The 119620-nt window shown below is 40.7% G+C and overlaps 7 protein-coding genes across 9 annotated transcripts; 2 read left to right on the top strand and 5 right to left on the bottom strand.

Moving 5' to 3' along the window:
- Positions 1-7241: 7241 nt before the first annotated feature.
- Positions 7242-10519, bottom strand: RPL35A (ribosomal protein L35a). The gene is made up of 5 exons (XM_053460784.1): positions 10446-10519; positions 9426-9464; positions 9178-9330; positions 7859-8003; positions 7242-7302 (listed from the first exon to the last, which is right to left on the bottom strand). The coding sequence occupies exons 2-5, from the start codon at positions 9434-9436 to the stop codon at positions 7279-7281; spliced, it is 333 nt and encodes a 110-aa protein (XP_053316759.1). The 5' UTR covers positions 9437-9464; positions 10446-10519; the 3' UTR covers positions 7242-7278.
- Positions 10520-10739: 220 nt separating this feature from the next.
- On the top strand, positions 10740-20254 carry IQCG (IQ motif containing G). Its single transcript, XM_053460779.1, has 10 exons — positions 10740-10886; positions 11440-11582; positions 12611-12858; positions 13258-13386; positions 14231-14312; positions 14436-14597; positions 15430-15504; positions 16341-16472; positions 19695-19796; positions 20008-20254. Exons 2-10 carry the CDS (start codon positions 11466-11468, stop codon positions 20134-20136), a joined length of 1176 nt encoding a protein of 391 aa, XP_053316754.1. The 5' UTR covers positions 10740-10886; positions 11440-11465; the 3' UTR covers positions 20137-20254.
- A 3014-nt stretch (positions 20255-23268) lies between these two features.
- LRCH3 (leucine rich repeats and calponin homology domain containing 3) lies at positions 23269-56812 on the bottom strand. Its single transcript, XM_053460777.1, is given in 23 exon segments — positions 23269-24397; positions 27763-27840; positions 28061-28198; positions 28838-28947; positions 29058-29144; positions 29403-29451; positions 29778-29858; positions 32387-32440; positions 34465-34509; positions 34730-34852; positions 35356-35407; positions 36177-36263; positions 36425-36495; positions 36708-36847; positions 36944-37064; positions 37325-37418; positions 38029-38138; positions 39334-39470; positions 40651-40756; positions 42906-43032; positions 43512-43656; positions 56487-56763; positions 56765-56812. Coding segments are annotated over 23 exon segments (2400 nt in total). The 3' UTR covers positions 23269-24277.
- A 3606-nt stretch (positions 56813-60418) lies between these two features.
- On the bottom strand, positions 60419-68434 carry FYTTD1 (forty-two-three domain containing 1). Of its 3 annotated transcripts, none has more exons than XM_053460780.1 (9): positions 68180-68434; positions 67037-67159; positions 64821-64945; positions 63490-63581; positions 63116-63185; positions 62290-62339; positions 61783-61857; positions 61534-61654; positions 60419-60820 (listed from the first exon to the last, which is right to left on the bottom strand). In XM_053460780.1, exons 1-9 carry the CDS (start codon positions 68235-68237, stop codon positions 60725-60727), a joined length of 810 nt encoding a protein of 269 aa, XP_053316755.1. In that variant the 5' UTR covers positions 68238-68434; the 3' UTR covers positions 60419-60724. The 3 variants fall into 3 exon arrangements, with proteins under 3 accessions (XP_053316755.1, XP_053316756.1, XP_053316757.1); XM_053460781.1 differs by having other exon boundaries at positions 64827-64945; XM_053460782.1 differs by lacking the exons at positions 67037-67159; positions 68180-68434 and adding an exon at positions 66530-66742.
- Positions 68435-80177: 11743 nt separating this feature from the next.
- LOC128483814 (cytochrome P450 2J5-like) lies at positions 80178-96666 on the top strand. The gene is made up of 10 exons (XM_053460110.1): positions 80178-80349; positions 81319-81481; positions 82269-82418; positions 82915-83075; positions 83935-84099; positions 86486-86494; positions 87253-87394; positions 87746-87933; positions 96096-96237; positions 96489-96666. The coding sequence occupies exons 1-10, from the start codon at positions 80179-80181 to the stop codon at positions 96662-96664; spliced, it is 1467 nt and encodes a 488-aa protein (XP_053316085.1). The 5' UTR covers position 80178; the 3' UTR covers positions 96665-96666.
- A 1794-nt stretch (positions 96667-98460) lies between these two features.
- LOC128484046 (cytochrome P450 2J2-like) lies at positions 98461-106767 on the bottom strand. Its single transcript, XM_053460364.1, has 9 exons — positions 106603-106767; positions 105566-105728; positions 104282-104431; positions 103512-103672; positions 102766-102957; positions 101633-101774; positions 100831-101018; positions 99963-100104; positions 98461-98639 (listed from the first exon to the last, which is right to left on the bottom strand). The coding sequence occupies exons 1-9, from the start codon at positions 106765-106767 to the stop codon at positions 98461-98463; spliced, it is 1482 nt and encodes a 493-aa protein (XP_053316339.1).
- Positions 106768-110291: 3524 nt separating this feature from the next.
- On the bottom strand, positions 110292-116831 carry CAPN10 (calpain 10). The gene is made up of 12 exons (XM_053459435.1): positions 116667-116831; positions 116435-116566; positions 116016-116212; positions 115411-115601; positions 114964-115105; positions 113762-113928; positions 113292-113551; positions 112334-112536; positions 111544-111793; positions 110912-111099; positions 110778-110823; positions 110292-110502 (listed from the first exon to the last, which is right to left on the bottom strand). The coding sequence occupies exons 1-12, from the start codon at positions 116823-116825 to the stop codon at positions 110476-110478; spliced, it is 1962 nt and encodes a 653-aa protein (XP_053315410.1). The 5' UTR covers positions 116826-116831; the 3' UTR covers positions 110292-110475.
- Positions 116832-119620: the final 2789 nt, after the last annotated feature.

Below are 119620 nucleotides of genomic sequence, written 5' to 3'. Positions count from 1 at the left end.
ACAGGACTGTAGATAAGGCTTGTAGTTCACTTATCCTTCTAGCTGAGAAGATGGCTATTAAGAAAACTAAATTATGTCTTCTGCAGTAGTTGGAAAGAGGGGTGGTGGCTGTCAAGCTAGCAAAGACTAGATTAATATACCCTGCATCAGAAACCCCGGACACGCAGGCAGAGGAGCAGTGTGGATCCTTAGACATCCTTACCAGTTCCGAAAGGCAGACTCTCCCTTGGCAATCTGGAGCAATTAGGATGAAGAAAGCACCTTCTCCCTGATGTGTCCGTATAACTGGAGACCAGAGGGAGTGGTGGAAATACATAGCCGCATAAACTCCAGGAGTGGGAAAAGGTGTCTATTCCTTCTGGATTCCCTACCGAACACAGATCTATGTCTGGCTGTCCCGACTTGCTGCATACAAGTACAAATACCTTCGAGTTCAGGCTCCATTCACTTGGAAGAACCTGGTGATGGCTCAGAAAATCTGCAGTCGTATTTATAAAAACACTTTGACTGCTGTCAGACTTTCCAAGAAGATTTCAACCCAATAGAGAATAACCTCCATTAAAGCACCCAGACTTGTGCCCCCTTGTCAGTTTATACATGCAACCACTGTTCTGTGAGTATTTTAGTATAAGAACATGTATCTTTGGGTGTGTTATTGTGTGTTAGGGTATGTTAGTATGGGTGTCAGAGTATGCTAGCAAACTAGTGTTTGTGTGGGTATTGTATTATTTGAACATTTATCTTTGGGTATGTTAGCGTGTGAAATGTGTCTTTGCCTGGGTATGTTAGTGTGAGTTCCTGGGTATGTCTGTGAGTATGTGGGGGGATTTTAGTGTGTGAGCAAATGTGTATGTCAAAGTAACCCAATTAAATGATCACACAAAGGCCAAAAATTTTTTAAACTTAGCCTAACCAATGAAATAGAAACCTTGTTAAATGAAAACAGCGTAAATATTGACTCTGTAAACGTTGTCTCAGATTTTGTTTTATGATGCTTGTTTACTTTGTCTAGCGCTCTGTCAAATATTTGAAATTAAAATTGTAGTCTCTTAGCCTAAATGTCCACAGGGTAAGAAAGATACTGTATCTCTCCATTTTTCATGGTAGTTAATAGCAAAAGAAATATTCCCAAATAATATATATTGTGTATTGAGGTGTATTTATCGATGGGTGCCCTAGACCTAACCAATGGCAGCATCCTTCCAGTGATACACACAGTCACACACAGTCACACACACACGTTACCGACTCGTTTCAACATACAGTGGAACGTGCCAGGATATAATGTCATATCTCAGGGTTCTTCATGTCTGAATGTCCTACACCACTAGGTCATATGTGAATATGACGCTGAAAGTATCACTTATCATGCTTCCTAAGGCTGTCTGTTGTTTTAATAAACTGCTCATGAATCTCTAGTTGTAAGATTTTTTTATAACCTTGTGGTTGACCTGTAGTTATGATCACAAATAATATAGAGTGAGGCACCAGTGTAAAATGTGATGTGCCAGGAAGATGGCAGCTGCCTCATATATCACAAGACAAAATAACGCTTAAATAAAAGTAAATTTAGTGTTAAACAAATAAATATATCCGTAATTAGTGGAAAACCTTTTAAATGCTACCAATGGATTATTTTCCAATATTTGAAAAGTGGCTTAATTACAATAGCAACCCAATGGTTGCTATAGTAATAAAAACACATTTCACTCAGACCTCTTTTTATGACGTATCATAGATGTATCTCTGTTCAGCCCTCTGTGACCCTCAATTCCAGTTTTCTTAAAGAATTACAAGGTGCACACATTCCTAACAGTAGTTTATTTTCATATTGCCGATGTACGTAGGCCTCGTGTCTAGGGTAAAGGGGCAATTTTGTGTCCCTGACAGCCCCACGAAGGAAGAATGCAACTTCGTGGGTTGCACCCCCATAAGTGACCAGACCTTTTTTTGCTATTTTTAGCATGTGATTGTTCAACCATAATCCCTCTTTTCCATGTTTAGTGTACTCACACGAATTACGTTTTTTAGGGATTTCTCCTTCTAACATTTTTTTGTCATTTATTATGAATATGTCAAGAAACAATAAAAAATGTTTAAAAAGAATTCCTCCTAATTTTCATTAGGTTCAGGCTTTTTTCATTAATCCGGTGTAACCAGCAGCTTGGGCCAAGAGCCGTTACAAGGGATTGGTTAGCAGGAAGCTAGCTCATCTACCGGCAGGGAAATGCCTCTGCCGGTGCAAAAACCATAGGACATTCTATTTTGTCATCAGTGCTCAAGGGCCTGTTTTATAGGACGTAATAGTACATCCTAAGGTCTCTAAATGGTTAAAACACACTGTGATGTCATACAAATATAAAAAACATACTTACCTGAGGTAGAAACTTCAGCTCTGCAGCTGCCCTCTATCTTGCCACTAGTTTCTTGCCACTGATTAACTACTTTAAAAAACTAATTTTGATACAAAGTTTAAATGTTTTAGTTTCATTTTAGTTGTTATGTCAAAAGTCTCTATAAATACATAGATATATATATATATGTATATACTGTATTGGCCAATTATAGGCCGCACCCTTACACTTTGGTGCTATTTTAAAGAAACAATACGCATTGGTGAAATAGTAAAACAGTATTTTATCTAATAAACAGGAATATGTGTATTTTAACATTTTTGTATCCCCTTAATTCATAATGCACCTTACTTGTAGATATGCCACTCTGCCCCCCTAAAATGCTTTATGCCCCCCAGATATGCTTTATACTCCCAGATATGCCTTATAGCCCTATATGCCACTCTTTCCCTAGATTTGTCCCCCGTGCTCCTGGTGTTTAGTGGGGGCAGCCGGTGGATGTCTGCGCGGTGCGTGTAGACAACCTCTGCTGCTGCCCGTCGCTTCCGCCGGGGCTTCTATGATGGAGCACCGGAAGGTTATGTCACGCCGACGGTCAGTCATGGAAGCCCCGGCAGAAGCGGAGGTTGTGTTCACCAGCTGCCAGAGGCGAAGATCCAGGGCTAAATGAAAGAGAAAAAAAAATGAAAACACCTGCCCAGTGCCCGGAACTGCATTTCCCAGACGTCGGGCGATACAAATTGCACACCCCCACTTTAAACACTTAAATTAGGGGGGAAAAGTGCAGCCTATTATCGGGCCGATACAGTATATATAGAAACTGTGTTAACCATATAAAGGGGAATTTTTTTTATTGCTTTAAAAATAAGCCTTGCAATACTGTCACTTGTTTTATTTAAATAGGTAAAATTTACCCAAATCTGCAAATCTTTAGACCATTCTTTTCAGTTTAGAAAATATGACTGAAAAATCATCAATTGATCAATTGAATTGCTTAAGTGAGGTTGTTACAACTGTTCTGTACGAAGTCTTATTTTTTTTTTTTTGGCACTAGCAGTGTTAATTTAATAATTGCCAGCATGAGTTTAGACAGGTCATTGAATCGCTAACCATGCATTTTTAATCTCTGTTAAATGCAATTAACGTTTAGATGGCTAATTTGTTGTTTTACTACACTGCCTATCTATAATTACCCAGAATACAAGTGTCCTATTTTTTCCCGTATTAGCTACTGATAAAGTACCACCTGTAGGCCCAAAAGTTTTTGCAATTGTGCTTAGGATTTCTTCTACACAGTAGGTGCCACTGCTAGACAATAACCCAATTTATGTTTGGCAACATCCACTGATTACAGTACCACAAATCCACATCAATCCCTTACATTTTAGCTGAAAGTGTGCTATTTTAATATTACTGGCATAAGGGGCTTGAGGGTAGTCAAGGTTTTTTTTTTAATTTTGTTTTATTCATTTTTCCCACTGTGATGTGACAGTGACATCACTGCGCTCCTACTCTTTTTTTTTTTTGCCTTTTCCATTTCTTAAAATCTCCCCAGCACTAATCGCACTGTGATCAGCCAGCAGAGGGAGCAATCGGAGATCCCAGGAGCGTCTTTTCCTCAAATGCCCTTCTGGGAGGTGTCAGCATTGACAATCTACGGGAATGGCATGTCCGATGTCTTCTATAAAGGTGTATTGGCCTTTGTGCCGTTACACTCAATTTGTCAGCTGAGCCCTGCTTATAGGGGCAGTCCTGGCTGTCAACACGAAAAACGTATGATGTACAGGTACGTCCAAGGGGCATCTTGCCTCGTCTTTTATGCATGCACTTGTAAGTCTATAGGGTTGCAAGGGGTTAAAGTAGCAGAGTAGATAGAGCAGTAGACGTAGCCTTTGTAGATTTCAGTGAGGCATTTGACACTGTCTCCCGTAGAAGTCTTATAAATAAATTGCCTTGTCTGGATGTTAAAATAGATGAATGGTTGAGTGACAGAAGAAAGGTTGTAGTTCATGGTGCATTCAGAGAAAGGTCTTAACTCAAGGCTCAGCAACAGGGTAGACATTCCTGGTAGGACAAGACAAATGGCTAGTGAATTAAGTAAATTAAAAGAATGATCACAAATGCAGTAGTTGCAGTTTAAACTTGATATTTGAGATGTAAAATCCCAAAGGCAAAACATAGCATAGGGGGCTCTTTTCTGTCAGCGACAACAGGAGAGATACCTCTGAGCAATGGGCTTAAAGTAGGTAACTCAAAAACACATTTGAAGAAGCACGCAGGGTGCTGGGTTGTATAGCGAGAGGCATTAGTAGCAGGAAGAGGGAAGGGGTTCCGGCACTTTATAGATCTCTGTTCTAGCCTCACCTAGAGTATTGTGTACAGTTCCTCACCTACAGGATATTTACATTCTGGAAAGAGTTCAAAGGAGAGCTACGAACGGCTCGCAGGATAACATTACCAGGAAAGACTGAGCCATCTCAATACATTCAGAACCTTCAGATGTAACCATAAAATACAGAATAATTATGGTCTAGATTTCTACCAGATATATATATAAACATGTGGGAAAAGAGGCATACATAGTATATACAGATTCGACTCTGTTGAGAACATTTAACAACCCACATCTCTGGGAGATATCCAGTCCATAATTATATTTTATGGTACAAATATCTGAAGGTGCTCTACATTCATATACCGTATTTTCTATCTGGATTGGAGATTGGAGAGTTTTCAGATTGAGGAGAGTATTTAAATTTTTGGGTATTTTGGGTTATATTGTGTTTTGTTTTTTGGTTTGCAATAGATATTGTCTCAAAATGTACAGCTTGGAGGGGGAAAAAAAAGAGTAAGGATTTAAATACATCAAGGGGTTTAACAAAGTACAGGAGGAAAGTTAATTTAAAAGGAGGAATGCTGGACATAATCTAAAACTAGAGGGTCAGAGATGTAGTTGAGGAAAGCTTTACATTACTGAGAGGGGGGTACATAAGTGGAGTAGCCTCTCAGCAGAAGTCATAAAGGCTAACACAGCAAAGGGATTTAAAAAAAAATGCATGTCATGATAAAAAAATAGCTTTTACCCACACTATTCTTGTTGCCAGTGTGCCTTATATCCCCTATATGCCACTGTGCCCCCAATATGCCTTATACCCCCCTATATGCCACCAATATGCCTTATAACCCCAATATGCCACTGTGCCCCCAATATGCCTTATTGCCCCTATACGCCAATGTGCCCCCGATATGTCTTATACCCCTTATGTGCCACTCTGCCCCCCCCCGTGCTCCAGACTCCTTGGTGTTTAGTAGGGGCAGTCGGTGATCGTCTGCACATAGACAAACCGCTGCTGCTGTCTCACCACCGGAAGGTCATATGATGCGGGCACTCCATCATAGAAGCCCCAGCGGAGGTGCCGGCAATAGCAGAGGTTGTCTGCATGCATGGCAGATGCCCATCGGCTGCCAGAGAGGACGATCCAGGTCACCTGTAGCGGATCCTTCTCTTTTGCAACTGGCGAATGTTGTGCAATGTGCGCGGACAACCTCCGCCGCTGCCCGGTACTACTTCCCCCGGGGCTTCTATGGTGGAGCACTGGAAGGTCATGTCACGCTGGTCCTCCAGCATTGAAGCCCTGGCAGAAGCTGAGGACAGTAACTGAGGATGTCTGCACACATAGCAGATGCCCACCGGCTGCCAGAGAGAAGGATCCAGGTCCCCTGCAGCACTGCGGGGGATCTAGATCTTAGTGTTATTATCTGACCTTTGTTTGCGATCCGATTATAAGACCGTGTATTTTTCCAGAGCTTTTGATCTGAAAAACCCTCATCGTATATTCGATAAAATTATATATAATATACATATTAGTTATTGCAGTCCTACAACATAGCCCAGCACAGCCCAATGAGAACCTGTACCCCTGCCGCTTTTGACAGCACTGCCCTGACTTTTTCTGGAAATGTTTCATCATTGCTTATGCTGCTTCTTCGCTGTTGCTTGAAATAATTTGAACATTTGTTTGCCTTCTAGTCTCTGGGGTATGGAATGCCAAAATCCTTGGGCATTTACTCCCTCTCCTCTCAAACATATCATGCCCTGACCTAGGTACCGATCTCTATAACCCCATGCTCACATCTTCTCTGCAGTTTGCAGCCCCAACTACTAATCACTATTCACAACTCACGGTCACAACCCTGGCACATGATTCTATCCCTACACCTTCAATGTTCCTGCACTGCTGAACTTAGTTGATGGAAGTCTCATTCTATGTCTGCACTATAAATGCATGCTATGTTTCTACTACTACTACTACTCTGCTCTTACCCTTGCTAAGGAAGCCTACTCCACCTTCCCAATCTTTTCCCCCCATTTCATAACCCCAAAACACCTCCTTCAGTCCCTTCTTCAGCCTATTACAATTACCCCCTTCAACCAACCTTACTGCCTCTGCCACATACTTTTGTACAGTCCATCCGCTGCCCTTACCCTGCCTCTGCACCCTCCCATACACCGAACTCTCCTTCCTTACCAATAACTTCAGCATCTCACTTTCCAGTAACAATCTCTCCCCTCTCAATTGGTAAACCTCGAGGTTTAGTTCTAGGACTCCTTTGCTTACTTTACACTAAGCTTAGATTAGTTAAGACTTGCATTTACCAATCCAAACATGCAGTGTCTACAGTAGCCTCCAAGTCCGTTGGCTGGCCAATCACATCTTGAAATGGTTCTGAATGAAGGAGCTGGACAGTTTTATTTGTCTTTCGGCACAGAAACCTGTTGCGCTTAGGTACCTACAATTGTTTCCCACCAAGTCACTCACAAGCTAAACCTTGGCCAAGAGGCACGGAGAAAACAGAGGGGGGAAAAAAACACAACCAAAACACAAATTCAAGATCCAGACAGTTTTTTTTATTTTCAAAATATTTAAATTCTTGATGGGTAAAGCATCTGTGAAGAGAAAAAAAAAATAAGCGTTACAAGTCACCCTCACCCCGATTGAGGAACATTTGTTTTAAAAACTAAAAGTGAGTGGGTCAATAACACGTATGATGCTCTGTTAAACATTTTATTAGCTACCCATCTGTGAAGCATCAAGTCAATTTAAAAATTGACACAGGTACATTAAACCACCACCCTTCTAAAGCATATTGTATACATAATAGCCTACATAACACGCCACAGAATTGTTCCTGAGCAAGGGATACCAAATCAACAACAAATTTAATTTTAAACCACAGCTACAAAACCAAATTTTAGAATAAATATGTTGATCGCGGTGTGGAACTACAGGCCATGAGAGCGATAGACAGGAATTTAGTTAAATCCTTGCACTGAACTCAAGGGTTCAATCAGTTCAAACCATGCGGATTGAGTTGCTAGTACGCGTGCCAGGATATCCAGAAAATATATCCCAGTTCCGGCTCTCAAGGCCTGGAGTTTGACATCATTGATGTAGAACATCAGATTCCATACATATTACTTCTGCCTTCCAGCGCCCACTCACCACACGGATCCTGTGTCCAATGGCCTTGGCCGGAAGGTTAGAGCGAAACTTGGCACGGACCATTCCACTGTTCCCATGAGGTCTGGTCACCTTTCCCCAGATCACACGGGTTTTGTTAGGCTTGCCACCAGGAGTTACTGTATTGCTAAAAACAAAATGCATCGGCATCATGAAAGATCACTGTAGGACCGACTCTTTTCCCCAAAGATTAATATCCTAGGGGACACTCGTATTAACAGAAAAACCAAACTAAATGAGATCACTCATAAGGACATTCTCCCTCCAACCATCTGTCCCTCTGGTTGTGGCATCAACTAACAACTTGCCTTGTCTCAAACAGTTCATTTGTAACACAACATACTCCATATTGTAAATTTGCAAGTAAAGCCCTCTCTGCCTAAGATATCTGTTAGTTTTAATCTGTCAAGCCTCGTCTTATCATACCCACTGAATGTATTGTAAGAAAGGCTGCGTAAGTTGTTGGCGCTATATAAAAAAAAGATAATAGGCTTTAGAAGGCATATGTTAGATCTCCATTGCGTATTCCAAGAGAAGCATACTGTGTACGGTGGGGGTCGGGAAGGCCTGCAGTTTTCTGCAATACAGGATGGATGTCCTATCAGCTAAATTTGGTTAAACTGTCAGAAAAGTACATAATGGCCATTTGAGGAAATAAAATATCTAACTTGTTCATTGCACCTAAATTGCTGCTTGCTTTGCAACAGCCAATCGTGAACGTAAACACCGAACACAGTGCTTCTCAACCTTTGTTAACGTAACAATCGCTACATTTTCATTCGTCAAGACAATATTACAAGTTTCCGCAATATTTGTATTATATCCAGTCGATACCCAAAAGCAACTGTTCCCAATACAGCATGATAGCAGTTCAAAGGTCAACTACTGAAGCACGCTACCCAATACAACGCACAGAACAAGATGCCAGGAGCAGAAGGTAAGCTGACAAACGCCACAAGGAAGATAAGTTAGCCAACTGTTTACATGGTCCGGTATAGTCACTGAACACAACACACATCTCTATGGGTGTGTACAAGACCCCAACCACTATAACAAGGGACTGACTAGAACAAGACTTTACAAATAGTAAACAGTGGGCTTGCTCCTTGACGGGAGAACATGTTCAGCATTTCCTCTGGAGGTCTTTTGATCCCCAGGGAGTTGCATAACAATGTAATGTGCCGCGATTAATATGCTGCATCTCTAGCCCAATAAATGTCATAAAGCCAAAAGTCTGCGTACATGACCTTGGAACCACACATTAAAATATTCATATACAAGCTGAAACAAAATACACTCACTTTTTTGCTTTGTACACATAGGCACATCTTTTGCCCAAATAGAAGTCTGTTTCATCACGAGCATAGACTCCTTCAATCTTCAGGAGGGCTGTGTGCTCCCTCTGGTTTCGGAGACCTCTCTTGTAGCCAGCAAAAGTGGCTTTACACCAGAGTCTGTGGGGGAGAAAAAAACAAAACAAGATGCGATTAGCAAGTGAAGAGATCAGCGAGGAATTGCCCACTTCCCCATACATCATTCCCATACATACCTCCCAGACATTTTGGGTTTCTATAATCCTGGTGCTGTACTGTAAATGTGAAAACACAGTATGTTAGAACCCACGATATCTACAGAATGATGTTATATTCACATCAAAACACACATTTCAGTGCCACTATGGTGCCTTCTTTCCAAAGTAAACTTGTGATCAACTCTACACTCGTCTAACGTCGGATAAGATCTACAAACATTACTCTAAACTACAAACCATTATATCCCGTACAATAGCTTCAAACCAAGCGCCAGCATACCCCATAGCCTAAAGCACGGGTACAAAAGTCCGCACCGGGCATACATTTTAACCTTTACTAGCCACACATGTCAACTATACTCAGTACTGAATCCACACGCATAAATCCCGACCAGACCGAAATATACACACGGGCGATGGGGTAACTGCGATTGACTTATTAGCTTAATGCACTTCCCCCTAGTGCTGCTCCACACACACTCGTTTCCACAAGGCCTGCCAGGCATGCAAAGCTCCCTACAGCAGGTCCTGCCACATAACCCAGCATTTAGAGCTACAGACAGCGGGGAGTATCGGAATTACATCGAGACAAATACCCGCCATAACATCTTTGCTATTAGGAGCAATAGAAGCGGCCGAAGAGCCGCACGTACACCCTACACTATACGAGTCTATACGAGTTAGGCGACAGCATGGACCTGCAAGAGGGACTACTACCGGGTCAAAACCCAGGGTCTGCTCCAGCCAGCAGCTCGCGGTGTCCCCGGAGAAGCACGAGGGGGGAAGCACTGTGTTATACAACTAGTCTGGTCTCCAGCCGGGCCGTGGCACGGGAACTTAGACAAGTAATCGCCAGAGACCTCCCCCCGGTGAGCACAATCCGCCCTATATCCTCGCCATCACAGCACGTACATCCTCGCTTTGTGCCTCGGTAAGCGCAGCACTGGGTGCTTCCCCCGGTCCTATCTGTATTCTCTAGCTCCGGATACGGGGACAGTTAATATTTTAAAGCTTTAATACACAAGGCTCTCCGCTCACCCGCACTGGCATCCAAGATGGAGGGAAAAAGGAAGGGGCGGCGCGTTGCATGCCGGGACATCACCTGCGTCCCTGACGTGAGCTGGCCACGGATATGCCTGAAAAAAAACCTGTCATTCGGACCTCCATATGTTAAAAGTGAAGTGTCACACGCAGACCGGTACGGGGAATAATACGTATTACTCGGACAATAATGTATATTATACACCAAACCGATCATTAGTAGTCTACAGAGATTGAGAGGACCCCGGGGGCGAGGTTATCGTCTCCATAGAAACACAGTGTAAACATACATGTAAGTGTAGGGGTAGGGGCAAGTAGTTAACGGCACAGGTAAAGTTCTTTCAGAATTAGGACATTATTTGCAAAAAAAAATAGTATTTTGCCTTAAATTAGTACGTTTACGAACCCTGTGTCTGACGTATACAAAACACTGCAAAGGTAAATATTCGATCCAAGAAATGATCAGCTCTACCATGTTGCCAGATGTGTCCACTTAATGCCATTTTATGTCTGGCTTAGGCTAGTGTAGGCTAGTTATGGATCCCGCTACTAGTATTAGATACTAGTAGAGAAGGTTATGTTTGTGTATAGATTTATTATGTATGTATTTTTGTTTACTGAATCCCAACAATGTACTTAGTGCTTTACAATTCACAGTATATCAAAGGAAAGGTACACTAAGTGAGGTCATATTATAAGTACAATAGTCTACAGACATTTTGATCAGGGCACAGTAGGTATGAATACATTAGGAAGCTGACATTCTAAATTAGGTTTTTGAAAGTCTTAATTTCGACATGTGCGTTTAGAAACCATTCAACACAGCATTTGAACACGGATTCGTACACAAGTACATGTGTTAGGGGGTCCCGTGTGCACCTGTTCCCACATACAGTGCTTCCAGGAGGGTGTATAATACCACTTATACAATTTTAATTTGTGTGTAGATCTGTTATATCTACTATAAATGTTTATTCTCATTTTTTTGTAGGGCTCGGTTCTAAATAGCTTTATGAGATGGTCTCATTACCAACGATGAATGCGTTGCGGGTGTGCACAGTACTTGAGGACAGTCTTGACCAACTCTCCGTCCTGGGATATATTATGCCCGTCTCTTATCATGGCCGCAGCGATGTAAGTTACAGTACAAGTTGCTCTTGTGCTTTGTTTTTTTTTGTCTTGTAGCATTTTTTAATGTCTTTTAAGGTTTTTATTTGTGAATGTATTTATTTGTATCAAGGAGAGCTAATATACAGACTAATACCTAAACAAGGCTATGTCCAACCAAGATGTGTTTGAGGATTATGTTCAGCAACATCTGGAACGGTAGATGTATAGATGAATATGCAAGAATTTACTGGGCATTTAAAGTGCATTAAAGGAATGGTTCACATTTATAAAGAGAACTGTGTGTGTTATTTTCGATTTTGTATTGTATATTTTGGACTTACGCCCCAGACTGTGAGGGCAATCCTTCATGTGGTCTTTAAGAGATGGTAACTAGGGTCTTTTGGCGCCTGGGGCAGGGTCGATGTTCCCTCCCTGATCTGATATCATATTGGCATCTGGAAGCAGAAGGGAGTGCAGGCAAACTATTCATAGCCATGTACATATGTGTGAAATAGTAGTCCAGGGACCCCTCGGCAAACAATGGATGTCATGTGATCACATAAACCATATTGTTTTAAAGCGCAACTCACACTGAATGGTTAGATGCATGCATTCCCGTGTAATTCTTTGTGTGTTTCTATATACATGTTGCATTAATGCGTACCTGAGAACTTGCCAGGTCAGAATCCCGGAGTTCTTGTGGGGGTGTGGCTTTGAGAGGGGTGGGGCAGTGTTAAATTGTATGGTAGTGGGAGGAGAATTGGTTAGGTAGTGGGCACGGCTAACATGACATTACACGGCCCCACAACATTAGTGCATAGGCTCAAGGGGCAAGATGAGTGGTGGTGGGCACTTCCCATGCTGACCCAAATCACCACCACCAGCCTCCTCAGAAGTACATGCGCTGCTGGGTTTAATATCCTATGGTGGCTGTGCATTAAGATATCAATAATTATGCAGTGAAATCAGTGTTCACCATGGAATGTGCAATTTGGTGAATAGGAGAGAAAAGCTGAATATGTCATTGTGTTATTCTTCTCGTGCTATTGCAGATGGTGAGAAATGAAATTGGTGGAATTCTAAAACGTCAGAGGCACCTGGAGGGAAAATTTGAGGAGCTGATGGGATTACGTTTAGATGCTCAGATAACTTCACCTTCCCCATTAAATAAATTGGCACATTTGAAAAGCCAGGTGGAGGAAACGAGCGGAAAGCTGAAAATGAGCAATGAGCAGTTCACCCGGGCTGTGAAGCAAAGCCCTCTGACACCAGACAACCTGAAGAAGGTCCAGATGGACAGGTGAGGCAAAACACATAGGAAAACATAGAACGGATATCAGAAGATGCCGCAACAGCCCAGTCTTCTCAACAGAGATTTTCAACTTGACCTGCATTTGTAACTTATTTACATTTGTTTTAGGAATAATTGTTTGGTTTATAATGTCTTGACATTCATTCATATTTACTGGTTACTTAAAAAGAAAAAAACACCCAAATTCCTAGTGTTTCTAACATGTTACATGCAGGAATGTGCACCTCATCGGCACAGGTTTCATCCCTTAGTCTTTGTTGCATGCCTTTGTCCCAATCTGTAATTGGAATGGTTAATATAATGAAGTCCGTGCCATCAGTAAAATAATAAAGTTAAGCACCTCTAATATATATTGTGAATTGCGCTTTCATTTCCCTTATCCAAAAGGCAGTTTGCAGCAGACACCATTGCTGACATGCTAAAGGAACTGGAAGTCTCAGGGTCTTTTCAGAGCCTCCAGCAGGCCGTGGCCAGAGAGAAGGAGAAGAAAGCCAACTTCTACAGCACAATAGCCAGGTGAGATAATTAGTCTAGCACAAAAACACAGGAACTGGGTGCAGAACATGGCAGTAGGGGCTCTGGACTGATGAGTCAAAATTTAAAATACTTGGCTGTAACAAGACAATTTTGTTCACTAAAGGGTTGGAGAGCAGTACAAGAATAAGGGTTTGCAGGCAACAGTGAAGCATGGTTTAGGTTGCTTGAAACTTTGGGGCTGGATTTCTGCAAATGGAGATGGGGATTTGGTAAGAATTAACAGTCTCCTCAGTGCTAAGAAGTACAGGCAGATACTTATCCATCATGCAATACCATCATGGAGGCATCGGATTGGCCCCAAATTTATTCTGCAGTATGACCACCCTAAACCTATAGCCAAGGTCATTAAGAACTGTCTTCAGCAAAGAAGAACAAGTAGTCCTGGAAGTGATGGTATGCCCCCTACAGAGCCCTGATCTCAACATCATCGAGTCTTTATGGAATTACATGAAAATAGAACTGTCGTTTGTTCGCCAAGATGTTTGGAACAACCAGGCTCCTTAAAAAACCGTGTGCAAGTGTACCTAGAATATTTGATGCTGTTTTGAGGACATAGGGTGGATATGCAGTATCTATACTTATGATCTTGTTATATTCCGGGGATCTGCTGCATCAGGAGGTCCTTCCGCACAAGGTAGATCCATCCAGTGAGATATATTGATTAGTTTCTAATTATATTAATTAACAAACTGTTGATGCATCATATGCTTGATCATTCGTGCATCACAGGTACCTAGGTAAATGACAGGACTTGCCCCCAAGTCTACCTGCACGTTTGCGTTTACTAGGCTTCGGTCTACTTGATTCTGTGCTTATTTTGCAGAGAAGAAGAGGGAAGGAAGAAGATAAAGTCACTACAAAAGCAGCTGCAGGATGTCAAGAAGGAAAAAGAGATGGAGATGCAGGTAATTTTTATGAAAAGGAATTAAGAGTGGATCGAATCTACAAGGAGTGTATGAGCCATGAGGCTGCTGGGTATCTGCTGCTTATTTAATCTGTATAACTCAGACCTGGTTTGTCTTTATTAGAGCCGCACTGAACTCATTGCTCACCTGAAAGATCAGCTGCAGGAGATGAAAGCAAAGACTGGTATGGAGGACAAGTATGTCAAGAAGGACACAGATCTGCAAGTATCTCAAACTCAAAAAAAATGCAACATCGCAGAATCTGACCTGCAAAAAGAGCTTCAGGTCAGTGCCAGCAACATACAGTGGTTACAGTACATGGCTTTGTGCCATTATCACCTCTCAAATCTCTGCGCTACAGTCAAAAGCACTGAACTTGTATACAGGGCTGCTCTGAAAAACAACCTGAAGGCTCTGTGGTTTATTTCCAATTCGAGAGTGTCTAAAATAAAGGACTTTAGGCAGCATTTACATCACGTCTGGTGCCTTTGATGCAATGGACAGGACTAACGCATACGGAGCTTGTTTTTTGCTAAATGTGTATTGGGCATTTTACTATTTGACCATTAGTTTTGCCTTCCAGGCTGCATGTTGATAACCTTTCATCTTTTTGGTGGAGATGCATCTTATCTGCATACATCTGCATTATTAAATAGACCCCAGAAGAGTGAAGTCACAGAAAGACACACCTAATACGATAATGTCATGTTTCTTACTCTGTGATTATCAATAAGAATTAGTCTGTCTACTGTCAACTTATCCACACAATCTGAAATCTCAGTATCTCTATATGACACACATTGATGAATATTTGAGGTGGTAATCATAAAACAAAGCTCGTGGGGTTATATTTAATTGACAATATGAGGAGCAGAGTGAATATTGTGATACGTTTGTAGTGGCGCTTTGCAGAGCCTTGCACTTTTTCAAGTTTACAAAAGTCTTGTTTGGCATTCGCCAATTGTCATGCAACTTGACAAACTGTGATTAAATGGATTAGCATCCTCCGCTAATCAGGGAGTCTTGGCTGAGTCCAACGGCAAACTGCCCACAATCGACATCCACTTTTAGACACATTAGTCCTCTCTTTGACTGTTTGTATTTGCCTTATTCACAGGCTGTTAAGGATAAAATGGACGAGGAGATCAGAGTCCATATGGAGATTGATAATTTCCTGAGGCAGCATCAGCAAGTGAGTAATAATAAATCACACTTCATTTACGTACGTGCAATTGGAAAATGTCATTGTTGACCTTATTTGCAAGTGCCTACCCAGAATTCCTTGTGATTGTGGCAGCAGCACCAGATTTCTGAGGGAAGAAACAAGCCTTCTGGTTTGTCTGGTGGATGTAGATGAGCGCTCAATAATGCTTCTGCTATCTGCCCACCATAACTTGTTATTGAGGGGTTATGCAGGCTGCAAACATTACCTTATACAGGGCCAGCTCAGCCCTTCTTGCTGGGGAAGCTTGCCAGTGTTGGCCCTTCATAACGAAAAGTAAATAAACCCAACCTCAATGATGCTTACTACCCTAGTGACAGTGTTTTGGTGCATTTAGAAAAGTATTTTTCAGTATGAAAAGCCAGGTTTCGCTACCCTTATGGAGTGTATTTATGAAACTGCACACTGCTATGACAGCCCTTAAATGCCACATTCGCGTTCTTCTCTGTAATTACAGCTAGTTAATTATATAGGAAGGCAATCCCTCAGCTTCAACAAATGTTGTTGACATGGATAGTTTGTTCATCTATACCAGGGGTTCTCAAACTGCGGCCCTCCAGCTGCTGCAGGACTACATCTCCCATAATGCTCCTTCAGCTAAGGGGCTGGCTGAGGAGTATGGGAGATGTAGTCCTGCAGCAGCTGGAGGGCCGCAGTTTGAGAACCCCTGATCTATACCATCCATATTAGAAACGCTATGCCATTTTATTTTCTCTAAGCATCTTATAGGGTTAGTTTTCACTAAGACCTAGAATGAAACTCACGGCTGTTGTATTCGATTCTTGAAATTGTTTATTTGTCATCAGGAGCTGGAGGAGAAACTTGAATACTGGATGGAGAAATACGACAAAGATACTGAGGAGAAACAGACTGAACTGAATAATTTGAAGTCCGCAAGAGCTAATGATCTTACGCTACTGCAGGATCTGGCCAAGCAGGTAAGAAAAAGACATTGCGTTGCTATAATTTATTAATAAATGAGCAAGATATTAAATGGAACAGCATAACTGGGAGTAAGTAGAAAAGAATGCACTGATACAAGCTAATACTCATAGTACAAGGAAACCTGCTTGGTAGACGTGGGCTCCCAGTAAATCCATGTGGAAGACGTTGGTACTTTATATTTATTACCATGGGTACGCATTTCTCTACATGGGATGTTTTGATCACATGATATACACTATTGGTTAAGAGCCCCAACCAATCACATTTAGCATACTGTGAAGCAATAGCCGCATTACCATTGCATTTAGACTCTAAAGTAGCTACCACAAATTTTTTTGTTAAAAAGATCATTTTTCTTTATATGAAGTTAAGAATTGTGACATTAACCCCTTCGCGACCTTTGCCGGTTCAGGACCGTCATGACAAGAAGGTCACTAAATGACCTTTGACGGTCCTGAACCGTCAAAAAGTTAAATAAGCTTAGAAAGTGATCAAGGATCACTTTCTTCGCTTAAACCGCCTTGCCGCAATGCCTCGATGTCGAGGCATTCAGCAAGGCCGAGATCGGCATCGGGGGCCATGTCTGGCCCCTCCCCGGGGCGTCAACAGCCGCCATACATTGTATGGCGGCGGACGCCCGTTTTAAAAGCGTTTAGGAGGCGATCAACGATCGCCTCCTAAACTTAAATGGTGTCGCTGGAATGCCTCGATCAGGAGGCATCCAGCGACACCAAACACTTACCTTTAGGTGGGCTGTGACCGCTCCGGAGAGCGGTCACAGCCGCAGCTGCCGGTGATCTTCGCCATCAAGTAAGATGGCCGCCGCTCTGAAAAAAAGTAAACAAGAAAAAGTTTGCTAGATGGTCTCCAGACCCTCTAGAGAACTGGCTCCACTTGCTGGTTGAATACCGGTACTGCATTCAACCATGCAAGTCAATGGAGCCCAGCTTTCTAATCACTATGTGATTAGTAAAATATTCAAAAAAAAATAAAAAAATAAAAAAAATGGAAAAAAAAAAAAAAAATGTGCTAACATTTAAAAATAATTATGCAGTGATGTCACTAGATGAACCATCCAGTACCAGCAAAATGTGTAAAAAAAATATTAAAAAAGTATTAAAAAAATAAAAAAAATAAAAAATAAAGTTTATTATTTTGAGCAAGTGCTAAAATTTCTCAAAAATCTCAAAGAGTTAAAATAAAAGCACTTCAAATACCCAAGGGGTGTCTAATATATATAAAAAATGGCTGATGGGGTAAATTGGAGTGGCCTAGCTCACAGATAGGGCATAGGTACAGACTGACCAAAATGGAGAAAAAAAGCGCACTTCCCAAATGTGGCATTTTAAATCTGAAACAACCCGACAAACCCATGCATGTCGGGTATCACTGCACTCAGGAGATGTTCCTGAACACATATTGGGGGGTTGTTTGACAGTGACATATACCAGAACCTGTATATCTATAACTAAAGTACAATTTGTGTGAAAAAAATTACTATTACAAAGTTTGACAAAGTGTAGTTCTATAATTGGTGCATGGAAAGGGTTAAAATAACAGCATTCGGAATACCCTGGGGTGTCTAGTTTTCCAAAATATATGGTTTGAATGGGTTAAATTGAGTTAACCGGCTTCAAAGATATTCCAAAGAGGAGATGGAGGCAGAATGACCAAATGACCACCTGAATTACGCATGCCCCAAAAGTAGCCTTTTACCAGCCAAACAATCTGACAAACCCATGCATGTGGGGTATCGCTGTACTCAGGAGATGTTCCTGAACACACATTGGGGTGTTGTTTGATAGTGACATATACCAGAACCTGTATATCTATAACTAAAGTACAATTTGTGTGGAAAAAAAAAATAAAAAAAATTACTATTACAAAGTTTGACAAAGTGTAGTTGTATAATTGGTGCATGGAAAGGGTTAAAATAACAGCATTTGGAATACCCTGGGGTGTCTAGTTTTCAAAAATATATGGTTTGAATGGGTTAAATTGAGTTAACCGGCTTCAAAGATGTTCCAAAGAGGAGATGTAGGCAGACTGACCAGATTTGTTAAAAAAGATTTGGAAATCATAAAACGCTGCTTGTACTTATTGCCCTATAACGTACAAAAAACAGCAAAAAAACATAAAAACATTGGGTATCTCTAAACTCAGGACAAGTAGTAGAATCTATTTAGCTAGTTTTTTTACTTGCTTTTTTAGGTGAGTAAAAGATTTTTCAAATAAAAGTCATAAAAGGTCTTTTTTTTCAATTTTTCACCATGTTTTTTTTATTTTTTTTGTAGTAAATAAGATGATACGATCAAAATAATGGTATCTGAAGAAAGCCCATCTTGTCCTGAAAAAAACAATATATAACTTATGTGGGTACACTAAATGGGTGAGGAGAAAATTACACCTGAACACAAGCACCACAAAAGTGTCAAAACAGCCTCGGTCCCACAGGGTAGAAAACGAAAAATGAGCCCGGTCCTTAAGGGGTTAAAGAACATTTAAAATGACGGCCCCTTTCATCACAACTAGCCCGACAGCTTTAATTATCCAAATACTCATCAATCATTTAGATCAAAACCTCTCTCCAACACCCTATATATGAGACTCCCCCTAGTTTCACACGTTTATTCTAGTTAGCCTTTTATCTTTTTGTTACAATAAATATGGTCTTTTGGATTATTTTAAATTTTTCTATTTACATTTGCATATTCGGAATCTTAATTTATATTACACTGGTGGTGTGCCTGGACTTTTCCTTTTTACCATTTATATGTAATAGTGTAATAAGAGTTGCTACACTCACCCGTTGAGTGGCCTATTTTTATATTTTTGCTTCAGGGTTTATTATTTGTTTTCAGTTATTCTAGTAGCGCCGTCACAGTTTCTATTATATTCATCATTTAAAAGTCTATTGCTATGAATTGTACTCTGTCGAGTATCAAGGTCTCAAGGAGTGCATTTTAGGGTAATACTGGCTTAATTAACTTTTAAAAATGGAAGTCATTGGATGTTACCTATGCAGGTTCATCAGTAGAGGTTTACTTATAGAGCAGAGTGCATGCTGGGATGCAGAATGGACAGACTGAACAGAACCTTCTTTGCCATATGCTTCAGTTGGTCCTTGTTAGTCTAAGTTCACCATGCCACTTATACTATGGAAAGATCCGTTTTAACTGCTGGGACCATATAAATATTAATGCATTTTATTTAAGTATGAAGATTATGAGCGAGTGATTATTGAAGATCGCTTGGAGAAGGAAAATGCTCTGAAAGAGAAGAGGCAAGCAGAGACTGAGCTGGAGAGCACAATCAAGGTACCTGTTGCTAGTACTAGGGATTGTTTCCAAAACACCTGAAGTGCTATTACTGGTATATACAGCTAAGGTTTGTGGTACGGGGGGGGGGGGGACATCTATAACAATACAGTTAAATGCATTGCAAATTTGTGCAACAAAATAAGTGATTAAATCAGCTGGCAAGTTAATTTAATGTATCAGATCAGGAGCTAACATAAGTTCTCTGTAGATTCAAGCCTGGTGGAGAGGAACAATGGTCCGAAGAGGGCTAGGACCCTACAAGAAAACCAAGGACAAGAAAGGGAAAGCCAAAGGAAAGAAAGGAAAAGCAAAAAAAGGAGGAAAGAAGAAGAAATAACTATTCAATCAACTAGCTAATTGAAAGTAAACAAGGAGCCAGGACTCTATGAAAACATGTAAAAATCAGACATGCATTTTACTTGTAGCATGGATGTGAAGCTGAAACTGTGCCATTCAATGCTCATAGCTCTAATTAAAACATGACTATCCCATTTCAATTGGTACGATATTCTCTTTTAAATCAATGGAATCGGGTCCCTGCATTTCTAATTTGCAAGGTTTTTTTTTTTTTTTTTTTTTATATAGTGAGCAACGAAACCTGCAGCGCTATATATTTGGGGGAGGACAGGCTTCTGTTACACTACTGTTCTTATTGGAAAGAAAAATATGCATCTCTTTTTACCCAGACACAAAAAGGAATATTTAACTGGTTGTTTGCATGGGAATCAAATACTACAACCTCAGACTTGAATATAAATTCTAAGCAGCCCTACCAGCTTACTGCGGAAAAAGAACCGAGCCCTCTTATAACGCATAGTTAAACTGACGAGACAACGTTCTGCAAATCCCCACACATTAAGTATGCATAGCACAGGGCTGGTTCAGCTGTTCTTGTTGATGAAATAATCTGGAGTTGATGTTAAAGTCAGTGAATTGAAACACGCTACTCGCCTGTAAGATGACAAAACAAAAACAGAAACAAGACTCGATACTTGAAAATGTAGGTTTTATTTCAAATTACTCGACCCGGAAAATACCGTTCTCCGATATCAAGGCAAAACTGATTTGACAGTTTATATATATATATATTTTATACATTCTTAAAGTATGGAATGTATTTACATAAACTTGCACATATGAATGGAGTTGAATTTACAGGTTTTGAATCCCCATTTTGTCATTTTTAACTGTACATGTATATTTTACCCATTATTTGTTAACTATTTCCAATTATACAAACATAATTTAAAACCCATTGGACAAATTTCTAACCCTACAATTGGATAAAAGTGTGTCGTAAATATTCTTAACTTTAAACAGGAGGCAGTGAATTAACATTACTACATCTGTCATATAGTTGAAAAGTCGCAATATGGTATAAAATCCACTAGACTCCAAAAACGGGAAAACAAATAGATGGTACCTGCGGCCATTTTTATGATAAAGAGAAGATAATGCTTAAAAAAAATGTCCAAAATGAATTAACCTCAAATTAATCAAAAGAACGACCTTGTCCCTGTTAATTTACAAACGTCTTCTGATGGAATCTGGATTCCCAGCACAACCCAATGCAATTTAGCCAACTTTGTTAAGTTTCTACATTTAGGTCACATGAATGAAAGAGTAGGAGGCACTGGGTCAAATTCAATTTTCCAGCTGGACACCAGAAATCAGTATGTTCACCCAACTGTTACTTTGCAAGAGAGTTAAACACTTCATCTCACACACTTAACTACACATTATAAGGGCCCATCCAAGAAAGCCTCTCCAAAAAAATAAAAAATTTAGCCTGGTTAGTACCACATAAAGCAGTGAATTCCTCACAAATATATTTACAAAGGGACACTAATACCTGGCGAATGCATGAGCAGCAATTACCCCCAACGTACACTTACATCAGGAGGCAGCTATCAGGTAGGTAGCCAAGCCGCATCTCCCAGGGAAAAGCTGCTTGGACTTTACTTTTAATACATTGCATGGGGCTGTCAATGAAGATGCGAGTATCATCAGTTCAAAGGCTACAGTTCATGTCCAGGGGCACATAATTCCAGAAATACACAAGGAAGAATCAAGCCGCTTTGTATATTGACATCAAATGGACATTTGCTTTTTGAACTACACAAATATATTACATCTGCTACAAAGAAATCATTCTATTTTACAGTAGAATCTAACGCAGAATGGCATTTTGTACATGAAAACATCTATGTTTGTGCTAATCTGCACATTTACAATTTAATTGCGTGTAAACCGTTTCACAGGGAAGGCAAACCAGCTTTGAAGAATGCATCTAGGAACATATTTTTCTGAATGGAGAGCCCTGTACAGCCTAACTGTGCATTACAGCCACAGCTCTGGGATATGAGTCCACTCCATAAAAGTCCTGTGACGTATATTATATCAAAATATGGTAATTTATGCTAGGCCCTAAAAATAAACCCCATATACTTATATAATTGACATACGGCCGTGAGAACACTGGGAAGAGAAAGAGTCAACGAATTAACTCATCACATGATTGTCAGTTAAACATCTCTACAGTACTGCTGTAGCTTTGTAACACAGGACTATTTTACATTCAAAGGACACTTAATGTATACACTGGAATAATGTATTAAACACACACATATGTATTTGTGTATGGGAAATCGCATGAAAGATTAACTGGTTACTAACCACTATCTCATATATAGAAAATGGGTATTACCTAAAGCACAACTAGCTAGACAATGGAAACCACCTTTTTCTCTGTTTAAAGAGTTCAAATTATTTTTAACGTTCTAGTTAAAAATGACAGGGTACTGCATATGAAAATCTCAAATAAGCGCAATCCTTCCGTTATACGGCTTGTAACGTTTATCAGTATACCAATGGATGAGAAAGGAAGGGATTAAATGGGGACAGTGCTAGTATAGGTGCGCTACAGACCAAGCAGCACTGCCGATAAGGACACAGGCTGTGGCAACTGTAAGATTAAACAATAGCGTCAACCCAAATAAAGAGAAATCTTTGAATCAAAAACGCTTTTGTACTTTAAAATACAGAAAAAATAAAAATGTGAAAGGCTACAAAAGACAAATCAGTTAGTTCTGGTTGTGATGTTTGGCAATATACAGCTTGTGTAATGAACAAAAATCAGACTGTAAAAGTTCATTTTTTTACTTTACAGATTAACTGGGGGGAAAAAGCTTAATATTAATAAACACTGGGTTTAATCTATTTATATCTGTTTGTAATATTATATATATTATACACACACACCCATTAAAGAAAGTGTTGTGCCCCGGATGCCCAGATAAACAGTCCATGCTCTCATACTTCTGCTGATTATATGGTACACCATGAATTTTCGTCCTCTGATGAACTTACCTGGGCGTGTATGCGAGTGTTGGGCTACCCACCGATGATAAAAAGCACTATGTGCCCTGTGTGAGAATATAAATCCATAAAGGACAAAAGCTGGACGAGGTTGGGGAAGAATTGCAATTAATATATTTTAAGTCCAAACTAAAAACAACTTTTTACATAGACACCCAAAGCTCCTAAGGCATATCTGTACATTCCCAGTCAGAATTATAAGTGTGTGGTCCTCATTGCTAAATTCTAAAGAATATATTTACAAAGGCAGAGGCAAAGTATTATTTATACAGGTATCATCTAAGCTCTGACTCAGTTTAGCCCACATACAGATGTGTTTTCAGAGATGGCGTGTCCTAACCCCAATAAAAACCAAAATAAAAATAAATAAAATCATAAATAAAATCAACCTATACTGTCCCTGAAATATAACAGACAGCCGATAAATCATTCAGGGTTAGCATGACCCAAAAGAAATATCTGGCTGAGCCACCCATTAAAGAAAGTTACGGGCCCCGATGCTTGTAAATAGTCAGTATTCTCATACAATTACTTCTGCCCTCATTCTGCCGATTACATTGTACACCGTGAAGTTCTCTGATGAACACATGAAGGATGCTTGACCGTACAGTTTCTTCTCCATCTTTGCTCCAAAGAAGTCCCGGCTGGCATATCGGGGTATTATGCCTTTAGAGATTATCCACATGGTGAGTGGCAAGTAATGAAACGTAAAACCAGTCCTAAAATTCTTTACAGAAAATCACACTATGACCCATCACTGTAGCAGACAAAAATTATTGCACCTCCTCTATTAGTCCTTTAACTTTCACGTCAAGTGGGTCTAGAACAGTGTGATAGAGCCTAACATGGGATCTTTTGAAAGGCAAAAAAAAGCATACAATAAAAACAAAGTGCTTAGGCTGTCAGGAGTGTTTACAGGGCAGTGGCTGGGTATCAAAGAAAAACTCTTAAAATGTAATAAAAAAAAACGTGTGAACATATTGTTATGTTAAAATGTGGTATGTCTCCTATTGATTATGCCCTACAGCACCCCTGTATAGTAGTGATGATGGGTTACTGCAGCAATACATGAGGTCCGAATCCTGGGACCGATTGGGGAGTCAAACAGTGGTTGGGGACAGATGCTTTGGTGGGGCTAAATCCAGCAGGGCCTGCACAGTTCCTGCCACTTCCACCAATCCGGTTTCTTCAAGAATGTGGGGAGGCAGACACAGACGATCCTACACAGGGGGGCAGTGAAGAAGGGACAACAAAAACAGAAAACAAAAAGACTAAATGATAGAAATCAAAATAAAACAGTAACAAAATAAACAAGCAACACACACCAAAACGCAACAAAATGCATAAAAAGAAAAACAATCCAATATTCATGATAGAAAAGATTAAAATTGGCAACAATTTTCTGTCACTGAGTTAAGGACTCGTAGTCGGAGAATATTTGTAATGTACCACATATTCTGTAAGACAGAAACAGCTGGAGGTGTGTGTGAGGATGTAAGCAGCAGCAACTCCATTAACAGCCCAGAAAGCAAAAGAATGAAGGACACAAGAGAAAAGAGCATCATGCACAGTCTTTAGCAAAATTTATTTATGAAAAGAAAAGCAAAAAAGTGCAAGTGGCACTGGAGATACAAAAGAGGGAGCATAGCATATCAGAGCACTGCCTAGAGTAACACTGTTACTGCAATGAAATACCCAGAAGTAATTTGCATTATATAGCTCGTTCTGTCGCTAACGTACAGAGTAAGCTCAACAGTCATGATGCTTTAAGGCACCCTTGCTGACAATTACAAAAAAATACACTATTCGGTACCTGGCCAGTTTGGTGCTTTATGTTGGAACGGGCATAGCGCAACACCCGACATCAAGAGATGTTAACCTTACTACTTTTGTAAGGAGGAAACAGATTCCAGAGATAAGCGAAGCAGAGACACGGGTCTGATTTTCCCTAGCATACAGTTTAGGTGGTATACAGGAATATGGTAACAAATACAAATTGGTAGTTGTCCAGGCTGTAACCTGAACTACCTGTAACCTGATGTATCACTGAAAATGTTTAATGCTGGGTAATTACTGCTGGGACACTGACACAACCAGTACGCACTTTTAATTTACAGCCACATTTGTCCTATGAGTGGTATATTCTGACTCAAGAGAGGAGACCTTACAGTATGTTATAATGAAGGGTGGTCTAATTATTGGATGGATATTTTTAAGTCATCCAGCAACTTTCACCTCTGACAAGCCCTTGACCAGCACCTCCATTAAAGTTTTTATATAATCCTTAGGATCCACCTACATTGTGGGTTTTTAGGGTCTCAAAGAGACCAGTTTCCTCTTTCTTAAAGGGAAGTGATAGCTCTCTTAAATGATGTAACAAACCACATTATATACATACACGTCTACTTCCTATACGAAACAAGAGACTGAATGAGTGCCCATTCATTGGAGATTACTTATGGTTAAACCACATTATCAGAGGTTTCCCAAAGACTTTGTTTGCAGTTGCTTAACCTCCAGGTTAGAAATCTACAGAAAGTAAGGCGGCCACATGAGGGCTGCCATCAGAGGTTTCCCAGTATCAGCTGACAGCACAGGCCTCAACCGTGTCCTGGCCCATGATGGGGGTGTGTGAAGCTAATCGCTAACCCCTCTGTTTTTCCAATTTAAAAAAATAAATAAATAAGACCCTTAAAAAAGTTTTAAAAAAAAGATCAAAAGATTAATTTGAATTAACACACAACAATCCCTTCCCCCAGAGCTCCCATGTTACAAGTCCGAAGTGGGGCTATGAGGGTTCCCAGGGCTGGGCCCCATAGAGCTGTACAGTCTGCACTCCACTGACAGGGGCCCTGGGCCCCAAGTTATTAACGTAGCTCTGGTCTGTATTTGGAAGTGGCATATTCTGGATTCCCATGCTTGTCATTGTCAGTTTCCAGCACAGCCTTCATTCTTAAGCCATAAACTATGAAAAAATGAACAGCTAGTCTGTGTTAACGTAATTAGAAGGCACTGGGTAATCACAGCATGTCACTATTCACAGCAAGGATACATAGGCTTGTTGAAAATAGTATTAGTGCATGTTAGCTCAATACGGCCCAAAATATAGCACACGTGTTCATTCCTGATATTTTATAAGCCTTTGGTATAGGTTAGCTCCATATGGATCTCATAACCACCAAACCATGTTATGCTGAATACTAGGAAGTACTTGGCCTGGGTACAGGAGTGCAAACAGATGTGAAAAGGTAAAAAAAAAAATAAAAAAAAAAAAAGGCTACAACTATTTCCATATTAGCAGCCCATTCCTGTTCACCACTTGTAGGTTCCGATTCCTACAAGGGCAGGTGTGAAAATAATCGGTAGCATGGATGGGGTAAAATAGTTAAATCCCTTTCTAATCGGCGGCATCGGGTTGCAAGCAGGAGGAGTTGAAGGCCCCCTTTTGCCTGTCCAGTTATTAGTAAATGAATGGGCTTGTGGTAGGTCTTCAGACTGTCCCTTCACCAGGACCAATGCACAATACTTGTAAAGGCTACACTTCTAACACCTTTGTTCTTGGATGTCAGTTTTGTCTTGACCATTTGTTACGGAATAGATGGAAAGCTGAAATTGTGCTTTAAGAGAAAGCTTTGTGGAAGAACAGAAACAGGCAAGCCCATTAATCCCATTCCCTGATTAGTTGGTATACATTGCAAGACCCCCCCCTCTTCAAGCCTGTGTCCAGAAGGTAAGAAACCAGCGATAGAGCAGGAAGAGGAGAAGCATGAGGGTGCAGTAAAACACCCCGAAGCCCAGAAGGTGGAAGGGAAGAGCAGGTGCTGGTGAGCCTTCTCCAAAGGAGAGGAGACTTTCCAGAGTCCCCATAACGCTGCAGAGGTTTAGTTGAAGAATGTCTGAAGGGAGACAGACTTTGTCCTGTCCAGAAGGGGCGAGCAGGAAGGGAAAAACAGAAACGCAGAGTCAGTCATGCAAACATCGACATGCAGTTAGAGTCACATCACTGCAGAATTTAGATCCGAGGAGAGGAAGCAGGCCAGAAGAAAAATCACACAAAGCAGTTAATGTTTATAGATAATAAATACAACTATCCGATTCAGAACACTCAGGTCATAATTTCAATAAAGCCAGGATATATGTGGAATATTGTCAATGACTTCTATAAATGTCCTATAACTCACAAAAGGGTTCATGTCATGGTCTACTAATAGAGGCAAAAACCTTTATACAATACAATTTTGTTTTTATAAAGACAACTACAAAACAAAGGAATATATATCCACGGTACTGAATGGCATCATTAACGTCTATTACACAACTGGAAAAGGCTGGTGCTGCGGAGGCTATCTGGAGTTGGCAGAGGAGGGGACGATTTTCACCCAAGTCAAGTATGTTTTGTATTGGATGTTACTTTAACAGCTCATTGCTATTTTGCTGAATAAGGAAATGAGGCCGAGAATACTAGAAAATGCAACCTGTATGAGAAACCCAAAGTGTCTAAACATTGTGTTAATAAGTGTTCTATGGGAGGCTATAGTGCTATAACCAAACGCAGGCTTTGGTTACCGGTGTAAAAACGACATACCTGAGGGACACCGATTTTCCTGCAGGCTTCCAAGAAATTTTCCACATTCCGTCGGCACTTTGCCATGGTGAGTTTGGGCTATTAAAGAGAAATATGATTTTGGAAAATGCTTGCTCTGTCTCTAGTGTGCACAAATTGTGTGTATGTGTGTGTGTGTGTATATATATATATATATATATATATATATATATATATATATATATATATATATATATATATATATATACACACACACACACATACACACATATATATACACACACATACATACACACACACAAAACATATATATACTTACGACAGCTGGAGAAGGGACATGAATACTAGGTACCGATCTAGGCCGGACATGATTGGCTAAATGACACAGTACCACTCCATCTGTCAAAGCAGATCCCAGGTCATCAGGAAGGGACACCTTTAACCGTGACTCAATGTTCTACGGAGAGTAAAACACATTTCATTGCAACGAAAAACAATTCAGTAGTCATATTTTAAGGGTCCACAATAGTTATTAACTTTGTAGTCCAATAACTTATGGTCACTGGAATACATCGATATCTATGGACATCATTCCAGATCTGAGGGCTAGAACAATAATAAAAGTACAAATATTTCTGCTGTACAATAAGCATTCTCTTAAAAGTACATAATGATAATAGTAAAAGTAGCTCACTAATTTATTTTGGGTTGCTTTCAGATAATTTGAGGTAAACACAGCCTTCCCTGCTTTTTTAAACAAAGTCACTCTAGAGGCAGGTACTTGCTTTATGTTATTTGAATCTTCACGAAGCCGTGATTTATACTGTCACAGAATGCCTGGTGTCTCTGTTGCATACTAACCAGCAGATGACCCTGTGATGCTTGTTTGACTCATGACAGTCACCTTGAGCGGTCTTCTAATTTACCAACAGGCGATAACTGGATTCAGACCTGGTGCCCGGCATTGTAAACATATTTTTGTGGTAATAATGAATATATGGCACTCAACCGGAAAAAAGTCTTAAAAATAATCAGAATTTGACGTTTTCAGTAATTATCAGTACAGTATGTGTGTTTTGGGAAGTAAAATACAAACCTTACGGAGCCTCTCTGTCACTTCTACATCTTCCCGGTTAAACTTAGAGCTCTGTTCTGTTCTGGAGTTTACAGACTCGTTGCGAGCAGCTGAGGGTGGAGGTGTGTTTCCTACCAAACAATATGATGAATCAGTCGTACAGTTCAAACACATATTTACTTATATATATATATATATTTTATAGTCTGTGACAAGGAGTAGGCCTTCTGCACACACATACCTCTCTTTATTTCGTCCCGTACTGCAGCTCTAAACAAGAAACTCTCCGGGGAGTGTCGGTAAGAATTGGCAGGAGAGGACAGATGAGCTGGTAAGAAAGAAAATAAAAATGAATAAATCCTTGAAGCAAAACTACAACTAAGTTCAAGTGGGGACAAGAGAATAATGTTGTTAAATAGGTGATGTATGGTATTTAAGGTTAGACTGGTCTTGGCAGCTGTAGGTTTCTGTACCTAGTGCTGAACTGGGGCTCTCTATATTGTTAGCTGCTCTCCCGCTATTGGAAAGCATGAAATTGGACTAGAAACAGACGATAAGGGCATTTAAGTATTTTAAGTGTACTTACTTGTCTGGGGTGTTGAGGAAGCTGGAGAGACTGGTGACCGCTCATCACACTGCAGATAAGATGATGGCATAAGTTAATAGAGAGGGACAAACAATTGAACAGAAAGATGAAGTCATTCTAAAGCAAATAATATTAGCTCTCACTAAACAATCAAAACCCCGACATGCTAATCATGCAACATGTGCAATAATCATAAGTGGGAAACAATGATAAGAGATGACAAAACCAGTTTCACACGCCATGTGTAACCAGTGAAGCTGCCCAGCTACACCGTACACACCTGCAGTGTTACTACTGACTCCTGAAGTTGTTGGGTGATCTGTTTATGCACGGCCGGAAACACTAAGATACCAGAAGTCTGCATGCTTTATTCACCTGCATGTGGTTTCCTGGCCTCCTTTTAATGGTATTGGTGTTATTGTCAACCTCAAAGAAAAACTGTGGCTCAAAGCCATTCTGTCAGCAGCAAAAAGAGAAAGCAGAAAAGAGAAATGGAAACACAACTATAGAGATTGCCAAGTGTATCCGAGAGGTGTCTAGAGTTAGTTAGAGAAAGTTACAGCATGCAGCGCTTAAGCAAGGGGAGGCTAACATGATTACCCGTGGGACCTTCGTCCATGAACCTGTCAAACCCATACTGTCATTTCAGGAAACAAAATATGCATCAATACTATGCATTTCAAGTGCATGACCAACAGAACTGCTTTAGCGGTCTGTTTCAGTGTAGATGTATACAGTAGGATCCAAACCAATCACACTTGTGTTCTTTTCACATGAATCACATACCAAGCTATAAAGTTGCAGAAACACCTTAAATGTCTGCGAACATTAATGCATATTAAAAGTACTTTCAGTATAACTTAAAATGCATATTTTTACATTGTGCATAGCACTTTAAACATTGCTAGGTTTATCGCCCACTCTCCCCAGCTGTGTGAAAGCTTGGGGTTGTTATTTTTTCCTGGCAGCACGAGCCAATAGAAGTCTTTCCAATTTCCCATTTGAATGGGATTTCCTGTCTCCCTAGTGATGTCATAGGGCATAGTGCTGCCCATCCTACAAGGCCATGTAAAAGTTTGCTCCCCGTCACATGCACCGGGGGGGATCAGGGGTTGTTATAGCAGAGAATGACCACCAGGGGGGGGGGCTTGAGCATAATAAATGTTGAGATCAAGTTCCATTGCAAAAAAGTCAACTACACTATCTGTACGCTTCAATTAGCACCGAAGCGAGTTTGGCGACTGTCCCTTTAAGCAAAAACACAGCACAGGCAGATCTAGTTTTGCTATATTAAAGTGAATTAATAAAGCTTGGTGACCAATGGCAACGGCATACGGATAGAACAGGCGACGGGAGCATGAAAATCGTCAAGAGTATTTCACAAACAATTGATAATGTGATCTAAAAAATGTCTATTTCTGAACATCAAAAATACCCAACTTATGTTCTCCAAGACAATAATAAATCAATACTCTTGAAAGAAAAAATCTCAAAGTCTTGCAGCTCTGTCTAATAGAATACAGGTGTTTGTTGCTACACGTGACATCTCATATATAGCTTCAGAATATCCCTATATGGTGTGCTTTTAATTTTCAAACAGTAGAATATGTTGTTGTCTTAACATAGTCTTGCACTTAGCTGGGTTAATTCTGCAATACTATCCTTGCGCTTAGCTCTCATTCGGCCTCTTATTTTTTCTGAAAGTGCGGCCTTACTTCAGATTCCAGCAAAGAAGCGACTTAAAAAGGATGATTAAGCATCTAAACCAGCTCGATACGGATGATCTCCTCCCCGTCAGGAACAGAGAGAGCACGTCACTCATGTATCCATCACTACAACAATCTTAGTACCCGAGCTTAACCTTTTGTTTGTGCTTCTCCACGTTGATGTATGTGGCTATACATCTGCAGGGCTCCTATTTGGTTGAGTTTTACGCCTAAATTCCCCATAAATCAGTAAAACCCCGGCACCACTATGTACCGGTAAGCGCTGTCTCTTCAAGTTGAGAGATAATCTACTCTTTCATTGTATTGTTCTCCATGATATATTAACACTAACCATATAGGAACAAGCGAGAGCAGTAGAATGGTGCGCATGTCATATGTATGTCCACTGATCATGCCTGCGGGATATGGTTGAGTGAACATATGCTATTAAAAGGACATACTCTTCATAGACTACATTGTCTAAATGAAGCTGTTTGTTTAGTACAATAAGGGGTTAAAACACACTGTATGATAAGACTGTGTGGACCACACCTGTGCTGAGACTGCTTCAAGGTTTAAAACATTTTAGGATTACTCAACACGCATTATATCTGTACGGTGCACACTGTCGATGCACTAATCACGAAAGGGAAATGAACCCTAAAGTGTAGATCAAGTTAAGATAAATAGTTTAGCTCTTCTAGTACAGTACATAATACAACCTGTACAGAATACAGTTGGCTGTCTTAAGCACTGAATTATCATTGATCGTTAACAGCAACCAGCTCTGGTCTTTAAGAAGCACTAACAGGGGAAGTTAGTATATCCTTGCAAACCAAAGGTTTTCGTATAATAGGGCTCATTTCACAGATTGGGGGGGATGTCTGCACAGAATACCGGTAGAAATCACAGCACATTTTCTAAAAGGTAAACGAGCCCCACTTAGGTTAATATTTCCCTTTAGGTACAGAAATAACAGGTTGAAGACAAAATATCTAGTCTGCAAAAATCATAAACCAGGACCATTGCACCAAATTCTGGTTATTTGGGTAATGCAGCCAATCTGATGAATAAACGCTGAATACTGTTTCTTTTTACCTGTGCCTGATCCACACTACTAGAGCTAGTCTGATGACCAACACCACCGATTCACTTACATAAATACAAAAAGGTAAATAGTCATGGTTTATGACTTACACATGCTCCAGGACTCTAAAACTGTGTCATGCTGAATTTACTAACTAGATTGTGCCACGTAACTCCATGCAGTATTCTTACCACTAACAGGGCACTATCATCTGTGTGTTGGGAGCGTCTGGATGGAAGTGGACACTGGGATGAAGGTAGTGAGAGATGGAGCAATGTCAGAAACACATACAAAAGGCATAAATAAATATATAAAACACTGCAGGAAAGTGACAAGCATGGAGGGAACCGTCAATTGGTTGAAAAATGGTAAGGATAGAAAAAAATGGATGCTTCCTATGGAAACAGAAAAAAAGAATCTGGGTCAGATTAGGGGAAGTGAGGCACCGAGAAAGTTGAGATGACTATAAGAGCAGCGCACACTTCTGACTCTTATGTTCAGATGTAGACACACACGAGTTTCAATCAACTAAATGATAGTTGAAGGTTGGTCAATTCTCCCTCTGAGACACTTAAGCCAATATTACTAGCTTGTATGATGTTTTTCATAAAAGGCTATTCACAAAGGTTTATTCTTGAATTGAGAACACACTACGTCTGCAATGAGGTTCACAGGAAGGCACAATCTTGGGTTTAGGGCCTGTTGAAATCAATAGAATTCTAATGACAAAAGCTGAGCTTCTAGGATAATGCTGAACTGAGCTCCCCCACTCAGGAAATGTGAAGGTTTCTTGTGAGCCCCAGAAAACAGATTCAGCAATACAGCCCCCAATTCATTATTACAGTTCTATTCAGTGCAAATTAACTTTTTTAAAATTAAAAATAAGATACTATCTCCAACTATCATTCAGGAAAGGCAAGACCCAATGGATTAAATGGGTTAAAATGAGAATGTAATTTACTTCAATTTTCACAAATGAAATCTTTTAAAAAAAAAAACGATTAAACCATTAACCCCTGCATAAAATAAATGCAAAAAAAAAAAAAAAAAAAAATCAGAAGAGAAAAAAAAACTGTCCAGAATCGGCTTATGAGTAGATAACTTCAGGACAAATTAATTAAACTTGAAATTTGTACACTGCTGGGGCATAGAAACTAAAGGTCTAGAGCAAGACGTGGGCACCCTGGCTACTGGAACTACTTTCTCCTTTTAATGTTCCACCAGGAGATGGGTGCTTCATAGTGTGGCAGATCATACTACTGCCAAGTGAGCCAGAGCCAGGTAAACTAATCTCTTGTGTATATGTGTGCTGTTGCACCATATAAACCTGTGTGGGCTGTCATAATCATTTGGAACAAACTAACCAATTCATAATTCAATTTGTATTACACTGAATAGGCTGTACTTAAATAACATAAAAACAGGCACTGCTGAAAAAAGTTAAGCGCGTGACAGGTTTATGAGAAGAAAAAAATATTCACTGGTTTTTCCCCTTATTTTCAGCCTCGTTTAAAATGGTTATTTACATATAAAACGTAATCTTTACTATTTAAATATTTCAAATATACGATTGCCTTTTTTATGTTGTTTGTCTGGGACATATGTTAGAGATGTGCCTTCTAAATGACATTACTTTTAAGAGAGGGATGAACCTGTACTATGTGACCATCGAAGTAACTCCACAGAATAAAAACACCCCTTGGTGTTGCAGTTCACAACTAATGAGCTGTTTTCTCATATATTACTCTCAAAATGTCTGACAAAAAGCCGTCCTGACACCAGTAAGTAAATTAAACCCCAGCTGCTGCCTAGTCACCAAGCCACAGTTCGAATGGCAGCTGTTTTTGTTTTCTTGCCTTGTAGGGCATCCAAGCTCCTGCACGCTGCCCTGTAGATTACCATACATAACTCATAGCGGATAAGTATTGGCTAATGGCATACGTTTTAAAAGGTGATGCAGATATTTGTCTAGATGGCAAAGCAAGTTAAAAAAAAAATAAAAAATCCTGTTTTTGCCCTTGGCTTGCTTCTTTATTTTTGGCTACAGACAGGAAGACTGATGATGTAGAATCTACTAAAATAAAAATACTAACACGAATCATATTATGCTTCAATCTAGCAATCAGAAAAATTATATGATATTAATCTCAGTCTTTTTTTCTTTAAGGTATTTAATAATTGCCATAGCCCCATGCCAAAATCTTTCAAATATATGTGAAAAGGAAATTAATCAAGCTCTGGTCTAAATCGGTTTGGCTTGTACACTCACCTCATTGCCCTGCGGGTTCTGCTTCTCAGGACTCAGCATATTGTTCTATAAAAAGAGCAATACTGTCAACAGCAGAATGGGATCACAGCTGTAAATCTACAGTCTAGCGCTTCGTTTGGCAGATACAGAGCTAGAATATGAGCCAACACTGTAGCATTTGGTGAATATGTAGATGAATGGCTGCTGATACAATGCCCTAACAAAAATTCAGCGTACTTCAGGTGTATGTACACAAGGCGTCAGTGAGTGCACCCTTGGTACTTACTTTACTCAAAGAGTCATTGTGTACGAGTCGACCCCTCCTCCTCTCCGCTTCATACTGCTGAGCCGCCAGCTGGGCTTCTCTCCTTGCGCTTTCCAGTATGTCTCTCTTACGCTCCGTGTCCGCCTATGACACCCAGGTAAACCAACACTATTACTACGTGGGGCAAAGAAACGTATCTAACCTATAAGCATAGTATTATAACCTAGGGCACAAGAATTAAAAATTATTTAAAGCGGAAAACCATTCTTCACCACACAATGAAAGTAGTTGCATTGTGAAGAACACTATGAAGAAGTTAGGAATTAAAACAATTAAATTAATGGGCCAACAGACAACCATCTACTGCAATTTTAATTCTACTTTCTAATTAGAAGACACACACATAGTGACCTTTTTGGAGATAAGGCTAAAACAAAGCATTGGCGCCCATTCCAGATAGGATTCAGTCATTTCAGGAGCTATGACTGGCAACTTTATATTCATGATTTTATTTAAATTGAACAAAATGAAGCTCCCAAAAAGGACACGCGTTACGCTGTTCCAGCAGATGATGATCTCCAGGTAGCTATAGATACAGCAGGGTATTGTGTTTGGTGCATATACAATAGTATTGCTTTGGCCATTACCTGGCTAGGACTGTTTGCCATAGACAGTAGGTATGTAGCATCTAATGCAGGCCTAGAACAGAAGGAGAATGTAATGAAAAGGTGGTTCATGCAGATAAAGATGAGCATTTCACCCCACCCTTTTGTTTAAACAACCCATACTATTGCTTAAAATTGTAAGCTCTCAAGAAGGACCCCCCAAAAGCACATCATTCCCGACTGCTAATTTGTATAAAAGTACCATATAAGGCTATATGGCAAGCTCACGGGCAGGGTTCTCATCTCCTGATGTGCCTGTATGTATTAATGTATATTTTTTTTTTATGTATGTTAACCGCCCTACTTGAATTGTACAGTGTTGCCCAATTTGTTGGCACTTAATAAATAAAACACAATACTATATTGGCCCAATTATAGGCCACATTCCCTCCTCCCACGTTAAGTCTTCCGATAAACCCCGGTGGAAGTGGCGAGCAGGTTCTCTACGTGCATCACACAGACGTCCGCCGGCTGCCCCCGCTAGACACCAGGGAGTCTAGGGATACATTGGTAAGTCGGGGGGGGTATAGTGGCATTTCTTACATATCTGTAAGTTAGGTGTATTATGAATTAAGGGGGGACCTTAAAATGGCTATTGGTTGCCCAAATGTCTGTTTGTATATAACATATGCTGACTAACTGTATAATAGATACCAATATGATAAAATACATGTATTCCTGTGTATTAGATACTGTTTTACTATTCCACTCATATGTATTTTTTCTCTAAAAATAACTTCTTCAAAATAGCACCATTAACCCTAGTCTCACCCCTGTCTTCTCAAATGCAAATGAGCGGTTACCTCTCAGCAAGTCTGCGAGGTGAGGTCTGTCTCTCCTTGTTCTGTGGTAAGCTTAGCGATTCTGGCCTTCTCAACTCTTCAGAATCTCTGGAAAAAAACAAAAAACAAAACAAACAAAATACATGTCACCCTTTTTCATGCAAAATAAAACATAGCATATCAAATCCACACGAGCAAAAGTCATTGTCCATGGGACAAAGTTAAACCCTTTACACCAAGAGATCCGTGAAAGATTAATTATATTTAACCTGCTTAAATGTCTTCGGCCGTCTTCTGATTTCTGATATCCTCTGTTGGGCGTTTGTTTTGCAGAAGGAACCTATGAGAGTAAGAGAAAAACAAAACCATTCAGTTGCCCAAAGCACTAACAATGCTGTTACAGCACAACCATGCTATCTGCACAGCCCAATTATCTACGCAAGGATGATATTCGGTACTTACAGGAAGCATACAGAAAATGTCAATCTTAAAAACCAAAGAAAATGCAACTATTACATTGCAAAATACTAAGGGTATTAAAAGGGTTCTCACCTCATGCGATACTCGACGCTCCTCTATGTACGCCATGAACTGAGAGCTCAGACTATTCCCCTTGGAATGCCTTACATCGTCCTCCTCCTCTTCAGTTGCATAGCTGTCTATATAATCTATCTGATCCAAGTCATGTTCTACTTTAAGGGGGAAGAATGGTGTTAAACTTACTTACATATTGCGCTCAACGAATAGCAGCATAATAGTCCAACAGCTCGGTATGGGCCAGCACTTACCTCCGCCATTGGTAATGAGCAAGTTGGCTTTGTGCTCTTGGGGTTGGGGTTCTTTCCGCAGGCGCTGGTCCTTACATGAATCAGAAGAGCGGAGAGAAATGTCAGAAAACTCATCTGTTGGCTGGAAAGAGCACGGAGAGAACTTGTTAATTCAATAATAAAAAAATAAAAACAGAAAAGGCAAATTTTACATGTCACTAAATGCAACAAACCACAACCTATATTATGTGCAGTGCTATATATGTTTAAAGCTGACACTGCCAATTAGGAATATATTTAACACTATAAAAAACACACACACACATATACATATATATATATATATATATATATATATATATATATATATATATATATAAAAATCAGAAGTTTTGTCCTCACCTCATTCCCAGACCACCTCTTGTCTCCACTGTCAACACTATTAAACCCAGAGTCGAGGGCACCATAAGGGCGTCCTGGATACACCTCGTCATGACTGAAATAAGAAAAGAACATGTGAGTACAGCGTTCATTTGTAAATAACATTCTCAATATATATCTACATATTACATATCAGCAGTACCAGTTAGTCACTGCAGATATAAATTTATCATGGTCAGAAAAAGGATATAGAATCCAAAAAGTGATATTCTGTATTAATAAACGCGTGTGCAATGCTAGCTTCTGGACAATGTAATTAGAAGACACAAAAATAACTGGGTCCTACTTTCATGCCAATTTTACAGGTTTTATCCTGTCAAGAAATATATCATTTTTCGAGAGGATATTTTTAATGTAGTTTTCACAGGATTGATAATATGTCAGTCACCTATGGAGTGAGTGTAGACAAAAGAGTTGCATGAACACTTCACATCCCACAGGAATTTTGGAATATTCTATATGTCAGGGTGAGCACCAGGCACAGTAAGATTTTAGGGCTCAATACACAGCATCAAGCGAAAACCCAATGGCTGTCTTCAATAGCTCCATATAATATGTAGACACATACATATACACAAAATAAAAACACACTCATGCCAATATTGTCATGTCTAGGACATGCACACAAGGCATGTATTATTTAGCCAAAAGTTGCATAAACTCACCACGTGCTAAAGGCATGAGCTCTTCTTTCGTAATCGGGAAGGTCAGGAGCACTCTTGCATGCTTCTATATTCAGGTATTTAAATATATGGATTTTGCCTTTGATGCAGATCTGTTTAACAAAAATACCCAACATATTGATAATTTGAATCAAATCACACATGGATGACTGTCACGGATCTGGCTAGTCCGACCGACTACCTCCGCTGACTTGCGCTCCCTTAGCCTGGGACACACACTTTCCCCGGTTCCCCAGTCACTAGCGAGACTCAGTGTAGGGTAAAACCAAAACAAAGAAAGACTCCAAGGAAGTATGGTATGATACTCTGTTTTATCCCTTTTATTTTACACTGTTTATGTACTTGTTCTATTTAAGTCTATGTCTCTTTTTATATGCATTTTTGTGTAACAGCACTGTGACCCATTTTATACTCAGATTAAACATTTTAATCAGTTCTTTGTTCTCTAGAGATAGCCTTTTGTATACATATAGATATGTGACGTTACTAAGCGGCTAACTATATAGATATCACTTTGGGGATTGTGTAGTTATCGCAGTCCGGTTGTTTTTGGGTAACCTAAGATGCCCGGTTTTAAAGTTCTTGGTGGTGGCAGTGTGTTTTACACTGGGAGTTTTGGGGTGACTGGTTGGGGTTGTGGTGGTTGCTTGGTGCCCTGAGGGGAAAGTGACCAAACGCACCGGAAGTCTGGGTGGTGTTTAACCCTTGTTACACCCATACGCCCACGGCACGGCCGATAGCCCTGCCCGTGACAAACTGGTGGCAGCAGTGGGATACAAACCGCCCCCTTAATCTGCCTCCCAGAGACAACAGGGGCAGTAACAGGATTAACAATACAATAGGGTCCAAACCTCCACTATCTATTACTGGCCCCAAACCTGTTCCAGGGATGGCCAGGGTAAATGTTGGTAGTAGTGGAACCGGGGGAGGGCAACATATTAATGCACCATGGGGTGGAGGGGTCTCATATTAAACTAAAACAATGGTGGTCCCTCCCTGCTTGCAGATCCTGTCTGTCGGAGATAATCCCCTCAGCGAGTGATGAGGTGATACTGCTGGGGGTAGCCACAGAAGTCCTTACAAACCCAGGGCCCATAGTCAATAGGCAGGAGGCTGGCAGTCAGGCCTCTCCAGTGTTCCCAGTGATGGCGGGTTCCGTCACAATGGCCATTCAAGGCTTGCAACTACTGACAAATTCTTTCACTTACGTCCCCACAGGTACACACACAAAAGACATATACCATTATTTTTGCAAGTGTAGAATGAAAATGAATATAAAAGTGGCACCTGGGCTGGTGGGCATTGCAGGGGGTTGTTCTCGAGCGTTATGGTCTGTAGGTGCCGCAGATTTCTGTAACACACTGGGATTCTGGTAACTTTATTACATGAGAAATCCAAACGAACCAGAGGGAGCTCTGCAAGTTCTGCAAAACAATCAAAAATACATGTTATTTTGTATTTGTTATTCCCTGACTAGACAAAACTCCACTTTGAGCATGCTTTACAATTAGGAGCTTGTGTGATGTCATCAACTTTCAAATTTTCTCTAAAACTATTTCCTCGAATACACTTATCCAGGAAATCTCAATGATATGGTTTTATATGGGACTTCATCGCGCTCAAACGAAAGCAGCGGTATTTCACAATTCCTAATTTACAAGCATTGAAACTGAGGATTTCTATGAACCTACAACCCAAAGCGAGGGGTTTTCAAGCTCAAAGAGACATGCCTGTAATTCTAGCTATCGCATGTCAGATAAGGAGGTTCAGCAGACTACTCGGCTCCCCAACACGTAAAGTGTTAAGTTGCCGGGAGCGTTTAATGAGTCACAGATGGAATCCTCTGTACAAGAGTTTGTCCAGTGCCAACATAGTTTAGGCATTGCTCACAAGACATTCAATGCAAGCATCATGCGCAGCAAAACCTCCCATCCAACTGTCAGCAGCAGGTTAAAGCCATCAACGTCTATTACGTCATCTTGATATTTCTCACTCCGACATTCATAAAAGTGGAAATGAAACGTAGCCCGGTAAACGTTTGATCGGGTTTCACAAAGAGGAGTTTACTGCGCACACAAACACAAACGCTACAGAACGAATCTTCTGGGCAACCACCAGCGCTCCCCAGATATAACAAAATGAAACGCACATGCGGAATATAAATGGGAAATAACTATCACACTGCATTGTGTGTGTCTATTATTAGGGAACTTCATTTCTTAACAGAGCAGGTAGCCAACAAAGCAAATGAAAGCTACGGGAGAACAAGATAAGGTCGGTAAGAGGGATACCATTCCAACATACATTAGATGTGAGGCCCCAAAACCTGAATATTAAAGCATTTCAATGCATTCTGAAATGTATTATAAATGTGAATAGACGTTCAAATGGAAATGCATGAGCACGTTGGGGAGAGGCTCAGTCAAATCACTTATTGTCAGGGTACCTGTGAGGTCCCAAGCTGCTGAGATGTATATATATATATAGAGAGAGAGAGAGAGAGAGAGAGAGAGCTGAAGACTTTGCCGAGCCTTCCCATTGAGAAATGATTGTAGATAACTTGCCGTCGCACAGTTTTTACGCACGGCTTCCGTGCTCTCTCACCTTCTGGAAGCTGCATTAAGTGATTTCTCCTAATGTTGAGGTCCCGTAAAGACTCTAACTTGCCAATCTGTGTTGGGATCGTACGGATTTCGTTGCAGCTGACATCCTGAAAAGCAACAGAGCTGGAGTGAATTAAAGAATGCATTACATGCATATTAAAGACAAATGGGATTCTTGGACTTGGATCATCTGCCATTTTATACCTGAACAAGAGTTTCTTATATCATTAGAAGAATTACATCCAACAGTCCATCAATTTTACCAAACATTACTAGAAGTACTTAATAGTTGTCCACCTCCTCCTCCCTCTGTACTTTGTGCAAAACATTGAATTAAATTGTGCATTTAATGATTGCCAATTGTAAATTTGGTCTGCAGTGTGTTTCCTCAACAGAAAAGTGGATGATTTTTGAAGGAAATTACTATTTGTTCTGAGAAGCAGCCACTTTGGGTCCTCCAGACACTCTGAGGCAGCATCAAACCATTTTAAGCCAAGGTGACAGTTGCTATCGCTTTAATTTCTGAACATGCTGCCTTCCCTCAAGCAGAGGGAATTTTTTTCCCTGTCACTGCCTGCTATATGCTGTGTAACAGAACACAGACTTCCACAAAAGAATGTACCATCTACACCGGTTGTTCCCCCCCAAACGTCTACAAAGAAAACGAACGCTTATTTGAACATGTATTCCCAGTACAAAACTCCAACTTACAGATTCATGTACCATTCCACTGATTTTGCTGTATGTAACAAAATAAAGCTAGAATCCGGGGCATAGCCAGCGAATACCATTTAAGGCATAAATATTTGGGGTTCCGTCACACTATATGCGATATATTTCTTAGCCCGCCACTATATCAAAGTACCCCAAATTTGCTGTAATACTTTTAGTACTAAATTTGGCACAAAAAGCCCTTCCTACTACTACTAAATATACCCAGTTTTTTTTAGTGCAAAATTGCCTCATTTATAATTTTCCAGGGTATCCTAGTCACAAAAGCAGACAGAAAGGGGCTGTTGCTACAGAAACTTGAAAAGTCTGTGTTGTTTTGAAGTTGTCAAACTTTCAGATATAAAAAAAAGACAGATGTGTTGAAATATATTGTTAGAAGAGGGTAGTGATTTCTGCGCATGTGCATACTTATGAAATAGCATCTGTAAGAAGCTGTATTTTAGCTATAATTATACACACACACACTATATGGACAGAAGCATTGGGACACCGGACCACTACACCAGCAGGGACTTTTAGGAGATCACATCCTAAATTCATAGACATTAATATGTAGTTGGTTCCCCTTAGCAGGAAGGATTCCCACCAGATTTGGGAGCGTTTCTGTGGGAATTGTTGCCCATTCATCTAGTAGAGCATTTGTGAGATCAGACCCTGATGTTGGACGAGATGGCCATTCTCTGTTTCCGCTCATCTCAAAGGTGTTCGATGAGGTTGAGGTCGGGGCTCTGTGCAGGCCAGTCACATCCTGCCACACCAAACTCACCCAACTATGTGGTTATGGACTTTGCTTTGTGCACTGAGACACAGCCATGCTGTAATAGACAAGGCCCCAAACTCTTCCCAAGTTGGAAGTAGAGCAATGTACATAATGTCTTGGTATATCCCCTTCAGCATGAACTGGAACAGAGATTGCAAGCCTTCTCACCCAACATCAGTGCAACCCTACATTGCAAGTTACACAGTTCTTTGCATAACTGGGAGTAGAGGGGGAAGAGGGCAACTCCTACTAAATCCCCCCCATGCGTGTGCATTTAATAGGAACAATAACCTATCTTTTGTACTAAAAAACATATGGTAGCTGAAGTCTGCCTTTACAAACACTGAAATTCATTGACATTCTCTGAGCAGGAATTATGACCCGAATGACAGAGTTTGGCAAAATCATGATGTGACATTTATGATTTGTAACAAGTATGACTTAATAGGAACCCACTTTGGAACACCACTATGTTTAAATACAACTAATTATCTAATGTTACAACCTAACTACAAAATGCCTGTGATCACATTTTCCGTACAGTTTCAATTTGCATATGGCAACTCATTTTAGGTAGCCTCCGTTAAGCCTACAAATTAAGCTAGTCCAATGTAAATTGTTCTTCTATGTCCCTTAACATAGTGGATTTGTTTAAAGTCACATTTTAACTATAAAAGTCACTCTGACTACATATTGTTCTTCAGTCCAATTTCCCTTTGCATGCAGTTGGACATTTATAGTAAACCCCAGCCGCCTTCACGTACCAGCTCAGTGAGATGTCTCAGTCCACCAACCTCCTCCGGCAAACAGTCTAACTTATTGTTACTGGCAATTAAAACTTTCAAAGGAAGGCTGCACAGGTACCCAGGTAGAGAAGTGAGCTGGTTCCGGCTTGGAAAAATAAACAAATTGTCATTAAAAATACTTGTGCATGGTCATGTAATTTAGCAAATAACACGTCATAAAAAATATTTTTTTATTTTATTATTATTGTTTTTTAACTAGAATGAAAAGTACAGTAACAAATTATCACCACTGCAGAAGGATTTATTTTGATTTCTAGACAATCACTTAAGAACCTATTTTATTTTTAACTAACACAAAATATCATACATTAAATACATCCGTTTTTAACTCCAGCAATGTGGTATTTGTCCCCAAGAGCTCTGATGTTTGGCTTTGAGCCAAGTTCTCATGCAAAAACAAACACTATCCGGTATTTAGCGTCCTCTTTTCGTCAATTGACAACGTAAACTTTGTTGCTTGGCAACAAGATAACTAGTCAATATTGTTTTGCACGCTTCCCCCAGACACACACCTGAGTGTTATATTGCAGAGTATTCATTACAGTGCGTTGGGAGAACGGTTACCTGATATTAAGGAAGCTCAGCGCCTGCAGGTTTAGGGTGGCCTCGGGTACATAGCGGATACAATTCTGATAGAGGTTTAGGCTCTCCAAGGAAATGTAGTGACAGATTTCAGCAGGGACTTCAGATAGTCTATTCCGAGAGAGATCTACGACAAAAAGTATAATCATGTGGTACAACATGTCTATTTAATACATTTAATAAACATAAGTCATTACACAATTCAAAAAGGACCGAGCTAGACCTCTATAATGCACAATTCAATGTGTGAGGAGATTGAAGAAATCTCGCCGATTAAACTATGCATTTTACAGGGCCGGCCAGGCTTTTCCTTACAACGAATAGTGAACGGAAGAAGCTGAAGCCGTAACTATCCCTTTTGTGAATAAACTCCATTGTCTATGAGCTGACTAGACCTTTCTTGTACCCTGCTTGAAGACGGGTCTTATGGATGAACACAAAGAACTACAGAAATGTCTATTTATATCTTCACGCCGCCCAAATGAAGGGTAATGAAACCCCCAAGAATGCAGGAAGCTCATCGCCACATATCCCCCCCTCCCCAAGCTTTATAGTACCGATACAAAATAAATATATCGTGTTCGCAACCACAACACATCTTTGCCATTAGGATGCCGTGTTTACCAGCATGATTACAGGGGGGGTCACATTTACATGACATTCAAAGGAGACCAGAAACGTTTCTATACCCTAAAGTATCGGTATTCACACACATATGATATATACTACATACTATTAGCTTTATATACCCCAAGTAACTACAGCAAAACTCTCGCAAACCAGACAGCAAGCACCGTGCTCCTAGCAAGCAGCTCTGAAGTTAAACGGTCCGTCCAGTTGCTAGGCAACCGAAATATCCTGGAGTGGAAACAAATTAGTTTGAAAGAATGTATCATGGTCTGCAAAATGTTTAATTCCAACTAGCCTGTGTGCTCTCTATGTAAACACGCTAATGACGTCACTCTCTAAAAGCCAATTAACCAGTTCAACCAACCTGTGGCTAGATGTTACAAAGTGCAGCGATTGTACCGACTGAGCTGCCAAGTTACATGAGCAGCATACCAGATCTGTATTATAAAAAAATAGAGACCCTCATATAGGACAAAATAAATAAAAAAAATATATTACAGAGAGGCACTCATCGAGAACGTCGGGGGATCTCGGTGGAATAGCTCTTCCGTCACTGCTTATTTTTCTGTTTCAGTTTTTTTTTGCCTTTGGCTTACTTTAATGTTTGTAAGTATGGTTTTTGGGGTTTAAATATTTTTGGAATAAACCCATTTTATTTAAATGACTTGCTTTTTTGTGCATTACTTTTTTTGTCTGTATGATTAAATTAATTTAAAGGAGCAGCAGAAATCCATCTGCCAGACCAAGATGGACTGTGACATTTTGGAATAGAGTACTCAGCGTTTTTAAGTGTAAGTGTGGAGCAGCAATAAAGGCCTTAGATGTTAGATTCGTTACACACAGCCCACACATGATAAATTATGATAGAATGAGTAACCGCTGACTGAGATGGAAAGCCCTACTTTTTGATCAAGGTTTTCTTATACTGACACGAAGACCTCCTTACAAGTTATTAAAATAACCATCACACAGCCCTTAACAGGAAAAAATCCATTCTTACGGCATTTGACTTTTATATTTGAAGGGGAACTGAAGGAACTCTGGTGCATGGATAAGGAGATGCTCACTTTTAGTTATCTTCCCCTTGATATAACTTCTGTATTTATTTCTGCTAAAAAGTGTAATATCTCAGCTTGTCAAAAATCGTAGCTTATTTCACATTTTCCTAAACAATACGACTAATCCTGTCCTGAGCAGCCAGCAACGACGGCCTTTCAGGAATCCTAACATGCCGGAGATGTTTTCCAGTAGCTATCGTCTACATAGATGATGGATGGGATCGAGCCCTAAAAAGGTAAATGACTGGGTGCCTGTGTTCATTTGTAACCACGATTGGCTTTCATTTACAATACTGCTTTGTTTCTTCTTTTTATAGGTGATGATTTTTGTCAAGAGGGGAAAAAAATCTTGTGCACATTCACCACTGGCATAACTACAGGGGTCCTGTGCCTCTAGGGGGGCCATTGCAACCCCTCCGACCTCTAGCGCCTGTCATCTCATACGGGTTCAAAATAGTTTAGAAAGGGCCCTTTCTAAGCTATCTTTAACCGGTCCGGGGAGAGAGGAGCATATCGGGGTCATACTACTACTACTTCATGTGACCCCAAGGTGAAGCTGAGGTGTATGCGAGCAGCTGGAGCGGTGAGAGGTAAGAGGTAAGCAGAGGCGGGAGGGAGGCAAGATATATGTATATAGATATATATATATATAGATACATATATATATATATTATATATATAAGAGCACGGATATGTACGTGTGGGTGTGCATGTACTTGTGTGGAATTTGTGTAAGTGTGTTTACATAGGTGTGCCAGGCGGAGACAAGAGAAGACAGAGACAAGTTGTTTGGGGGCCCAGTGGCTAGTTACGCCTCTGACATCTACTAATGGAGTTCATAAGCACACCATAGAGTATATATAATTTAAGAGAACTGCAACCCCTTGACATGGAGAGAAATGAAAGGAGCCGGTTACTGTTCCTCATACGGCTTCTAGAGAAGAACTCATGTTAAAGCACCGTGCTTCTGCTGCTTGGTGTGACTATTCAGCGCCAGGAATGGGCTCCCACTGACAGAGCGCTTTCCACGGCCAGCCTGGGGAACAGGCAAATTTATTTCAAAGGGGGATGCCATGAAAAAGTACATATGATGGCTGGAGCTCTTTCAACACTGAGATGTCGAAAAATTTTGCAAATTTGGAAAAATAATGCAGACAAAAATAATGTTAACAGACGGCTAAAACGCAAAAGGTGTATTTATTTACCTTGAGATCAGTTTCAACAATGATGCTCACGGGTCTGATTTTATCAATACCTGTTACATATTGTCTAAGATTTCCCTTTAGACCACATTGTACTGCATTACACAGTAAGACTACCAACAGCCTAGAAGAAAGAGCGCTAAAAGGCTAGCTTACTTCCGGCCACCATTCACAGGACTATTACTGGCCACTCGAACAAAAGGCTGCTCATTAGCCTAAACGACCAGCCACTGCAAAGCACAGCAGAGTATTCACCCTCCACATGGGTGTCAGCAGTAGAGATATTTTTACGCTATTTATAGTTATACAATAGCTGGTTCACCACGTAATTCCACCGTAGAAGACAAGGCATCACCTTTCAACTGGAATGCAACAATGTGAAGAACGAGAGGATTTTCTCATGAAGGTACACGCATACACAACATGACCGTCACAGCAGGGCACACCAACAATGTTCAGTAAAGCCACATTTCTTACTCCTTACTATACAAAGTGCTGTGTCATTATTTACAGGATCTTGTGAAAAACATAGTTCAACCTTTCATACATCTCTTTGTCCCATCACTATGTAGAGCATACATTTATAACCGTGTACACTCAGGGGTCGACAAACTTAGTTTGGATCTAGGAGCCAGCCAGAAAGTTAGGAGCCAGTGTTTGTTTTTTACTCCAATTATGTTTTTATTACACTAACGTACATTTACATACTACCATACGGTAACAGACACACACTAACAATTTATGCTCACAAACACTAACCTTACAGTAACACACAAACGCCAACATTCTACTCTCATGTACACGTGTGCTAACACCATACAATAACATTCACATTAACACTATATGCCGATACAATATGGCATTCACGGGAATGCGTGTAACAAACACCACCACATTCACATACATGCACGCACACACACACAGACTGGCCAACACTATATATAAATAAAATTACACACTCTAACACTATGTCCACATACGTACTGAAAAACACCCTACAATACAGAGACATACTGACTAAACGTATACATTTACACACAATGATAATAGCACTATACATGCACACAAACTACAGTACATACACACACACACTACAGTACATACACACACACACACGCATACTACAATACACGCACACACACTCACCGACTATACATATACACACTGATACTACAGTACACACACACTCACAGATTATACTATACATATACACACTGACTCAAACTACAGTACACACACAGACTCCAGCATCATACAGCGTTTCCCTGGGGATTCTTATTGTATAACTAGTGCATCAGGGCATGTTTGTGACCAATTGTCCCTTCTGCGCCAGTAACCCCATTCATATAAAATAACTGTTCTGGTTTCTGATTGATATTGTGTGTACACAATGCCAAATGTGAACAGTGCAAAGAATAGAGAATAAAATCTCTGGCAAGCGATTCATTCACGCCAACAAAAGGTGGAAAAGACCCATAATTATTATTATTATTTACCTGCCCCACTCCCCTTCCTTCACTTCTGTCACACATAAATGGAGGTTGGAAAGGAACATGGCCATTGTACTAGTGTGGTGGTCTAAATGAACAAAAATCAGAGCAACATGTGAACTGCTCCCTTAAAAATAGTACTCTTTATAAAGTGAAGGATTCAGCACACATTTGAGGAAATTGGGCACATTTTTAGGGAGGGTCATAACTTTAAATCAGATGTATAGAGGAATATTAACTCCGTATACACGAGATTTCCTTCCGGCTCATAACTTCTCTGTTCTTCTGTCATATTCTGTTAACCTTACACAGATGACCTGGCAGCGCCCCAAAGCCTTCCAGCATTTCAGGGGAAAAAGACTGGCTTATTACTTCTTAAAATGTGGATGTTCTGGCTTTCTTTATGCATTACAATGGTCTCTCTTTCAGATGATGTCATGATACTGGGGATGGCCTGAAGGAGTTATTAGAAGAACATAGGACCTTTCATGACTACTCTCCCCTCCAAGAAATAATGCTCTGCTGGAATGCAGCCTGTGGGACACTCTGAAGGCAATCTTTATGTGGCTGGACTAGAGAAGGATATAACGGATCTAAAAAAAAAATTCATTGTTACAATTAGAGTATTTATGAATAGGAAAAAAGCCTTGTTTCATAGGAACATATCAACACATATTTTCTTTGCACTGATCACTAAAAGAGAAGATTACAGTTCCAAAAACAGGCTTCACACAAAAAAGTGCATTCCCAACTCAAATAACTTCTGCTATAAAGTAGTATTTGAAAGTGTGAAACTATAAAGCAATAAATATGAGTTTAGGTATCTTGTAACAAACACATAGATGCAGATATCGGAAGACCCATAGGATTTGTTTTCTTTTAGGCTTGTCTGCCTTTGGTAAGCACTACAAATAACTTAAGCTTTCAACAGGTTGCAACAGGTAAGGACATTTATTTCCACAACCCCCAAGCGAAATACAGGCTGTCAGAACTAATCTCCAAAACCAGGTGCTGTTAAAAAAAAAAAATGGGCCGTCTGGGTGCGATTCCAGGAAGCTAGCCCTGTGACCGCGTTTCACAAAGCATTGATGAATTGCAAGAAATGTTTAGATTGTATTGGTTAAAACAAAGGTAATCGTAATTATCTACCACAAGGTGCCATTGGAACACAAGTGATGTTTGCTCACGAAGGGCCTCTGTACCCCTATAAAAAGATTCCATTAAAAATAAAATCATTTCCAGCTACAATAGTCATTAACAACGTCTACACTGTATTCCTGATACATTACATGTTATTTTAATGGACAAAATTCACTTTTCTGTCATAAACAGGGACATTTCTAAGTGATCCCGTTTAGAACGGTAGTAAATACATACATACATCCATGCGTGGCTTAAATCTCTAATGGGTTTCACGTGTGTCAGGACATACATCATCCCACAAGGAGGCTGCATGGCTTGGCGGCTGGACATGTAAAAGAACGTTCTAGATATGATGTGCTTCAACTAGCAAAAGTAAACATTACTCTTATTTCAATACGAATGCGTTTTGAACTGTACGTAGTAATTCATGCCAGCCTGGGGGCTAAGTCCCGCTGACACTGTATTCAACAATTTTACTTTAATACATTTAAATTTCATAGAGCCACGAGTGTCGATTCTGAAATTGTAATACGCTCACGACAGTAAGCACCGTATATATTCCCATTCTCAATATGTTCATGATTGTAGCATTGTTATTGTATAGCAGGACGAGGTGATGGGAGCGGAGTCCGCCATGCAAAAATATTCCACAGAGAAACGCATATGGACACTGCAGGGACCTGTACCATCGGTGAGCAGCTCTCCTCACCAGGACAGAGAGGACGGGCTGAAGGAAGCCATTTTTTGTAAGAGTTACTCTACCCTTTTTTATTTAATCATTTAAAAAGTAACAAAAGTTTACTTTTAATATAAGTTGTTTCCATAAGAGCCTGAAAGCCAAGCTATTCATTGATGCCTAGTTTAATGCAAAATGTAAAGCATGTCGACAAGCTGATAGATCAATGGATCAGCTACCATGATCAGTTACCATTACCAGTTACAATAACTTTTTTTTGCTACATCTGGCCTGACCAACCAGTGGCATTCTCTCACTCTAAGGAATGGAGGCAACACTTCATTGTGAGGGATTGCCTGCCACAGAAATCTTGTATATGCCGTCAAACCTGGTAGAGGTCAGCAGTCCCACTACATTACACTACAGAAAGATGTTAAGCAAGTATGAGGGGACCACACATAATAAAACCCTGAACTGATGCAAGGGACTGCCTACCAACCGAGGCAGTGCCACACGAACCAAGAGTACTGGCTGCGGTTTGTCTCCTCTCTATTCTACTCTGACATATAAACTAGAGAGGGTTTTGTTTTACAACAAAAAGAAAACACAAGCTCCGCCTTTGATATTTTGCCCCTTACGTTAACCTGATGAGACGTGATCACAGAATTTTACTATTGTTAGCGGCATCAGCACAGTTCATACAGTGTTTCCCCATTAACCATTGGGGTGCAGTTCCATGTCAGAATTTTAACAAATGTTATTACAGAATGATGGGTCAAATAAAAATATTCTATCACATTCTATCTTTAACACAGTATATAATACATATAATAAATTATATTAAATTATTAAACATACCAAAAACTCTGATACAAAGGGGTTCAACACAATGTTGACAAATCTTCCACTGCTAACTGGGGGCTCGTAACGGAAACGTTTAGCATTAGTTGAGCTCCTCTGTAGCAAGTAACTAACGACTGGCCCCAAGCACCAGCCTTTCTTTAGACAATGGTTTCCATCTACATCTTGGGTGGGATATATTGGTGGTTGGTGAGCAGGAAGTGTGAGCTGGTGCCATAGATATTACCCGATCATTTACAGGCCCTAATTAGACAGCTTCAAAGGAATGAGGAACTCAAAATGTGTGGTAATAGAAATTGACCCCTAGGCTTTCCAGCGGGTAAAGCTTTAAACACCTGGCGTGTATATATCATATACAGTGTTCAGCTATCGGGAGCAGGAATCATGCATTTACCATCATATTTGTTGCAGTCCTGTATAAAACAACATGTTAATGGTTTCCTGGGTCAGAAAATAAAAACATCACAAACACAGCCCTCCCTCTCCCTTTGTAGGTATATAAAGATTTACTCCAAAAGGCCAATCATATTTTCCAGTATTAACAATGTACAAAACACTAGGCGACGCACAGGCCTGAGGTTTAAGACCCCATTTACAGGTTCCATCAAGAGAGGCTATAAAAGGGGGGTTTAAAGAGCTGCATAATGACCTAGTATAACACTATAGTGTATCCGGGTGGTACCACACCTATGGATTACACCGGTACATAACTGTGGGGGTCACCAAAACTATATTCTTGCCTTTTCATAACAGAGGAGCCCAGTGGTTTCCAAGGCTCTGGAAACATGTGGCAAGCTTGGTGTTTAGTTACACAACATGTTATTTTTAAACTCCGAAGTAATTTGTAGCATATGTAAAGCCTGTCTGGGGTTCCATGTTTCCCATAAACACTGGTCTGTTTTCTGTCACACTGCTTCTCCTTGGAAGAATCGCGGTAGCTGGAAAGCTTTGCAGAAGATGATACCATTTCCTGAGCGTCTTTCATATAAATGGTCTGTGGCAATCTATGTTATACAAGTTTAAAGGCAAACACAACACAACCCCACAGGCCGGACTGGCAATATTTGTAAACACAAACAGCAATGCTTCAGAAAGATAACCTACCCGGTCAAGTGTATGCAACTCACACATTCAGCCTTAAAGGGGGGAGTCACAGCACTTTTTCCAGTGACCTGCGAAGTAAACCGAGCTTGTCTCACCCAGACGCTATTCTAGTGAAACTAGAGCAGAGGATCTGGTGAGAAATAATTCATAATGATATATGCCAGCTGTCAGTCGGCCATGCTAGGTCTTCTTCACATGCGCCGCTGCGCTTATCTGTACAGGCACTGGAAGCATGCTTTTAACAGCACCCGGAAAACTCTCAAGAGCCTTGTTTACAGGACTAAACCCATATGCAACCTGCATGCGTCGCCGGAGAACCAGTGTGCTAGACAGGCTAACATGGCACTGATGAAAAAACTGGGCTTAGGTGACAAAGCCCTAGACTAGATTGCAAGCATGCAAAAGCAGGGCCCTCTTCTCTCAGGGGAACCCTGTGGGACTTCCAATCGTAGTAACAGTCATAGAAAAATATATTTTCTAATAGCTCGTTTAACTGATGCCAATGGCAAAGTGTGCGCTCGGCTTTTCTAAAACACAAAAACGTTTTAACACATGAAAACCTCAGATCTATTCAGTGTAACAGTCCTCAATCAGGTACATTATACGATTATATATATATTACAGTATATTACACACAGCTATTAGTCAGCAGAATTCATTACTAGTTCAGAGGAAAGATTTCTAGGCCAGTGTTAGGATATAGGAAACTGTATTGTAAAACTTGTGTAGCCATTCAGGGAATCTCAGTTTAGAAAGCGGTATTAAACCTTCATATTACTAATGTGAGGATATTTTATATAAAATCCAGATTGCTGGCTTGTAGATAAAACGACAGCACAGAGAACACTAAGCTAGCTATTATCAGTACGCAGGTGAAGCGCCAATAACTAACTCCGCAGCACAATTAGGGGGGCAAGTGTACGCGAAAACAAAGAGGAACGGCCTGTTTACCTGAAAAGAGGAAGCGTAGGCTTGGAATGTTCTACTTTTATGACTGAATGAGGGGGGATTTCTTTGTGAATGAGCGCACTCCCTTGTATGCAGGTGGCAGGATCTCACTGCGCTAAACAAAGACGACGGTTTCCCACTACACACTCACATGCCAAAACAAAGCGCAAGTCACAGAGGATCGACGGCACGGTGCTGGCACGCTGGCCGGATATCCAGAGAGCAGCTGCACATCTGCAATTGGCCAGACTTTTTTTTTTTCTTCTTCAAGGATTTTTAATAAAATAATTTGCCATTAATCCTAGAAAAGGAGGTCATCTAGCTGCAAATCACATAAATAAGTGAAGTCATTTCCTCAGCGAGTTGGTGGAGTCCTGCAGATATAACTGATTAAATGCACTTATTACTACTACTATTTTTTGCAGGCACACTATAGAAACCTCTATGCCTGTATGGTCGGTGACAGAGAATGGCAGGTATTTTCAATGAGCAATACGGACCAAGAGGTAACATTCCAGCAGTAATCTAGGAATTAAATTGCGCAATACTGCATATTTGTCTGGGGTTTAGTCTACTCAGGAACCCATCTACAATGGACACCTCTATTCAAGAAGTCAGTGTTAAGGAGCCATAAGAGACCGGGTCAGCAGAAACCGGTTACAATCAAACAAAACTACCCCCCTACAGTAGGGGGGACAATGGGGATTAGATTCTTAAGCCATTAAATGTTTAATTTCATCACATAAATAGAATTTTTATAGAAAAGAAAATTCTGATATTAGAATAATAATAATGTTTCAAACTGGATAGGATTTAAAGGAAAGTTTAAAACAGTCACCATCACAACTTTCTGCATAATGAATGTATTAAATATAAATTATAGCTTGTTCTTATTGACGACCCATCAGTTTAGTTGTTTTGGGCATATTTTGTTTAAACATGTACACCAGGGACACTCATATCTGTTGCTGAATCCTGAAAAGGAGTAAGTCCTATTACGCTCTACAATGGGTTTATCATTGCTTTGCTCAGAAACTGTAACAAATGATGTCTGAACTAATCATGTAGCTCCCAGGAACAGGAAGTTAGGACAGTTGAATTGGATACAAATAAGGTAGGTTAAGAATACATATTTAAATTCGTACACATCATTGTATAAGCCGACTTACAGTAGCGAACCTATAAAAGTATTTGAGAAAATACAAACAGAACTACAATGGGAGCATGACACATAGCAGCAACTAATTGAAAGGGATTCCGCCACGGCCAGACGTACGGACAGGACGCCCCAGAACAAAATGGGAACTTTATTTCAGTGACACAAACAGCATTTCCTTTACCTACTCTCATTGCCTTACCCGAAAGCTGCAATGCATGTATACACAGCGACCGGGGGCACACAATGCATTATCGCCCAGCAGCTGGGCTTATCCATTCTAGCCTTCTACATAGAATGAGTCATTTGGATGACACGGGGAGGACCTACATCACACCAGAATACTGTTGAGTCGTATGGGGACATAAATTGTAATAGGAACAGTCACATAAAAGCGAATCCTAAAACTATATTAGGCCTCTTGGTTCTTGAAGAACTAGTTGGACAGGCCTGAAAAATAAGTTTGCTAATCTTAAAAAAAAAAAACATTGCCTGCTGGTCTGTACCCGTGTATTAACAGAAACAACGCTTTCCACAAGTCCTGCGATCTTTGGTTGAGTGGCTCTCCTCTCCCCTTGCAGAAGTAGCGCGTTACTTGGCAATACCACTCGCTGAACATTAGCATACGCGTATCCTAAAAGTTAGTGACTGAGACCCGGTTTCCCAGCATCTAACAGATGCACTGAACCAGGATAAAACATACAAGGAGAGCAGACGATGTAACATGAAAAGGGGTCATTATAAGGACTGCCCGTTAAAGTTAAAAGAACGGTAACAACTGGGCACCAGTGGCATGCGTTATGGAAAACACTGGCGCCTGTGGGGCATTTACTGGAGTATTAACTAATGCTGTCTCCTTGAGCCCATAATGTAATAATAAGAAATATTTGCAGAAATAAAAGGGATATAAAGCCTAAAAATAAAAATATTCAATGTGCCTCCTGCTATGACCGGCGCAGTTACTAAAAAAGAGATACGGCGTGTTCACAAAGTATGCACAGTGCTGTACATACACTAATATCCCAGAGACAATTTATATATAGAACCAGGTAAATCCTCTTTTGTAAGTAGCAAAAAACGATGTGGTAAAGCCACAAGACAGGTACACGCTTGAGTCCCGTTTCCTGTTACACAGTAAACCGCATCTAATGTCTTACTGAATGCATAACAATGAATGACGCACCAGAAGCCAGCCAGGTTACTATACATAACCAAAAGTTACATTACACTATTTCTCATTTTAATGAAAACATGGTGTACGAGATATCTATATATTTATATTAATTTAGAAAAAATGAGCTGCACATTTTGCTTGTTTTTTTTGCTACACAACAGGCAAATAGTGTGCTAAACACAAATTAAGCAAGAGCTCAAGCCTGTGACAACGGATTTTTGAAGCACAAAATTGTTCCGTTTAATAAACGAATGCTCCTTTTTTTTTTTTTTTTTAACACCTGTAAAGTATTGCTATCCGATTTCTTGAACACCAGTAACAGCAACAGCATGAGCGTAAAAAGCGCAGTACTGTTTGAGCTGCTCTAGCAAACGCTATGACTTACTAGCCATCAATCCAGATGCCACCTAACATTGCACAAAACAAAACCACAGAAAACACAAGCAGCGTCAAAGAAAGAAAACAAGATAGCGACAGAGATGCAGCAAATTGGAAAACGATACAAGTCCTTTGCATATATTAAGCTATCAACGCAGAATTGTAAGCTTGCGGGAGCAGGGCCCTTCTCCTACTGTACCGGCATGTCGAAACGTGCAAAAATACAAATGTGAGCTTTTTAAAACAATAACCTGATAATAATTGCTCTGATCGAAGTGTCTTAACGTATGTTGACATTATTGTCAATTGATATATTGTTAGTTTTAATGTTATGGTCAACGTTCACTTTCCCTATTATTGTGATAATAGGGAAAGCCATCGCAAGCATCCAATAAACAAAATTAACTTGCTCAAGCCTGACAGGGGCAGTTAAAGCTCGGCTCAGCACAATTGTGACAAAGTCAACATGCAGGTTCTTCCTAGAACAGAAACGTACAAGTCACGGGGGGTTATTTTGATCTCTCTAAAATTCTATACCCCCCCATTTGATCTAGGTACCTATTCAGGTCATAAGTGGGGACCCCTATAATTCCATGCTCAGAAGTGGGTTACTTTCTCCAGGTAACTATTTTAACATGAGTTGTCACAGGTGCAGAAGACCACACACCACTTTTCTTACCAAAACGTTCTAACAGCAGAGCTCAGTGACCGGACCGTTCCCCATTAAAGGTTATTTACTAAACATTACTAGGAACACCACCGACTTGCTGGCTCTTCTACCATCAAAACTCAGATCCTGAGTGGAGGAAAAAACTTGGGCCAGTTTCGGAGACTTCCCAGGTGTTTAAGGGAAGGTCACAGGTCCGGCCATGACGTCACGTTACAGATTCCATCTTATCACTCTAGCAGTCTTGTATAACCGACGCAAGATAAAGTAGGCGCCAGACCACGTATCACACTAAGGTTCTGTCACTTTAATGCCTCCGCAGCCCCTTCCTCACATACCCTCCCCCTCCCAACCCACCATTAAGCTTCTTGTCAGCCCACACCTTGCTAGCTGCCTGGACACTCATGCTGCCGCAGCTTCCACATCTAGCAGCGAGGGGCTCATTCGGCTGCCCCTTTCCCCTTCCTTACCGGCCTGCGTGGTGTCGCTGAGGTCCTGCCGGGCTGCGCTCCGCGGGAACTCTCTCAGCTTCCTGCCACTAAGGTTAAGAACGCCAGTCACCGACGCCTCTTCCAGCGCTCTCTCCAACGAGCGATTCCATGCTGCAGGTCCCACGCCCGGGACACCCCCTGCTACTGCCGCTCCGTTACCGTTGTGAATAATCCCAGAGAAACCAGACACCACCGAACCCTCGGCCAACACCGCGGCCGCCATCATACCGACTCCACACTGCGCCTGCGCTAGCAGAACTGACAGGAAGCGAGAGACAGGGGCGGGGTCTGTGCGTGTTACGCATGCGCCAGGATCCAGACCGAGCCCTTTCCAGTGCGCGTGCGCCTGTGGTTTCTCTACGGCGATCCGAGTTGTTTGTTTTGAGGTTTAAGTGATTTTTCTCATGTGCCAGCAGACCGGATGACAGCACTCGCCTATATTGAAACGAACGGGAGTGCATCCGTTCTATAAGTTTTCACACATCTCAAACAAAGATTTGTAAACGGAAATGTCTGTCATGGGGGCCTTTTCAAGTTCTATTCACTAAATGATGAAGCTACCAAGTATTTTGTTACTTTGTTATGCGTTGTGTTGGGCAAACCTTTGTTTGGTTTCTGCTACTGGTTGGCCTATCGTAATTCGTGCTTGCCGCCTGACATTGGGGGGTTATTCCCTCAAGTTAGAGGGCCGACGATGCTCTTCCTACAGCAGAAGCTCGCTGGGGCCGGATCTTCATAATGTATGGAGCTAACACAACTCTCCGTTTAGTAAATAGGCGCGACCGAGAGACACTTAAGTGTGCGTGATGACATTTCCAGTCATGAGATATTCCATTCAATGAAATAGCTTCATCCATAGTTAGCAAGATTATTTGGAAAACAGGCATATCGGATGTAAGCCTCATTGTCAAAACTATGCAATCAATTCTACAGTTATTAACTATACATAATGCAGGGACAGAACGCCCTTCTTGCAGCAGAAATTCACCATAAATGTATAATTAAATCAGTGACATGTTTCATGTTATCGATCCAACATGTGCTTCACTAGATCCAGAAACAATAGGACATGACTGATGCAATAAAGGGTTAATATGTCCACACTTCAGAGCCGGGGGATTCATAACCAAAGGACCAAAATATTTTTTGGTCATTCTGACAATGTTTGTTAAACAATGATACATTGTTAGTTTTAATGTCATGTCAACGTTCACTTTCCCCCATTATTGTGATGATAGAGTAATACGGAATCTGTGCAATCCAATCCATCGCAAATATCTATATTTTATGAACACAAATCATATATCATTTTGTTTAGAATGAAGTCAGCTCATTTTAAAATCATACAAAAACATTAAATAATTTGTGATATTGCAATCTTGCTTAATTTTCTTCTATACTGTAAGCGCTGCTGCTGAACAGTGACCCTTTTTTTTCTTCAAAATAAATGTGGTGCAGAAAACAGATCCATGTCACGTGTTTGGACCGGGTTTAATTTCCATGAATTACATACAGAGAGAGCAAGGTACACAGAATGTGCATAATTGAAGAAGGTGTAAGATGGAAGGGGAGGCAGCGTTACAGAGAATTCACCTGAATTGACGTGGGAAGGTAACACGCCAGTTGATCGGGTTATATTCACAAGGCCTGCTGTCCGAAGGGAGCAATTGTTAGAGCAGCGAGATATAGTCACGATCAGGAGGTAAATTCTGAGCTTTGTAACCGCTTCTGTGAAGGTAGTCAGATCGGGGCTTAGGATCACTAAGAGAAAGTTGGACCAGTAAAACCATCATACTTCATGTTGGAGTCCAAGTCACCTTGCAGCGAGTATGAGACCCTCCATAGAGGGTGCATCCAGTAGGTTATGGGAGATGTCTTCAGTAAACTGGAATAACATCTTTTGCAGCGCTTTCCTATACTTCGAAATAGAACGAGATATGTGGTGCAACAAGACAATAGCGTGTGAGACACTGACATGTGTGACTTTCATAACTTTGCGATGACCCAATACATGTTCAGCAATATCAGATTACATTATTACACCACATATTTGTATGTCCCAGAGGGCCACATCCCTGCTTTACATATTACATATTCTTTAATACTATTGGTTTAAGGGGATTGGGTTTTGTACGACTGTACAAGTTACGCATGATCAGTTAGCAAGAAGCAGCGATGCTATCGTAAGGGAACTGAACCGTGACAATCTCCTTCCCATTACCAATATAGGCTCCCTAAACAGTTTCACAGGATAGCGTGCCTACCACAAAACAAGCACCCCCTAGGTTCATAACAGCTTGGATTACAAAAAGCCACAGCGAAGTAAAAATAGTCTGTGAGGAATAGTATTTGACACACCTCTAACACGTGCAATGTATTTATACTGTGACTAAGAAAAGGAATATATATGCCCAGAAAAAAAAACTAAAACAGGGCAAACAACAAACTATACAGAAACGGAAATCCTCCTAGAAACTTAAAAGGATATCTAGACAAAATAGTGATCAGTGTGAAGTACAGTGTATATTACATTTGTGGAGACCATGCTTTCTTACTACCCAGGCAGCCCATTATATATATATATTATTGTTACTGTCATCCGTGGCATACTATTACTCTCTAAACTGTAAAAGGGGTCTTTATCTTATGTTTTGATTTGTCTTAGTCAACCTGAGTTATACCCTGTGACAGAATGAGCTGTCATACAAGGCCCCAAGGTAGTCAGAGATGGCTCCAGCCTGGCTGCCAAACAGGCAGGAACTCCATTGTTTAATTAATCCCATCAATAGGATTACTGACTGGGGATTAAAGGTTGGGTTGAATACATGTGTCTGTTAATTTATGTTAATGAAGTTCTGTGGATATATGAGTCTATGTTTTACTACAATAAACTGTTCATTCCTGCTGTACTCAGTTCACGGTAGTTGTGTCTACTTATTGGGTACACATAGCAGGGTTCCAAGGTGCGCATGCTGGCTGGTGCTGGAAGTGATTCCGGGGACAACAGGAGGATACTGGGTGATCTCTGGGAGTTACTACAGCTCTCTTGGTGAACCAGTTACATACCCCATGCATACATTTAATGTGTAAAATGTGGAGATGATATAAATAAGATTTTATTAAGTGTTCATATTACTTATTCAAAATTACGCATTATATCTGCTGTGGGTAGAATAGTTAAGATGAAATCCGAGTAAATCAAGCATATAGCAGCTTCTTTTTATTTTTGTTAGGTCATTGCATTTGTATACGTATTCTCCACATATCTGGAACTTACAAGAATACTATAACCACAAAACAAAAAGGACCCTAACCTAATGGTTGGAACGAATGCAGTGAAAATATGTTAACAAGCAACAGAAAACAACCAGTGCTTAACATTTTATTATGAAAAACATATTTAATAATCAACAGTATTTAATGGAACTGTAGCAAAAGAATCGCTCAAGGAGACAAATTACGTCCATGATCTGTGTCCAGTGAAAATAGTTCTTACAGAGTTGGTATATAAATTCTGCAGTGCAAACCATCAGTCCTCTTAACATTTGCACTGGTATGTGACGTTTATTTGTTAGCCTAGAAAACCTGTCCTTCTAAACAACCAGTTTGCAGAAAAATACAGCAATTACTTCTACAGTGACATCAGTTTGAACAAAGAAAAAAAACAAAAACGGGGAAAAAAACCCAAAACATCTGGATTTAGTATTAAATTGCAACATATTCACATTGAACAAAGCCCCGCAGAAATTGCTGAAATTTAACATTTACTGCCGTCTCCTCTTGAGCACTACCTACATTTGGTCACTGCACTTATATAAAAGATCCACACTCCAGCGGGTTAGGTCAGAAAGCATAAATAAAACTGTACAAGAATGAACAGGGGGACAGAAGTCTTGGGGAGGAAAATATATTAGGAGGGGGCAAAGTAAAAGTTTATGAGTGTACTCATAAAAGGTAGTGTGGCTCACTAGAGAAGATCTTACACAGAATGGCATCCGGACAAGTTCAAGCCTTTCTTGTAACCTTTCGAGAAGTAAATTGTCCATTATGTGGATTTCACAGTAAAAACCAATACAAAAAGTTTTCCACTTTTTTTCTCTCTCTCTCTCAAAAACCAAACCTTGGAGCAGGTGACTTTACATTTAGTCCCTGCAACTTTTTGAATTCAAAATGGAGAAACAAATAGGAACATAAATGCATAAAGCCTGGAACTGAACTCATCCGACTGTGACAAATCTGCTGCCTTTGCCAAGCGCTTGGGACAGTCTTTGCTCCTTCAGGATCTTGAACCGCTCATTCAATGTTATTCCGGTCTAAAAAAAGAGCAGAAAAAGCAAATGCATTTAACCTTTCACATTCAAAATTAGAGCAACAACTACAGTAACGGCATGCAGTTAGACGGCAGCTCTGCATGGATTATATTTGAAAGCGCCTGAGGAGCCATGTGCAGCTCACCACAGGGGTAAAGGAACATTTCTTATTCTTATTTAGCTGAAATTCCCATAAATATATTACATTTTCACTTGCCTTAATGTTTCATGCAAGTACTTACCTGCATGCTCCTCTTGTACTCACAAAGCTTGTCCTCATGAACTGGATGGCTCCTCAAGTTCAGAATACTACAGTGATTATATCACACCCAACATAGTACCGTTACCGGGTACATACTAATGCCAGAAACAGCACCCAGCCCTCCACACTCGAGCAGGGTATTGCCCGAAATGATGCAAATGTACATTTTTTGGCACTTGCTAGCAGGGCCCTGTTAACCCTGAAGTCTGACTGGGAAAGTCAGAAGGTACTCCATGTTATGCATGGGCAGGGAACAAGGAACTATGGACATCTATGCAAAACTTCAGGCAAGTTTCCCAGCACAGTGCTTCCCCATACTCCTACCTACAACTTAATAGCTATTCTGTCTAAAGACCAGCAGAGCACCTCTTACCAAAAACAGCTAAAACGCTACATTCATCAATTGGCACTTGGCAGCAATATCGAAACCTTTGGCAACAAATAAATGATTTACCTGTTTCGCCACACTGTTTATATCAAAATCTAGAGGAACACCTTTAGGGATCTTTGTTTCTGCACCTTCCTTCTTCATCAGGAAAGGGAGTTGAGGTCGAAGCTGCCTTGTCCCCAGAGAGCTGAAGTACACAAGTAGACAGATAAACTTGAAAGTATCTGAGAATTGTTAGGAACAATCCGTAAAATAATTGCTATGAGTTGAAAGGTCTTTTATATACGTTATGAAGAATTTTGTGGATTCATTTACCTGGGCAAGGGGATAGCAGTTGGATTATCAATAGAAACTGTTAGGATTCCTCCACTGTTTGTGGATGTCCTCCACCTAAAGAAGTCACATAATGAAAACGGCAGCAGCGGAGCAGGCAAGAAACAAACCAAATATTTGCAAACTTCTTTCTCACAGATATACAGATATATATATACTAAAGCAATTTCAAGTTTGGGTTATGAGTGGCTTGTAGGCTAAACACGGGAAGCCAAAGCATCAGTCACTTTCACTCCTCCACAAAAGTACATCAACTTAGTAAATTGCCTTTTCAACTCTTGAGTTCTAAATAAAATATGACAGTCCTAAAAACGCTGCATTAGTGATAAAATTAGTATACAGTGCCCATCGACTACAGAATTATTATCCCAAGAAATTATACTGCAATGTAAACCCAGCGAGCCATAATTTCTAACGCTCCACAGTTGACACCCAACGATTGTGTGTATTTGTACAAGTGACTGAAAGTGTAAACATTGGGGTACGTACGGATGAGTGCTGTTTAGCGCAGGTTGATCTCTTTCCATCTCTGTCTGGACCTATATGGTACATAAATAAAAAAAATAAAAATATAGAAAGGCCAGAGAGCATTCAGTTTTACACACTAGTATTTATACATAAAAGATTTAGAAATGCATTTAATGTCTGATCAGCGGATCACTGTAAATACACAAAGGAAAAGCTGGTTTATATTAACGGTGAATAAATATAATTTCAATTGGAGGGGTCCAAAGACCCAAAAAAGAAAAGGCACAAACAAATAGCACTGATGTACCACCTACGCATTTAAATTTAAGCTTTTCTTTAAAGCTATGGCTTTATGTAGGACAAGACTATCCACTCAGCAGTCTCAGATCTGAGATCACATGTCATAAGATGAAAAATCTCCATTAACATATTAAAAAAATGCCATCCTCAGGAATGTTCTAGAACCATAAAATGGAACAAAAAACCCCAGAATATATGTCTTGGCCTGCATCACAAAACTAGTGCACAACTAGCTAGGCCAAAAACAGTCCTGCAAGACTAGTGGGTTATTTTAAAGCCCTTAAAACAATTTCAGAAAGCTGTAGATTGTAAGATATTAACTAATTAATCTTAAAGTGATTTACTGTCTGTGCCCAGGGTATAAGAGCCACAAAGCATGGTCTGACCACACTGCTATGATGTATGTAAAAAGTGAACACGCAGCATGCTAACTATGCAACATGTGAGGAGGTCACATGCCACATTTACTCCAATTTCTTGGCTGCAATGATGTTACAGGTTGATGGACTTCGCCGCTTACGAATTTACATCATAATCTCAGTATTACCTTTAATCCTCGGCTGAAGAAGAATGTGGCCTGCCGTGTTTCTCTCTGATGGTTCACTCTGAATCCACTTCTAAAAGAATGTTTTAGGGTATAATTACTGTAATGAATTTACACCTTTTCCCTTCAGTGTTCCTGTAAGAGTCATGGTACATTTACAACAATATCATAGGGTTGAGATAGATGAAGATATACACTACTAGTTAAGTGTAACACATGAAACGAAGTATCAATGAAAACAGTTGATGCAAGGCAGCAAGATCTCCAGCTTTCTCAAATGACCTTACAGCCATCAAAGGCTTAGGTGATGTAGACCAGAAGCGGCCAGGTCTACTTCCTTGTATCCCAGAATTATGGTTTACCTACTAAAGTAATACCTTTGCAGAGAAGATACAGGCTTATTCTCATAATCCAGTGGCCTTAAATGGTTCAGTCTCCTTCTTACTGGCAATCGCTGGCCCAAGGAATTCTTAAATAAAACATAGAAAAACAGACTATAAACACCACTATCAAACCACACAGACATATTAGCATAGTCAGCAACATACTCTGGCCTAGGTCAACACAGCGGCAGGACCAGGGTGGCGGCAGACCCATGCCACAAAACCTCTTACTTGATCAGGCCCCAAAGTGTGCCGCTGTTCCAACAGGCAGGTTACAAGGGAGATATCCGATCTCTCCAACCAACCTATTTACACAGGCACAGCCTCCATAGCACACATTAAAAAGGTACTTCAAGACACAAAGCGCTGGCATCAGAAATCATTGAGGACGGCGGCCACGGAGAGTTCGGACCTGCGCCACAGGTTAATATGCCACCAAACATAGGTGCTACATAAAGTCTTTTTAATATGCAGTGCAAGAATTCACTGAACAGATTACTGTTTTTGTCCAGGCGAGGGAAAGAATATTTCTTTGCACAACTCTTACATTTTGTTTGCAGACTTGAAATCTAGTATTTCTACTAAATTGGGGTCAGAACCCAGTACTGTTTCACAAGATACTAGTCCACGGTTTGGGCCGGGGCTATGACCATGTCCTCCCAGACTTTCACATTATACTGTGCCAATATAAAAGGCTCACCCCTTGGACCCAAAAGTGACCATCCCTGTCCTGTAAGAGCACGAAAAAGAAAAAAAGTCTGAAGAACCTTGATATATAGACTTCATATTTTTAGTTCTCTTTAGATTACAGTACTGGCTGTGATGCAGCTTATGTAATAGGAGTCCACTCTGCCGCTTACATTCATAACAAATAGACCGAATAATGCTTTGTGTGTCATAGTAATTAACATGACAGTCATATAAAATATAATCTATATGAAGAAAGCAATAAACGAATAGTCCTGCCAATATCTAAGAATACGACTAGCTGCCCAGTTCTCTGCAGCAAGCCTATACAACACTCCTTTCAGCCTGACGGATCTTGCTGGCCAACTTCAATCCTATAGGAGAAACGTTTTCTTACAACCAGTCCTCAAATATAGCAAACTTTGCTGGTGGTGCTTCAATTAGCATGGTTTCCTTGAGACCTGGGCAAAAGTTTGACTTGAGCCCATCTTAGGAGACCCCTGAAAAGAGACAGTGATGATGGGACAATCTTGGGAACAACTACAGTTTATATAGCTGGTAGCTTTTCTGTATCACAAGTATTCATCTGTAGTAACATGCAGAAAAACAGTCTTAGTGCTATGGCAGCCAAACCTTACCCTTACACTGAGCGGAAGACGGCTCATGGAGCCAAGTCCTTTCCAGGATGCCATCTTCCTCATTGCCAGTCCAGTTTTAACTCCATATGTATGTCGCTTCAGTCCTTGTGACACTGTGTTGCTACCTGCACATTTAGGCAAGGTGAAAAAAATACAATAAAGTATAAAGCTAGGAAACGATAAGAGTTTTTAACCTCAAATAGCTTAACAGTGTTAGTCTTTATTTAATCAGCTTCAGGTTTTTATAGTCACCCCAACTGGTTCTGAATGCCAGCTACAGAGGAGGAATGTCCTTCGCCATCTGTGCCCACCTTGCCAACTATAACCACTATTAGTGATGACTCCAGGTGTTAATTGGAAGTCTAGTTCCTAAAATAATTTTTGCATGACTCTTGTGCGTTTTACTACATACAAATCAGCGCACACATTCTCAAGTTACAAAACTTCTGTACAACTTTCCTCCTCCCCATGCTGCTGGAAGAAAGAAGCATAGTCATGTTGTTTCCTACACATGGGCTGTAGTACTCCCACTATACACAATCGCATGTATATTAGATAAGCACTGCATATTAAACAGCAAATATTCCAGAATAATAAGAATGTGTGTACCAATTTGCATTCAGTAAAACACAGTCCATGGAAAAATGGCATGAACACCCGCAACAGAATGTTCCTTACTACAATTGTAACACATCATAACAGCTAAATTACATATTTTCACGCACAACCATCTCTAGGGTTTACAGAGAACAGTCTGAAAAAGATAAAATAACCAGCGGGCGGCAGTTGTGTGGATGAAAATGCCTTGGTGAGGAGAACGGGCCTGGTTCAAGATAACAGAAAGACAACAGTAAATATCCACTCGTTACAACAAAAGTACGCAGAATAACATCTCTGAATGCACCACACGTCCAAATTTGAAGCAGATGGGCTACAGCAGCAGCAGACCACACCGGGTGCCACTCCTGTCAGCTAAAAACAGGAAACAGCGGCTACAATTCGCACAGGCTCACCAAAATTGGACAATGGAAGAACGTTGCCTGGTTTGATGGGTCTCGATTCCAGCTGCAACATTCAGATGGCAGGTTCATCCTGCTGTGTACCAACGTTTCAGGTTGGTGGTGGTGTAACTGTGTGTGGAGTATTGTTGCTTACCATGTCCATCCCTTTATGACCACAGTGGACCCATCTTCTGATGGTTACTTCCAGCAGAATAATGCACAATATCACAAAGCTCACATCATCTCCAACTGGTATCTTGAACATGATAATGAGCTCACTGTACACCAATGGCCTCCATAGTCACCAGATCTCAATCCAATAAAGCACCTTTGGGATGCGGTGCAACGGGAGAGTCACATCATGTATGTGCAACCGACAAATCTGCAGCAACTGCGTGAGGCCATCATGTCCATATGGCCCAAAACCTCTGAGGAATGTTTCCATCACCTTGTAGAAAGTATGCCACAAAGAATGAAGGCAGTTCTGAAGGCAAAAGGGGGTCCAATCCTGTACTAGCAAGGTGTACCTAATAAAGTGGGTGTGTATGTATGTATGTATATTATATATATATATAACTAGACTTGTGCAAATTGCAAAAATCTCCAAAAACGAGGCAAGACTAAACAAACTAAAACAAAGCAAAAAGCTCACAATTTTCATTCCAACTTCGTGGACTCATTCACATTCTCTCCCACTCTCATGCTCACTGAATGTCTCTCCACCGACCACTTCCATGTCGCACAGCTCCATTTCTTCATCCATATCTCTGCACACGTCCTCCTGGTGAACTTCTGAAAAAATAGCGGAGCTTCCAGCGACCTCCTCTCCGCAATAACCAAACTTCTGCAAAAACGGTGGAGCTTCTGGTGATATCGTTTCCCCAATTGGAGGATGTCACCGGCAGCTCCGCCATTTTTCTCGATGTTGACGAGGAGGTTATGTTGATGAAGTTGAGGATGAAGAATAAAGAGGAGAACAGAATAGAAAAGAGTAAGAGAGGATGCTAGAGAAGTAGCTGAGCTGTGAGACATGGAACCAGTCGGCGGAGAAAGCGGGAGACATTAAGAGAACGCGAGTGACGGACAGCTAATTTTGGCTGAATGTAAAAAGCGATTTTAATCCATGACAAAATTTGTTGTCCAACAACCAACAGGCCAAACATTTACACCTGCTATGTGATAAAATTGTGTCCAATAAATAAATAATAAAGATACCTGAATAACGCTGAGCGCCCCACCTTCCTCTGTTATTTCTGAACTGCTGATATTGACTGGTTTGCGACCTTCCATTAAATAGCATTTTCTTTTGTTCTTGCTTGTTTAATTTAATAATATCATCTGTGAATAACAAACACAGGGTTAAATAAAGTACAACAGTTTAATTTGCGTAACAAAAGAATAATGGTGCTAATCGTCAAATGGATCTGTGTCCCCCCAGCACTCACAAATGACGATAGTGAAGTCTCTACGTCTGACTATAACTACTTCCATGGTCCACGGCAATCATGTTTGACACTTCATACATGTATTGTGCTAGTGAACTCGCCAGTGTTAGTATGCGTGTGAATGTCATACTTCCCATAAATCTGCAGGAGCTAGTAACCGTTTTTGCAGAAAGCATTGTGAAGCAGTGAAAAGGATTGTAGTCCATATACACACACACACGCACATACATACATACATACATACATACATACACGTAGCCAACCCAACAGCCACATTTGTAGTCTGCATCTCTATTAAAGGTTCCGGCCACCATAAGAGATAATGGCGGGGGGATGTGTTTTAAATAACTTTTCCCTTATACATTTCCTAGCCAACGGGCTAGCACAACGCATAGGGAAAGAATGACCTCCTACAAAGTGACACCTTGCTATTATTTAATAGTGACTCCTATGGGAGTAAAACAAGTCAACATTTCTAAAGGGAAGTAAGCGATACATTTCAGCTGTTAATTTGTATTTTTTTATCAGTGGCACCAACAAGTAGCTATATAACGCATGATGGGGGGGGGGGGTTAAACGAAAACAACCGTAGGCGCTACAGATTGTATAAAATGGCAGTTAAACGGTGTGAAGCTATAGATGCTTATTAACAAAAGGCCTGGGTGTTACTCCAGCGTATGACAAGCAGCCACTCGTATCGTTACACGCACATTATTCCCTTCTGACATACGGCTAGCCCGGAGCATTCGTACATCCTCGACCCTACATGACGGGGCTGGGTCAGGTGTTTACATACAGCCCGGGGTCGGTACACGGCAGGCCTACATATGGACAGTTACACAGGCCGGAGAGCGCTACTTATACACCTCACGGAGGCGGCTCATACTGGGTCTCGCAGCACTCACTCACTCACCGAGCGACATGTCGATCTTGTCCATGTTATCTGACACGCTCTGTTTGTGCGGCACCATGTCGGCCTCTTCCAATAAGCCCCTTTCCCAGCGTCAGTTCCGTTAACGGTAGTCTTTCTAGATCGGCCGAACCACCTATCACGAACAGGCACTTGAAACAGACAGCTTAGCGGGTTCGGCCTACAGGCCCCGTACAATCTTCCTGGCAACCTACTTACACCAACGAACGTTATGCGTGCCTACGTCATCCAGCGCGGCAGCCATGTTTAGAGAGGCAGAAAGTTAGCCCGCGGTAGTGACGTATGCAAGCCTCTTTCTCGCAATAGCGGTGAGGTGTTGGACACCTAGCGGAAAACTAGTACTTGTACTAGCCATAGAGGTAATACTTGTGTAATTTTAGTGCATATGTTTACAGTTTTATATAGCCCTTAGGGAGACAGGCGGTTTCAAGTCAAGTTGGAATGGTCCTAAAAAGTTAGCATTTAAGGCAGCTGGGCCTTTCCAGTAACCCCAGCATACTCCAGTTCTATAAAAATCCTTTATTCAAATTATGGATTAAAGGTTACCCGGTTCTTCATCACATTGCATCTGCCTAGCCGGTAATTATTGACGTGATGTCTCCAGGCAGCCATAATTATGCCATATCATGAACCGTGTAGCACATTGTACCCTTTAAATCCAATTTTTTTTTGCTTTCACTCCTCACTTAAATTGCACTACCCTATGGCTTGCTTGTGGGGAATATTTTTTTGAGCACGTCTGATAATAATTTGATTTTTGGTACATGGGTTTTCGTTCACTGGAAACATGCCACAGTGAAACCAAGACCCTAAAGACTTGAGATTTTGGTGGGTATGTGGGGGTGGAGAGAGTGGCCTGTGCCCTTTGGCTGCCATCTCCCTTAGAAACATCAATTGGTTCCTCACCCCTTGGTTTGGGGTTTTGGCCAGCGAGACACTGTAGGGGCTACAAATGTCCTCTTGGGAAGCAAAGCCCCAGAAGATGACGATTAGGGACCTGGTATCCAATGTAACCCTTGGTGCAGCGGTGTTCAGTTTAGTGATCTATGAAGAGAAAAATAAGCCACTTCAGGCTTCATGGAAAGAAACCAAAACAGTTATTTTATAATGGATGTCAGCATTCCACAACCAAGCACTGCATATCAGTTTGCAATTTGCGTACATCTGTGGCCTCCCGTGATTTTGTTACATAGGTAATACCGGTAATTACTTTATCTGGCTTGGGTGTGTTATCTTTGTAACGTTTTCATCGGTCAAGAACACTGTCTGAGGTATGACCAGTAGTACCAGCATTAGTCACTAGATGCCAATCTTTAGCCATACTTTGGTAACTTCTTAATATGAGCACCTCTATGGTTAAACTTTTATTTTAATCAACATAACTAAAAAAGCAACACATGTTATCTGTCAACAAGTAGACACCGTTTCTCTAAAACTGGTTGCTTTAACACCTGTTTGTAGGAGTGGAGGAGTTTCGGTTTCTTATCTGTTCCCACACCTTTTTTTTTTTAATAGGCTCACTATAAGCGACTATTCATCCGTTGTAAATGTTGCCAATTTGGAAGGGCCCTTTCTAAACTATTTTGAACAAGTGCAAGGAGACAGGAACAAGTGGTCACAGTTATATCACTAGTTGTCCACGATACTTGATGAGTCCACTAGAACAACGTGCGTTAGAGGGAAAAATGTTATCAAACTAAAGTTCATAGCGGATTACAATAATCACACGGGTGTTGTCTAAACTGACCAGTGTCAAAATCATATTTGGTGAACTGCAGATATAAACTGCAATGTTTAATTCATTTGTGTTATATGAAAAAGGCAGGTGCCAGGAAGGAATATAGTCCCAGCAGAAGGTCATCCTAGATCTTCTCTTTGAACAGCCCCTAACCATGTACTTCTGGAGTCTGAAGATATTGCCAGATTCTGTGGCAAACATTTCCCAGGAAGGATTTCACTGACTGCCCCAAGCCACAGAGTCATAGGGTCTGCCGGGAAAAAAAGGCATCAGGAAGGACAGCAGGATTACTGCACTTCCCTGCCATGTCTCTGTATCTGCAGCTGCTTCCAAATATACCACACCTAAGTGGACTTTCAGAACACATATATGTTAAAAAAAAAAAAAAAAAAGATTTTATAATTAAGTTTAGTCTTAAGTTTTAGTTTTGGATGTCATTTCCTGGTTGGCATGTAGGGATAATGTCAAGTTCCACATCAAACTTGACACATCTAACTGTGTCTTTATGAACCTTGCTTTGTGCACTGTGGGACACAGTCATGCTGGAATAGAAAAGGGCCCTCCTCAAACCGTTTCCACAAAGTTGGAAGCATAGCATTGTCCAAGACATTTTGGGGCACAAACTGGAACACGCCTTTTGCAAATACCAAGACATTTTGGATAAAAACAAACCTATACACGTAGGGTATGTCTGTAATGTGGAGATGCAGCTGAAAACAATTTGGGGGTTTCTGCAGTTACATGTATTCTGTGCAAACAATCTTAAGAAACATGTAAAGTTTGGTGAAAAAAGCTACATAAATTAATTTTGTGATACCTTTTGCCAGACATCGGTGGTCAAATGGTTGCATGAAAAGTGTTCAAATGCTCCCAGTGAAACATAGAAAGTGAGGGCAGATAAGAACCATTAGGCCCATCCAGTCTGCCCAACCTCTGAGTACTTTCCTTTAGTACCTGCCCTTATCCTATATCTAGCTTGGCCTTATGCCTATCCCATGCTTGCTTAAATGCCTTTACTGTATTAACATCTACCACTTCTGCTGGAAGGCTATTCTATGCGTCCACTGCCCTTTCTGTAAAGTAATATTTTCTGATGTTACCATTAAACCTTTGCCCCTCCAGCTTATGACAATGTCCTCATGTTGTGGTAGTGTTTCTCCTTTAAATAAACTCTCTTCCTTTGTCTTGCTGAATTAAATGAATTTAAATGTTTCTATCATATCCCCCCTGTCACGTCTTTCTTCTAGGCCTGATATAAGTTTTTAGGTTTTTCTGGTACCCCATTGCTTTTACATGCAATTATTACATTTCTTTCTTCAACCAGTTTCTGGTTTAACATTCTTATCAGGCCTAAATGTTACATAATGGTTGATGTCTTCCATTTTGACCAATGAACTAACATAAAACTAGACCAAAACAGTTTGTATTTTCACAATAGTTATTGTGCATAGTTAAAACAGCAGCATAGGGAACATGCGTCATTGGGCTTCAACAGCTTATTTAAAAAAAAATACTGTATTTGCTTTATTATAAGACAAGGTTTTTTTCCAGAACAAATGCACTGAAAAATACCCCTCGTCTTATAATCGGGATCGTCTTATAATCAGACCTCAAATGAGGTCTGACTATGAGACTAAGATCCAAATCCCCCTCAGCGGTGCAGGGGACCTGGATCCTCCTGTCTTATGCACCCTATTTAACACCCCCCAAATTTACCAGCGCTTCTGACTCCCTGGTGTGTAGTCAGGGCAGCGGGTAGACGTCTACGCGGTTCACTTAGGCAACTTCTGCTGCAGCCGGAAGGAGGTGCCGTTAGCACGCAACTGATCCTTTCACAGTGAACATGCGTCACGGAGTGACCCAGATCATGAGTGCATGCCCATACCTCTAAATTGCCAAATGTTTTACGTTGAACACCTGGTGATTTCCATCTGTATGCCACTTTCCACACAAGTGCCAATTTTCCTAAGCGCCACCGTTTTGGAGTTTACCAATGGAGTTCACCGAGGAGGACAACCAGGAAGGACAGGAGGCTTCCTGCAATCAATATGCCACTGAACTGCCATCAAGTGCTGCCTACTGCTTATTGTGTTTGCTACACCACCACTCCCATCACCATCTGTCTCCAGTTACCATGTTCACAATCCTCTTGTTCCTCTTTTCACTTTCTTCTATTATTAGTACAGCAGTTATCTCCCTGCAGCCACCAGCACCTTCACACTATGTATTTCACAATCATTACTTTCTTCTCCCCTTCTATCATCCCAAGCAATTTTCAACTTCACTGCCTCCCCTTACCCCACCTCCCCTCACTCCCAGCAATCTCTCTGCTCACACAAGTCCCTTTCCAACCTCCCCTCACTCTCTCTTCTACTTTTTTAGCAGCTAGGGATATTTTCCCAAATCCTGGAAATGTGGAGGGGTAGGCTTCCTACTCTCCCCAACTTGTACTCTTCAATGGCTGCCTGTGCGCTTCAGGATTCACTTCAAAATCCTTACGTGGGGGTGGGGTTCAATGGTTTTCTGTAGGCAGAGCGGCATATAGGGGGTTAAAAGGCATATCTGGGGGCAGAGTGCCATATAGGGGGTATAAGGTATTTCTGGGGAGGCAGAGTGGCATATAAGGAGTATAAGGCATTTCTGGGGGTGGGGCAGAGTGGCATATAAGGGGGTATAAGGCATATCTGGGGGCAGATGTGCATAACTAGGGCACAGTGGCAAATAAAAGGAAATAAAAACAAAAAATATTTTTCAATCATAGTTTTTATTAAAATAGTTTACATGTGAGTTAGTATTTACTAGAAAAACTTTTTTCCCTATAGGGTCATCTTATATTCAGGCTTTTCTTTTTTCCTAAATTAATATTCAAATTTGGGGGGTCGTCTTATAATCTAGCAAACAGGGTAATTTGACTGTCAAAGATAATAGACAAAGACGAGCTGGTGATATTGATTTCAGAAAGGCATTTGACACTGACCTCCATAAAAGACATAAACAAATTACAATCTTTGGGTTTGGATTTAACAAACTACTGGGGCAAGGAGGAGCAATGCTAGAACAAGAGGTCATAGTCTAAAAACTAAAACAGAGGCTTAGATGTAACCTAAGGAAGTTCTACTTTACTCAAAGGGTAGTAGATAAATAGAATAATTTCTCAGCAGTAGCGGTGAACGCTTATAACGGGTACAATTAACAGATAAACGTAAAGCTTTCCGCACTATTCATTATAATCATAAAGCGTTTCCTCACCCTTACATCAGGAGAAATGGACAGACTATTTTTCTATGTGTCTGCGAATATTTCCTTGCAATAATAAAAAAAATATTGAAAAAAAGGTGGTTAATTAGCTTCTGTGGATACGTCTCCCATTACTCTTATCCCAAACATTGTGTCTCTGAGTTACATAAATGTGTTTTTTCCTCTAGATTGTTTCAGAGGCATCCTCGTGGCATGTAACCCTAACCTTTTTTTTGCATTTGTGGAGTGCTGTTTACCTTAAACTAGGCATCTACAAATTAATGAGTGCGTTCGGGAAAAAAAATGTAACTTGTTCATAAGGTTGTCATCTAAATATAGCCTAAATTAAATAAAGCTAATTCCTTCAAATTGATTTATAACTCAAGATAAAGGGTGCAGAAAGAGAGTGGGGAATAGGGCTACTCAGGGCAGTCTACGGGCATGATATTCCCATGGGGGTACCATATCATTGGTCAGGCATAGGATGGCACAAAATCTGCTTTTCATATTTTCTTTATCTCCTGCAGTCTCCTAGATTTTCCCTAAGCCCATTTATAAATTCATGATGCATTTTTAATATGCAGCTCCTGTTTATCAGTATTATAATGTAGTCTCTTTCTGTAATGTACATTTCATTACTGACAGATGTGTTTGATTGATAGAGCTATAATCGCATCATTTCTTTTTTGAAAATAATTTCCACACGTCAGCATTATAAGCTCATAAATTGAGCCAAACTTATCTATGGGAAAAATGTAGATCAATTATTAAGATATTTAGGTTATCTCAATATCTTGCTATAATTTAAAGATTCCTTTAACCTGAACTGGGACTCATATCTGGTATCTTTAATGTCTTGTTTCCACTCTGTAATTCTGTTGGTTGAATTAATGGTCGAAGTCATAGAGCCTCTTCACTCATAATAGGTTCTAGAAAGGAAAGTGTACAATAAGCCAAGGTCTACTTAGTCCAGACCTATGTTCCAAATATCAGATTATTTATCCAACACAAAATCTATCATCTGGTGAAGTTCCTCTGCAGTCACAATCTGTTCTACTGACCTTTAACATATGTCATATCTGGGGGCACCTCTCAGATTGAAACACTATACTGGGTGCAGCACGCTATGGAGGCTGTCCTGTTAGGTACAGTCCTCCACAGCCTAAAAGGGCCAGTTTGGGAGATCAGAAATATCCACACCTGTGAACTACCGGCTACCCAGAGCCTACCCTTGCGGAGGCGGACCAGAACTGCCCACTGACATCGTGGGCAGTCCTCCTGACGTTGGTGGTGTCATGGTAACCACCTGACCTTGAGGACACACTGGGTAGATTTGGATTTGGAGATGGATTCCTGGAGAGACTCCTTGCCTGCCTGCCTGCCCAGTCCTCTCTTATGTCTAAGTCGCCCTGTGCTCATTGGGGGGGGCAGGGGGGGCACAGGGAGTCTGGAAATATAGTAACAGAGAGTCCCTTATTTTATTTGTATTATTAGTAGACTATAGAATAAAACATTTCTAGACATTCTAAAATGCATTCGGATATTTCTCACTACTATGCAGTTTAGTGTTCCAATATATTCAATTAATGAATTAATATATTTATAAATTAGTAAAATAATATTAAAATATCATATGACAGGGCTCGACAAATCCCAGGCGCCAGGTCGCCATGGCGACAGAGAATTTTGTCCTGGCGCCTAGGTTTTGTTAGCCTCTTACATCCAGAAAAAATTGTGGATGTAAGAGGCTTAGTCACCACACGGGGGCGCTGTTGCTGTCTGCCCAGAAGTCTGGGCAGACAGCACAGCCACTCCGAGCCCGCCCCCGAGCCTGAGATCACTCCCACGGAGTGATCCTGTAGGCTGAAAACGCGGTTGCTGGAAAAGCAGCACTCGTGTTTTCAGCTGCCACAGGCAGCCTCAGGGAAGGGGTTTGTGTGTTGATTGGGTCCCCACACAAGTCTGGGGACCTCACCCAACACCCCACAGCTGCCTGATCGCTCCATGGGAGCGACAGCGCAGAGTTAACCCCTTCAATGCCGCGATCGCGGCATTTAGGGGTTAATTCCCGTTTTGGGGGCTTTGCTGCTGGTGGTCTGCCTGGAAGCCCAGGCAGAGCAGCAACAGCAAAAACGAGCCCCCACAAGCCCTTTGATGACTCCTGTAGGTATGGAAGCCTACAGCAGTCATCAAAGAGACTCCCTCTGCAATGGCTGGTCCATAGACCAGCAATTGAGTCCCAGCTGCCAGAGGCAGCTTCAGGGACAGGGTGAGAGGGTTCTTTGGTCTCGCCATGAGAAAAAATAATTAAAAAAAAAAACAAACAGCACTGACCTGAAAGTCCAGGGTGCTTCCAGGTCAAACTCTGTGAGTTTAGTAAGTGGGCTGATGATGATCGGATCCCTCCTGACCAACTGTTTAAAAAAATCCTGGCTCCTAACTTTTTTACCTGGCGCCTAGATTCACAACAAATTTGTCAAGCCCTGTCATATGAAATATTATAAAACCCAATAGAGACATGCTGTAAATGTGTTTCAGGAGAACTGCCTGCACTTATAATGACTATATTAAATTTCTGATGAAATGAAATAAATGTCCTTTTGCCATAACCCAAAAAATCATTACCACCAATTTTTTTTTCTCTTCTCCTTACCTGCCACTATTAAAGGGCAGTGCCATGCTGCATAAACATTAAAATGAAAAACTAGTCAATCTAGTTTCAGATATTGCTAATCACGCCCTAACAATGGGCATTTAATCTAAGTAGTTTAAATGTAGTTACAATAAATGAAGACATTTTGAAATACACCCAACCTAAAGGCTAACAGTCACCATCATAATTTAAAGCATCATTACATTAATTTAGTAAAATGGCCTCTACATTGCTCTTTTTATGTTTTGTTTACCAGTGTAATTGTTTTAGATTAAAATTTAATCCTGTGTAGGCGACACACCAACTTTCACCACGCCAACTGATCTTGAATACTGCCAGACTGTACCAGTCCCTTTCCTGGCTGCCCATACCCTCCATAATACTTAACCCTATGGGGGGGGGGAGAAACAAAAAACAAAGAAAAAGAAAACAAACGACCCAGGGCATTTCACCAGGAGCATTTGGACACTTATCATACAACCATGTGATCACCAGTCCCTGGCAAAGGGAGCCGTAATGTTAATTTTGTTTGCAGGTGTGTGTGTGGGGGAGGGGGCTATGCCTTAATGTCTGATCTACATGACAGCAGGGGTCAGACAGTTTATTTCAGCATGCCAACCTGATTTTTTATTATTTTTTTTTTTATTTACAGGAGCACTCACTTTACATGAATTGAGCAATGTCTTTATTGTGAATGCGATGCATTCGTTTGTAAAGGAAGTCTTGGGTGACTGCGCAAGGTTTCTGGCACTAGGAGCATTAATGGCATTTCATGAGGACTGCCTCGGGAACACAGCGATCAAGCCTACTGCTGGATAACTTTTTAACCCCCCCTCTTTTTTAAAAAATCATTTATGTTTCCACATTACTAAGGCTGCTGGTTGGTCAGTCACCCACTGAATGGAGCCTCGCTTTCATTTAGAACACATTGCATCCATTCATAATGGAATTGTTTTAAAAATGGCCAGTTGCTCTGTAGATGATGATGAGATGATGAGGAAGCAACCCTACAACCATAAACCAGAATGTCACCAGCAGGGCAAAGCCTGATGTGTTGAAGCACACTCTCTTTAAAGCAGTGTGGTTGAGACCAATGTGTGGTTGACCACACTTGTATTCCACAGAATTGTGCACATAGCAATCTGGACCTACAGAAACAACAACAAAAAAAATGATGAGGGCAGCACCCTTGTTGCATCACTGGTTTATTTGTGTGAAAAATTGTCAACTTGGATGTATTAGCTCCATAATATAACTGCACATAATTAACACAATCAAGACACAGGCACTCAGATCCACCATCAGTTTGATCTGGGCATGGCTTGCAGGCAGTGTAATTGTATAATACATATAGATAGTATGTGGTCCATTTTGATATTGGTTTGTATGTTAGCATCATTTTTTTCCCCTCAGGTGGAATAATGATTGTTGTTTTCCCTTTTCTAAGAAGATAATAATGATTGTATGGAATACATTTAATAAAATCTGTTTTTTTTAGAGGTAATCTTTTGAGATGTCTTTTTTTAATCTTATTAGCAATGTCACATAACCTGTTATGCCATACCGAGAAAGGCAGAGAGAAAACTATAAGAATTAATGAGAGTTAACTCTCCCTCCCAATAGGGTATTAGTAAATGACTGCAGAGACAATAGAACAGTCATCACCAAGCTTGGATCCTGCAAGGTTAGAACTTGTTTCCTCTCTTTTGACTTCCTGGACTACTAAAATTATATTGTATTTAGTTTTCACTGTCTTGTGGTTGAATGTTATGCTGTCTGTGCCTGATTGGATAAAGAGAACTAAATTTAAAGAAGGTTGGGAGCAGTCTTTTTATTTGGGAAAACCAAATACGTCCACAGCGGGTAATCTATATGCATTATACAAGTAAGGGGAGGGGAGGTGTACAGAAAGTTTGTGCTCTAAGGTTTTAACTATCCTGAAGGTAATTCATGTACACATACATCAAACTTAGCTTCTGCGGTTGCTGCATGTCATACTGCTGTTGTTTCTTGGTTCACATGCTATACCACACTACTCATTCACGCATACACATGCTTACACTTCATATTCAACTTACTTACATCCAGCTATTTTCCTTATCCATGTTTCTGCGAGCGGCTCCTTTAGTAGCCGTGTTACAATGTGCTCTGTAGTGACCAGTAAAGTGCTTAGAATGCTTAAAATATGCATAAATGTTTTTTCTAATTAGCTACTTGAGTACTATACACTTAACCTCTAATCAAGTAGTCAATTGAAGCCTTTGAAGAGATTTTCTTATTAGCTACTTTAACGCCTGATATTTAACTTTCACTTTTTGAAGTGACCTTTATGAGATATTTCCACCTTTTTAGTTAAGTTAATTATTTGTCTTTCTTTGCCTTACATTTTATATGTTACTTTCACTTTCACAACATTTTGTATTTGATACATGTTTTATTAAAACATGTTATGATCACAGAGCAAATATTGTGTAAAGACATGTTACATGTTTGCTTACAGATGGTTACATAGCATAGCAAAGGGTGAGTGCATGTCAGTGGCAATTTATAATCACAGATCATATACAGTGTGGAATGTTGTCACAGTTTACAAAAGTTTGCTCATAAGCTTTTATATAGAATAACGAGGTATGGGCGCAAGTTCATGAGTAAGCACCAGATCAAGCCGTGAAACGTGTAAAGCCTTTGGTTTGCCAGCCACTGTTCTGATCCTGTATGAGCTTCGGAGTACACTGTTGAAATTCTAATAAACATATGCACCCCAAAGCAGGACACCTTCATTAAGGTGTGTTATCTTTTGATCTCTCCTCACTACCTACAATAGTAGCAGGACTATACCATGGAAAACAAGACAGTTGGGAGGTATGTATGTAATGTACATATGCAAGTACTTTAGTTGAGGCTCTACACATGTCTTGGGTTGCTGGCTGTAAAACTATCCATGTAAACCACACAGGTGCTGTTCACTGGCATGACCAAGTCACATCCACACCTTAACTTACTAACCAAATCAATGCTTCATTAAGTTTAGGACATGTATGTGTATTTGAAGTAATAGATTCAAAAGGATTGTAACAGTTTAGGACAACAATCTACTTTACACAGGAGGAGTGTTTTGGAAAAAAAATATTATTGCTCTTTGAGCATTTAGATTACCTAGTTGTATACAGTAGTATAGTTCAGTATTTAAGAAAAATGTTGTGTTTTGTTCTACTAAACTGCCCGTTTCTCATAGCACCCGGCGCAGACACATGTTATACATTCCTAAGGCTGCCCCTGAATTTGCATGTATGCTTGGCTGATATCCACACTCCCCCAATGATACCAAATATCCAAAACATTCTGAAGTAGGAGCTCTAAAATCTGGGAGATATTCCCACCTGTCCCTATGATTTGCACCTTCACTATATATACCGTAATAGATTTATCTTAGGAAGTGTGATGTCCTCTTGGAAGATCCTCATCTGTGCATATAAAACTTTAGAATCTGAAAATATAAAGGGATTCTGGGGCATAATTGTGAATGCGAGCAATTACCATGGAAACAGTGGAGTGCTTTTTCTCCTTCACATTTATAACGGTGTGCCAGTATTAAAAAACAAAGAAAAGAAGAATACAGCACTGTTATTACTAGTGTGTGTATATATAAAAGGTGTAATTAATGTGTATTAAGTATAAAGTATATTAGGTGGAGACAAAAAAGGAGGCTCCCCTATTATTCAAAAGCAAATCTATTAAAAGAGAGATCAAGTGATAATTACCGATATTATAATAGTCGGTAGCAATAATGTGAAAGAGATAAATAATATTCAGAGTTTGGGGGCTTGTGAACAGAGCAGCTAATCCTTAGAAAGATGTGGAATTCCTCTTGACAAGGGAAGACCTATGGTAACAAAGAATTAACTAAAAGAAGACAGCGCTCCAGCAAAATGTTAATATAAAAATATATAATTTATTAAAAGAAAAAATAAACACATATTGTACAAGGAAAATACAATAACAATAAAGACATACAACAAAAATCAGACAATGCAAAGAATAAGTAATCAATAGAAAAATGCAAAGAAATCAAGTAAAACTCACTGTAGAATAAGTAATACCTGGCCAGGCTGGCGCTGAAATGCAGGATGTGTTTCGTTTGGGAACTTCTTCAACTGCAGAGAAACGGTGTGCCAGTCTTACTGGTTAGAAATATGCCCATATTTGTGCACAACATTCAACTAAATAAATGCCCTCTCTTTTTTTTTTTTTTTTACCACATTTTCGGTGGCTATAATGTCAAGCCACACTAATCAACCATTATATTTCTTGTTTAATCACCTTCATGCAGAACATCATCATCTTGACCAGAAGATGCTGGGCACCACCACTGTGTTTTTGGCTCTGATTTTGGGTCTTCTCCTCATACATTTTGTTAAACTCTGCATATGGGCAGCAAAGCTTCCCCCTGGACCTGTTCCCTTGCCAATCATTGGGAATCTATGGACTCTGAGGTTCGAACTCCATCCCAGAACTCTGATGAAGGTACAATATATTAACAATATGCCTGGGTATTTATTTTCAGCTTTCTTTTTTGGTGATTAGGTTTAAAGCACAATAATGAAGGTCTCTCCACCAGCTGTGGGTACAAACAGAGGGACTGATCAATAATTATACCCTAGAGTACAAAGTTACATAGGCTGAAAAAAGACATGCGTCCATCAAGTTCCGCCTTTCCAATATCTGTTTATTTCTTGCTGTTGATCCAAAAGAATGCAAAAAACCCCCCAGCTGTGGCTCTTTCCAATTTTGCACTAACCAGGGGAAAGAATACTTCTGGATCCCAGAATGGCAGTCAGATCTCTCCTTGGATCAAGAAGCTGTTTCCCCATAATTTAAAAATTATATCCCTGAATATTATGTTTTCCAATTTTCTGATTAACAGTTGGTACAACTCGATAAGCAGATTAAGCACCTGCTTAGCCCCCCACTGATATATGACCCCCATGGCAGAGGGGTGTACCAATATAACACAGACACGTCTTTGGCTGTAGTTCAAAAGAGTTTGACTACCTACGCCGTTTTGCATGAGTATTTCATTGACACTCCAACAGTCATATGCATGTTAATGCATATAAAAGGGGCATGACGTCCCTTTGCAAATGCAAGGGAGAGTTCTACAGAATCCGCCATATCTATTTGTGTTCCACCAAACGCATCTCAATGTGATATACTGAACCCCAGTCAGCTTGAACGCTGGTCTGTTCAGACCCTTGATTTCAGAGCTGCAATAGGTAAGGGTTCTGGAAGAATGCACATTAAAATACTAACATAGTCTTTAACTATGCATTCCTGTTCAAAGGGGATGTCAGGAACATTAGACTGTCCCTTTAATGTAAAAAATATTGTAAAATACTGCTGAATGCTGCCTAGTTCTGTGTGTGTCATTACAACCCTGTGAGGAGGTGATCAACTGTTCTTCTAAAATGTGCTTTATTTTTTCTTTTCACTTAGCTAGCAAAGACGTACGGAAATGTCATGACCATCTGGGTAGGTCAAGCTCCTATTGTAATTCTGACTGGATCCGAATCTGTCCGGGAAGGTCTGGTCACCAATTCCGAACAGCTTTCTGGGAGACCCTTGACACCGTTCTTGAACTTTTACTCTGAGGGAAACGGTAATCGTTACATAAATATCTGCATTTCCTTTCATTTGTAATGTTTGTCCTCTCACCGGGTAGGTTGGTCAAAAATTATAGTTGTAAGCACCTAGATAATTAAACCCCAATATAGCTTTTTTCAACAGTTCAGTGCCGCAGAGTGCAATCAAACTGAGCCCCAGCATATATTTATAACAAAAAAGTTTTACCCAGTACAATACTGCCTAAAGCAAAAATCTATACAAAGATACATAAAACTTATAATACGTTAAAGTATACAGAAAGGGGAGCACACCCTATAATGCAAACACATTCAGATTTCAGGGTGCTGCTGAAATGACCACCACGTACACACAACAAAGCAGGAGATCAGCGCACATTTAGCAACTACTATTTAAAAGCACCTATCTGAGTCATAATTATTGGGGATTCTGTCACCTTAGTTATATATTGCTCAGCCCCCACTATATCAAAGTACCCAATACTACCTACCAATGTTGGATGAAAGTAGGTGACGATGAAATGCTTAATTTGTACAGTATCTGAATTCTACTGAGGATCATGATCCCAGGAGTATAGAGTCCTGCTTTGCAGCATCTAGAGTGTTATAAGTGTCCAAGCAAAAGTCTTCTTCTCTGTGTAAGAACTGTTTCTGCTTGGATTTGAAAGCTCGTAATAATTACTCTCAAAACCTTTCAGTAACTACTTGCTGTTCCCGGAGCTTATGGGGCATACCTGGAGAGCTCTGATGATATACTATTTAAATCATTGATTAATAACATTGTAATTATTGCTATTGCATTAGGCATCATTGTCTCCAATGGAGAAAACTGGAAACAGCAAAGACGTGTGGGGTTGCAGATCCTACGCAATTTGGGTCTTGGGAAAAAAAGTTTGGAGTGGAAAATTCAAGGAGAGGCTAATCGACTGGTGGATGTATTTACTTCAAAGAAAGGTAATTACCGTATTTTAGTTTTCATTACTATACTTAAAGACCTAAAGTGGGGGAGAAAAGTGCAGCCTATATTCGGGCAAATACGAAGTCTGTCAACTTTTCATTTTTGTGTTTTTATTTGTTGTAACTAAAAACTTCAATTTTTTCCCATCCCTGGATATATGAACATTGTGTGTATATACATTTGCCATAGTACATATGCCTGTTTACCTGTGTTGGTACTAGCTTTACATTTATTATATTACATGTGTAATATAGTATAACTAACTAGTATAACTAGTATACATTTTTTAATCCAAACTAAATGTAATTCAAAATAAATACAAAAAATAATATTCCCGCCAGAGGTAAAGAATATGATGGACACATCTAAATAAATAAATACTATGAAAGGCAAAATGCTCCAGCAACCATATTTGTTTGTTCATCCTTTTGGTCTTTTGCTATTCTATAATATTCCTTTTGTGAATAATGTAAATATTTGTTCCATTTCAAGGATCCCCCTTTGATCCCAGATTGTTTATAATCAATGCGGTAAACAGTGTGATTTCTTCAGTTATCTTTGGTCATAATTTCTCATTGGATGACCAGACCTTTCATCATTTGACTGAATCCTCAGATTCTGTGTCCAATTTCTATGGCAGCAGCTGGGGGCAGGTAAGCAATCCGTCAAATGAATTGCATAATTATTGTGAAAATGTCATATGTATTATATTAATAGCTAATTCCTACCACACAATTGCTCAGACACACAATTACACATGGATGCCCACAGCCACACACACAATTACACATCCATGCTCACACACACACAATTGCACACACATACTCATGCACACAATTACACATCCATTCACACACACACAATTAAACATCCATGCTCACAGAAACACAATTACACATACAAGCTCACATACATACCTGTATACAAACACATATACACCCACCTCTCACAGCTTTCTCTCTGACCGCTCGCACACTGTGCAGGCAGCCTCAGTTTCAAGGCTGGGTCACGTGACGTAACGGGACCCCAATATGTTCCTGTCTCCCCTTGCCAGTCCAAAAGGGTTTAGAAAGGGCCCTCCCAACCTGAACCGATGCAGTGAAAGTTTTTGTGTAAAGGTAATGACAAAGTGATTTTTTGAGTCGATCCAAACATTATATAATAATAATAATAATAATAACCTCCAACATATCAGGTATCCAATCTGACAGGTATATATTCTGTACCCTTGAGTTTGTGGTCCCTAGTGTGTGTGTGTGTGTGTGTGTGTGTGTGTGTGTGTGTGTGTACTTGTTGACCAACGTTTGACCAACTTGCTCTCTTCTATTTTTACTTCCTAAACAACAATACTAAATTGTTTTCTTTTAGTCAATGATTGACTCACCTGACATGTTCTTCAAATACAAATGTTTTATACTATACAATGTTCTTATAATATATGCTTTGGAACTGTGCTCATTTTCAGGGCCATTAAGCATATTAATGATTAAATATTAATCTCTCTTTATGCAGCTTTATGATGCTTTCCCTTGGCTGATGCGCCATCTTCCAGGACCTCACCAAGACGCCATGAGACATTTACATTTTTTAATGGATTTTTTAATGCAGGAAATTAGGCAACACCAACAAAACCCATCGACTGAACCACAAGATTTTATTGACTATTATCTAAATCCAGTGGCGACTCTAGAAACAATATATAGGGGGGGCACACAAGATGCCACAGTCAAACTGGGGGGGCATTAATAATTTCCACCATTAAATCATACCACTGAAAAAACACACACACACATATATATATATATATTGCCAAAAGTAATGGTCTATGGAATGATACTTTTGTTATTGGACAATACAATACTTGATCATTCAACATGGGAAGCCTGAAGCCACAATTTAGTACGACTAATCCTTGAAATCCTTTAAACAACACAATACCTTAACTTTTCCACTAAATGATTTCAGGGCCTAATATAAGTCCCTGCTGCCGATATATATATATATATATAAATATATATATGTAAATATTAGACCCTGCTGCCGATAGCAGGTATAGATCAACACATTAACACACAAACCCAGCTTTGCATGTATAGATCAATTGAAATTCACTTGTGATCTCAGCACTGAAGGTATATATCAAATAAACAGAATCAGACATATAAATCCTGTATTTGCAGGTATACAATAATAATATATGAAACGTAGCATCGCAGGTATAGATCAAATAAATACATGGAAACAGCATTGCAGGTATTAATCAACTGAACAAGACATACAAACCCTGTATTTGCAGGTATACATAAATAATGTATGGAAACATAGCATAGCAGATATGGATCTACAGAAGAACACACAAACCAAGCTTTGCAGGTACAGATCAATTGGAATTCACATAAAAACACGGCATTAAAGGTATATTTAAAACCCCCTAAATTACAGGCATAGATCACAGGTTGCACACCCCAAAGTCAGCCCTGGCGTCCACACTGCACACATAGAACCTGGCCAGCACCCAGATAACACACATAAGATTTGCCATCTTTGTCCCATATACACCCTGCCTGTGCCATCTTGTTCCCCAAGGCTCAAACATCCTGCTACTGCCATCTTTGCCCTTCCACAATTATACATATATGATACACACAATCACATTAACTCATGCTCTCCCTCATTCAGACAATTCACCCATTTTAAGAAACTACACCCCTTGGAGCTTCAAATGAGGGGCTACATGTATTTCTAGGACACAAGTTGAGTGCACAAATAATGATGGAATATGTCGCTTTGGCTTGAAAATATGTTTTTTCAATCCATAGCGACATGTTCATTTGTGTCTAGCGCACTCCAGGTTTGTACTAGAAACACATGCAGCCCCTCATTTGATGCGCCAAGGGGTGTAGTTTTTGTAAATGTGTACTTTTTGTGCCATAATTTAACTTCCTACGTGAGCAGTAATGCCACGTCAAGGCTTCAACCCTAATTACTGATCATTCACACGCCTTTCATATCTCCATTCACTCACAGAAGCACACGCCATTCTTTCCATACATTTACTCACAGTAGCACACACCATTCTTTCCCCTTACAATCCCAAAGAAATGATGGTAAAGGGAGAAAAAAAATCACTTTTACAGCAAAAATAAGTTTTGCAGTAAAAATGCAAGGCGCTCCAGGGATGATATGGTTACTCACGTACCGCACAGGCTAAATGGCTGATTTTAATAATATTTGCAGTTCATCAGGATTTCAAAAATTGCCTCCCTTTACCGTTGGCTAAATTTAACCCCATGATCAAAGGGATCATAGGATTAAAAATTAGTATCGGCCATTTTTAAAAAGGGAATGTGACTTTTTATAGCTATATGATCGCTGTGGTAACATTGGCTACCACAGTGATCATTTAGCTAGAATACTTAAACTTTTTTTTTTTAAAAGTTAAACTACTTTATGTTTAAATAATTTAATTTGGGGGTCTCTAGGCAATTTTGATTTTTTTTTATCTGCCTTTAGAGACCCCAAATCATTTTTTTTACATTTTTATTTTTTTTAACTTAATATTTTTTATTTTTTTTTTACAATCTATATACCGTTGGAAAGGTGAGGCAATTACCTTTCCAACGGTATATGTTGGGGGTATGTAGCTGCTTAGATGCCTGAGATACAGGCATCTAAGCAGCATGCCCCCATACCTCTTTAACTGACAATTGTCAGTTGTTAATAAAGTTGCGCGGTGACGTCATCGCGTCATTGCGCGAGACGTCACCGGGCAGATCGGGTGGACCCGGTGATGCTCTTCAGGGTGAGGGGCAGATCACCGGGGTAGGTGGTGATGGAGGTCCACAGACCTCCATCAAGGTAAGATAGTGCTAGTGACGGCATGGTGCCGTCGTTAGCACCTGACTGGGACTGCTAGCGACGGCACCATGCCGTCGTTAGCGGTCAAGGGCTGTCCTGGGTGGTTATAAATTCGGCGGGGGGGCAACAGGGGGGGCAAGGAATAACCTAGGGGGGGCAATTGCCCCCCCTTGCCCCCCTGTAGCGACGCCACTGTCTAAATCAGATCTCCAAGGTTGGTTTTACAAATACTGTTCTGGACTCTGCATAAATCTGTGAATGTTACTGCATGTAGATTAAGGTGTTTCAATATTACTGCAGGTTCATGCGTGGAACCTATAGATTTCAGTGGATGCTCTCTCTGATCTGATTGGCTGTTGTAAGCAGGGGTCACCCTGGGGCAATGGAGTGTCTCTTTAACTGATTACATCAGGGATATGGGGTTTTAGTCAGCACAGAGAGAAAGTTGCTTGCATGCTGATACAGGCCCACGCTGGCCACTTGTAAACAGGGCAAATGCCTAGTACGCTGAGTGAACCGAGATCAGTCTTAACAATAGAATGGCAAAAGATTTTCATTATGAACTAAACATACCTATCAATATAAATTGATAATAATACATGTAGATCATGTAGGATGTAACCCATAATTCTTCAGTGGTTGGTACTAGAACTGATCTTAATAGGTATTCCTCCTGGAAATCCAGACATACGAACGTCTGAGAATAGAACTAGGCTATATGGATGAAAATAGCTTAGCAAGGACCATATTTTTGTCATGGAATGTCCCTGTGGATGAAAGGGTTAATCACCTCAGTTAACATGTTTAGGAGATAACAATGAAAAGAAAGCCAACAAATTATGGTGTATTGTAGCCACATAAAATGTTATCAATGATTTTATTTATATATATATATATATATATATATATATATATATATATATATATATATATATATATATCTTTTATATTTTGTCCTGGTCTATACTGCAGAATAAGGATGATCGTTCTTCCATGCTGGATGAGAGGAACCTCCAACAAATCCTGCTTGACTTTTTTTTGGCTGGTTCTGAAACGGTTGCCTCCACACTGCGGTGGGGCCTGCTTTACATGGCATTGTACCCAGAAATTCAAGGTGACAGTGAGAGTGCTAAATGAAAAATTTATAATTTAATCCATTTGGGCCCAATTTATTTCAGAGAACAAAAATGCATCCAATATGTTTTTGACATATCAGCAAACCTTAAACTTTCATAAACCATTGACATTTTACCGCTCAAATGCAAAATTTGAGATTTATCTACATTCAGTTGTATTTGCTACAACGTTGCAGAAGTAAAATTTTACTTGTGATAAGGTTTGGGTAGCACAAAACAAATTTCTTAAGTTCGTCCAACCTCATTAGCGGTGAATAATTTTGTTGCTTGTTTTACCTAAATTTATGGAAAAAAGCTCACTAATTACTAACTGCTCCATTTTAACTCAGCAAAAGTTCAACAAGAAGTAGATGCATTTTTGGAGAAATCATTAACTGTCCAGTATGACAACCGTAAGGATTTGCCATATACCTATGCCGTGATACACGAGATCCAAAGAAACAGCTCCGTTGTTCCATTTGGCCTACCTCGGCAAATCACAGAGGACATCAAACTACAGGGCTATCAAATTAAAAAGGTAAAAGACTAACCAGTAATTTAGAGGTATAGCAGTTATTATTCCCAATGTATATAAACTATATGACATAAAAGTATGTGGACACCTGACCATTGCATCTTATATAAGCATATTTGCCATCGCATTCCAAAACAATGGGCATTAATATGGAGTTGCTGCCTCCCGTTTGCAGCTATACCATGCAACCACTCTTCTGTTAAGACTTTCCACAAGATTTTGGAGTGTGTCTTTGGGAACCTGTGCCCATTGAGCCAAAAAAGTATTTTTGAGGTGAGGCACTGGTGTTGGGTGAGAATGCCTGGGTCAGAATCACCATTCCAAAGGTGTCCAGGGCTTTGTGCAGAACACTCGAGTTCCTCCACACTAAACTCTTCAAACCATTTTTATGGACCTTGCTTTGTGCACAGGGGCACGGTCATGCTGGAACAGGATGGGTCTTCCCTGTAGCAATGTTATACAAGCAACCTGCAGAGGGTGCTAGAGAGTTCAGTGTGAGTTGTAGTAACTGGAGTTTGGAGCTTACCAGCTCAGCATGGCAGTTGTATGTTATGAAGCTATGCATAATAAAGAAGCCTGTTTTACCCTTAACTAGAGTGCATCAATCTATGCATAGGAGGTATCAAAACATTCCCCAAAACTGGACAATACGATTGTCTAAAATGCCTTTGTATGCTGTAGCATTAACATCACCATTCATTTGAACTAATGGGCCTATTCCAATCCCTGAAAAACAGCCCCAGGCCATTATCCCTCCTCCACCAAACCTTAAGTAGGTTCTGTGCATTTGAGTACGTAGCATTCTCCTGGAACTCCCCAAACCTAGATTCATTCATCAGACTTCCAGATTGTAAAGCGCGATTCATCACTCCAAAGAACACGCTTCCACTGCTCCAGACTCCAGTGGTGTTGTGCTTTACATCACTCCAGTTGACGCTTGGTATTGCACAAAAGGGGTCTTTGGCTTGTGTTACTATTCAGCCGTGGGAACCCATTTCACAAAGCTCCCAACGCACAGTGCTTGTGCTGATGCTCCTTTCAGAGGCAGTTTGGAACTTTGTAGTAAGTGACGCTACAGAGGACAGGTGATTTTATGTGCTATGTGCTTTAGAACATGGTGGCCCTGCTCTGTGAGTGTGCCTGGTCTACTGCTTTATGGCTGAGCTGTTGTTACACTAGACACTTCAACTTCAAAATTATAGCACTTACAGTAGACAGGACAGATCTAACAAGGCAGACATTTCATGAAGTAACTTGTTGCCAAGGCGGCATCCTATGAGAATACTAAGTTTAAAGTCACTGAGCTCTTCATTACCAAGGCCAATGTTTGTCTATGTAGATGGCGGCCTATGTGCTTTATTTTATAAACTTGTTTGCAATGGGTATGGCTGAAACACCTAAACTCAATAATTAGGAGGGGTTCCACGTAGGCTGCCTCCTGAAATATCCCTAGATAAGTTCCGCATCAGGTACAGATGACAGAAACCCTTCTATCATTTTATTTTTGTCCTTAATGCTCCCAGTCACTTGTAAAATGTGTAACAATGTTAGTGAAATTGCCTAGAAACAGAGTCCTGTCATTCTTTCAAAGCCCTCCATCACCTGACACTTCTATCTGCCATTTCATGTTCTGCATGTGAAATGGTAAGGCACACATATGTGATTTAATTTGCAAAGATAATTGGAAATTATTCTAGCCTAGGTGCACGAATAATTATAATTTTAATAAAGACAGGAGGCGAGTATTTTGCATATCTTCCTTTACTCCTCACAGTAGCAGCAAAGAAAGAGTTAACAAAACAAGTTGAAAACAACCAATAGCATAACAGCACAACTGAGGTATAAGAACCCCTTAACCATCCTCCTCTTCCTCTTTCGGCGCTGTGAACCGGACTGAAGAAAACGTCCTCCCTCAAATCAGCCGCGGAGAACCAACTAGAAATGGCAAACGGAACCGGAACCAGGATCAACATCTGCCAGGGACCAGCAGAGCCACACCGAATTCAGCCAACGGAGCTCAAAAACGGACAGCCAAGTCACGAACCAGCCCAAAGGGCGTCACGCTGAAACAAAAAGAGAAACCATAACAGGACCAGATTCTCTCAGACATGTGAAACACAACCCCATAGAAATACGGACTCGCATAAAACAAAATCCTGAACATGGAGCATAATAGCAACAAACACATGAGTAATAAAAACCATGAAACTTACCCAACACGGGAGGGGCCGGGAGGGAAAATACTCGCCTCCTGTCTTTATTAAAATTATAATTATTCGTGCACCTAGGCTAGAATAATTTCCAATTTTAAGGCAAGACAGGAGGCTTCCTATTTTGCATTTTTAACGCCAGAAACTAACGCCACTGCCGCAGAGGAGACCGGGCGAAAGTAAAATTCCCGAAAAGTGGACTCTCGGGACCAATCCGCTGCCTTGAGAATATCAGCCAAGGCAGCCCCAGACCGCAAGGCGCACGACGCCGCCGCCCCCCGAACTGAATGCGCCCCGAAGCTAGCATCAACCCCCGCCAGAGAGAGAAGCCAGCGCACCCAGCGAGCAAGAGCAGGTGAAGACACGGCCTTGAACGGCTTAACATAAGAGATGAGGAGCTGAGACTCCGAAGGTGGACGTACCAGCGCAGAACGGGACAGATACGACCGAACACATCGGGCCACACAAATTTTAGGATCGTCAAGGAAGTAAGGATAGGAGATAGACGAGGAAAGAGTCTTAGTCCTCCTGTGGATCTGGAACACCAGTCCCTCCGGGGAAAAGAAGACGGCGTGCGCATCGAGAGCTCGCACATCCGAAACCCTACGAAAGGAGAGAAGACACAAAAGGAACGTCAGTTTAGCCGACAATTGGCGAAGAGAAAGGGAATCGTTATCCGGCCAAGACAGCAAGAAGTCCAACACCCCAGCAACGTCCCACAGGGAACTATAGCGAGGTGCCGGAGGTCTGGATAACCGAATACCGCGAAGCAGGCGGCAGACCAGGGGAGCCCTACCAACCGGCTCACCTGAAACCCCCACATGACTGCAGGAAATGGCAGAACGAAAAACGTTAATCGTTCGGTACGATTTACCCAAGGAGAACAACTCCACCAAAAAGTTAAGAACAAACTCTAGAGAGGCCGAATGGGGATCCACTTGCCGTCCCAAACACCAAGCAGCCCAAGCTCGCCAAGCTGCCCGGTACGACTTTCGGGTACCTGGAGCCCAAGAGTCACGCAGCAGGGAGTGAGCTGTCTCCGATAGGCCCACGTTTGAGAAGGGTCTGCCGAAATCGACCACGCCACCAAGGAGAGATGACCGTCCTGGATGAGAGGGTGGATCTGGCCCTCCGGGCCCGCCAGAAGAGACGGGAAGGAAGGAAGAGCGAGGGGGTCCCGAACAGACAACTGCAGCAGGGCTGGGAACCATGGCTGCGCATGCCAGAGAGGTGTCACCAGGACCAAAGAGCCTCCGCCGCGACGCAAGTGGTGAATGACCCTGGAGATGAGGGCGAAAGGGGGAAACGCGTACGCACCGGAGGTGGGCCACGTCTGCATGAAGGCGTCCGTCGCCAGAGCCTCCGGATCCGGAAGCCAGCTGTAAAAATTCTCCGTCTGGCGATTCGTCCTGGAGGCGAAAAGGTCCAGGTGAAAAGGGCCCCTCCGACGTTGGAGATCCTGAAAAACTAGGTTGTGGAGTCTCCAGTCGCTCGCGTCTCGCCAATGTCTGGAGAACCAGTCCGCTAGTAGATTCTCGACGCCTGGAAGGTATTCCGCCCGCAGAGTGATATTGCGAGCCAGGCAGAAGTCGAAGATGTCCTTCGTAACCTCTGTGAGTTGCTTCGACCGAGTGCCTCCCAGGCGGTTGATATAACGGACCGCCGAAAAGTTGTCCATCCGCAGGAGGAGACAGCAATCCGAGCCGTCTTTGGCCAGACTCCTGATGGCAAATGAGCCCGCAATTAGCTCCAGACAATTGATGTGGAGCGAGCGTTCCTCCATAGACCAGCGACCTCCGGTCGCCTCTGAGTCGGAGGCCGCTCCCCACCCTAGCAGGCTGGCGTCGGATTCGAGGATGAAATCCGGCTGAGAACCGAAGATCGCTCTCCCGTTCCAAGCCTGCATGTGGCGGAGCCACCAGAGGAGCTCCTGGCGAACCTCTGGAGTCAGTCGGACCACTTGGTCGTAAGTAGGCGTCTTCCGCAAATGGTGAGCCTTGAGGCGTTGGAGCGCTCGATAGTGGAGCGGGGCTGGAAAAATTGCCTGTATGGAGGACGAGAGGAGTCCTACCACCCGAGCCAGGAGACGGAGGGAGCAAGAGTCCTGGCGAAGAAGAGCTCTGATTTCCTTCCGAATGGAGACAATCTTGGCTCTGGGAAGTCGAAGCATGGCCGACTGAGAGTCTATCTCGAAGCCCAGGAAGAGAATGCGTTGGCTCGGGACGAGTTCGGACTTGAGAGTATTCACGAGGAAGCCAAGATCGTGAAGAGTACGGACCACAAAATCCGTCTGGGTGAGCAGAGTCTCCCTGCATCCTGAAAACAGAAGGATGTCGTCCAGGTAAACAATGCATCGTATGCCTCTGGATCGGAAGAAAGCCATGACCGGCTTCAGGAGCTTTGTAAAGCACCAGGGGGCCGAACTAAGGCCGAAGGGAAGAGCCTTGAACTGCCAAACCTGGCTGCCCCAGCGGAATTGGAGATAACGTCTGTGATCTGGGTGGATTGGGACGGAAAGGTATGCGTCGGTGAGGTCCAACCTGGTGAACCAATCGCCTTCTGACATCAAGTCCCGAAGGAGATGAATGCCTTCCATTTTGAAGTGTCGATAGACTACGAAGGCGTTGAGAGCCCGGAGGTTGATCACGGGGCGGAAATCTCCCGTGCGTTTGCGCACCAGGAAAATGGAACTGAGGAACCCCCTGGGACTGGAGGCCCGTTGAATAGCCCCTTTGTCTCTTAAGGCGCGGAGTTCCGTCTCTATAAGGGCCTGATTGGTCGAAGACCTGACGGGGAGGCGAGGACGGCATACCTGAAAGGGAGGGGAGATAAAATCTATTCGGAAACCCTGGACCGTTTGGAGGATCCACGGGTCTGACGAAATCCACTCCCAGTTGTGGAAAAAATGGGATATGCGACCCCCAACCCGAAGAGGGGAAGAAAGGTAAGAAACGTTGGAACTTACCGAAGCTGGAGCGACCTCTGGGGAATCCTTGTGAGCCTCTGCCTCTGCTACCTCCCCGTGGAAAGAAGGGTCTCTGGAAGAATGGCGGTCTGTACGAAGCTGGCGCTTGTGGGAAGGTCCTGGAGCCTTGGGAAGCAGATCGGCTGGCGGCCCGGCCCCGCGGACGTCCAGCCCTCCCGGAAAAACGGGGGCTAGGTTGAAAAACTTTTCGCATAGATAACTTGGCCTTATTCCAGGATCTCAACAGCGAGACGTGACGATTGAGTTCTTTAACGAACGTGTCTCCGAAAAGCAGGCCATTGGCGGAAGCTCCCAAATCTTTAGTGCCTAGCTCCGCTAAACGGGGATCCATGCGAAGCAAAGCCGCCTTGCGTCGTTCGGTAGCTATGGAAACATTGGCATTCCCTAGCAGGCAAACTACTCGAAGGGCCCAATCACGAATAGTTTTGGCATCCAGAGGAGTGCTTTGTAAATAAGCCCTGTCCGCCAGGGATAAAATTTGGGTAATCGGCCCCACCAAATCCAGGAGTTTATCCTGTGCCGATTTCAGGCCTTGTTCTAAGCCTCTCCTGGGGTCTTTTTTATTAATAGAGAGCAAAGCGACCACATTAGGGTCGAACTCAGGAGTGAGGGCTACCTTATCTGGAATGCAGGGACGTGGGCATTCGGCTCTAAGTTTATTGCGGATTTCCTTAGGGAGAGATTTCCGCAGCCACTTGTGTAGATAAAGAGCTATATGCTCGGGAGGGGCCCACTCAGTGGCTCTAGGGTGACGCATAGAAGAGGGGTCAAACAGGGAAGACCCAGTAGGGTCAATGACTGGGAGGTCAGTAGACGTGGAGGCCGTATGTGAATGCTGGGGATCGGCATGGTGGGGATCGGCATGGTGGGGCTCATCCACCAGGTACTCACGGACGAACCCGGAGTCTAAATCTCTGGACGAAACCAGATTTGCTGACAACTCAGATTCATTAGAAGAACCTGCCCGCCATTCATCCACTATTGATAGTGGGTCTTCAATATGTGTGCCAGCGGTTTTGGGGCGTTTGGCGGGAGCTTTGCCTTTGCCAGCTGAGATGCTACTGCCCTTCCAGGGTCGCTTAGAGCCAGAGGCTTCCCCCTCAGATTTATCAGACTCTGATCCCGAAGGAATTGTAGTTGGGTCTGGGAGTACAGGTGGTTGGGCCTGGGGAATATTAGCTGACATCTTAGAGAAGAGTAACTCCACAGAATTAGAAAATTTGGATTCAAGCCAAGCCATAAAGGCATCTTGAGAGGGCATATTATCCTGAGACATAGTGTCTGCAGAGAAAAAGAGAAAATGAGGGTAAAGAAAATGGGCAGTAGCAATAGGCACACTATAACCAATTGAATATATCCACAGGGACCCAGTCTGGGAAAATTACATGGCCGATAAATCCCCCAAATAAATAAATAAATGTGATAGTAAAGCAGGGCTAAGCCTGCCTGGATGTAGCCAAATGAACTAGCCTGCATAAAACTAAAGGGAACCGAGCCTAAAACGGAAAGAAAATAACCAAACTCACCTGAAAATAAACACTGAAATAGATGAAGGATTGAGAAATCACTGTGTGATAGCACCAGAACAAACACTGTAAAACGGAGAGAAAAAACGAATGATCCGTAGGAAAAAACACAGTAAAATGGTGACCGGAGCACGTAGAAGAGGACACGTGGTCCGGTCGCCAATCCCAAGATGGCCGCGGCAGAGCCGCGTCAGAGGGACACCAACATGGCCGCCGCAAAGCGCGCGAAAGGCAGAACGAAGGGCCGCCGCGAGGCATAAAGACCCGAAACTCCGCCGAGCAAAACGAGGAAAGTGCCGGGCAGGAGGAGAGAGCCCCAGCCAAAGCGGGACAGACAAAGAAAGAAAATGCCGGGAGATAAGCCGCATGAGAGGGCGGACTCCCGGAAAAAAGGTAGGTAAAGAAACGAGGGATAAGGACAGGATACCGGGCAAAGTAAAGAGGGAGAAAAGGAGGGGACGGGAGCCCCACTGGACAGAATAATAAGGGGAAACAACCTCAAACGGACCAAAAGGGCCGGGAAAAGGGGAAAACCTAAAACCGGAGGAAATGAAAGGAAAAAACCATACAATCTAAAACGAGATATAACCAAACGAAATAATAATACTAGCGCAATAGACAATATCCAAATATATATATATATATTTTATTTATCGAATGAATCAAATAATTCCTTAAATTAGGACAATATGGAAGAGGACTGACCTGCAGCTACGGTGAGCAGCAAAGAAAGAGGAAGAGGAGGATGGTTAAGGGGTTCTTATACCTCAGTTGTGCTGTTATGCTATTGGTTGTTTTCAACTTGTTTTGTTAACTCTTTCTTTGCTGCTACTGTGAGGAGTAAAGGAAGATATGCAAAATAGGAAGCCTCCTGTCTTGCCTTAAAATTGAGGTATTGTGCTTCGGCATCATTTGGTTAAGAATGGTGACTGTGCTTCATGTTAGGGGCAAAGAGGACCCAGTCCTCCTCTACATGGGTTAATCCCCCCTTAGCGGATATGTAGCACTTTCTTCCATTCCTGCTAAAAACAAAGGAGGTCCGGACACAGATCCACCTGTGTCATGATGAAGAGAGGCAGAAGGCTTCCCTGTTGGGCTGGGTGGGAGGAAGGGGGTCTCATTGACAACTGATGCTTATTATTGAAGTGATAAGAAGTCTTCAGGGACTATTTATGATTCTCTAAACAAAGTCTAACAGAGAAGCCTCATGCCAAAGCCATGTAGACAACATAAGTTTAAGTTTTTATCCATAGTTCATATCTTCAGTGGTAACCTGAAGAGGTCTCAGCTGGGTGTATAGTGTCATCATAATGTTTATAGTCATTATAATACAATGAGTTAAGTTGTCACAGTACTACAGCACAACACATTTTACACATCTGGACTTACTCCACAATATAACTATATTTGATAATTAACATTTAATTGCTGCTTCTCCTGCAGGGTACAGTTGTTGTAACATCTTTGGCATCTGCACTCCATGATCCCAACATCTGGAAATCTCATGAAACATTCTACCCATCTAACTTCCTAGACAACAATGGCAATTTTCAGTGCAATGATGCCTTCCTACCATTCTCTGCAGGTAAATATTGGCTGTGGTTCAGTGGGCCAGACATTTCTCGTCTGGTCATACCCCTTGAATATATGTATTCTATTAAGTGCTGCATAGATTTTTGGTGCTATATAAATAAAAGATATTAATAATAATAATTAATATGTCTTACTGAAAGATGAAAAAATGTATTGGGGTAGATGCATTAAAGCGTATCTGATGGCTGAAGTATACTTTTAATACAATAAAATCTAATATCCTTTCTCCCTCTAATCCCTCAGGGCACCGTGTATGTTTAGGGGAACAAATGGCAAAGATGGAACTCTTTATTTTCTTCACAAGCTTAATGTATGCATTTAACTTCTGCTTTTCCCAGGGAAGTAAAGTCAATACAAATGGGATACTTGGGACAACATTCACGCCTCACCCATATCAAATTTGCGCCATCCCTCGGTAAATTGACACTCAGTTTTCTTTCAAAAATTGGATGCGTCTTTTAAACCCTGCTGATTTACATTATGCTATTGTCTCCCACCCTCAAAGTGTTGCAGTTTAAACGTATGCCATATTATGTTTAAGATGAGAATGACCAGACTTGCCCTTTACCTCAAGTGGTTTAGCTCACTAGTTAAAGGAGTTGTCTGGTTACCAAATTATAGATATTAGTTTATATATAGTTATGAAAAACTAAACACCTCGCAAGCACAGCAATCTGTGCCACACACCATTTAGACGTTGTACATCAAACACACATATGATTGAAGAAATCACTCTGCTAAACGCTACACTAAACTATTATTGTTAGAAAAATGCTTATGTTATCGTAAATATTATTGCTGAAAAAGACATAAGAAAGCAGGGAATGTCTAGTCTATGATATATGGACGAGTTCCCGCCAACACGTCTACTCTATGTTGTTCTATATATATATGTGCAAAGGGTCAAGTCTAGGCCATTCTTAATTATGCAGCTTAAAGAGGTGTAACCTGCTTGAAAAGTAACCAATCAGAAAGAAGCATGCTATTAGAAGTAGATAAGATGCTATATAAACCATGTAATCTTAATGTGTAATTAGACAACGCTTCGACTTTTGTGTGTTGTGTGCCTTGTCTCGATTATGCGCATGATCTAATTAAAGGAAACTCTTTCTGAGGAGAATTCGACCATTATTTCAACCAACAATTATTATGTATTATAAAGAGCTAAGCTCACTAAGTTGTATCAGAAGGAGGTTTCCGCTTGGCCATGTATAACGCATATTAAGGCGGAGAGCATTTTTTAAAATAATTTCACCATTCATCTATGGATTTCACAAGCCCAACTGAGAACTTCTTGCAGGTGAAACTTGCTTGGAGAATGATCTGTAAGTGCCAGCAAAATACATACATAATTGACCCAGAAGTTAGACAGATATTTGAATACCCAATTATTTAATGACTGGAAATAAGCCCTGGGTGAAATTCCTCTCTTAAAAGTGCATAACATCCTATGCTACATGACATTTACCTGAAAAAAGCATAAATAAAGAATTTTAAAAAATGTGTTTTTTTGTACTCATGCACGAATCATATCGAGATAATGGGTCGGGGAGATTTAACCATTGAACTGTCAGTTCTGGTGTTTAGTCTACACCTTTGCTCAAATGCTCAAAACTACCACTTCATTAAGAGAATGGAAGAAGTCCACATTATAAAATCTCCACTGCAAATGAAAGATAGATCCGAGGTCAAGCGAGTCTTCTAGGGGGCCCACGTGACGCTTCTTAAGTGAAACCTGCTATAGCAGAGCAAAGAAGAGCAGCGCAGCAAACATAGAAATGGAAAGAAGAGGTTGCAAATATGAAATATTACAATGTAATCAATGTTTTTCCTAAAATGTGGGTCCAGCATCCGTTACATAAAATAGACAGTCCTGATAATAGGTGCTAAATGGATGTGCAGCAGGTTTTTCGGTGTCCTCAGCGTAAATGTTTGGAATCCATATTCTTCTTATCCTGGACTCCATGCTCACAGAGGGACCAATGCACGTCTGGCATTACCAGGCCCAGGATCTCCTTTTCTCTGATGCAGTATGCTATGTGCACCCGGCGTCCTGGCATCTCAGATTGCCTGTACTAGTGCATATTCTTAATTCCTACACATACATCTACCTGAATCCAGATATAACAAAAAGCCTATGTTACACATAAATAGATTGGTATGCATGTATTATAGGCAGAAAAGAAAAAAAACACTTTCAGAGATCATTTTTGAGCTAACGTAACACAGCACAGACCCGATATGGGTAAGGCTGCAGAGTGGCAGATTGAACACAGTCCAGTCTGACATCTGAGTCTCCTTCAGGAACATGAAAGCTGAACCTCTGCAGTAGGTTGGAGAAAAAGATGAAAAGTTCTGTCCTGGCCAGCTGTTCCCCCAAGCACCCACGATGCCCTTTAAGATAGAAGACATCCTTATGTCCAAACTCTTAGAAGCACAAGAGAAATGCATTGTCACAAAGTCAAAACCGCTATTATATATCTACTATCTAGGACAAAAAACTCCCTGCTACATTGTGTTTTCTCAAAAGATGATTACAGACACTGGATATAAGTAATTTGCAATTATTTTTGTTGATTGATATAATTTTCCTTAGTTTTGCACAGTAACTAGATAGGATATAACAAATAGTACATGCAATAACAATTTGGACTTACATAAACAAAGGGTGAGGGGGGCACTCCGCTCAAACATGCTTCCAATCACACGTTACACCTCACACTTAGGGCTGGTACATTTTGCCAAGCTTTTTCCTGGATGTTTTGGGTAGAGCCATGGGTTCGGTTTAGTAAAAGGAATGGAAAGAAGAGATTTGAAAAAGAGAAAAAAGAGGCAGGGAAGAACAGAGAGAGAAGAGAGGGAGGGGAGAGCAAGAAAAAAAATGAGGAGAGAAAAGTCAAATTAAGAAACTAAGATAGCTGAAACAAAAGGAGAGAGAAAGGAAAACCCTTTAACTTTCTGAAAGTTAAGATATTTGGGCTCATGGGACTTTCCTCTTTTGTTCTGGGACTGACCAGGTGAAACCTAGACAGGTGATAACCCTACGCACTATACATTATGATTTTTTTAAATGGGGACAGGCGATTATTTGCTGCTCTTCTTTGAGTCTGTCCTCGGTGTCGAAAGGAAAGGAAGTCCCACGACTGCTCGGACCCAAAAGGCTCAACCCAAGGGGGAACCAGTTGGAGGGCGAAGAACTCTTTTGAGACCAACAGGCTTCCTCTTGTGGGGACACAGTGTCCTACCCTGTAACAGCGTCTCCTCTAGTACGCTGAGCGTGACAGTATACATGTATTTCTACCCAACAATTGCTTACCGTTGGATTACCAACAGGCCTATCTATGCTTCTGTAGGTCTTTATAAAAGGCATGTTGGGCAGGGTTGACTAGTGAAAGAGTCCACGTTAAGATGCTGCTTAGGGCCCAAAATTACGTCCTGGAGTCAGTGTAGACTGTGACAAAAGGCTAAAAGTAAACTCTCAAAGCAAGTTGGTTTGCGTTTGTGTTTGACTGTCTGTATGTGACAGATGGAAATGATAATGACAAGTATAGCAGTTTTGTATTTATCATCCTTAATGGATGTGGTAATTATAATTTCTAAAACTAATTAATCTGCACGTATTTTCATGTGTATAATTTCTCTTTATGTTTATTGTTCTCTAAAAATTCATGCAATATTTCAAATGCTAACAACGGTAATAAAAGAAATACAGATCACCTGCAGAGAATGGCAAGAAGGCCTCCTTGGTCACAAATGTCCCGTTTTCATCCAGGAAGTGTTGAGGGTTAAATTCTCGGGGGGTCTTCCATTGCTCGGGGTCATACAGGACAGAAGACAGATTTGGAAGAATGATAGTTCCCTGTGATATTAGCGCATTACATTCAGTGTTCCTGTTTACCGATATTACATTAATTGTAGATCATTTTTCAGATCAGTAAATTCAAGGTCCACAGTTTCTTTGTATTGGAGTAGAAATGTTTTACATCTTACATTCTTTTATCACACTTGTGTCTGTAAATTTTTCTTTGATCCTTGGGACAAAATTACTTTTATTGTTTTTTTCATGTGGGGAAAATTATCCGCATTAACATAAACAAAATGAAATCCCTGCTTTACTGACCACTTACTTAAAATCATTTCTCCTTTGTAAATTTGGGAGCTTTTCCATTTACCAAGTTTAAAAATCATCAAATATTCCCTCGTCTCAGGAAACAAAATGGCTGTCCCTACCTGATTGCAGGCAGAGTATTTAACGAGTTCTAATTCTAAGACGCAGGGAAAGTAAATCAGAGAGTGTTCTGGAATCCTCACCTATGTGAGCAACAGTGAAAATGTTCCATCCCAGTGACCCAAAATACACAGAAAGTACAAGAAAATAACCAATGAATCACTATACATCTTCCTGGGGCTATATACCCAGCAATATTTGGGGAGGGATATACACGCCCCTTGTCGCACCTTATGTAATGTATACAAGATTGCGCATGTGCCATCACCTCACCTCTTTGTAAATGCATGGTCTGAGTAAATATAGTTCAAAATGTCCTGCCTGATAAGCCTTTGGTTCATGCTTCAATGACCTCACCTGGGGTACCTTGAACCTGCCTAGCTTTGTTTCCTTCATGCACTTTCTCACAACTCCAACAGAGACAATGTTACCAAATCGTTGAATTTCATGGATCACGGCATTAGTGTATGGCAATCGCTTCCGGTCTTCATATGCAATCACATGGGAGGGTTCCAGGACAGTATCCAGCTCCAGCTGCACCTTACCTATACAGAGATGTATATATCAGCAATCTGTACAATTTAGGTAAAATATTTCTAAAATCAATAAGCACCTCTCAATGAATAGCTGTACGTATAACAGGTAGATAATGGCTAGCTCCTCTACTCAGGCTTAGCTTCAACATGATCTTTGCTTTAATGTTTGTTTTTTTATACATTTCATTTCTACTTTGGGTTTGTTATGGTTTTCTTAGACTGGAGTCAGACATACCTATTTCAGCAAACTAAGCAGTAACTCATCCACTCATCCACATGGCGATATCGTGAGACACATGGACATGGCATGCATGGTCATTAAGCGAGGCTTCACTAAGTAAATGTTGACTTTAATTCGTGTAACTTTAGACATCACAGTGGCAGTGTTAATCAAAGCACCCACGGAGCAATGGCCCCGTCCTACTATGAAACCACCATCCCTACGCAGCTGGAACTATGCTGCTTTTGAGATGCTTACTGTTCTATCTATGTACATCTATGTCTTGTGTCAATGTATGCCTCATTTTCCCACAGATTATGAAATGGTTTTAAAGATACAAATGTGATGAACCGCATAAAGAAGATTTCTACCCAATTCTCCCTCTCCCATTCCCACACCTCACCCTGAATTTCTGGAAACACCATCATATAGAGAATTGCCCAACGTAAAGTTGTTGTCACTGTTTCCGTGCCAGTCATAAACAAATCTGCCACAAGATGGACCAGGTTTTCTTCATTGTATGTGGAGTTTGGGTCACCTTGAGTCTGGGGCACAGTGTCAAAAAGAGACCAAAAGGTGTTATTATAGTGTAATTTCATCCAAACCTATCTTAAGGTTAATGCTCTGATGACTTTCCAATGTTTGCGAATGAATGGAAACGACAACTTCTGTGAGCTTCGAATAGCACATCATAAAAAGAGTGAGAAGAAGAGCGCATGTGGCTTGATAGCTACTTGTTGGCTACTCCTGATCTAAAGGAAACTAGGTGCCACCTAAGGCAATGGGGTGAAAAATAATCGAAAATAGAATAAGGAATAAGGTTATCTCTATTCACTTCAGTGAGTTAGTGGGCATCTTTGAAAGAGGAAATAAAATACTAGTACTAACTAATTACTTCAATGTTTCATTTTCACAAGTTATTACCATTTAGACATGCAAAGGTCAAACCATTTCTTGCCTCACCTAAGAAAAGGCTGACATAGAGAACATGAACAAAAATCTAATGATTCCTATTTAGGATGAATATAAGGATATATAAATTTAATGAACAAGGTATATCTATCTGCACATATCTATGGAGAGAGTGGCACCTATTGGATTATTCCCTAGGGGTCAAGTTATTCATCATATAGTAAGATGATTGTGATACATACGGTATATATTGCTGCTGATTTATTTGTGGTTTTACTAATTTTCACATAACTACCTTTATATGCTGCATGTTGCTGGAGAGATGTCTTTATTGGCCTTGTTGCTTCAAGCAAACAAGCTTTGTAAACAAAATAACTTCCCTAATGTTTGGATATTACTGAATTATTCTTATTGTTTTATTTATTTATATGATATAAATAATTGTTATTAATAAATTTGCTATGCATATATGTTTATATCACCGCCAAAAACGTAATATATGTATCTGAATGCTATTGATTATTATTACATATTCCATCCACATCAAACCTTAAAACCGACATAGTATAATTAAGAACATTAATAATCACTACAATTCAGTTACAGATACAAACTTGACTCTACCTTGGAGATCTGGGTCAAATAGTAATCTATGACATTCCTCTCTTGGCCTGGTCCTCTAGACCCATTTCTCAGCATTTCATGATGTCCTTGGACCTCACTCTGGATGAACGAACACATAGTGTGGAAATAATGGAACGCCCTTTGGTGGGGTCCTGGAAGGTGACGCATTATGTTGGGGACCAGGTCATAGATCTAGGGACAGAAGAACAAGATTTGAAATCTTAAGAGAGAGAAATTAGAAGAGATTTTTGCAGATAAGATCAAACCGTCCCAACTGGCCTGCCAATCCTATATCAACCTAAACATCTGAGCATCTTACACGAGGGTTTGTTATAGCGAGAAAATAAAAATACATCAGCACTCAATATCTTAGTGTCTTTTGTTTCCCCACAAGTGGTGGACTTTCGATCCTACATAGGGATCTTCTTCAGTCTTGAAAAAGATTTTTATGTAAGCTTGAAACACAGGTAAGTTAACTTGTTTAATGCCGTATTGGATTCATGAAATATGTTCACACATTTTTCCTGTGTTTACCCTTCATAAGGTTAATTAATAGCATCTCAATTGATTTCTGTGGTTTTTACTCAATTGAACTAACCTCGTGGAAGTTATTTAATAAAATAAATAGCTAGCTATAAGTGTAACAACCTAAATTAAGAATTCTGTAACTTGGATATTTTATGGACCATGGCATCAGGTGGAAGATGGTGGAGATAATGCCTGTTCTTTAACATTTACTTTCTCACCCTGGCCCAAAAGGTGCCTGGAGCAGCCACCACAAGTTCTGTTGCTTTGTGCAGCTCCTGGAAAGCTTTGTTCTCCAGAGGAAATCTCTTCCCAAAGACCAACGCCGATATAACATTGGAGACAGAGTGCATGATCCAAGGTGAGGGATCCATGGGGGCTCCTAAACATAGAGCAAGTGACACACAGTAAGATAAAACAGAAATTGAACTCAAGCCTGTCCTTTCTTTAAAATAACCCAGGGAATAAGAGTGGGTCAATTTGCAAATGAAAGCAATAGCATTGTCTGACCCTCTATGTGCTGCAATTAATGCACATGTCGGTCCTTTTGACAAGATGGCACTGATGATATGCGCTGCTTATGACTTCTGTAATTAATTGTAACTAGGATGACTTTTTATGTACAGAATTAGTACATTGCATTTATTTGCTCCTTAAATATATCCACACATAAGTAACCTCTGACTGCAGACATATGGTGACTTGCTTCACCATACTAAATAGCTCATCAGAAGAACCAATGTGCAGCCTGGTGTTTCACCTGCTCAGATTAATGAGGTACTAGCAATATCATTTCTAGTAACGCTGAATACCTGAACCCTTCCCAGAAATAATCATTTAATCTTGAAAAATGTTGTCTCCTTCATATTTTTGGCTGGGGACACCTCATCATCAGTGTTATTATTACCATAGACTATACTAGAGAGTGTGAGTGATGTTTTGTGGAAGCATTATACTTTTATACAGCACAGAAGGAGTACGTGTTCCATACCTTCCTGTGTAGCAAACAGTGTCAGCAAACTTTGCGCCTCTTCCTGTATCCCCATCTCCATGTTCCCCTTCCCCAGGCCCAGGTTCCGAAAGACCACTTGCCCAAAACGTCTTTGCTGTTTCCATGTATGCCCAGATGTCAGAACAATTCCTTGCGGGAACAAACAAAGACAAGCGACACCTTTCTAATGTGTTGTTATTGTTAGAGATATGTTTAATCTTTAGTTATCTTGCAGATTATGCTCTGTGTGAAATCTAATCATTTACCTGGTCTATGAGGTAGGACCCCTAGGGCAGAGATTGATATAAAAAATCCTCACGTGGTAGAAGCAGGGGTGGGCTAGGCCAGAGGGAAATTGTCCCTGGGCTGGTATAACTTGGACACGGAGACAGGAACGTGGCAGGGTTACGGGACCTAGATGTAAAAGTGCAGCTGCTCTCACAGTGTACAGTACCTGCTATTAAATAAAAGGCTCCAAACAAGGTAAAGGGGTGAGGGAGTAAAATAGTGAGGATGCAAGGGACTGAGAGAGTAAGAGAGTGGGGGAGTAAGAGCGTGAGGAGGTAAGGTAGTGATTATGTATATCACTGAGAGTGTGTAAGTGTGTGTTAGAGAGAGTATGTGTGCATACACCTGCTCAACCACCCTGATGTTTATAGAGGCAGCGATGGGCTGCAGATGGGGTTGTAGCCTATGTCTCCAAGTGGTGTTTGCGCTCTTCTCTTCTTCCCATCCTCTGACCCTTGCACATGACCTCACATGAGAATGTCAGAACGCACAGGGCAAAGGAGGGATGATGTCAGAGAATGTCCCTGAGTATATCCATGTCTGAGTGTCTGAGTGTCACTGAGTGTCTGCGGCACTCTGAGAGCATGCATGACAGCAACTAGCAAGAACCCTTGTTCAGCTTCTCCCTGCGCTGCCAGTTCATGGATCCTTCTGATATAGTGATTGATGAAAATGATGCAAGGGGTGAGATTGAGAACCTGACCCAGGCAACATTGGTTGCTCTGTGCCTACAGTCTCTGGAATTGTACAGTCCCCAACTGAGAGATGCAGTCAGCAGCTGGAGGCAAGGACAGATCCTGAGCCTGAAGACGCACCCAGACATATACATCCAGACACTCGCACTAACACACACAGAGACACACGCTGAAGATGTTTTCACTTTGGTAGTAAGCAATATTATGCACCCTGATGCAGTGTGATTTATTTAGCGAAAATATGTACAGGGTATTAATATACAAACATTTTTTATGTTACCATGTTTTAAATTAACAGTACCTTTTTCACCCATTAAATCCATAAAAAGTGGAAACACAGGACGCCCGATGTAGTCCTCATTATGGGAACTGAGAACCTCTTTGACTGCTCTGTATCCATTTAACACAATGACTGGGATATGTCCCAACCAAACAGTGTACACATCCCCGTATACCCGAGACAGCTACAAACAAGAAAACAGATATAAGAAACCACAACCAGTGTTCATTTAACTAGTTATTAAATAACACAGTCACCAGAGTCTCAAACAATATCTAGTCTATTTCAGTTTATTGGAATCCGCCATTTCAATTTAGGACGCCTTTGACATGAGATGCCTTCCTGAGATGTTTATATTTCATTTAAGTGTAAGTTGCACAGGCTTCGGGGGCTTTTCACTTAGCGGCAGGGTTCACATGGTGTAAGGTGCAAAGGGGACAGATGGCTTTGCAGGGTGGTTCACACTTTAAAATTCAGTCAATGATTCCTTGTGTTTATGCTCTCAGTTCTTTATTTCATCGTTATTTATTACTCGCCCATACACCCTCTCTCTCTCGCTGGTCCGTTTTTTTAAACACTGTGTTCACTTAGAAACACTGAATTTGACTGCAGACAAGAACCATTCGACCTATCTACTTTCCCCCCATAATATAAAGACTCAAACCTTAATCAGTCCTCGCTCTTGTCTTCGATTCAGTATAGCCATTTGCCTTTTCTGTGCATGTTTAAATTCCCTCGAAATAGTAGCCTCTAGCACTTCTCATTGTGATGCAACCGTAGGAGTTCACACCGAGCATGATGCATCTTAATACTTCATGCCGGATTTCTCACCATCCTGAGCAGCCATTACAATTGAGAACAATGAGCACTATCAGATCTGCCAATTATTGAAAGGGTAGCAACATTTAATCCTTCATTTTAATTAGTTTTATGATACCACAATATAAACTGCATTGCCTTCCAGTAAACACAGTCATGGTCTTCTAAAGGTTCATGCTTGGATATACATTCTGCATCACAGAGCATTTCTGCGGGTTGGTGGCATTAAAAACTCTCACCTGAATAAATGTGTCATGGTGAAGCTGAAATCTGAGTGTCCATAAGTTTCCCAAAACTGGGATAGTTGGTGGTCCTGGAGGATAGGCATCATCCGCTCCATGATTTCTCCAATAGCCCCAAACCATGAGACACAGGAGTACAATTATCAGCAACTCATTGACCATCCTGCAAGAGGAGTCTTTCACAAGTAAAAGCAATTTGTATCTTCTGGGCTCTACTGATTTTCATTAGTCATGTAAATAGATTTGCATGTCTCCCAACATCATCATAAATCTTTCTGTTCTCTCAGGGTACTGCTGCAATCTGCTCGATCTCTCTGGCGGATAACCATATTTTGTGAATTTGTGGATTAAACACAATTAAAACGGATTTGAAAATTGGGTCAAGCACATCAACCACTGGAAATTAGTCAGAAAGTAAAATCAGCTAAAACATGGATCAACATAATACACAAAATCATCTTCAAGAAGTGCATGAGCTCTGTCTTTTGGAACTATGGAGTATACTAAAAAACATCATTCAAGCCTGACACTCAGAAATTCTATTTCACCCAACATAAGCAGTCTTTTTAGTTGGTTAAGCATTCAATGGTTCCACAATGCCCACGTGGGAGCAGGACACAGAACACAACTATTGACAAATTTAAGATCCTCAGGAAAAGAAATATTGTAAGCTTTTTTCTGACTGCAGTTTGATCTTTGGAATTGTAATCCGATTACATTCCCTTAACAGTCCACTGCATGCATTTATCTGGGCTGCCGTTTGATTAGCAGAGCTTTGCCCTTGTCCACATTAGCATCAACATTTTGCTGATAAAGTAATTCACCCCAAAAAAGTAGGACATAAAAGTATTCCAACACTCAAATAATATTAAAACATCAAAGCAGGGCCTATATAAATGCATTATTATATTTAGTATTTTTATGTGAGAGATGGGGCATTTTCTGTATAAAACAGACTTTATGTAGGCAGCTGAAGGGACTCTAAATGAAGCAGAAGTCGCTAATGCCAACAGATCAGAGAGCCTTAGGGACATGGAGACCCTGAAGGTGGAGGCATAAGCCCACCAGATGTTGCCAGCAAAGCTCTTTTCTGCTGGCTTGGCTCTTTTAATACAATCTTTTTCAACCATTCATAAGCCAGTTCCTAATAACATTCACATGAAACCTCTTACTTGTTTTCACCAGATTATATTAAAAGAACATTCACCAGCTCTGCTAAACACCAGATTCCATGCAAAATAAGAATATCCGTCAGCCAATTTGTTTTATCCTCAAGTTATTGAAATGACTTCATGTGTTACGCTTTCATCATTCATTGATAAACAATACATATCGATTGCGTATGCTGAATATTTTGCCCACAGAAGAGAGAACGCTGAAAAAAATGATACGTGTTTGCAAAATTTTCAGAGATCACCTAAGGGCCACGGATTTGTAGTAACTCTTTCTACTTGATGCAACTGATGCACTGGTGCTTTTTTAGATGGTTAAATATTTTTATATAAAGGGAAGGTACTAATCCTACAACTGCATAACTTCTGTGTCATTTTCATGCATCTTCCCCATTTAGGTAGCTCTACACAAACCTACTCAATGAGCCAGAGATGGCCCAGTGAAAGGTTGACACACGCACAATAATATTCATTAGACTAGGTATCAGATCTTGGGACCCAACACTTTTTTAAACCCAACTTTCTTGATGGTATTTTGTACCTGGAGTTTTTTTTTTTTTTTTTGCATTTTTACCATGTTTTTCATTTTTAGTATATCCACACAAGTTACATTTTTTTTAAGGACAGATATGACACCACTTTTATCAGCATTTAGAACATTTTGTATGAATAAAAAAACTTTATGACCAGAAGTCTGCGGCCACCTTACCATCATGCAAATATGAGCTCGTTGGACCTAAAAGAGTTGCCCCCTTAGCAGCTTTAACAGCTTCCATTCTTCTTCTGGGAAGGATTTCCACAAGATCTTGGAGAGTTTCTGTGGGAATTTTTGCCCCATTCATCCAGTAGAGAATTTGCGAGGTCAGGTAGGGATGTTACACGAGAAGGCCTGGCTAACAATTGGCATTTCAATTCATCGCAAAGGTGTGCAATGTGGTTAAGGTCAGTCAAGTTCTCCCACACCAAACTTGTGAAACCATGTCTTTAGGGACCTTGCTTTGTGCACAAGGACAGTCATGCTGGAATAGAAACGGACCTTCCCCAAACTGGTGCCACAAAGTTGGAAGCATACAATTGTCTAAAATATTGTTAATGCTATAGCATGCAAAATTACCCTTCATTGAAACTAAGGGGCCTAACCCAAACCCTAAAAAAATCAGTCTCAGACCTCTTCCACTAAACTTTACAGTAGGCATTATGCATTCCTGTAGGTAGCATTCTCCTGGCATCTGCTTAAGCCAAATTTGTTCGTCAGACTTCCAGCTTTACACCACTCCGGTATATGCTTGCAGGGAGGTGGCCCGGGGTGCGATACCTCTACACCGCTATATCATTGGCATTGTGATCTATGGCTTGTGTGCAGCTGCTCGGCTATGGAAACCCATTTTATGAAGCCACTAAAACCCAGAGCTTGTGCTGATGTTGATTCCAGAGGCAGTCAAGATATCAGTAGCAAAGTATCATAAAAATATATGTTTTTATTTTTTTTACTTGTATGCCCTGCATACCAGTAGCGATCATTTTTATAGTGTGCCAGCCACCTGATCTAACTATAGATAAGAAAATATATTTCTCAGACAAGAATAACATGGTTTAAATATAAAGATGTATTGATCCCAAAACGTTTAGAAGAAATGTTCTGCAACTGGTAGTCAGGGGTTTTCCCACAACCATAATAATACATTTACGATGTCTCTATAACTATAAGCAGGAGTTTTGAGAAATATGTTATCTACAATGAAAGACTGAATTGCACTATTTACAACAGCTCAACCATATCCACAGTGACACACACACTACGAACAAAATAATATTCAGTGACTTTTTTGTGTGTTCTGCACTTCTAAATGTACAGCTGCGCAATACAGAATTCCGACACACGAGAATATGCCACTCCATGCAGCTCGCACCAAGCCGATGGAGGGGTTTGCACGGGAGATCAGGCTGTCAACTGAAAAACTGCTATCCCCGCTGTCTGAGAGCAATACAAAAAGAAGTAAAAAAGTATATATAAAACCTTTATATATATATTTAAATACAAATTCTAAATTTACAGGCTTGACATGTAATCTCATTTTATATAATCCATTAGTAACCAATCAGTTTCATGGTTTACAGATTTTTATCCATGAATTGGTTTGAACTTAGGAGTTATTTAAGAGGTCACTGATTAAAGTAGGAAGACACAAGGCGTACTAATTTGTGTATTGTGCACAGATCTTACTAGCTCACTTGTTAATCTCTCTCTGCATAGTACTTTGCATTTACCAATACGGCACCAAAATAAAACAGATATCACCTAACAAGTTAATTTTCGGTTCTAGTCTTTTAAAATAAGGCATCATAGAAATTGCAATGGCTTATTTATACATCAGTAACATGAAATAACTGGTAAGGGGAATGAGCACTTTAGACTGTATATTGAGCATAAAGTCTCATACAAATGTACAGTCCTCCATTTGAGTGTCTGCTACCCTCTGCTGGCTTAATACAAGAAGCGCAGACAAACACTGATTTTGCAAAAATACATAATTTACTTTATTTCATAGAAATTATACTAACATGTTGCAAATGTACAAATGTCACAAACCCACATAAATATGCGTGACAACTCACATATATGCATAGAATTCAGTTATTCGGCTGTACAGAGGATAGATAGCACCAATACAGGCAAGGTGAACATATATTTAGTTTCCTACTTCATCACAGTTACAACACAGACCTGTAAGGAAAAAAAAAAAAGCATTGTTAATGCACATGTACCATTCTACCCATATGCAAAATTGTTTTCAAGTTCCCTGTCCCAGTCTAATAAGTGACATTGTAATTCTGCAAGTGACAACAACTTGGGAAGACACCCAATGATGAGCTATCGTATAGAAAAACCCATTATTACAGAAAAGAGGGAAAAAAATGTGAAAAATATTTAAAACATACGACCGGGTGTAAATTCATATGATACATAATGTACATACAATCCATAGAACATTATTTCACCTCTTTCAGGATTGGTCCCAGTGTTTCTTGGCTCTGAATTGGTTTCCTGTTAAGACAAATATAAATAAATGAATGTGGGGCTTTAGCCACTTGTTGTATGGGTAGACCCCTGATATTTAGTATTGCCTGGTTACCTGTCGATCTTTGTAGAGATGGTCACAGTGAAGCCAGATTCCTGGTCTGGTAGATATGTGGAAGGCACAAGAATGTACTGCCCAGGGGTTAGGGCATAGGACTGGGACACTTCCAGAGAGTGACAGTGAGGTACACAACTTGCACATGGCTTCCCAGAAAGTAGGGACACATGCTTATCATTTGGGACCTGAAATACCAGAGAAGAAACACGTATAACCAGTGAGACAAAATTATTAAAAAAATACATATTTACTCCATTTAAAGACAGTAGGTTTTAATAACATCTAAATAATAAGTTACCAATAATTAATATTCATATAGATAATATCCCTTTGTTAGTAATAGTCTGCACAACATTTCTCTGCTGCTGTAAACTGATTTACTTGCTCTTCATCAACCCTACAAGCCACAAAATGTTTACATATCCACGAACGCTACATCAAGCCAGGATCTAAACATCTGTACTCTGTGTCCTGATGTTTACTTTTCTAAAATCCTGCCTATTCCATCTATTTGGAAATGGTAACCACCCGTTTGAACCCAATCTTATCTCTTCTGTGATCATTAACTAATTTTTGTAACTAGAAGATTTACCAGCAAACCTATTTTTCACATCCCCCAAAAGACTCACCTTGTACACATGGAACCCAATTGCGAGGCATTTATCCTCCTGACAATGCTGCTGCAGAGTCACTCTCACTACCCGGCATCCACTTGGTACATTGAAAGGAAGAGATGGATTCAGATGGTAAGAAGGAAAGTTCCTGCTGCCACCAGAACTCTTACCCTTCTTCCACTCCCCCTGTATTTTTAAGATATCCCAGTTCCCTTGGGTCACATCTTCACGGACTGGAACCACAGGATGTGCAGGAACCATCTCACTACATTATGAAAAGAAAAGGCCATTAGTGATAGTGGGTACTTCATATGAATAAAATAGATTCTAAAAGCAATAACAGTATGAGAAGCAGCAACTTGTATACCTGGTAAGACAGATCCCAGTGAGACATAACCCCAGTCTCACTGCTGCAAAACTGGGGGCAAGTTGCCTTACTGGACAATGTGGCTCTACACGGTGGCAGTTCTCAATGGGCCAATTACTGGGGAGGTCTCCCCTACCAGATCATTTACACTATAGGATTGTGCCTAGTATGAGCCATAGTAAGCAGTATCAAGCACCATGTACCCTAGAGATACAGGGTAGCGGGCATATGATGTTATACCCTGGCACCCAGCAGTAGCGACTAGGGGCTACTCCGAGTACCACTGTTTTACAATATCCCTAAATCTACTAACACTATACTTTAGTGGACAATTAATTCTTCTATCCAGCTACAGTGACTAACAAGTTCCTTACCTGGCAAATTGCCTGGGGACGGGCGTTCAGGAATCAGAGGGAGGTTTTTGGAGTAATTTTTTACCTGAGAGTGACCTGACCAGTAGACACGACCCGCAATAGAAAGTTTCCCTCTGTATCTCTGAGGAAAGTGCTAGGAACGAGAAGGTGATATCCTGGCGACAAGTCACAGTGCAGGTGAAACTGCCGATCATATGAATGAGAAGAGGTCCCAACCACTGGAGGGGATAAGAGGGTTTTTTTCAGATTAAACTTTCGTTTCTCTACCTGGGAAAAGAGCAGACAGTTAAGTAAAGGCCAGAGCTGCTCCAGAAGTTATACAAGAGAGTTGACAACAAAACAAAGCTACAATTTTGAAGGCCTGCAGACAAAGTAAAGCACTATTAAAGTGGTAACAAAATGCCAACGTTAAACAAGATTGGGATGCAAATCGTTAGAATTAACCTCTTTAGTATGGTGAGGACCACAATTTGTACTATACATTTGTTAAACCATGATTCTCCCTTTCTATATTTCATGAACCCGCACAAATTATAATTTTGTAATTGTGTTCTGAAGAAGTAGGCCTTCTTTGAAAATCATAGACATACATAAAACATAATTATTAGTCATAATAGATAAAGGAAAACTATACTAAAATGAACGAAAATAATTTTCTGTGATTTTGCTTAAAGAAAAACAAAAAACTTAATTGTTATGTTCAAAAGGGCCACATCCATGCATTACATATTACAGTTGATCACTGAGGTTTGGGGTTAATTATTTATTTTTAATTTATAGTGCTAGGGCTAAGGGGCAGTTTTTAAAACTAAAAAATATTATTATACTGTGAAATAAGGGGAGAGTCCAGGCTGTCAACAGGGGACATCTCCCTCTGCAACAAAGTCATGAAGTACTAATACATCGTGATAGGCTTTTTGGCATAGGTTTTGAGGCCATATCGATACATCCTAAGGGGACTGAAAGGGTTAAAGCAAGTGGGCAACGATAAAACCCCTTTGGAAAACAAAGCTCTTAGTTACCTTCCAGACATGGAGTCCCACAGCATGGAGAGTATCTTTGTTTGGCTCGGTTTCTTTCTGTGGAACACCACCGATTTTAGGAATTGCTTGTGAAACATGATGTGGCCTTTGCATCAGCACCAGATACACCTCACTATGTTCTCTCACCCGCAGCCAAAATTTGGGGTTATTGGAAAAGCTGGCATTGTTACGGGATCCACCAGCACTCTGACCCTTAACCCAAGAACCATACATTTGCTGGGTGTAGATCAGAGGGAAATCTGTGAAGAATTAAAAAAATAGCTAGTTAGCCTTTCTTTTTACTAATAAACTGGTCTGCTGTGGTTACTTAACATACAGGACATGTCTGGTCAGATAACAAATCATAGGAGGAAATCATATTTACCACAAACCACCAAAAAATGACTTTGCAAAAGCAGTGTAAAACCCAATCTAGACACTCAAAGGCGTTCAATATTCCTTGCACTAACCTGTCCAAATACTAAGAACGTAACCGTCTTCACTGACAGGGAACCCAACTGTGACTTCATTAAATTCCTGCATAAATTCAGTTTTTTCCACCCAAAATTCCCCTTCTTGTATCTGAGACTGGAGTTGGGAACTGACTTCAGGGCATATCACACACCATCCTTCACCACTGTAAATAAAATATAATAAATTAAAAAATAAGAGCCTGGACAAAGAGACACTCATTACATAATCTCTCTCTAAGTACATAGCTTCTTAAAACTGTTGAATTTATATTTCTTGCCAGGAGCACTTGTCATGTGACACAAAGCCCTTTCTTGCCATGAACTAAACATTTGTGTTCTATGTGTGATCAAATCATAGAAACAGAAAGTGATGGCAGATAAGAACCACTTGGCCCATCCAGTCTGTCCAACCTCTGAATACTTTCCTTAATATCTGGCCTTACCCTATATCTAGCTTAGCCTTATGTCTATATGTTAAGATCCTTTAACCTGTCCTGGTATGTTTTATCCTGTAAGCCATTTTAGTAGCCCTTCTCTGAATTTTCTCCCACATATCTATATCCTTCTGGATGTGCACCAAGACAGCTGGATCCTCACCATCTAAATCTATCCACCTTCAGAGGAATGAATAAAAATGACAGGTATGAAGTGTTATATACTAGAGAGTGCAATAAAAAAAGGGACAGTTTAATGTGTCTGACAGCCTTGCCAAAAAATAACGCACATTAAAAGTACTTTATGAAAAAAGAGGCGTGTGGGCCACCATAATTTAAAGGGACCTCTCATCTTTCTTATACCTTAAAGCCCATGTGAGGCTGGAGTGTCCCTTTAACATTTTATTTAAGTGGAACAGCACAATATATCTTAATCCATATAATATAAAATGTGCAGGAAAATGCTCCGATTGAAAAATCTTTTCTCTGTTACTTTTTCCTGCAAGCCATATAGCAAGCGATGGGGAAAGGGGAAAAAGTTGCTGTCTTAGGTAGAACATCAGTGGAGCAAAACATCAGACCATGGAGGAGACGTTGCACTGAAACATCTCATAAAAGTAACACATTTGTTTTCTATGATTTTAGTGAAGTATTTTAATATGTATTCTTTGATGAGGAGGTTACTTGGGACGCTAGACAGTCTTTTTCATACGACAATATAAGCAATTGGATTTGTTATCAACATAATTCAAAGAAGCCACAAACCTTTTGCCCCAGTATCCACCCCATGTGCTTCTCCCCCAAGGGTTGTGAACACGAAGCATCAAGAGTTTCTGACTTCCATTTGTTACAACCCATTTGATATCTGTGATTGTGAAAGCATGGAATTCACCCAACTCTGCAGCTCCTGTGCAAAAAGAGAGAAGGATGTTATATGAAAGTGGCACAGAACATGCCTGATGCGCTTAATAAAATGTGTGTAATAAACATAAGCTAATGGGAGATATGTACCGGAGGAAAAAAACAGCTGAGAAACACATTAAGAAAGACTTAATAAGAATGGTGGAGGCAGCAAAGTAGGGCCAGCTAAGGAGAACAAGATGAAGCTGCAAATTAAGAAAAGCAGAGCAAGGTTAACACCACATGAAGAAGTAAGGTGTAATGAGGGCTAGGAGAAAGAGTTCATGCATCTACTGTAAATTCCCTATTAACCTTCTCTGCAGTGGAGTACAGAACAGCTCAGTGAACATGTATCTTTCAGCTCAAGCATCCTGTTGAACATCTGTTCCTGGTTACTGTCCTCTCCCACTCCTAAAGGCCACCTTTCAACCAGTCCTCCTGTCAAATCCACCAAGGCATCTGCCACCTGCCCTGCCCAAAGAGCCTCATAGCAGCCATGTAGTCTGAGAACAAAGAATAAAAAGACAAAGCTATGAGAAATGGATGGTTTGTTTCACACAGAAATACAAAACATTTTGTCAAATGTGTGACAATTCTTCAAGTAGGATTTGTAACTACAACAGAAGCACACTATCATGGCTCTCACATTAGAACAGGCAGATCTGTGGGACACTCTGAGGCACACAATGATTGGACTGCACTAAGAAGCAGAAAGCCTGAATACCTGAGGTGTTAGCGTGACAGAAATCTTTAGATCTGGACCAAGATCAAGCACACACCTGTTACAAGCATCTTATTACAAAGAGCTGATCAGTGCTTTAGCTTTGTACATTAAAGGCGTAGGACACCAAGGAATATCATTAGTAAACAACCAAAAGGTGTACAGAATGACCCAAATGTGACAATTATGCACATACTTGGCATATGCCTTCTCAAGCAGAGGTAGCCAAAATGAATCCTGGTCATGGCAATGAGAGAAGCATAGCTTGTGTCCCAGACATGGTAATCTGTCATCAATGGTCACTTCCACCCAACGCCCAAAATGCCAAAACCGGCAAGTAAACTGGCCCAAGTACCGAGGATCAGTCCAAATCGGCTGACTAATAGGAAATACCTAAATGAGGAGAATAAAATGATTGTGAATAAAGGAGGGATTTACATACAGAGTGAGCTGGAAACTGAAGCAACAGTAAAAAAAAAAAAAAAAAAAAAAAGATTACTTTTAATTACAGAATTCTTCAACACGTTGAGATTATAACATTTAGTTGCACTATTAGATTTTTTCTATTGATTGGAAGCAGTTTGGATCTTACAAAGCATGCAAGTTCATTGTTACCTGATTGAGAAGTCTTTCATGTTTTTGCAGTGCTGAGCAGGCGCATATAAACCAGCAGTCACCCAGAATCCCCTGTTTACCCAAACCATCTCTTGGATTTTCTGGAAATAATCGTGGGGAAGTACAGATTTCCTGCAACCAGTTTCAAATACAAAAAAAAATATATAATATTTTTCAATAAAAATGTTATCCACGTTATATTAAGATCCAACAAATTATTTGATGTCCTCACCTGTGGTCTCAGCCATGTAATGCTGTCGCAGAGAGACGAGAGTGGAGTGCCACGGCCACGCACCAGAGAGGAAACACTGGCAGGAAACGCAGAGTCCACAAACAATTTAGAAGACATGGGCCGCATGACACCTGGAAGATTATATTGGGGATTCATCATCGTGTTGGTGAGCAAATACACCAGCAAACACCAGTATGCCTGTAAACACATAACCCATAGCCAGTAAAGGCAAGGTGGGGGGTTTTGGCCACCTTTATCATACAGAAATGAGGCAAACCGAGGTGTAAAATATTACATTCGGGGGCCAAACAATATGGCTGCTGTACCAATTTACCCATCTTTAGTATAGCGTGTGCACAATTATCACACAGTATGGTGCGTTATAATATCATTTACACAGTTTGGTACTCGGGGGCTTACAGGGCCATTTGAAAACCTTACTCGAAGCTCTATGTAGCGTCACCGAGGTTAGGGTGCAACCGGGTACCTAAATATGAAGTGTCACCCCCACTGTCAGGATGCAGAAAACAACACCGGCTCTACTAACAGCGGCGCATCCCACAGCATCCCCAAAGCCACCAAATCACAGCTTTTCTCACAGAATTAACAGGGAAGACGGGAAATGAAATCGGCTCTGTGATTGGGCGTTAAAGCGAAGCCCGTGGTTGGCTACGGTGTAAAAGCGGGCACGACTACGCGCATGCAGATATTTAATTAACCCAATCGCTGCAAAGAGGTTTTTTGAGTTAGTCGAGCACGGATTCTAGAATCGTCCGGTTGTTTTCCGTAGCATCGCTGTTTAGCGGCCTATGATTTATATCGGTAGTTTAAATCATATAGATAAAATATATGTCGATTATCCGTTGCCTTCTTACATTTCTAATGTCTTATTTATCGTCTTGCCTGGCTGGCCAGGGACATTTCCCCGATTTAGACCTCTGTCCTTATGCCCTGAACTAAACGGAAGTTATATTTTTTTTGCCTTAAATGAGGGACATACTAAAACGAATGACAAAATGGAATGCCCATAGACTTTAATGGGGAGGAATGCCCATAGACTATAATGAAAGGGAAAAGAATAATGGATTTTGAAATAAAAGCTTAAGAAATAGCATTTAGATCTTTGGCACACATACTCCCCTAGCACACACATGTGATCTAAAACTCATATCATGTGGGATTATAGCTGTTTTCTATGGAATAACAGGTGAATGACAGTATTGATGGAATGCCCATAGGATATAATAGGAGAAAAATCAAACCTGTTTTTCAGACAAAACCCTCTGAAATATCATATAGATCTTTGTCATGTATACTCCTCTAGTACAGAGACAGGATCTAAAACTCATATTATTTGGGATTATAGCTGTTTTCTATGGAATGACAGGTGAATGACAGTATTGATGGAATGCCCATAGGATATAATGGGAGAAAAATCAAACCTGTTTTTCAGACAAAACCCTCTGAAATATCATATAGATCTTTGTCATGTATACTCCTCTAGTACAGAGACAGGATCTAAAACTCATATTATTTGGGATTATAGCTGTTTTCTATGGAATGACAGGTGAATGACAGTTTTGAGGGAATGCCCATAGGCTATAATGGGAGAAAAATGAAACTTGTTTTTTAGAGAAAACCCTCTGACATATCATATAGATCAGGGGCGTCCAACCTGCGGCCCTCCAGCTGCTGCAGGACTACATCTCCCATACTCCTTAGCCAGCCCCTTAGCTGAAAGAGCATTATGGGAGATGTAGTCCTGCAGCAGCTGCAGGGCCGCAGGTTGGACGCCCCTGATATAGATCTTTGTCATGTATACTCCCCTAGTACAGAGACAGGATCTAAAACACATATTATGTGGGATTATAGCTGTTTTCTATGGAATGACAGGTGAATGACAGTTTTGAGGGAATGCCCATAGGATATAATGGGAGAAAAATCAAACTTGTTTTTTAGAGAAAACCCTCTGACATATCATATAGATCTTTGGCACATATACTCCCCTAGTACAGTTATAGGTTCTAAAACTCATATTAAGTGGAATTATAGCTGTGTTCTATGGAATAGCAGGTGAATGACAGTATTGATGGAATGCCTATAGGATATAATGGGAGAAAAATCAAACCTGTTTTTCAGACAAAACCCTCAGACATATGATATAGATCTTTGTCATGGATACTCCCCTAGTACAGAGACAGGATCTAAAACTCATATTATGTGGGATTATAGCTGTTTTCTATGGAATGACAGGTGAATGACAGTTTTGAGGGAATGCCCATAGGATATAATGGGAGAAAAATTAAACTTGTTTTTTAGAGAAAACCCTCTGACATATCATATATATCTTTGTCATGTATTCTCCCCTAGTACAGTTATAGGTTCCAAACCTCATATTAAGTGGAATTATAGCTGTGTTCTATGGAATGACAGGTGAATGGCAGTATTGATGGAATGCCCATAGGATATAATGGGAGAAAAATCAAACTTGTTTTTTAGAGAAAACCCTCTGACATATCATATAGATCTTTGGCACATATACTCCCCTAGTACAGTTATAGGTTCCAAAACTCATATTAAGTGGAATTATAGCTGTGTTCTATGGAATGACAGGTGAATGGCATTATTGATGGAATGCCCATAGGATATAATGGGAGAAAAATCTAACTTGTTTTTTTAGAGAAAACCCTCTGACATATCATATAGATCATTGGCACATATACTCCCCTAGTACAGTTATAGGTTCTAAAACTCATATTAAGTGGAATTATAGCTGTTTTCTATGGAATGACAGGTGAATGACAGTATTGATGGAATGCCCATAGGATATAATGGGAGAAAAATCAAACCTGTTTTTCAGACAAAACCCTCAGACATATGATATAGATCTTTGTCATGGATACTCCCCTAGTACAGAGACAGGATCTAAAACTCATATTATGTGGGATTATAGC

Source organism: Spea bombifrons, chromosome 3 (assembly GCF_027358695.1).
Source record: "Spea bombifrons isolate aSpeBom1 chromosome 3, aSpeBom1.2.pri, whole genome shotgun sequence".
In the NCBI taxonomy this organism is placed as follows: Eukaryota; Metazoa; Chordata; class Amphibia; order Anura; family Pelobatidae; genus Spea; species Spea bombifrons.
The sequence above is the reverse complement of the archived record's forward strand: the minus strand, read 5'-3'. Positions and strand labels throughout refer to the sequence as shown.

Bases quoted from the DNA above. Each gene is read 5' to 3' on its own strand.
- RPL35A (XM_053460784.1), bottom strand. The intron at 8,004-9,177 runs GTGAGTGTATTT...TTTTGTTTTTAG, and splicing joins TATGTGTACAAAGCAAAAAA to CAATACAGTAACTCCTGGTG. The intron at 7,303-7,858 runs GTGAGTGGGCGC...TTCTCTTCACAG, and splicing joins TTGGACACAGGATCCGTGTG to ATGCTTTACCCATCAAGAAT.
- IQCG (XM_053460779.1), top strand. From the start codon at position 11,466: ATGGTCTCATTACCAACGATGAATGCGTTGCGGGTGTGCACAGTACTT. The intron at 11,583-12,610 runs GTAAGTTACAGT...GTGCTATTGCAG, and splicing joins CTTATCATGGCCGCAGCGAT to ATGGTGAGAAATGAAATTGG. The intron at 19,797-20,007 runs GTACCTGTTGCT...AGTTCTCTGTAG, and splicing joins AGCTGGAGAGCACAATCAAG to ATTCAAGCCTGGTGGAGAGG.
- FYTTD1 (XM_053460780.1), bottom strand. From the start codon at position 68,237: ATGGTGCCGCACAAACAGAGCGTGTCAGATAACATGGACAAGATCGAC. The intron at 62,340-63,115 runs GTAATACTGAGA...TGTACCATATAG, and splicing joins TCTTCAGCCGAGGATTAAAG to GTCCAGACAGAGATGGAAAG. The intron at 61,858-62,289 runs GTACGTACCCCA...TGACTTCTTTAG, and splicing joins GCGCTAAACAGCACTCATCC to GTGGAGGACATCCACAAACA.
- LOC128483814 (XM_053460110.1), top strand. From the start codon at position 80,179: ATGCTGGGCACCACCACTGTGTTTTTGGCTCTGATTTTGGGTCTTCTC. The intron at 82,419-82,914 runs GTAATTACCGTA...TTCCATTTCAAG, and splicing joins TGTATTTACTTCAAAGAAAG to GATCCCCCTTTGATCCCAGA. The intron at 87,934-96,095 runs GTAAAAGACTAA...CTTCTCCTGCAG, and splicing joins AGGGCTATCAAATTAAAAAG to GGTACAGTTGTTGTAACATC.
- LOC128484046 (XM_053460364.1), bottom strand. From the start codon at position 106,767: ATGGTCAATGAGTTGCTGATAATTGTACTCCTGTGTCTCATGGTTTGG. The intron at 101,775-102,765 runs GTAGAGTCAAGT...ACTGTGCCCCAG, and splicing joins ATTTGACCCAGATCTCCAAG to ACTCAAGGTGACCCAAACTC. The intron at 98,640-99,962 runs GTGATCTGTATT...TCTATCTTAAAG, and splicing joins CTTCTTGCCATTCTCTGCAG to GGCATCGTGGGTGCTTGGGG.
- CAPN10 (XM_053459435.1), bottom strand. From the start codon at position 116,825: ATGATGAATCCCCAATATAATCTTCCAGGTGTCATGCGGCCCATGTCT. The intron at 112,537-113,291 runs GTAACTAAGAGC...CTCTTTTCCCAG, and splicing joins TGGGACTCCATGTCTGGAAG to GTAGAGAAACGAAAGTTTAA. The intron at 111,100-111,543 runs GTGAGTCTTTTG...CTGGTATTTCAG, and splicing joins TTGGGTTCCATGTGTACAAG to GTCCCAAATGATAAGCATGT.